At 41.2% G+C, this 144,179-nt stretch overlaps 5 protein-coding genes and 3 long non-coding RNA genes across 10 annotated transcripts; all 8 read left to right on the plus strand.

The window, feature by feature from the left end:
• Nucleotides 1-12,118: 12,118 nt before the first annotated feature.
• LOC135479698 (uncharacterized) lies at nt 12,119-15,607 on the plus strand. The gene is made up of 5 exons (XM_064759601.1): nt 12,119-12,607; nt 13,421-13,546; nt 14,323-14,442; nt 15,070-15,189; nt 15,603-15,607. The coding sequence occupies exons 1-5, from the start codon at nt 12,553-12,555 to the stop codon at nt 15,605-15,607; spliced, it is 426 nt and encodes a 141-aa protein (XP_064615671.1). The 5' UTR covers nt 12,119-12,552.
• A 3,038-nt stretch (nt 15,608-18,645) lies between these two features.
• On the plus strand, nt 18,646-19,821 carry LOC135479010 (uncharacterized). The gene is made up of 3 exons (XR_010445809.1): nt 18,646-18,773; nt 19,133-19,249; nt 19,705-19,821. It is a non-coding gene; the product is annotated as an uncharacterized LOC135479010 (long non-coding RNA).
• A 415-nt stretch (nt 19,822-20,236) lies between these two features.
• LOC135479029 (uncharacterized) lies at nt 20,237-22,390 on the plus strand. Its single transcript, XR_010445812.1, has 3 exons — nt 20,237-20,500; nt 21,588-21,680; nt 22,273-22,390. It is a non-coding gene; the product is annotated as an uncharacterized LOC135479029 (long non-coding RNA).
• Nucleotides 22,391-26,681: 4,291 nt separating this feature from the next.
• On the plus strand, nt 26,682-34,166 carry LOC135479699 (uncharacterized). The gene is made up of 7 exons (XM_064759602.1): nt 26,682-26,778; nt 27,175-27,297; nt 30,216-30,329; nt 31,783-31,899; nt 32,372-32,497; nt 33,479-33,580; nt 34,046-34,166. Exons 1-7 carry the CDS (start codon nt 26,682-26,684, stop codon nt 34,156-34,158), a joined length of 792 nt encoding a protein of 263 aa, XP_064615672.1. The 3' UTR covers nt 34,159-34,166.
• Nucleotides 34,167-37,615: 3,449 nt separating this feature from the next.
• On the plus strand, nt 37,616-63,554 carry LOC135479700 (uncharacterized). Its single transcript, XM_064759604.1, has 21 exons — nt 37,616-37,917; nt 38,607-38,726; nt 39,902-40,003; nt 40,558-40,671; nt 43,956-44,066; nt 44,663-44,773; nt 45,391-45,501; nt 45,884-46,003; nt 50,143-50,268; nt 50,570-50,686; nt 51,256-51,375; nt 51,889-52,008; nt 52,529-52,634; nt 55,609-55,699; nt 56,106-56,251; nt 56,761-56,899; nt 59,459-59,692; nt 60,240-60,434; nt 61,453-61,551; nt 62,732-62,845; nt 63,540-63,554. The coding sequence occupies exons 3-21, from the start codon at nt 39,913-39,915 to the stop codon at nt 63,552-63,554; spliced, it is 2,280 nt and encodes a 759-aa protein (XP_064615674.1). The 5' UTR covers nt 37,616-37,917; nt 38,607-38,726; nt 39,902-39,912.
• Nucleotides 63,555-63,605: 51 nt separating this feature from the next.
• LOC135479649 (uncharacterized) lies at nt 63,606-65,510 on the plus strand. The gene is made up of 3 exons (XR_010445875.1): nt 63,606-63,703; nt 64,017-64,113; nt 64,643-65,510. It is a non-coding gene; the product is annotated as an uncharacterized LOC135479649 (long non-coding RNA).
• Nucleotides 65,511-70,530: 5,020 nt separating this feature from the next.
• LOC135479265 (uncharacterized) lies at nt 70,531-89,823 on the plus strand. Its single transcript, XM_064759080.1, has 13 exons — nt 70,531-70,658; nt 71,341-71,446; nt 72,060-72,150; nt 73,171-73,316; nt 73,939-74,077; nt 74,741-74,974; nt 76,245-76,439; nt 77,255-77,353; nt 78,040-78,153; nt 81,885-82,001; nt 83,916-84,029; nt 84,514-84,612; nt 89,098-89,823. The coding sequence occupies exons 1-13, from the start codon at nt 70,544-70,546 to the stop codon at nt 89,293-89,295; spliced, it is 1,767 nt and encodes a 588-aa protein (XP_064615150.1). The 5' UTR covers nt 70,531-70,543; the 3' UTR covers nt 89,296-89,823.
• Nucleotides 89,824-107,891: 18,068 nt separating this feature from the next.
• LOC135479112 (uncharacterized) lies at nt 107,892-129,470 on the plus strand. Of its 3 annotated transcripts, none has more exons than XM_064758841.1 (3): nt 107,892-107,946; nt 112,844-114,266; nt 116,787-122,426. In XM_064758841.1, exons 2-3 carry the CDS (start codon nt 112,901-112,903, stop codon nt 120,623-120,625), a joined length of 5,205 nt encoding a protein of 1,734 aa, XP_064614911.1. In that variant the 5' UTR covers nt 107,892-107,946; nt 112,844-112,900; the 3' UTR covers nt 120,626-122,426. The 3 variants fall into 3 exon arrangements, with proteins under 3 accessions (XP_064614911.1, XP_064614912.1, XP_064614913.1); XM_064758842.1 differs by lacking the exons at nt 112,844-114,266; nt 116,787-122,426 and adding exons at nt 123,907-124,255; nt 126,394-129,470 and having other exon boundaries at nt 107,906-107,946; XM_064758843.1 differs by lacking the exons at nt 107,892-107,946; nt 112,844-114,266 and adding exons at nt 123,907-124,255; nt 126,394-129,470 and having other exon boundaries at nt 120,652-122,348.
• The last annotated feature ends 14,709 nt before the right edge of the window (nt 129,471-144,179 follow it).

Consider the following 144,179-nt stretch of genomic DNA (forward strand, 5'->3'; position numbering starts at 1 on the left):
TACCTGCATAAATCACGCGTTTACGCGTCTAACGCAAGCTGATGTGGTCTACAGAAAACGCGTATACGTGTCAAACGCATGGAAAGGGTTAAGACTGATTTACCAACCCTAAACCAGGGAGAAATTAAAGGTGGGTTTTCATACTTTTGAGCACTAAATGTAAATGCTGTTTTTCATATCTGATTGTCAGTTTTACTTCTAAGATTAGCTTTTACACGATTGTAGGGTTGCACTTTGGAAATACTAACCTTTCTGATATTAAGGTGAACTTTCAGATGCTTTTGTAGCACTGAAAAATTGGTTCTCCAAGTAGACCAGAACTGACATTCATGTATAATATATTTTGGTTAATCTGTTCCTCTCTTCAGAATCTGTTAGCTCAGCATCAAGACCATGGGACAAAAACAACTCAAGTAGACAAAACTTACCAGTAACAGATACGGCAGTAGAAAGTTGTAGAGCAGAACGAAGGAATACAGAAGCTAACGGTCAGTATATCAAATGCTTTTCATTTCTCAGCTAATCACTGTGTTGTTAAACATCCAAAGAAAAATTGCACTGTCTTTAAAATTGAAGGTGGAAAGTGTGTTAATATACTTTCACATGCAGCGAAGTAGTTTCAGATGGCAAGAAATGAAATATAGCATCTTGCATTTTACTTTGTTCCAGAAGCTGTCAGTATGGGATCCCCCTGGTACTCCAGCATCTGGAGCAGACAGAATGTACCAGCCACAGATAGGACACTTAAGTTTGATCAACCAGGCCCAAGTGAAGGAGAAATCGGAGGTGGGTTTTGAATGTTTGTGGGTAATTAAAATAAATGCTGTTTTGTCATATCTATGTGCAGATTTTGATTACTTCATTAATTAATTGTGACTGGCTTGAATACAAGGTGCTGGCTTCCTCTCTGGCAGGAAGTGGAAAGGTCTTTCAGTAACCTGCGGATGGTCGTGGGTTTCCCCCAGGGCTCTGCCCGGTTCCCTCCTGCCTTAATGAAATATTATTGAGCATGGGGTAAAACACTAATCAAATAAATCAAACATAAAATAAATTGAATGCAATGAACTGGAGAAAGACTTAGATGTGTTAATGGCAGTTTCAAAGTATACCCTTGAACATAATTTGAATTTTCACGTGCAACAAAAAGTATACAAGAACTGAAATATGTGTTTATGCTGACATATTTGTTACATTCAGAATCGCTAAGCTTGGTATCAGCACCTTGGAACAAAAACAACTCAGGTGGACGGTACTCACAAGTAATAGATAAGGCTGTGGAGGCTAGTCCAGCAATCCCAAGACAGGGGGAAAGTAAAGGTCAGTCTGGGTTAACTGGATTAATGCTTCAAGTGTTCAGGTGCTCATCTCTTCTCGGCCAGCCCAATGGAAAAATGATTCAAAGAAAAATTAACAAGATAATAATTAATAATAATTAATTAATTAATAATTAATAAATTTGTTAATTTAAAAATTAACAAAATATTTGTTCTTGAAATATTAACTTTAAATTGATCTGAAGTATTTGCATTTAGATATTAATAATTTTTGTCTAAACTAATCAGTTTGAGATAGACGTTGATTGGGAAATAACATATTTACATGTAACTTGTATAAGTTCCATTTGTTTTGTAGCAGACACAGTCAGTGTGGGGTCCACTGAGTGTAACACAGGTGTGTTGGGCAGACAAAGCTTACAGGTGATGGAGGGAACAGCTAATGTTGGTCAACCTGGCCCAAAGCTGAGAGAACGTAAAGGTTAGTTTGGGTTATGAATTAATGTCATGGTCAAGTGTGATTAAGTGTTGAACACTGGCATATCGGTGTTTGTTGTGTAACGCGATACCCCTGAACCTGTTGTGTAACCCGATATCCCGTACAAAAATAACATTCTGCAGCATCGGGTTACACAACAAACACCAAGATGAAGGTGTTAAAGTCTATTCTACCCCCAAAATTGAAGGAAATGTGGCAAAAACTGTATATGACATGCTGCCATTCTATTTTACTCCCTCCATAGAGATCATGCATTTTGGACCAATCAACGGCAATCTTATGCCATGGCAGTTGACATAGATACGCCAGTGCTGCGTAGGTATAACGTTGTGTTGTATTGTTGCGCGACGTAGAAATGTAAAAGCTTACTGTCCATGGATTAAGACGTCATACCGCTGAGCTCAGATTGGAACATCATGGTGCCTGTTTGTGTAAAATAAAACATGTAAAAACAAAAACAATATCTATAAACTGTGCGAAATAAAACTTTTATCATGGAAGGAAATTCCGAAAATGAACAGCGGGGTAGGCTAATGTACATTTATATGCACTGAAGTGTTTTCTAGTACAGTATAGACAAGAATTGAAAACTAGTACTTTTAAGCCCGATTTTACTTGATCTAGAAACAGACAATGCAGGATATCACTGGTACCCACGGGCCTGGAGCAGACAAAATGTACACACTGCACCAGCCACAGATAGGACTGTTAAGGTTGATCAGCCAGGCCCAAATCAGGGAGAAAGTGAAGGTGAGTTTTGATGGCTGTAGATGAGGGAGAAAGTGAAGGTGAGTTTTGTTGGCTGTGGATGAGGGAGAAAGTGAAGGTGAGTTTTGATGGCTGTGGATGAAGGAGAAAGTGAAGGTGAGTTTTGATGGCTGTGGATGAGGGAGAAAGTGAAGGTGAGCTTTGATGGTTGTGGATGAGGGAGAAAGTGAAGGTGAGCTTTGATGGCTGTGGATGAGGGAGAAAGTGAAGGTGAGTTTTGATGGCTGTGGATGAGGGAGAAAATGAAGGTGAGTTTTGATGGCTGTGGATGAGGGAGAAAGTGAAGGTGAGTTTTGTTGGCTGTGGATGAGGGAGAAAGTGAAGGTGAGTTTTGATGGCTGTGGATGAAGGAGAAAGTGAAGGTGAGTTTTGATGGCTGTGGATGAAGGAGAAAGTGAAGGTGAGTTTTGATGGCTGTGGATGAAGGAGAAAGTGAAGGTGAGTTTTAATGGTTGTGGATGAGGGAGAAAGTGAAGGTGAGCTTTGATGGTTGTGGATGAGGGAGAAAGTGAAGGTGAGCTTTGATGGTTGTGGATGAGGGAGAAAGTGAAGGTGAGTTTTGATGGCTGTGGATGAGGGAGAAAATGAAGGTGAGTTTTGATGGCTGTGGATGAGGGAGAAAGTGAAGATGAGTTTTGATGGTTGTGGATGAGGGAGAAAGTGAAGGTGAGTTTTGATAGTTGTGGATGAGGGAGACAGTGAAGGTGAGTTTATCACATACTTTTTTATCACTCCAGGGCAGAAATTAATGCACAGTTGAACTGCTTCAGGGATGTGACTCAACGCAACCCAATGAAGGGAGATAACCTACTGAGCAGACACATTTGACGTCGTCTGCACAATTCAAGAATATATTTGTATCCCATGTAACCGTTGTTGTCCAGTGACAAGCATAGTATTTTGTCTGATGCTGGATAAATGAAGATATGAATGTTTGCCCATGTACAGCAGAATTAATACATGTGTATACACTGACATATTTGCTACTTTAGGACCTGTGATCTCAGGGTCCACACCATGCTATAAAACCAAGGTATCAGGTGGACAGACCTCACCACTAACAGATAGGACAGGTGAGACTGGTCAAGCTGTCCAGAGGCCAGGAGAAAGTAAAGGTCAGTCTGGGTTAATAATTGCATCACCGCTATGAATTAGGACACATTTTCTTTCCTCGGCTAATGAGGCTGGTTGTTAAATATCTGTATGTTGTTAGATATCTGAAGAAAAATATTCGAGATTTGAAGTCTTTCTTCCTCTGTGAAAAAGAAAGTTGAGATGTCAAGTTTTTCAAGTTAATTTGAAATCATGGTCAGTTTTGGATATTAATTAACTGGTAGCTCTTTGTAAAACAAAGATTGGAGCTTTGCTTTTTTGAGTGAAATATTGATTGGAAAATGACATGTACGTTTTATTATTAGAAACTGTCAGTGTGGGGTCCTCCCAGTGTAACACACCTGTGTGGGGCAGACAGGGCCTACAGGTGATGGAGGGAACAATTAGTGTTAGTCAAAAAGACCCAAAGCTGACAGCCAGCAAATGTTAGTTTGGGGTGTGTTGGGGTGTGAGATGTGTTTTGAAGACCATGTACAGTTACATGTCTGTTTTGAGTTGACAAGAATTGATGTATTTGAACATTTTTACATGCGATTTTTTATTCGTTTCAGAAACAGACAAGGGATATGGCTGGTACCCACGGGTCTGGAGCAGACAGAATTTACACACTGGACAAGTCACAGATAGAACAGCCAAGGATGCTCAGTTAAGCATAAGGAAGGGAGAGGTTAAAGGTGAGGTTGGATTTTTATGGATGTTGTAGAAAGTGTGTTAAGTTGATAAAGTATATTGCACAGTGAAGGTTGAATACCATATCAATATTTATGATCTATATAAATATGTTATAGGTTATCATTTCCACCTGTCATGAGAACAATATTTATGGTACTCAACCGTCACTGTGCAATATTCTGTTTCATATGTATATTTTGGGTGCCTCTATGGCTCAGTTGGTTAGGGCGCTAGCACAGTGTAATGACCCAGGAGTCTCACTAATGCGGTCGCTGTGAGTTCAAGTCCATTTCATTTTGGCTCCCTCTCCGGCCGTAAGTAGGAAGGTCTGTCAGCAACCAGCGGATGGTCGTGGGTTTCCCCCGGGCTCTGCCCGGTTTCCTCCCACCACAACGCACACCGCTGTCGTATAAGTGAAATATTCTTGAGTACGGCGTAAAACACCAATCAAATAAATAAATAAATATATTTTGAAAATATCATGATTTTGCCAACTTGAAAAATTTTTAGCAATGTTTGTAGACCTTCACAGTCTTGTGTGTATAGCATGATGTCATACATTGTGTCTTACTACTGGATTAAATTAATGTTGTCAGTCAAATGCTTTGCTCTTGCCAGCTGATCAGGGCAGTGTGTTGATAAAATGTACAAACATAAAAATTATATTATGTTATCTTGAAGTTGATCCTACTTAAGTTTGGATATTGAATAATTTGTGACAGATTAGAACCAGTCAGAACAAGGTGTATTTCCTATGTTTGTTGCCATTTATTTCGTAGCAGACACTGTGAGTGCGGGGTCCACTGAGTGTAACACAGGTGTGTTGGGCAGACAGAGCTTACAGGTGATAGAGGGAACAGTTAATGTTGGTCAACCAAACTCAAAGCTGAGAGAAAGCAAAGGTTAGTTTGGGTTATTTCATGTTGACTCGTTTTGAAAACCCATTGCAGTTAGGTTTTGAGGATGACAAGAGTTGAAGTATAACACTTCTGATTTGTGTTGTATTCAGTTCCAGAAGCTGTCAGTATAGGATCCCCCTGGTACTCCAGCATCTGGAGCAGACAGAATGTACCAGCCACAGATCGGACAAGTAAGGCAGATCAGCCAGGCCCCTGTCAGACAGAAGTTAAAGGTAGTTGTGAGAGTAATGTATGGCTGAGAATGGTTAATAATGCTCATATATTTCCGGTGACATTCTCCCAACTTCCAGGGCTTGTGGGTGGAGGAAGGCCTGATTATAGAAGGGCTGGGACTGAAAATAATTCTTGCTTTTCCTATCTGATATTTGATTTTTGCTTTATAAAATTTCCCCATTAATTGGGGAATGCAAGGAATGGAATAAAGATATGGATGTATTATTGTCAGTTTGGAAAGTATACCCTTTAAACATAAAGTGAACTTTATATTTTGTGAAATACTTTTCTGTACATTAATTGGCCTGTGACCATACATAACATATCTGTGACCATACATAATATATCTGTGACCATACATAATATATCTGTGACCATACATAATATATCTGTGACCATACATAATATATCTGTGACCATACATAATATATCTGTGACCATACATAATATATCTGTTGCCTCAGAATGTGTTAACTCGACATCAGCACAGTGGAACAACAATAGCTCAGGCGGACAGAACGTGAAAGAAATCGATAAAACAGTGGAGACTAGTCAAGCAGTACTGAGACAGGGAGAAAGTAAAGGTCAGCCCGGGCTAACTGGATTACATTAATGTAATAAATCAGATACTTGTCTGTTTTCAGCCAATCAGGGCAGTGTGTGGTAAAGCATTTAGTGAAGAGAAATACACAGTCTCTAAAATCTTTGGTGTTGTTAGCCAGAGAAATAAAAATTGAATTGTAAAGTTTAAGTTTCTGTTAAGGTTTAGTTATGTGTATGTAATATGAATAATCTGTTGCACCCAGGGAAGCGTTGCCCTTTTGGGGACGTGTATAGACATCGATCGCGAATTCATACTTACATATTGCAATTTATTTTGTAGCAGACACTGTCAGTGTGGGGCCCACTGAGTGTAGCACAGGTGTGTTGGGCAGGCAGAGCTTACAGGTGATGGAGGGAACAGCTAATGTTGGTCAACCGGACACAAAGCTGAGAGAAAGCAAAGGTTGGTTCAGGTTAATATGAATGCTGTGGTGGATGCTGTGTTAATATATATTTGCCTGCGGCTTGTCAGTGCAGTTTATGCACCCTTTTTAATTTGATTTTGAAGAAAAAAACTTGGTTGGCCAACTTCCAGGCTTCACAAAAAGTATAATTGTATAAGTCTGTACAGAATAACGCCTTCAGAATTGCTTGAATAAACACCTTTATAAGCAAGCAAACATTGCACAGCTTTGCAAAAAAAGTTGAAGAATTACAGTCGCTGTTCTGTATGACCTAATTGTTGGCATTTTCATTTTCAGTTTTACCTTAAAGTTTTTATTTTTTTGCTGATTAGACAATAACATTTTATAAGAAGAGAATTAAAAGTCAAATAAGTGGGTATTTATTTTGTGTGACAACAGACATAGTGGGATACAAAGTAATTCAGGCATATTCAGTGGGTATAAGTTGCGAGAAATCTAGATAACAGATATTGTCAGTAATCTCAACCTAAGAAAAATTAAAGGTAGAGAAATTAAAGGTACATGGTTTGATTATCCATGTTGAAAAAGGTTTGGTAAAAACATGCATGATAATAACTTTGAATAGATCTAGTGAAACCGCTGAAGTGCAGTTCGTACATTTCCGGTAGAAGTCTTCTTCTCAGAAGGTAGCGAACAGTACAGTTCGTTTTCCGCTTGACGATCAGGAAACCAGAATGTTGGACGTAGGTTCCGAGTTTACATGAACAAGCCGGCAGTTTTAACAACTCTCACTGGCTGAGAGGCAACAATCCCCTGCCCCCAGCATAAATTACAGGGTGGTAAAGATGGAGAATGTGATGAACTCAGCGATTTATGCCAGCTTTGTCGTTTTCAGGCTTTTCGTGTTTGGCGGGGAAAAATCGTAAAATTATGCAGGAGGCACCACCAGATAGAAAAAAATGTGCTTTTTTCATCCCAGAATGTCATTTTTTAAAGTTTTCTTTTCTTCTAAAAATAATAACAGGTGAAAAATTTTAGCATTCTTTAATTTGACTTATTCTGTTTGTAGAAGATGGCAGTACAGGATCCCACTGGTACTCCAGCATCTGGAGCAGACAAAATGTACCCACTGTACAATCCACAGATAGAACAGTTAAGACTGATCAGTCAGGTCCAAGTCAGGCAGATGTTAAAGGTAAAGTTTTAAGAGTAATGAATAGTTAATAATACTCATATATTTCCCGTGACATTTCCCCATTTTCCACGGCTTGTGGAGTGAGGAAGGGCTAATTGTAGAAGGGCTGGTTAGGTCCAAGTCAGGCAGATGGTGGGTTTTCATAATTATATGTCATTAAAGCTTGTCATATTTCCAATCAGGTACATCCTTCATTTTTTGACCGCTTTGGTAGTCCAATGATTTGAGTGTCCGTCTCGAAGTTGAGAGACCCTGGGATCAAACCCGGGCCGGGTCATAGCAAAGACTTTAAAAATGGTAATTCCTGCTGCTTTGAGTGGCAGGAAGTTAGAGCAAGGAAACATGACTGATTGGTCCGGTGTCAGTGTAATGTGGCTGGGTGGGGCGTCATGTCTGGTGTCTTCGGCATGATACTTCAGTGGCGGCAGCACTTAGGAGGCATGGCACAAGAGGGCACAGTATATATACACACGCCTAATGACTCCTTGTCATCATATGACTGAAAAAATGTCAAGTACGACTTTAAACCCCAAGCGTACATACATACATGTACATCCATCATTTTCTTGGCAAACAACAAGGAATTTAGTTTTCAAAGTTCAAAGGACAAGTGTAACATGTTTTAATCACATGCTGTTCATTTTGTTTGGATTTCTGATATTTTGTTTTATATGCATATATGGATATTTAATACAGAAGAGCATGAAAAATTCTCCAGTATGCTGTTAAGACAACTTTCAAATAATTAAATAAAGTGGCTTTTTCCTTTGTTTTAGAATCTGGCAGTATGGGACCTACTCGGTGTAATCCAGGTATGGTGGGTGGGCAGAATTTACAAGTGAAAGATGAAACTGTTGATAGTTGTCAACAGGGCCCAAGGCAGGAGGAAATTAAAGGTAAGTCTTAATGATGTGGGATGTAAGGTTGCTGTGTGTCAGATATGCCCTGTGCTTTCCGGGTAATAGTGCAACACAGGCTTGTTTTTTTTTTTTTTAAATTAAAAAAATTATTGTTGAGAGTAACGTTGCTCTACCACAAAAGTAAGGTGGGTTTGTAGAGAATTTTTAAAACATTGTGGCTTATGAAAAAGAATTGGATTTGAAATAAATTAACATTTATGGAGAAATCAAGGAACTATTTTTTTTATGATTGAATCGGGTTACGCCAACAAAAATATTTGTTAAAGTTGCCTGGTACAATGATTGAAGTGCCAACCCACCTGTTCTCTTTTACAGTTTTAATATAATTTTGCTTACGTGGAAAGGTCTGGCAGCAACCTGTGGATATTCGTGGGTTTCCCCCGGGCTTTACCTGGTTTCCTCCCACCATAATGCTGGTCGCCGTCTTATAAGTGAAATATTCTGGAGTGCGGTGTAAAACACCAATAAAATAAAAAAAATAAATAGTTTTGCTTTCAAATTGGCCCTGGTTTCATTAAGTATATTTGGCTAGTGGTAACCTTATCTGCCATGAGGACATTAACTTGTTCTCTGGGCTTAGCGTTACTTAACACTAAGTAAAGGTATGCTTCCTGAAATGATCCCAAATCTGTTTCATTAAGAAGTTTTGTGGTAAAAAGAGGGATGAACAGTTATAGTTGCATGCAGAGCAACTATAATCAAGTCAAAGATCAAGTCTTGATCTTTGACAGTAGACAATAATTGAGGTGTAAAATATTTTAATTGCCATTTATGACAGACACTGTCAGAGTCGGGTCAGCTCAGTGTAACACAGGTGTGTTGGGCAGACAGGTGATGGAGGGAACAATCAATGTTGGTCAACCAGACCCAAAGCTGAGAGACAGCAAAGGTTAGTTTGGGTTATTAATGTCATGGTGTGAATTGTGATTAATATAGAGGACTGCTGGATCTTAAGTGGATTTGGACCTTCTGTGTCGGAAGTCTGTAACATTAGAGGAGTATGTTTACATCATATGCCGATCCTAAGTAAGACGAAAATGTGTGTATCATATTAGGACGAAAATCACTGCTTTATGGCACTTCATTGGGCTCGGGGAGAAGATGTATATAGGTGAGAGATGATGACACTGTGACGATTACCTTCCCTTGACAGTCAAGACCAAACCCTGCTTGAAGTGCATTGCAAATTCAGGTTGGTTACCAGAGCAAAAGATGTTGTCCTAGATTCACTGAAGTGATCAGGATGGTGCGAACAGCCACGTATGATCCAATCAGTATGGCAGTATGATGCCTGCAGGATGATCCAACCAGTATGGCGGCATGATGCATGAAGGATGATCCAACCGGTATGGCTGTATGATGCACACGGGATGATCCAACCAGTATGGCTGTACGATGCAGGCAGGATGATCCAACCAGTATGGCTGTACGATGCACGTGGGATGATCCAACCAGTATGACTGTACGATGCAGGCGGGATGATCCAACCAGTATGGCTGTATGATGCCTGCAGGATGATCCAACCAGTATGGCTGTACGATGCATGCGGGATGATCCAACCAGTATGACTGTATGATGCACGTGGGATGATCCAACCAGTATGGCTGTATGATGCCTGCAGGATGATCCAACCAGTATGGCTGTACGATGCACGTAGGATGATCCAACCAGTATGGCTGTATGATGCCTGCAGGATGATCCAACCAGTATGGTGGCATGATGCACACAGGATGATCCAACCAGTATGGCTGTACGATGCACGTGGGATGATCCAACCAGTATGACTGTACGATGCACGCGGGATGATCCAACCAGTATGGCTGTATGATGCCTGCAGGATGATCCAACCAGTATGGCTGTACGATGCATGCGGGATGATCCAAACAGTATGACTGTATGATGCACGTGGGACGATCCAACCAGTATGGCTGTATGATGCCTGCAGGATGATCCAACCAGTATGGCTGTACGATGCACGCAGGATGATCCAACCAGTATGGCTGTATGATGCCTGCAGGATGATCCAACCAGTATGGTGGCATGATGCACGCAGGATGATCCAACCAGTATGGTGGCATGATGCACACAGGATGATCCAACCAGTATGGCTGTATGATGCATGCGGGATGATCCAACCAGTATGGTTGTACGATGCATGCGGGATGATCCAACCAGTATGGTGGCATGATGCACACAGGATGATCCAACCAGTATGGCTGTACGATGCATGCAGGATGATCCAACCAGTATGGCTGTACGATGCATGCGGGATGATCCAACCAGTATGGCTGTACGATGCATGCGGGATGATCCAACCAGTATGGTGGCATGATGCACACAGGATGATACAACCAGTATGGCTGTACGATGCATGCGGGATGATCCAACCAGTATCGTGGCATGATGCACGCAGGATGATCCAGTCAGTATGGCTGTACGATGCACACAGGATGATCCAACCAGTATGGCGGCATGATGCACGCAGGATGATCCAACCAGTATGGCGGCATGATGCACGCAGGATGATTCAGTCAGTATGGCTGTATGATGCAGGCAGGATGATCCAACCAGTATGGCTGTACGATGCAGGTAGGATGATCCAACCAGTATGGCTGTACGATGCACGCAGGATGATCCAACCAGTATGGTGGTATGATGCATGCAGGATCTGCACCACATATTTGATCAAGATATATGATTATACGTGTATAGATTATATCATTAGGATCAGGCACATATAAATACGGTGAAGTCAGGGAGGCAAGAAAATGTATATGCGGATCTTTAAAATGGCTTATATTCTGCTTCAGAAACAGACGGTACAGGATATCGCTGGTACCCACGGGTGTGGAGCAGACAGAATGTACACACTGAACAAGCCACAGACAGGACAGTTAAGACTGATTTACCAGGTCCAAGTCAGGCAGAAGTTAAAGGTGAGTCTTGAGTGCTAAAAGTAAATGCTTTTTTTTGATATGTCAGTTTTCTGATAAGATTACCTTTTGTGTGATTGTATTCTTGCCACTTTGGAAACGCTAAACTTAGTTATGACTTGATACCCAAGTCAGGTAGATGTGAAAGGTGAGTTTTGATTATGCTGGTTTAAAGAATGGTAGACATGATGCTGCTGGTTGGTCAGTTTCAGCTGTTTAGTGACCATTGTCCAGATACATATAATGACAAAGGAAGACTTGTATTCATGTATAAAATTTCCCCATTAATTGGGGAATGCAAGGAATGGAATAAAGATATGGATGTATTATTGTCAGTTTGGAAAGTATACCCTTTAAACATAAAGTGAACTTTATATTTTGTGAAATACTTTTCTGTACATGAATTGGCCTGTGACCATACATAATATATCTGTGACCATACATAATATATCTGTGACCATACATAATATATCTGTGACCATACATAATATATCTGTGACCATACATAATATATCTGTGACCATACATAATATATCTGTTCCCATACATAATATATCTGTGACCATACATAATATATCTGTTGCCTCACAATGTGTTAACTCGACATCAGCACAGTGCAACAACAACAGCTCAGGCGGACAGAATGTGAAAGAAATTGATAAAACAGTGGAGACTAGTCAAGCAGTACTGAGACAGGGAGAAAGTAAAGGTCAGCTCGGACTAACTGGATTACAGTAATGTAATAAATCAGATACTTGTCTGTCTTCAGCCAATCAGGGCAGTGTGTGGTAAAGCATCTAGTGAAGAGAAATACACAGTCTCTAAAATCTTTGGTCTTGTTAGCCAGAGAATTAAAAATTGAATGGTAAAGTTTAAGTTTCTTGTTAAGGTTTAGTTATGCGTATGTAATATGAATAATCTGTTGCACCCAGGGAAGCGTTGCCCTTTTGGGGACGTGTATAGACATCGATCGCGAATTCATACTTACATATTGCAATTTATTTTGTAGCAGACACTGTCAGTGTGGGGCCCACTGAGTGTAGCACAGGTGTGTTGGGCAGACAGAGCTTACAGGTGATGGAGGGAATAGCTAATGTTGGTCAACCGGACACAAAGCTGAGAGAAAGCAAAGGTTGGTTCGGGTTAATATGAATGCTGTGGTGGATGCTGTGTTAATATATATTTGCCTGCGGTTTGTCAGTGCAGTTTATGCACCTTTTTAATTTGATTTTGAAGAAAGAAACTCGGTTGGCCAACTTCCAGGCTTCATAGAAAGTATAATTGTATAAGTCTGTACAGAATAACGCCTTCAGAATTGCTTGAATAAACACCTTTATAAGCATGCAAACATTGCACAGCTTTGCAGAAGAAGTTGAAGTCACTGTCCTGTATGACCTAATTGTTGGCATTTTCATTTTCAGTTGTACCTTAAAGTTTGTATGATTTTGCTGATTAGACAATAACATTTTATAAAAAGGTTTATTGAAAAAGGTTTGGTAAAGACATGCATGATAATAACTTTGAAGAGATCTAGTGAAACTGCTGAAGTGCAGTTTGTACATTTCCGGTAGAACTCTTCTTCTCAGAAGGTAGGGAACAGTACAGTTCTTTTTCATCTTGGCGATCAGGAAACCAGAATGTTGGACGTAGGTTTCGAGATAACACGAACAAGCCAGCAGTTTTAACGACTCTCAATGGCTGAGAGGCAACACACTCTGAGCGTAAATTACAGGGTGTTAAAGATGGAGGACAGCTTTGCCGTTTTCAGGCTTTAAGTGTATGGCGAGGAAAAATTGCAAAATTATGCAGCAGGCACCACCAGATAGAAAAAAAAAATGTGCTTTTTTCAGCCTATAGTGTCATGTTTTTAAGTTTTCTTCTGCTTTAAAAATAATATCAGGTGGAAAATTTTAGCATTCTTTAATTTGATTTATTCTGTTTGTAGAAGACGGCAGTACAGGATCCCACTGGTACTCCAGCATCTGGAGCAGACAAAATGTACCCACTGTACAATCCACAGATAGAACAGTTAAGACTGATCAGTCATGTCCAAGTCAGGCAGATGTTAAAGGTAAAGTTTTAAGAGTAATGAATAGTTAATAATACTCATATATTTCCCGTGACATTTCCCCATTTTCCACGGCTTGTGGAGTGAGGAAGGGCTAATTGTAGAAGGGCTGGTTAGGTCCAAGTCAGGCAGATGGTGGGTTTTCATAACTGTATGTCATTAAAGCTTGTCATATTTCCAATCAGGTACATCCTTCATTTTTTGACCGCTTTGGTAGTCCAATGATTTGAGTGTCCGTCTCGAAGTTGAGAGACCCTGGGATCAAACCCGGGCCGGGTCATAGCAAAGACTTTAAAAATGGTAATTCCTGCTGCTTTGAGTGGCAGGAAGTTAGAGCAAGGAAACATGACTGATTGGGCCGGTGTCAGTGTAATGTGGCTGGGTGGGGCGTCATGTCTGGTGTCTGCGGCATGATACTTCGGTGGCGACAGCACTTAGGAGGCATGGCACAAGAGGGCACAGTATATATACACACGCCTAATGACTCCTTGTCATCATATGACTGAAAAAATGTCAAGTACGGCTTTAAACCCCAAGCGTACATACATACATGTACATCCATCATTTTCTTGGCAAACAACAAGGAATTTAGTTTTCAAAGTTCAAAGGACAAGTGTAACATGTTTTAATCACATGCTGTTCATTTTGTTTGGATTTCTGATATTTTGTTTTATATGCATATATGGATATTTAATATAGAAGAGCATGAAAAATTCTCCAGTATGATGTTAAGACAACATTCAAATAATTAAATAAAACAGCTTTTTCCTTTGTTTTAGAATCTGGCAGTATGGCATCTACTCAGTGTAATCCAGGCATGGTGGGTGGGCAGAATTTACAAGTGAAAGATGAAACTGTTGATAGTTGTCAACAGGGCCCAAGGCAGGAGGAAATCAAAGGTAAGTCTTAATGATGTGGGATGTAAGGTTGCTGTGTGTCAGACATGCCCTGTGCTTTCTGGGTAATAGTGAAACACAGGCTTGTTTTTTTTTTTTTAAATTAAAAAAATTATTGTTGAGAGTAACGTTGCTCTACCACAAAAGTAAGGTGGGTTTGTAGAGAATTTTTAAAACATTGTGGCTTATGAAAAAGAATTGGATTTGAAATAAATTAACATTTATGGAGAAATCAAGGAACTATTTTTTTATGATTGAATCGGGTTACGCCAACAAAAAATACGTGGAAAGGTCTGGCAGCAACCTGTGGATAGTCGTGGGTTTTCTGCGGGCTTTACCTGGTTTCCTCCCACCATAATGCTGGTCGCCGTCTTATAAGCGAAATATTCTGGAGTGCGGTGTAAAACACCAATCAAATAAAAAAAATAAATAGTTTTGCTTTCAAACTGGCCCTGGTTTCATTAAATATATTTGGCTAGTGGTAACCTTAGCTGCCATGAGGACATTAACTTGTTCTCTGGGCTTAGCGTTACTTAACACTAAGTAAAGGTATGCTTCCTGAAATGACCCCAAATCTGTTTCATTAAGATGTTTTGTGGTGTAAAATATTTTAATTGCCATTTATGACAGACACTGTCAGAGTCGGGTCAACTCAGTGTAACACAGGTGTGTTGGGCAGACAGAGCTTACAGGTGATGGAGGGAACAGTTAATGTTGGTCAAACTGGCCCAAAGCTGAGAGAACGTATAGGTTAGTTTGGGTTATGAATTAATGTCATGGTGTGAAGTGTGATTCATATAGAGGGCTGCTGGATCTTAAGTGGATTTTGGACCTTCTGTGTCGGAAGTCTGTAACGTTAGAGGAGTATGTTCACATCATATGCCGATCCTAAGTAAGACGAAAATGTGTGTATCATATTAGGACGAAAATCACTGCTTTATGGCACCTCATTGGGCTCAGGGAGAAGATGTATGTAGATGAGAGAGGATGACACTGTGACAATTACCTTCCCTTGACAGTCAAGACCAAACCCTGCTTGAAGTGCGTTGCAAATTCAGGTTGGTTACCAGAGCAAAAAATGTTGTCCTAGATTCACTGAAGTGATCAGGATGGTGCGAACAGCCACATATGATCCAACCAGTATGACTGTATGATGCCTGCAGGATGATCCAACCAGTATGGCTGTACGATGCATGCAGGATGATCCAACCAGTATGGTTGTACAATGCACGCGGGATGATCCAACCAGTATGACTGTATGATGCCTGCGGGATGATCCAACCAGTATGGCTGTACGATGCACGCGGGATGATCCAACCAGTATGGCTGTATGATGCACGCGGGATGATCCAACCAGTATGGCTGTACAATGCACGCGGGATGATCCAACCAGTATGGCTGTACGATGCACGCGGGATGATCCAACCAGTATGACTGTATGATGCCTACAGGATGATCCAACCAGTATGGCTGTACGATGCATGCAGGATGATCCAACCAGTATGGGTGTACGATGCATGCGGGATGATCCAACCAGTATGGCGGCATGATGCACGCGGGATAATCCAACCAGTATGGCGGTATGATGCACGCGGGATAATCCAACCAGTATGGCTGTACGATGCACGCAGGATGATCCAACCAGTATGACTGTATGATGCCTGCAGGATGATCCAACCAGTATGGCTGTACGATGCACGCAGGATGATCCAACCAGTATGACTGTATGATGCCTGCAGGATGATCCAACCAGTATGGCTGTATGATGCACGCAGGATGATCCAACCAGTATGGCTGTACGATGCATGCAGGATGATCCAACCAGTATGGTTGTACAATGCACGCGGGATGATCCAACCAGTATGACTGTATGATGCCTGCGGGATGATCCAACCAGTATGGCTGTACGATGCACGCAGGATGATCCAGTCAGTATGGCGGCATGATGCATGCAGGATGATCCAGCCAGTATGGCTGTATGATGCACGCGGGATGATCCAACCAGTATGGCTGTACGATGCATGCGGGATGATCCAACCAGTATGGCTGTACAATGCACGCAGGATGATCCAACCAGTGTGGTGGTATGATGCACGCGGGATGATCCAACCAGTATGGCGGTATGATGCACGTGGGATGATCCAGTCAGTATGGCGGTATGATGCACGCAGGATGATCCAGTCAGTATGGCGGTATGATGCACGCGGGATGATCCAACCAGTATGACTGTATGATGCCTGCGGGATGATCCAACCAGTATGGCTGTACGATGCACGCGGGATGATCCAACCAGTATGGCTGTATGATGCATGCAGGATGATCCAACCAGTATGGTTGTACAATGCACGCGGGATGATCCAACCAGTATGACTGTATGATGCCTGCGGGATGATCCAACCAGTATGGCTGTACGATGCACGCAGGATGATCCAGTCAGTATGGCGGCATGATGCATGCAGGATGATCCAGCCAGTATGGCTGTATGATGCACGCGGGATGATCCAACCAGTATGGCGGTATGATGCACGCGGGATAATCCAACCAGTATGGCGGTATGATGCACGCAGGATGATCCAGTCAGTATGGCGGTATGATGCACGCAGGATGATCCAACCAGTATGGCGGTATGATGCACGTGGGATGATCCAGTCAGTATGGTGGTATGATGCACGCGGGATGATCCAACCAGTATGGCCGTATGATTCACGTGGGATGATCCAGTCAGTATGGCGGTATGATGCACGCAGGATGATCCAGTCAGTATGGCGGTATGATGCACGCAGGATGATCCAGTCAGTATGGCGGTATGATGCACGCAGGATGATCCAACCAGTATGGCGGTATGATGCACGTGGGATGATCCAGTCAGTATGGCGGTATGATGCATGCAGGATGATCTAGTCAGTATGGCTGTATGATGCACGCAGGATGATCCAACCAGTATCGTGGCATGATCCACGCAGATGATCCAGTCAGTATGGCTGTACGATGCCTGCAGGATGATCCAGTCAGTATGGCTGTATGATGCACGCAGGATGATCCAACCAGTATGGTGGTATGATGCATGCAGGATGATCCAACCAGTATGGCGGCATGATGCATGCAGGATGATCCAACCAGTATGGCTGTACGATGCACGCGGGATGATCCAACCAGTATGGTGGTATGATGCACGCAGGATGATCCAACCAGTATGGCGGTATGATGCACGTGGGATGATCCAGTCAGTATGGCGGTATGATGCACGCAGGATGATCCAGTCAGTATGGCGGTATGATGCATGCAGGGTCTGCACCACATATTTGATCAAGATATATGATGATACGTGTATAGGTTATATCATTAGGATAAGGCACATATAAATACGGTGAAGTCAGGGAGGCAAGAAAATGTATATGCGGATCTTTAAGTTGGCTTATATTCTGCTTCAGAAATAGACAGTACAGGATATCGCTGGTACCCACGGGTGTGGAGCAGACAGAATGTACACACTGAACAAGCCACAGACAGGACAGTTAAGACTGATTTACCAGGTCCAAGTCAGGCAGAAGTTAAAGGTGAGTCTTGAGTGCTAAAAGTAAATGCTTTTTTTGATATGTCAGTTTTCTGATAAGATTACCTTTTGTGTGATTGTATTCTTGCCACTTTGGAAACGCTAAACTTATTTATGACTTGATACCCAAGTCAGGTAGATGTGAAAGGTGAGTTTTGATTATGCTGGTTTAAAGAATGGTAGACATGATGCTCCTGGTTGGTCAGTTTCACCTGTTCAGTGACCATTGTCCAGATACATATAATGACAAAGGAAGACTTGTATTCATGGGTCTAATGCAATAAATGAGGCATCATTCTTAGCAATTTTGCATTTCTGATGTAAGTAGCTTCAGTAATAAATCTGAAGTTTTCATTTTGATATGTAGTAATTGGTTGCTGCATTATTTGAACTAGTAGCCATTTATTTTGTTCCAGACACTGTTTTAGGGTCCACTCAGTGTAACACAGGTGTGTTGGGCAGACAGAGCTTACAGGTGATGGAGGGAATAGCTAATGTTGGTCAAACAGACACAAAGCTGAGAGAAAGCAAAGGTTGGTTTGGGTTATGATGTGAAGTGTACTTCATAAGAAGAATTAACATGTCTAGTTATAGGGGTTTTGGTAGTCAAAAATTAAAATGTAACATCTTTAAGATGGAGTTCATTTTGTTTCAGACATTGACAGCACAGGATCTCGCTGGTACCCACGGGTCTGGAGCAGACAGAATATACATACTGGGCAAGCAACAGATAGAACAGTTAAAGCTGATCGGTCAGGCGTAAGTCAGGGAGAAGTTATAGGTGAGTTTTGATTGTGGAAATTATTAACAAAGCTTGCAGAGGTAACACAGGTATATGTAAGTGTGTGTACAAAGGGACATTATTATGGAGCAGTCACTGTTCTCTTTTTGTTTTTTTTTTCTAATATTTGTTGTTTATTTATTTTTTTTTTTGAGATTTAATGCATGAATTAAGGCTTAGATGTAAACACTTTAGAAGTTTGGAATGCAAGCTTACATCTTGCATTCACAGTATTTAAATATTCACAGAATTTAAATATGTCTTTGTATTGACATTCAGTGAAATAATTGTGTTTCTAAGAAGAGAACATTTTTGATATTTGTATGATATATATATTTATAAATTTCCTTTTGTCACAGAAACTGACACTGGGGGATCGCCATGGTACTCCAGCATCTGGAGCAGACAGAATACACAAGCCACAGATAGAACTGTTAAATATGATAACCCAAGCCTAAATGAGTCAGAAGGTAAAGGTGAGTTTTTATCATTACTTGGAATTAAATTAATTACTATTAAAAGATTAAACATTAAAGACTGTTGTATATCCTGTTAATTTCAGCCACTATTTTCTTGGCAAAAGCCAGTGTTGTGTTATGTTCAAAGTGTCATATGATTTTCTGGTATCTTCTGACTTTTCGCCTGATATTTAGTTTTACTTAATTTCTTACATTAATTTAAATCAATGTATATATTTTAGACATTCATAAAGTAACCTGTTGTAAAAACCTTAAAAGATTTGCTACATTCACAATCAGTTCAATGTTGGCATCTGCAAGACAGAAATTCAAATATGACCTAGTTACATGACCATTTCTTTGGTTTCAGGAACCAGCAGTTTGGGAGAAACTCTGTCTAACACGGGCACGTTGAGTAGGCAAGACAGAAATTCAAATATGACCTATTTATGTGACCATTTCTTTGGTTTCAGGAACCAGTAATTTGGGAGAAACTCTGTCTAACACGGGCACCTTGAGTAGGCAGCATTTGCTTCTGACGGATAAAACAGTTGATGATCACAGGCTACTAGATTCCAAGCTGGGAGAAGCTAAAAGTGAGTTTTAATTGTGGTGAGGTTTAAGGATGGTGAATATAATTTGCATTTTGTGCAGTGCTACAGTCACCATTTTTTATAAAATACCAGTGGAAAATGAGGAAGGAAAACTTCAAAGGGTTAGTCCAATATGTTAAAAGGCATTTCCAGCTTGCAGATAATCCCGGGTTAAAAAAAACCCATTTCATTCTTGCTTTGCATTTCTGATGATATAATATATGAACAAACTGAGCTGAAATTTTAAATACAGATTTTTTTTGCTTATTTATTTGATATAACATATTGAAGTTGCCATTTACGATGTACTTTGTAGCAGACACTGTCAGTGTGGGATCCACTGAGTGTAGCACAGGTGTGTTGTGCAGACAGAGCTTACAGGTGATGGGGGGAACAGTTAATGTTAGTCAACCAGACCCAAAGCTGACAGACAACAAAGGTTAGTTTTTGTTATGAATTAACATCATGGTGTGAAGTTCGTTGAACATTTGTGTATACTGAAGTGTTTTGGGATGCAAAAGATTTGAAGATCGATGTTTTTTGGTTTCAGAAACTGACAGCCTGGGATATCGATGGTACCCACGGGTCTGGAGCAGACAGAATTTACACACTGCACAAACCACAGGTAGAACAGTTAAGACTGGTCAAGCAGGCCCAAGTCAGGGAGAAGTTAAAGGTGGGTTATGATACTGTTACATTGTCTATCTATAGATTTATGTATTTAATTATTTGATTGGTGTTTTACGCCGTACTCAAGAATATTTCACTTATACGATGGCGGCCAGCATTATGGTGGGTGGAAACCGAGCAGAGCCCGGGGGAAACCCACGATCATCAGAGTTCATGCTGACAGAGTTTTCCACGTATGGCTGGAGAGAAGCCAGCATGAGCTGGACTTGAACTTACAGCGACCGCATTGGTTAGAGGCTCCTGGGTCATTACCCTGCGCTAGCATGCTAACCAACTGAGCCACGGAGGCCTCCTGTATCTATAGAGGGATAAAGCTTGAGAATAGCTGAATTCAAAACCAGATGCTGTACTCTTTAGCTCTTCATTCCTAATATTTGATTTGATTTGATTTGATTTATAGAGGTATTGTGAGTGCAGGTAAAAGTGGCATTGGTGTTGGTGTCCAGGTAAACTTAAATATTTATTTATTTACTTGATTTACTTGTTTTATGCAGTACTCAAGAATATTTCACTTATACGAGGGTGGCCAGCATTATGGTGGGAAGAAACAAGGCACAGCCCGGGGGAAACCCAGGACCATCTGCAGGTTGATGGTAGACATTCCCACGTACAGCTGCTTTTTTGTTAACATCAACTTAGGCTGCCATTTAAACAGAAACACTTAATTATCACCGAGCTGTTAAATTTCTCCTAACCCTTGTGTATAAAGATTGGTCCTCTAAGTTTCCATTTACTTTCTTTAATACAGACACTCTCAGTGTGGGATCTGCTGAGGGTAAGACAGGTGTTTTGGGCAGACAGAGCTTACAGGTGATGGAGGGAAATGTTAATGTTGGGCTGCCGGACCCAAAGCTGAGAGAAAGCAAAGGTTAGCTTGGGTTGTGAACGCCATGGTGTGAAGTGGCAGGATTGAGTTGAAGGACATCAGCATTTGCAAAGCACTTCTAATGTTTCACATGAACAAAACCAGCGGTTGCATTTATTTAAACAAGCATTTATTTTGGTCTTTTTAACTACAAGTAAAAAAAAATAGAAAGTGAGATTTAAGGTTACTAAAGTTTGTTTTATTTCAGAAACTAGCAACAAGGGGTCTACTCAGATTATACAAGGATTGGAGAAAACAAATCAGGCTGATCAAACAGAGCAGAAAGAGGGAAAAATTAAAGGTGAGCCTTCAGTTGAGTGAGTTAATAATTCTTGCAGAATGTGTAAGTTAAACATTGCTTCATTGTTTTCACTCGGTATAACTCAGTTTATCAGAGATAAACATGTGCTACTGGAGGTGACATTGAGACATGTCACCTCCACAGTGAGACATGTCACCTCCATAGTGAGACAAGTCACCTCCACAGTGAGACAAGTCACCTCCACAGTGAGACATGTCACCTCCACATTGATACATGTCACCTCCACAGTGAGACATGTCATCTCCACATTAAGACATATCATCTCCACAGTCACCTCCACAGTGAGACAAGTCACCTCCACATTAAGACATATCATCTCCACAGTGAGACATGTCACCTTCACATTGTGACATGTCACCTCCACAGTGAGACAAGTCACCTCCACATTAAGACATATCATCTCCACAGTGAGACATGTCACCTCCACATTGAGACATGTCACCTCCACATTGAGACATGTCACCAATCAGTCTGCCATAACTAGGGTGCTAAATGCAGGACACATAGGATGGGTTTTTTCTGAGGTAAACAAGGCTTGAAAGACAATATATCATGTTTTATTTGGTTTCAGAAACTGTCAGTGTAGGTTCTTCCTGGTACTCCAGCATGTGGAGCAGACAGAATGTACAAGGCACAGATAGAACAGTTAAGGCGGAACAATCAGGCCCAAGTCAGGCAGATGTTAAAGGTGGGTTTCCATCTTCTGGGGATGCAGTACACAGGGTTTGTACAGGGAATGTGTAGTCTCTCCTAGCTGCTGTCACTGTATGTAGGGACTGGTTACAACGTGTACAATACATCTGTTGATGACAACTTTTCCTCCACCAATATGGCTTATATATCTGCACATCAGTCTGGAAAAGGGTAGTTTGAAAGGTCACTTCAGTTTCCGCCACCTAAAGTCTGCTGATAAATGATGATCAGTTAGCAGGGTTATTTAAAGTTTAGAAAATAAAATTCATTGGTGTAGAAAAGAACCCTTCTGATATGAATGGTAGTTTTTTACATTACTTCCCATGTATTTACATTACTTCCCATGTATTTACATTCAGTTATATTTACTTTGCACATGTAAAAGTTTGTTGCTTAATTTGTCTAAGGATCTGGGGAAACAGGAGCCACTCAAAGTAACTCTGACGTCTTCATTGGTCAGAACATGTTGGAGAGAGCAATTAAGGCTGATCAACCTGACCCAGGTCAGGGAGAAGCTAAAGGTAAGTCTTGATGACTGATGTCATAGAAGGGTGAATTAGACTGTTCTTAGCTCATGAAGTGTTACATCCAATATTGTGCAGGCATCAGAAAAACCCAGTTACAGATTGGGGGACCGGGTAATGGCAGAGTGGTTAAGGTGCTAGCATTTTAATCACTAGATCTGACAAAATGTTGTAGTCAGCCCCATTCTTAGTGATTCCCCTGATTTCACTGTTCTTGGGGGCGATACTGGCAACATGAAAGTGATGATGTCCTCTTGTGTGGTCTTACATGAAGTTTTCTTAATATTGCTTTACCCTCTGCCATTAGCACATGTAATAAGCCTGATAGTGGTTCTGAGTGGTACACCAGTACACATGGGCAGAACAGGACATACATGTATGTGGGATAAACGAAAACACAGTTATAGCGTCAGGTGTCACTATATACTTGTAAACTTGCAAAATATGTGTGAATTTGTTGGTTTATGTGTGACTGCAAATTAAAGGCTGCTGTAGCAGTGCTTTACTGTAACAACATGGGTTTTGTCCTACAGCAAAGAAATCTCAATCATGCACACTGTAAACAGCTGTCTGTCTTCCTGGGTGATGTGTAGAGGTTTACTGCGGCCACTCCCTTTTTGCTCCACCTGCATGTATAAAAGTGGTCGCAGTCGTGCATTATGAAGTGTGAATTCCTTGAGCATGGTGTTATACAGCTATGAAGTGAATCAACAAATAAACTGTGCAAAGTGGAGGTTAACTTCTACCTACTCTTGTCTCATTAACGTAGTATGGTGGCAATTTATCCATGCATTAAAATGTAGGTCTTTTCAAATCAGTAACAGGCTGTCATTTATTTTGTTTCAGAGAGAGGAGACAGAGATAATTTACTACCAGTTGAGAGAACAGTTGAATCTGGTCAACTTGTCCCAAACAACACAGAAAGTAAAGGTTTGTTTTGATTAGCAATGTTATGAAATGTGTACGGATAGAGATCATATCTTTCCAGTTAAATAATATTTTCAGTTTTTCAAACAAGAGCACAGGGAAAGAAAGGGTTGATTTCAAGGGATCATTCCAATCAGGTCTTCTTTACTGTTGTGTATGAATTGTTTTTTCTTCTTTATCATATCAATATGGTATGCACTGAGAAACTGCAAAGTGGGTATTTCAGTATTTCATTAAAGCCTTTTTTAGTCATTTCAAGGAGGTGTTAATATTAATACACTTGTAATGAGTATATGTTTTCAAACAATTCAGAAGTAAGTAAAGATACATACAACAATTTATGCCTTAATTTGCATGATGTTAGCTGATTGGTGGATGAATAGTCAGCGTGACTTTTGTAATATCTGGTCAAGTTACAGTATAGTGATGCGGAGTGTTAGTGCTAAAAATAAATTTAGCGATGCTTATAGGTTAAACATTCTTTCATAGTAAAATTCTAATGTCATTTTTACTTTCATGGATATGCGAAGTTAGGAACCTTGTGATCGATCAGAGCTGATGGGGATAAGTGAGAACGTGAAATGTTCATGTAGATATTGGTGAGAAAGACTTGAAATATAGTGAATATATTAAGGATGACATAATATTGTTTCAGAAGCTGGAAGTATGGGATACCCCTGGTACTCCAGCATCTGGAGCAGACAAAATGTACCCACTGTACAACCCACAGATAGAACAATAAAGACTGATCAGCCAAATGTACCAAGTCATGGAAAATTTAACGGTGAGTATTCATCTAGGCAGGGGTGCAGTGTTGGCCTCAGGCAGGGGTGCAGTATTGGCCTCGGGCAGGGGTACAGTGTTGGCCTCAGACAGGGGTGCAGTGTTGGCCTCGGGCAAGGGTGCAGTATTCGCCTCAGGCAGGGGTACAGTGTTGGCCTCAGGCAGGGGTACAGTGTTGGCCTCGGGTAGGGGTGCAGTGTTGGCCTCGGGCAGGGGTGCAGTGTTGGCCTCGGACAGGGGTGCAGTATTGGCCTCAGACAGGGGTGCAGTGTTGGCCTCGGGCAGGGGTGCAGTGTTGGCCTCGGGCAGGGGTACAGTGTTGGCCTCAGGCAGGGGTGCAGTGTTGGCCTCAGGCAGGGGTGCAGTATTGGCCTCGGGCAGGGGTACAGTGTTGGCCTCAGACAGGGGTGCAGTGTTGGCCTCGGGCAGGGGTGCAGTATTCGCCTCAGGCAGGGGTACAGTGTTGGCCTCAGGCAGGGGTACAGTGTTGGCCTCGGGTAGGGGTGCAGTGTTGGCCTCGGGCAGGGGTGCAGTGTTGGCCTCGGACAGGGGTGCAGTATTGGCCTCAGACAGGGGTGCAGTGTTGGCCTCGGGCAGGGGTGCAGTGTTGGCCTCGGGCAGGGGTACAGTGTTGGCCTCAGGCAGGGGTGCAGTATTGGCCTCAGGCAGGGGTGCAGTATTGGCCTCGGGCAGGGGTACAGTGTTGGCCTCAGACAGGGGTGCAGTGTTGGCCTCGGGCAGGGGTGCAGTATTCGCCTCAGGCAGGGGTACAGTGTTGGCCTCAGGCAGGGGTACAGTGTTGGCCTCGGGTAGGGGTGCAGTGTTGGCCTCGGGCAGGGGTGCAGTGTTGGCCTCAGACAGGGGTGCAGTATTGGCCTCAGACAGGGGTGCAGTGTTGGCCTCAGACAGGGATGCAGTGTTGGCCTCAGGCAGAGGTGCAGTATTGGCTTCAGGCAGAGGTGCATTCTTGGCCCGTGACCGGGAACTTGTACAACTCTGTTATAGAAGCACCTTTGATACATTGATGCCCTCTTCATCTTATAGCTTAATACCTGGCAAGGTCATGGTACATGTAAGTCCCTAAGGGAAACTTTTATATACTTAATCTGACACTTGGCATGAAATTCTAGTTGATGTATGTTTTTGTTCCATGTATGATGCTCAGATAACACACCATGTACGAGCAGAATTGCTCAATATAGCTGAGCTTGTGGTTGGGATAAGGCCAGTGTAACGATCATGAGGCCACTAAGGGGGCATGATTTACAGTTAACATAGAGTGTATATGAAAATTGCTGTGTAATTTGTGTCAGAATCTGGAGGCACAGGCGCCACTCAGGGTAACTTTGTCTTCGTGAGCGGTCAGAACATACCAACAGTGGAGAAAACACCAAAGGTTGGTCAACCAGGCCCAGGCCAGGAAGAAGTTAAAGGTGAGTTTTGATCGTAGGTGTTCTTGAATATGGATTTAAGGCAGTTGTGTTGTAGCTCCTGCATTTATGTCCACTTTCACAACATAGCGTTGTAGTCATGGGGTCACAATTGTTGCGGTATATGTCGTATTTGACAGTATACAGTGATGGGCAGTGTCACTATACAGTCATGTACAATGTCTCCTACAAGGGATACATGTTTCGGAATGAATTGAAAGGACTTTAAAGGAATCGAGAGTTTTATTTATTTATTTAAATGCTGGCGGCCAGCATTATGGTGGAAGGAAACCCGGCAGAGCCCGGGGGAAACCATGACCATTCGCAGGTTGTGGTCAGACCTTCTCATGTACGGCCAGAGAGGAAGCCAGCATGAGCTGGCCTGGAACTCATAGCGACCTCATTGGTGAGAGGTTCATGGGTCATTACGCTGCGCTAGCGCTCTAACCAACTGAGCCACGGAAGCCCCTCGAGAGTTTTAAAAAAGATAGTCATGTTATTAAGATGTAATTGTTCACAGTGTGAAATATATTTTGTTCATAGGGGGAGAATTGATACACATCATGTACGTGAGTACCATTTTTATTTAATGTGGCTTTTACATTGTTTCAGAACCTGACAGTATGGGATCCCCCTGGTACTCCAGCATCTGGAGCAGACAGAATGTACCCACTGTTACCAAGGTTGATCAAGCAGTCACAAGTCAGGGAGAAGTTAAAGGTGAGTTTTGATCATGGTGTAAATGGAAGATGTTTTCACACATAAGGTATGAAGTGTCACCATTTATTATCAGGCTAAATCTTGTGGCCTTTTCAATTCTTTTCAAAATTCAAGGGTCTTGTGCAGTAAATCAAATGGCATTTTCTGTTCTACATGTGTATGTATTTTGCAGTTCTAATATTTATTTACATGTACCTTGGATGGTGACATTTAATGCGGAATGGTCTTGTGGAAGCATTTAAAATTTGTGAATTTTGGGAGATCTTTATGGTGTAAAAATGTGTTTGACATAGATGTAAGTTACAGATCATCATTGCAATGACATGCACAGAAACATTCAACTAGCCAGAGAGGAATAAAAATTTCCTAAACATGTTAGTTTGTATTTTGTTCCAGCAAGAGGCTCTATTGGATCACCTCACTGTAATGCAGATACTGATGTGGCAGGACAGAACTTACAGGTGAAGGCAAGAGCAGATAAATCTGGACAGCTCAGCTCCTGTGAGGCAGAGGCTAAAGGTGAGTTTTTATTAGTAGACCTGCCAAGTAAGGCGAGTACATGTGTATCTGACCTGTTCCTGTGTATTAGTAGATCTGCCAAGTAAGGCGAGTACATGTGTATCTGACCTGTTCCTGTGTATTAGTAGACCTGCCAAGTAAGGCGAGTACATGTGTATCTGACCTGTTCCTGTGTATTAGTAGACCTGCCAAGTAAGGCGAGTACATGTGTATCTGACCTGTTCCTGTGTATTAGTAGACCTGCCAAGTAAGGCGAGTACATGTGTATCTGACCTGTTCCTGTGTATTAGTAGACCTGCTAGGTAAGGCGAGTACATGTGCATCTGACCTGTTCCTGTGTATTAGTAGACCTGCCAAGTAAGGCGAGTACATGTGTATCTGACCTGTTCCTGTGTATTAGTAGATCTGCCAAGTAAGGCGAGTACATGTGTATCTGACCTGTTCCTGTGTATTAGTAGACCTGCCAAGTAAGGCGAGTACATGTGTATCTGACCTGTTCCTGTGTATTAGTAGACCTGCCAAGTAAGGCGAGTACATGTGTATCTGACCTGTTCCTGTGTATTAGTAGACCTGCCAAGTAAGGCGAGTACATGTGTATCTGACCTGTTCCTGTGTATTAGTAGATCTGCCAAGTAAGGCGAGTACATGTGTATCTGACCTGTTCCTGTGTATTAGTAGACCTGCCAAGTAAGGCGAGTACATGTGTATCTGACCTGTTCCTGTGTATTAGTAGACCTGCCAAGTAAGGCGAGTACATGTGTATCTGACCTGTTCCTGTGTATTAGTAGACCTGCTAGGTAAGGCGAGTACATGTGTATCTGACCTGTTCCTGTGTATTAGTAGACCTGCCAAGTAAGGCGAGTACATGTGTATCTGACCTGTTCCTGTGTATAGTTACATCCCAGTTTTGCATGGTTCAGCAAAATGAAGTAAAGAGTCATATGTTCATATTCAAAGTGCTGGTGCAATTAGCCCAGTGTTATTGTGTTCCTTGTTTTATTCGTAGCATTTTTTTCTACAGTAGTACTAACATTCATTCATAGGGAAATAGATGAAAGTTAAATGTGCATTAAAACTGTTGTTTTCTTTTGTGTTTCGCTTTTATTAGTTTTTATGCAGTCGCTGTGAGTTCAAGCCCAGCTCATGCTCGCTTCCTCTCCGGCCATAAGTGGGAAGGTCTGCCAGCAACCCGCAGATGGTCGTGGGTTTCCCCCGGACTCTGCCTGGTTTCCTCCCACCATAATGCTGGCCGTCGTTGTATCAGTGAAATATTCTTGAGTACGGCATAAACACCATTCAAATAAATAAATAAATCCCTTTGTAACGCCACCTTCACTTATCACCAGCCTAAGGACCTGGAACAAAAATCCCTAATGTTATTTTCTGTACTATAGTGCCACCCTCAATTAACGGCATCCGCCAGGCTCTTTTTCTGGACAAAATGTATTGAAACAAGTAGTTCTATCCTTGCTGTTCCATCCTCGCTGTTTTGCCCTTGCTGTTCCGCCCTCTCAGTTTTGTCCTCGCTGTGCCGCCAGCTATGACCACCTGCAGTGATCATATAAATGCTGGCTAGTATAAACTGTGAAATACCACACGTGTAACAAGGAAACTTTTTCCCAACATTTTTAAGCTCTAGAAAGCCTGTTCTGTGGCTCTTCATCAAGTTTGTGAACTGTGAACAACAGATTGCCAAAGCTGTAGGAATTTTAAGTTCAGTCAATCAAGTCCGCCATAAGCGATCACCTGTGAAACAACAACGACAAAATGCATGAACGTCCAAGTTTTGAACTATGTGTTTGTGTACATACTGAGATGTGGCAAAGCAAAATGAAGACATGTACAGCTCTAAGTGATATCAATGACAATGGCCAGACAAGCCAAATAATTTGTTAAAGGAAACCAGCCACAAAATGGACCCACAGGAGGCTGTGTTATTTCCTTTTTTGCCCACTGTGACTTTGTGGCTTTAACACCTCGGGAGCTAGTGCCACTGAGTGTCCAGTGGCTTCTAGCTGGGCAGAAAAAGAGCAAAATATTCCAAATTACTCTGTACAACTTTATATGGGTACCGGGTACAAGGTTTTTACCCCCTGAAATTTATCTCATAAGTTAAGGGGTTCGTCATTTACATGTAGGCACAACTTACACGTGCCAGTACCATAAGTCACAGATCACAGCACTTGATTTATACAGCCATTGTTCTGTTTTATTTATTTATTTTTTCATGCAACATACTGTTTTCAAGCTTATTGCACAGATGTATACTGGCATCAAAGTATTCCTGCGTATGATGAAAGAACTCTTTAAAATTGGAGATAATAAAAGCTTATGACTGCTAGTTAAATGACTGTTGTAAGGTGAAAGCTCGTGTGAAATGAATCATTTGATTTAGGTGAATTTATTTCCGAGGTAAAATAAAATATATTCAGCTATAACTGTAGTTCCTTTGGTGTCTGACTTTCAGCAGCTTTACATTATCAGATTTTGAGGTTAAAAATGGTCTCCATCTCATGAACTTGTAACGAGTGCTCAGTTTATGTTTTTGCGTCCCATTACTTGGGACTGAATACCATGGCCGTGGCTGTAATCTGTGTCCAAATTGTCATATCTTCTATCTCTTATGTAAATGCAAAACCACAAAGAGGGGTTTAAAATATTTAAAACATTGCATGATTACATTATGGATACACACTTAATGATTTATGGTACATATTATAAGGACCCTCATTGTACCGCCAAACTCGCTATACCGCCAACGTGGCATTGGTCCCAAACCCAGCATTACAACAACGTACCACTGTACATGCAGTGAAATTTTGCTTATTTGTTTGTTTGTTTTTTTCTTGCAAGCATATTAAACATGAAACACTGTAGACATTTGTACATGAAGGAGACCATTTTCTGTTTACATCTAGACGATGATATTCATTCTAAATCGGTCGTATTGAGTGGACAGGACGTACAGCCAGGAGAAAAAACAGTGCTGATTGGTCGACCAGACCCCAAGCAGGGTGGAGCTAAAGGTACAGGTAAAATGGCTGTGTTATTACTCATAATTAACAAAGATGGATGAAGGCCTGGTATTAATTCCCTCTGATTACGATTTTCAAGGTAACAACTGAAGCTAATGAACAGTTGCTTCTGGAGAGCTATTGTGATATAAAGGTCAAGTCCTTCTTCTCATTCTTGATTTCATCGTTCGCTCAAATGGTTGAAGCTATAGTGCTGACTTGCTCAGAGTTCAGAGTCTTGACCAAGAAATCACGTGTTCAGATTCAGGTATAAAACCATATAGTTTGTATATCCTCATGGAAGTTTAACTGGATTCATTTTTTCTTTCAAAATGGTGAACTACTCTTGGCGCTACAGTTAAGCGTGTATTGTGGGAGATTAATTTGTGGACCGGGTAAGCCATGCCTGCTCAACAACTATCTGACCAAAGTATTTGACATGAAAATATCATTCCCAGCTGTACAGTCTTTTTCAGTGGTGATCAGTAATTGAAATATTGTTAATTTTCTACTTATTGAGAAGTGTGCACGAGGGTGAAATTTGAACCGTAAAATTTTACGTTTCAGATTTCACCCTCATGGTTTAAATCCTAACACAACCCTATCAGAGTGGGCATAATGATTTTGTCCCTACAGTATGTATCAAAAGGAAAATGATCATTGCTGTGGATGTTTATATTTTTAATGCTGAGCTAAGAAAAATGAAGCCATATCCACCGCAGACAGTGCTGATGTATAGTGGCATGATGTCACAGTGATGTATAGTGGCATGATGTCACAGTGATGTATAGTGGCGTGTTGTCACAGTGATGTATAGTGGCGTGTTGTCACAGTGATGTATAGTGGCGTGATGTCAAAATGATGTATAGTGGCGTGATGTCAAAATGATGTATAGTGGCGTGATGTCACAGTGATGTATAGTGGCGTGATGTCAAAATGATGTATAGTGGCGTGATGTCAAAATGATGTATAGTGGCGTGATGTCACAGTGATGTATAGTGGCGTGATGTCAAAATGATGTATAGTGGCGTGATGTCAAAATGATGTATAGTGGCGTGACGTCACAATGATGTATAGTGGTGTGATGTCAAAATGATGTATAGTGGTGTGACGTCGCAATGATGTATAGAGGCGTGATGTCAAAATGATGTATAGTGGTGTGACGTCACAATGATGTATAGTGGCATGATGTCAAAATGATGTACAGTGGCATGATGTCAAAATGATGTATAGTGGCGTGACGTCACAATGGTGTAAAGTGGTGTGACGTCACAAAGAAAAATGACGTCGGCCGATCTCGCCATTCTCATTCCCGATGCGATTGATCCTGACCTACCCTCTGTAGGTCTGGTCTGAAGCTTAGGCAAGTGTACATAGATACATTTAACTTAGCTTAATCAACCAGTGCCAATCAAGAATCTCAAGTGTTGTAGCGACAAAACATTTTAAGCCAGTTTTTATTGTTTTTCAGAAACTGGCCATGTGGGAACTCGCTGGTATTCTGGCATCTGGAGCTTACAGGTCTCTCAACCCACAGATAGAACAATTAAGGTTGATCATTCAGGCACAAGTCTGGGAGAAAGTAATGGTGAGCTTTCATTTTAACTGGAGCAGCTTAGATTTCTGCTTGTACTTGCTTGTACTAGTAGTGGCTATATATATAGTGGGAATTCCCCTGAGCTCAGTTGGTGGAATGCTGGATTTTGGATATGAAGAGTTCAAATCCTGGAGTAACCCACAGATTACATCCTTCAACCATTACAGGATTATTGGAAGTTGGATAATGTGTTTTCAGTTACCAAGAGAGCAAAAGCTGGTTAAATTATTCAAATTGGTAACATTCTGTCTTCCATTATTGGTATTTCTTTTTTCTCAAATGCTCCTTACTGAAATTCAGTGAGGAATTGTTGGAAAGTTTGAGGCATTTTTCTGACATTTGCATGTAATTTTATTAACACTTTCTTCCTGTGTAACCAATGTGGATTCAGTAGGCTAGATTAAATGTTGAAATGTGTCATTTTTTCATTTGCCAATTTTTTTCTTTTTTTTTTTTCTTTCAGGACCTGGCAGTGAGGGAACCACAAATACTAACTCCGTCTTATTAAGTGGGCAGGACTTGCAGTCGACACCTAAAACAGTGGAGATTGGTCAGCAGGATTCAAAACAGAGACAAGCTAAGGTCACAGGTAAGTCTTGAGTTTTACTGGTAATTTAGGAAGGTGGATTCCTCAGTGTTTTAGGGTGTCTTGTGCTCAGACATGCACAACCTTCCAGGTAACAACAATGTTAGGTAACAATGTTAGGTAACAATGATAGGTAACAACAATGATAGGTAACAACGATAGGTAACAACAATGATAGGTAACAGTGATAGGTAACAACGTAAACAAATGAAATGATTCCATATTGTGAATAATGACGAATAAGCAGTAGGAATTTTTCATGGAGAATGTTCATAAAGGCGAGTATGGTGAATGGAAGAAACCTGACTGCCTGAAATGGATAAACCATTTGGGAACTAACTGACAACGTTCTGATGTGTAATGTACAGACTTGCACACTATCATATTGGATGAAGACAAGTGGTACACAAACTCCATTAACCACCTTTTGTCACAAAGGCTAGGTGAACGAAATGGCCCCGAAAGCTCAGCTGGTAGAGTGTCTGCTTCGGAGACAGTAGATCCAGCATCCTTCCTTGTCGGGTAACACCTAAGACTTTAAAAGAGGAAGTTGTAACTTCCTTGCTTGGCATTCAGCATTAATGGGATAATGCAACATCTGGTTGACCCTTATCAGTATAATGGCTCAGGCAGGGCGGCTTACTTGCCTTCGGTAAGTCGTCTTAGTGAAGCAGCACGAGATAAAAGAGCGATGGAAATCCGTCCTGCAGCAAGGAGGCACATTACATGCACTCTAAGGACTCTTTCGTCATCATATGACTGAAAAATTGTTTAGGACGTTAAACCCCAAGCACTCGCTCACTCACTTACTCTGTGAACAATGAGAGCAAGGGGAAATGTCACACTGACACTGACACAGACTGGTGGATGCCACAGGAGACTGAAATTTGTTGAGTTTCTGAGGGACCAATGAGATGAAAGGATTTTGTGTGAAGTGACATGATTATCATGTGGTGTCAGTTATTGTGCTTTATCTTGTTTCAGAAATGGACGGCATGGAATCTCACTGGTACTCAAGTATTTGGGGCAGACAGAATGTACAACCAGCAGACAGAAAAGTGCAAGCTGATCATCGGGAAATTAAAGGTGAGTTGTGAGAATTAGGAATTTAAATACGTACGTATCGTTGTATTCTTCTTTTCAAGAGCAATATTTCAGGAAAGCTGTGTGAGAAAAAAAAACAGAGGCTGGTGATTTATTTAGCAGTTTTGATGTTTTGTTAGACATGTGCTTTACATAGTTACACTTACATTAAATAGGAAAGATAAACAATGTATCCATCTGAACAAGTATCGTTATTTACCTGTGAAGAATGAGTGCACAGTTTCACCCTAGTTGATGTCATGAGATGTAGCTGTATAGTGTTATATTGTAGCTTTATTGCTGGTCAGGGTTGACAACTGGTTCTGTGTAGACTTCATTATTCATATTGTTTTATTTTCCTTCATTCAGGAGTTCAGTGCAAAAAATAATTGAGCTTGTCAGGTATAAACCAAAATTTTCAATAAATTCAAAGCTATCTACATGTATAGCATTGTTGTTTTGCAACAGAGACTTTCAGCGTGCAGCCAGATAACTCGGGCACCATGGATGGACAAAACTTACTAAATACAGACAAAACATCAGAGGCTGGCCAAACAGGACAGGGATTGGTTAAAGGTTAGTTTTGAGATCTGGTACATGTAATGGCTACATGGGGCATGTTCTGATAACTGAATGAATGATTAGGATCTCGCGTTACATCACTTAGGCATGAGAAAAATACAGTACAGCCGGATCCCAACCTTAAATCCTACACCCTACGTTGCCCGATGATACGCCGATGTACAGCGATGCGATTTCCCAGCCATCGTGCGTGGATGGTCAGCGTAAACTCTTTATCAGAGTTTATTATACTTATAAGGCACCGTTTTCTGGCACACTGGCAATTCAGTTGTAGACTCCCATCATGTAAATGCTTTCGACAAATTGATGAGCTCTTAGTCACATTGCTGTTATACGTGATCAGGCCCCAGAAAGAGCCTGCTACATGTATATACTTTGTCCAGCACTTGAGGTTACTAATTACTCCGCTCTAGACAGCTGAAAGTTCAAGGGTGTATTCATGTTCGCCATTTTAAACAGGTACCTATCAGTAGTGAGGATCGAAAAGCCTCTGGGTCCTATTTTGGACAAGTGTTTACTAAATACATGGAACTGTGTGGAGAAAATACCGATCTGACCTTATGGATCTAAAAAAAAATGCTAATTCAAGCTCTAAAAATGGCGAGGATCGAAAGGCCACCGTGTCATATTTTCAACAAATACAGTACCCAGTGCATAGGGCTGTGTGGTCAAAATACCGATGTGACCTTACACACCTCCCATATGCAAAACCACATCAATTCTAGGTCACAATGCTTATAATCAGTAGAAGGCTTTGAGACAAGTTTGGTTTTGGAAGGGCCTTCACACAGCCTCAAAGTTTAATATGGAAGTAAAAATACATTTGCAAGTCTAAACTGAAACTAGAATTACCAACCGGGTAATGTCGTATAATCCTACGCCAATTGTGACGCCATCATCCGACCATCATCCGACCATCATCCGCGTGTGATGGCCAAATGATACGCCGACAGTGACAGCAAATTTGCTCAGGACGTTTGATACGCCAATCGTCCGGTCACGATGGTGGGGAGCTTGGTTGGTATCCAGCTTTACTGTATATCTATGTCCATTGAAGGAAGTTGTCTCACTGTGAGCTCTTTATCTCATAAATTGTCATACTGAAATTTGATGATAGTCAGGACAGTGATGACATTGTATTGTGGGCATGAAACGGGAAACATTCTCCCCACTTAATTAATTAGGTTTGCCCCGAGCTGTGTAAAAATAGATCATTTTGTGATGTTATGCTGTTTTTCTTACGTATTACAGGAAACAATTAAGGAGCACACCTATTGGAGTTACTTGTTTTAAGAAGGGTGTGTTTCACATTGGCTTCTAGAAAGGATAAGGGAGATATGTATATTGGGGGTACATGTGTGAATGTATGTCATCACCTGCTGAAGGTGTGAAGATTTAGAGGCAGTCACATTATTTTCTGACAAAGTTGAAGTATATGAGAATTGAACTCATATATTTGGCGAGTTGGTTAACTTTTTAGGTTTAAGCTGGAGGCTGTTGTTGTTATCAGGCATATCCACCTATCCATATGCTTAATATCAAGTAATATTAAAGGCAATTTCATATTCAGTAAACATTTTAATGTTTCCCCTGGAGTAGGAAGCTTTAAATAATAAAAATGAAGGGTGCCTTTATAGTTCTGGGCTATGTGTTCTATGAAACTTCTCACTGAAGACTCAGTGGGCTAGCTTGTTACTCAGATCAGATGACATTATGGTTTTTGTGTTCTATCAAACGTCTCACTGAGGACTCAGTGGACTAGCTTGTTACTCAGACCAGATGACATTATGGTTTTTGTGTTCTGTGAAAATTCTCACTGAGGACTCAGTGGACTAGCTTGTTACTCAGACCAGATGACATTATGGTTTTTGTGTTCTATCAAACGTCTCACTGAGGACTCAGTGGACTAGCTTGTTACTCAGACCAGATGACATTATGGTTGTTGTGTTCTATGAAACGTCTCACTGAGGACTCAGTGGACTAGCTTGTTACTCAGACCAGATGACATTATGGTTTTTGTGTTCTATGAAACATCTCACTGAAGACTCAGTGGATGAGCTTGTTACTCAGACCAGATGCTCAGACCACTTACTCCGACATTATGGTCAACTTTTGATTGTCAGCATCAAAATGTCTCCAACAGTGCATGTATATGGTGAAATAGGTCAAATTTTCCTGCTCAGTGGACACCGAGTTGAATTGACCACCGTTGGTCATTGTGCTCATCCAACGCAAGAGTAAATATGTTACTATTTTCCTACAGAATGTCATCACAAAGGCATGGATGAATAATAAACTATAGAGCTTAGACTGATGTTGCTTTATGCGGGAAAGCTCCCCCAAACATGTTCAAGTCTATAGTGGATTCATTGTTATTCCTGCTACAGTCCTTTGACCTACTTAATCTCAGGCCAGAGTCTACATGTATATTTTATTCATTACCGTGCCTTTAATTTGTGAACTTTGTGCACACATAACATGTAATGTATCAACATTGAGCTGTACATGTGTGCTAGGTGATCCATTTTGGGAGGACCCTTGGAGCTAAAAGGGTCTGATGAATACAGCTTGATGTGTTTTAGAAGCTGCCAGTGTGAAATCTACAGACCGAATTTTGGTCAAACAGAAATCAGAGCCTATGGTGAATGCAGCTAAAAGCGGTCTACTTGACCAAAACCAGACAGAAATTAAAGGTTGGTTCTGACAGTATGGTTGTGAACAAAGGTGCATGTTTCTAGTTTTGTGTGTATATTCCTTTGGTTTATATAGTGTATTATTCTGTCTCTACTGAGTTTTTTACATTTCAGATTACACTATTTCTCTTCTTGCAAAATATTTCTCTGCATGGCATGTGACTGTCTTCTGAAATCTCTCCGGCGTAATTTGCAAGATTTAAGATCATTAAAATGTTGTGACACTATAATGCATGTGCAACCAATAGCCGAATTCATCTTTCTGTTCACCATGGAATGAAGCAGAATGGCCATGTCTAGTTTTGTAGGCCTATCTAGCATGCATTACCTTCTTATTGTAACCTGTTACTCCACTTTCCTCACTGTCCTTTCCCGAACTCTGTGTCATAATATATTAACTGACACAGTGAGTCACAGTGACAGACTTAGCGAACTTACAGCAGAGTTTTACACCACAGACAACATTCAGTGTGATGTTGCGTCGATGCTGTGGAACAGGGTGTTTTGTTTTTGAGTTGCGAAGTTAAAACATCATCTCTGTGCAGCCATTGTTGTCGTTGTTCTATGCCAAAGTAGTTATGCGTCAGTGGTTTATGTATATATAAGCAAAACTGATGCCAGAATTACGATGCTTTTGCACTTTGCAGTATCCAGCACTACTGGAAAATATAATCCAGGTGATGAATGTTTTTAGAAAACCACCATTATTGTATACTGATAGATGTTAAAATTTACACATTGACTCTCTGCGCCATAGAGAGGTGACTTAACACCACACAGAGCTGAACATCACTGTTTGACGTCCTATCTCCAAAACCCCATATTACATGGGGTCATCTCTCGCTAAGTCTCATACAACTTTATTTGCATCTTTCAGATTAAATGAAACGATTTCTGCATAGTGGGCAAGCATTGAAATTTGACATTTACAAATTGGCTGTGTTTTAGAAACCAACAGTACAGTATCTCGCTGGTACTCTGGCCTGTGGGGTCGACAGATCTCACAACCCACAGATAGAACAGTTAAGGGTGATGAGCCAGGCCCAAGTGAGGTGGAAGGTAAAGGTGAGTTTATCATTATGGGTGTTATGAAAGATGGATAGACAAATTCAGGTTTGTATGCGAATGGCAAGGTATCAATACCTTTGCTATTGCCTCGAAAATGGCAGACATTGTATTCAAAATGTATTGCTCTGAATTAAATATCACCCTGTTGTATTGTTGTACTATTGTGCATTTTCGTCCATTCTTGTGTGGATAAATGGATGTGTGCAAAGAGTGGACAGAAAAATTTGTAGTGCAGAAACCACCTTGTAATGATTAAGAACTCGGCATTTGACCTAAAGTTTTCTCCATCTAAATTATTTCGACAGTTCATGGCTTCCTCTACTATTGTCATACAAGTTCAATTGAGGAGGTACACTTTTATTTATTTATTTATTTTTGTTGGTATAATAATAATAGAATTTTTGAATGACACAGTTTGCTTGATTTTGATTTTTTTGTCCACCTTACATGACAACATATCAGCGTCTGATTGTTTGCACATTTTCCCTGATTCTGAGAGCTCTATTCACCCTAAAAAAAGGCTTGTTTGGCAGACCGCCTTATAGTGCATATAGGGTGATGTCTTACGGGGGAAAAAAGTTTCAGCGACAAACAGTAATATTGGCCTATATTTCAAATGCATTTTTTATGGACAAAGTTTCAATGTTGAACAGACCGGCCATTTACATGTATTTTTTTTTGTTCAGAATCTGGTATTGTGAGAACCACTCCTGATAACTCCAGCATTACAGGACAACAGAATATAAAACCGATACAGAGGACAGTCAGTTCTGGTCAATTAGACCACAGACCCCAAGAAATTATAGGTAAGTCTTTCACTATGTATGATCTGGCAGATGGACAGGGTCGGTCTCCTTTCCGGTATATGTTTGTTCAACATCTATTTTATAAAAGTTGAAATTCAAAGTCAAGACAACTTCTCACCCATAAACCTAGTTCATGTACTTTTTTTCTTGTACATGGACCAACATCTACATATATTGTATATGCCTGTCAGACAGATTTGCTCAGCAGATGCAGAATACACCTATTTCGGCTTACTAGCTGGTAGTCAGAAGAGCCCCAAAATGGCTAATTTTTACACAATGTCATCATGGGATCATTGATTGATATAAAGGTTAGGCCTAGATGACACCACCTCAGTGTTGTAGAACGGCCACTGTGCCATGTGGCTGAATTTTTACTTTGCTCAGTGATCACTTAATGTTGTCTAGGTCATGACCATCTTTGTATGTACTGTCATGTAGCACAGACAGGTGAGGTGGGGTAAAATGTAGGGTGTCAGTTCAAAGGCACAATGTATGTGGCTAGATCGAGCCAAGACAGCTGAACTTCAACATATATGACATATGGATATATACCCGCCCCGATAACATGGTTGGTAGAGCGTTCGCTTCGGGAGTGGTAGATCCAGGGTCAATCCTGGGTCAAGTCACACCTTAAATCTTAAAAGAGGAAGCCGTAACTTCCTCACTTGTAGTTCAGCATGAAGGGGATAGTGCATCGACTGGTTGATCCTTATCAGTATAATGGCTCTGGCGGGGCGGCTTACTTTGGTAAGGCGCTTCAGTGAGGCAGCACTAGATAAAAGAGCAGTGGAAGTCCATCCTGCAACAAGAAGGCACATTACACGCACTGTAAGGATTTCTTCTTCGTCTTATGACTGAAAAATTGTTAAGTAGGACGTTAAACGCCAAGCACTCGCTCACTCCCTCATATGGATATGCACACTGTAATGGTGTAAGACAAGTGACCGTCAACAAAGGGTAGACTGTCCAAAGTGCCCCACAAACGTTGTCAATGGCTGAATGTCACCAGGGTTCCCGACACAGTGACACAGTGGATATGCAGGGGCATACCATAGCGCGCTGAGATTTATTTGATGACAGGATGACCAATTTCATCAAAGGTGTTTGTGTGAAGTGGGGTGATTAAAATGTACAAGTGCTATTAGTGATACACATGCTTTTTTTTGTTGCAGAAACTGGCAGTATGGGATCTCACTGGTACTCTGGCATCTGGGGCCGACAGAACATACAACCCTCAGATAGAACAGTTAAGGCTGGTCAAATAGAAATTGAAGGTGAATTATGAATGATTATGAATGCCTGAAAGCTTTTGTATCCCCAGTGATATCCTTCATATTTTCTCAGGATAGTTGCATTCAAAAAGAGGCAACTATTTAAGCCAACTGTCATTCTGTTTTGGAGAGCTTTTTTTCCATGTGATGATCTATATGTCACATTTGCCAACGTTCGCCAGTAACTTGCCAGTAGTCGGTGGTTTAGGCCACACTGTCTGATTTCCTCTACCCATGAAACTGACCCATGAACGTGAAAACATCAGGAATATGACATTTATAAATAAACAAATAAATAAATCCTTCCGTTTTGTTTTACATTTCAGATATCTCTGTGTCACTTGCAAACAAAATTTAAAGAAAAACTTAAATTTTATGAAAAGGGGTAGAACTTTTTGGGGACAGATACATGTATTTTGTCTGTAAGGGAGGAAAGTACCAAGGTTATAAAGTCCTTTGTATGACCTGGTTGGGGTTTGATTCCCTTCTTTGACAAGATTGCTGTATCCACTGGGCGACCCTAGCAGACCAGTGAGTTTATTGATGTTATGTTCCAGAAACTGGCAGCATGCAAACAGCAGATTTGGCCACCATAGATGGACAGAACTTACACAATACAGGCAAAGTGGTCGATGTTAATCAGAGAGATTCCAGACCAGGAGTGATTAAAGGTATTAAGTTGTAATAGTCTATATGGTGTGATTATAGTCTGGTGCACGGTGTGATTGTAGTCTGGTGCATGGTGTGATTGTAGTCTGGTGCATGGTGTGATTATAGTCTGGTGCATGGTGTGATTGTAGTCTGGTGCATGGTGTGATTGTACTCTGGTGCATGGTGTGATTGTAGTCTGGTGCACGGTGTGATTGTAGCCTGGTGCATGGTGTGATTGTAGCCTGGTGCACGGTGTGATTATAGTCTGGTGCACGGTGTGATTATAGTCTGGTGCATGGTGTGATTGTAGCCTGGTGCACGGTGTGATTATAGTCTGGTGCACGGTGTGATTATAGTCTGGTGCATGGTGTGATTATAGTCTGGTGCATGGTGTGATTATGGCCTGGTGCATGGTGTGATTATGGCCTGGTGCATGGTGTGATTATGGTCTGGTGCATGGTGTGATTATAGTCTGGTGCATGGTGCGGTTATAGTCTGGTGCATGGTGCGATTATAGTCTGGTGCATGGTGTGATTATAGTCTGGTGCATGGTGTGATTATGGCCTGGTGCATGGTGTGATTATAGTCTGGTGCATGGTGTGATTATAGTCTGGTGCATGGTGTGATTATAGTCTGGTGCATGGTGTGATTATAGTTTGGTGCATGGTGTGATTATGGCCTGGTGCATGGTGTGATTATGGCCTGGTGCATGGTGTGATTGTAGTCTGGTGCATGGTGTGATTATAGTCTGGTGCATGGTGTGATTATGGCCTGGTGCATGGTGTGATTATAGTCTGTTGCATGGTGTGATTATAGTCTGGTGCATGGTGTGATTATAGTCTGGTGCATGGTGTGATTATAGTCTGGTGCATGGTGTGATTATAGTTTGGTGCATGGTGTGATTATGGCCTGGTGCATGGTGTGATTATAGTCTGGTGCATGGTGTGATTGTAGTCTGGTGCATGGTGTGATTATAGTCTGGTGCATGGTGTGATTATGGCCTGGTGCATGGTGTGATTATAGTCTGGTGCATGGTGTGATTATGGCCTGGTGCATGGTGTGATTATAGTCTGGTGCATGGTGTGATTATAGTCTGGTGCACGGTGTGATTGTAGTCTGGTGCATGGTGTGATCGTAGTCTGGTGCATGGTGTGATCGTAGTCTGGTGCACGGTGTGATTGTACTCTGGTACACAGTGTGATTGTAGTCTGGAGCATGGTGTGATTATAGCCTGGTGCATGGTGTGATTATAGTCTGGTGCACGGTGTGATTGTAGTCTAGTGCATGGTGTGATTATAGTCTGGTGCACGGTGTGATTGTACTCTGGTGCATGGTGTGATTGTAGTCTGGTGCATGGTGTGATTATAGCCTGGTGCATGGTGTGATTGTAGTCTGGTGCACGGTGTGATTATAGTCTGGTGCATGGTGTGATTATAGTCTGGTGCACGGTGTGATTATAGCCTGGTGCACGGTGTGATTATAGTCTGGTGCATGGTGTGATTATAGTCTGGTGCACGGTGTGATTATAGCCTGGTGCACGGTGTGATTATAGCCTGGTGCATGGTGTGATTATAGTCTGGTGCATGGTGCGGTTATAGTGTGGTGCATGGTGCGGTTATAGTCTGGTGCATGGTGTGATTATAGTCTGGTGCACGGTGTGATGGTAGTCTGGTGCACGGTGTGATTGTAGTCTGGTGCACGGTGTGATTGTAGTCTGGTGCATGGTGTGATTATAGTCTGGTGCATGGTGTGATTATAGTCTGGTGCATGGTGTGATTATAGTCTGGTGCATGGCGTGATTATAGGCTGGTGCATGGTGTTATTATAGCCTGGTGCATGGTGCGGTTGTAGTCTGGTGCATGGTGTGATTGTAGTCTGGTGCATGGTGTGATTATAGTCTGGTGCATGGTGTGATTATAGTCTGGTGCATGGTGCAGTTATAGTCTGGTGCACGGTGTGATTATAGTCTGGTGCATGGTGTGATTATAGTCTGGTGCATGGTGTGATTATAGTCTGGTGCACACTGTGATTGTAGTCTGGTGCATGGTGTGATTGTAGTCTGGCATGGTGCATGGTGTGATTGTAGTCTGGTGCATGATGTGATTGTAGTCTGGTGCATGGTGTGATTGTAGTCTGGTGCAATACTGACTGACCACAAAACTATCACTGTAATAAATTTACTGTCTTTTGTGCTTTCCATCTTTGAAATATGGTAATGTCCCGTAAGATTTTTGCACCAATAACTCAGACTGGAAATTACAACCTGTTACTATGCAACAGAGGAATATTAAGCACATTATTAATTATTGTAATGATATTGCAAACATAGACATTCCAGTGGTGTCATAATTGGATTTTCATGACAATAGTGACCTATTAGAAGGCCTACTGGAAATGGGTTGTAAAGATGGATAAGTGAAAAATGTGAGATAACAGTTTGTGAGATGATGGTATATTAAAAGGCACAAAGAACAGTGACACGTAATGAGTTACACATTCTGTGAAGAATCAAAGTATAAGCATGAACTTGTAATTTAACTCCTGTTTTAGTCCTTTGACATCTTACATGTACATGTAGAGTCTTAAGTATGTTGTTGTCATGTCTGCATTTGAATATTAAAAATGAGAAATGTGAGTCAGTTTTTATACCCTTTGATTAATAGGTCACTTTATATCTTCAAAAGCATTGGGCAAAATTCTGTCCAATTTTCAATGAAAAAGTTTGTCTGTGAGATATCAACATGTTGACCAACTCTTGTAAATATTGTAATATCTTCACATGTACAGGTATACCGAGCCAAATTTAGTGAAACTGACACACCAACTCCTTGGTACATGCTCAAATCCATGAATTAGCATTAGTGTCATTGTCATTTGACGTACATGTACATTCTCAGGTTTGAGTGGACATTTAACTCGTATAGCTTTTGTGAATGTTTTTGTGACCTGCTGAGCCATGAACGTATGAGCCTAGTTAGTTTGGGATCCCATTATAATTAGGCTCTGTCCGGTTTCCCTCCCACCATAATACTGGTTGTCGCCGATGAAGGTGAAAGTACGGCATAAAATAATAAAAAGTATGGTATAAAATAATAAAAGTATGGCATAAAATAATAAAAAGTATGGCATAAAATAATAAAAGTACTGCATAAAATAATAAAAAGTATGGCATAAAATAATAAAAGTACGGCATAAAATAATAAAAAGTACGGCATAAAATAATAATCAAAAAGATAAATAAATCCATTGTAATGATTGTATGGCACAGGGTTCAGATTAACACAGATTGATGTACGTGTTTCAGAAACTGGCGGGGTGAGACCCACGGATCAAATTTTGGTGAAACAGAAATCAGAACCTACGGTGAATGCAGCTAACAGTGCCCGACTTGACCCAAGCCAGAGAGAAACTAAAGGTTGGTTATTGTTATTGATGTCCGGGAAGAGGGATAAAGCTTACCATTCAGAATCCGTTACCATCTCAGCGTCAAACATGTCAAAAGCAGTACAGTGGTCGGCAGGAAGAGTGACATTGCTTTGGCTAGCTCACTAATTCTGATTGGTTTGCACCCACTGTAATCCAGGCTGCTGTCGTACAAGTGAAATATTCTTGATTACCGCGTGAAACACCAGTCAGATGAATAAGTAAATTAATAATTCTGATTGCATCGATGTCTTATTTGCATTTCAGACATCTACATTTACTTTCATAGTTAAAAATTTAAACCTGGTTAAATATTTCATGGCATGGCATTCAGCCAATTGCCATAGCAATTCCCTTTGACATATATTGTAGTTTTTTGAGGCGATCAAAACGTTTTTTCACTGTATGGTGTTTGGGATGTGACCAGAAAATTCATTCATTCTTTCTTCTGTTTATCATCAAATAAAGTATATAGCTTTTGTGGCCTTTTAAGTTTGCTTTAATTTCCTTGTCCAAAATTATAATCTGTTAGAATGTTATTTGGTGGGCAAGAATCAAATTCTCATATTTCCAAATTGACTGTTTTAGGAACTAGCAGGGAATCTCACTGGTACTCTGGCATCTGGGGTAGACAGATCTCACAGCCCACAGATAGGGCAGTCATAAGGGCTGATCAACCGGGCCCTAGTCAGGCAGAAGGTAAAGGTGTGTACGTGTAGATAATGTAGCTTACGTGAGGTGTTTATTGATTTTTTTTTTTTGATTGGTGTTTTATGCCGTACTCAAGAGTATTTCACTTATACGACGGCGGCCAGCATTATGGTGGGTGGAAACCGGGCTGAGCCCGGGGGAAACCCACGACCATCCGCAGGTTGCTGGCAGACCTTCCCACGTACGGCCGGAGAGGAAGGCAGCATGAGCTGGTCTTGAACTCACAGCGACCGCATTGGTGAGAGGCTTCTGGGTCACGCACGCTAACCGACTGAGCCACGGAGGCCCCAGGTGTTTATTGAGGTGTCATGGATAAATAAAGGTTGGTACTGTATGACCACCATTGTCCAGGCAACAGCCAAAGTGAAAGTAGGGCTGCCCCTCAAAATGTACATTTCAGATACCACTGTGTTGTTCTGTTTCACATTTATTACGATATTTTGTAAAATTTAATTTATTCTGGCATAGTTTTGAGATTGGAAAGAAAAACTTGCAGTGCATAAAGTGACTTTTCTCATGATGGTAAACACTTCTAATTTATTCATATGTGATGAAATAAGAACACACAGTGAAGTAAGTTGGCATACGTATGTATTGTGTTTCAGAAACAGGCAGTGTGGGATCCACTCCTGATAACTATGGCATCACAGGAGGACAGACTGTAAGACCAATGGACAGAACAGCCAACAATAACTCAAGGCAGCAAGAAATCAAAGGTTATTAAGTTTTCTATGAAAGATCAGACAGGGAAAGATATTTACTATATTTGGTATTAATAAATGAAGAAAATAAAATTCAGTTTACTGCTCTAAACAAAATGTTATTGTTAACTTACAAAATTAGATGAAGAATTGCCAAATTTGAAATACCTTTCAAAAGTAAAAATGTGCTAAGTAAAATTTCACACTATTTAAAAGTTAACCATTTACAAGCAGTTGTATATGGAGTTCTGAATGGTTAACATGTATGTCAAATATATTCTTGGAAACAACATACAACACTGATCAAATAAATAAATGTCTGAATTAATATGATAATAAATAAATTAAACAAGATTGGAAATAGAACATTATTAACTTGCCATGTATTTTGTTACAGAAACGGTCAGTGTGCGATCTACTCAGAGTAACTCCGGTATCGCGGGCAAGCCACAGTCAGGAGCATCAGATGTTACAGTGGACTCTATTCCACCAGAAACAAGACAGAGAGAAACTAAAGGTTTGGCATTATTACAAGTACCAGGTTGTCCTAAAGGGAGATAAGTCAGGCCAGTTCTGTTCATGCTGACTTGGTTTGACATTTTTTATTTTATACGGTGAATGAAAACTTCACATATACTTCTTGCTTATTTGTGTTCTTATTCTCTGTCTTAGATGTGCAGACATAGAAGCCAGAACTCCAAAGAGTTCACAGTATTTTAATGTCCAGCTGCAAATTTAGCTGTGACAAAGCAGCTGTATAAAGTCGCAGAGTGTTGGGTTGAACGGATGGTCACCTGTCTTGAGGTCAGATTTTTATCTCCTATCTGTTAACATAAGGCCCCTGAGTGCAAACCAAGGCTTTTTGAGGTATCCTTGTAAAATATATAATGCACAAGCATATTTCTTGCAGAATTTGCATATCTCCTGCAGAATTTGCCTATTTCATTTGCCTGAACTTGACCGTTAAAAGCTCTAATTATGTCGTGTAATTGTCAAGTATTTTTAAATGACCATTATTATTGATTGCATTCCACATTCATTTGGTGGAAGACGAGTCACAGGTCTTCAGTGAACCCTATAAAAGTTTTTCAAACATTTAGGTAAAATTTATCAGGCACTACTCTTTGTAGCTTGACACAATTGGTAGAGCGTCTGCTTCGGGACCGGTAGATCCAGGATCAATCCTTGATCGAGTCACACCTAAGACTTTAAAAGAGGAAGTTGTAACTTCCTTGCTTGGTGTTCAGCATGAAGGGGATAGTGCAACGACTGGTTGACCCGTATCAGTATAATGGTTCGGGCAGGGCGGCTGACTTGCCTTTGGCAAGTCGTCTCAGTGAAGCAGTACTAAATAAAAGAGCGGTGGAAATCTGTCCTGCAACAAGGAGGCATATTACACGTACATGCACCCTAATGATTCCTTCGTTGTCATATGACTGAAAAATTGTTGAGTACGACGTTAAACCCCAAGCACTCACTCACTCACTCTTTGTAGCTTGAGCTTTTGAGGGGTGTCCTGTAATTTTGGCACCCCTAAAGGGTATCAGAATGTCTTTGTATTCTTCTATAGTTCAATAAATTAATTAATTCTGTATTTTTTTTTGCCAAATTCCCACATGGAGTGTGTTTTGAAAAAACTTAAGTTGAACACTGCATAGGTATAGTATTATTTTGTTTAAAGGGTGTCTTGAAGTAGAATGTTGTAATAAAGTAAAGATGTCACATGTGGAGATCTCAGTTGTAAGATCAGCTTTTGAACCATTGAAGGACAACTGGTTTTGCTCAGGATCAGATGTTTAATTGGCTGACTCATCGTGACATACTGGACCATTCACCAATGAGGTTGTTGTTTTGGCAGTGGGTGTAGGTGCTATGGTCACTCCCGTTTCCTCCACCCGTAAACCTGACTGCTGTCATCTACGTCAAAAACTCCTGAACAGGAGTAACTCCGATTAGTTAATCAAATTAGGAGGTACATGGTAGAATAATCAATTGCGTGCAGTGAAATGTTAGTCATTTCTTGCTGAAAAGAATCGAAATATGTCATTATAATGAAAATACAGTAAAACTTGCCAACACCGACATCTTGGAAAACTGACATCTTGTCTGTACTGATCATGACCCTTGGTCCGCCTTTATCTCCATTTACAACCCATGTTATTTTTATTGAATAACCTGACATTTTTCTGTCATTTATACCAATTTTACCACAATTTCCAATCCCCATTGTATCTAGTGCATGTTAAACCACCTTGTCATGCTTGTGTAATCCAACACAGCATTCTGCTGGCCAACTCCCGCCAATCCCTTTATCACCACTGGGGAAAGAAGAGGTCAGAGAAGGGAGATAATTCTCTCAGTGATCATTTTCTCTAATTAATGAAGACATTTACTAGACTTGATTTTGATCGTTACACTTCTCTTGGTGATGATCATGTGCTGAGATGTTATTGAACAATTTAGGATATCAAACAGTGCATAATAGTCGCTCTCTGTCATTTTGTCTCCCAATTTTCGTGGAATCAGTCATGGCTGATCAACCTGCTAAGAGTAAGAGACATAGTGTGGAAATGTCCGACTGATAAAGCTCAACTCATTTACTAGACAATTTCTGTGTTGGATGAACTACGGACCTTCAAGAATCTGTGTATATATGTATATATATATATTCATTCCAGGAGAATGATTTGCTAGTTAAAGCTAGTGAAGTGTACGATGGATGAAAACTCAGTGACTAATATAACCTCATATTTGTACTTAAACCATTAATGCATTTCGTCTCTTTTGAGACTTTTCAATATGGTACAGTTAATAGTCACAAAGAACATATACAGACATGCAAACAGTTCTGTAGTTTAGCAACTCTTAGTTGTTGGCTGGTAAATGAACATAGAAATAAGCTTACAGGGATTTAGGTTTGTATACAAATAGAGCTTAATGAAACAAAACGAACAACAGTAATATTCTCACAATGAAATCTAGCTGTTTAACTTCGACCTGGAATTTCCGAATGAAAATCTGTTCCATATGAACACATTTTGTATTATCATCCGGAAAGAATTTAAAAAGGGTAATATTGAAAATTTAATCATAATATTTTGGGTACATGTTTGGGTACGTGTTTACTGACTTTAAAATGTCATAAAGAGACAGTGTTGATTTGTTGTCACTGGAGCCAGGTTCTGTTGTGCAGATAATCCCCAGTTTCTCCTATATAATTCTTTTTACATTCATTACAGACTAGGACAGAAATCAAATTCTTGGAGTTACAATTCATACCTAGATTTATGATAAAGGGCCAGCTTTTCAGCATTTCTCAGCTGAAATTTGGACTCGGCTATCACATGATTACAACATTTACATCGTTTTGTTGACAGAAAAAGTCTCTGTAGAGTTTGAACTGAATTTGGCCTTGGTTAACAGTTGTTTCAAGTTCTTAGCTTGTCTGTTTGCTTTTAGAAATTTTGTTCCCTCAAATGCAGTACAAAGTCATTCATTGGACTGTAAGAAAATTTGTTTGATTTGGATGGCAGCATATGCGTTGTCGTTGTTGGGGCTAAAAGTAGATATAAAGCTCAAAGGATTAGAGTCAGGCGTTAGGGTGTTTGTAATAGAGCGTGCCTTTTCAGTGCCACCATCAATAAGTTTCACAGGGTAACCCCTATATAGTAGAAAAGTCTTGCGTCTTATATCACATAGGGACTGTCCACAACAATGGTACATATCCGTCTTGCAAAATTGTACGGTGCTTGGGTTTTAGTGTGCCTTGGATGACATGATTTGAATGATACTGTTTGGTATCTGTTGGTTGTGGTATATGTCAGTTATTATTTTATCATCTAAAGTCAAGAAAGGGCAATTCATGTTCACTGGTTTCCATGGTAAATTGTATATTGTCATCAAGATCATTTAACATTTGGTCAAAGGATTTTACATCGCCAAGTTTACTGTTCCAAGTGTTGAAGAAGTCAGCTAAATACTGTTTGAATGACTGTTTCACAGAATTTGAAGTTTCAACACTGAAGTTTTGTTCTCAATTTTTGTATAATTTGTTTCTAAATATCTCAACACTGATGTGGCATGGGGAGGGACAAACTTGGTTCCCATAGAAGTTTCTAGTGTTTGGATGTAATTTTTGTTCCCAAACTGAAAGCATTCTTTTGTACAGAAAAGAATAAAGTCAGAAGAGAAGAATTCACTATTTGAATTTGGGTTGTTTGATAATCAGTATTTTAAAACTTCTGTACCTAAGTCATGTAATATTGTGCTGTATAAGTTTTTAATGTCAAAACTGCAGGAGAAATCTCGCGGTTCAAGGTTCTCAACAACATGTTTTAAAAAATCAAGATCGTCTCTGACGTAAAAAGGTACATGATTAATAAATGATTTTAGTAAAATATCAAGAAATTCGCTGAGTTTACTCGAAGGACTCTTTTAGTGCTGCTACATGCAAACTCGCCATTTTTTTTTCCTTTTTTTTAATTTCAAAACCACTATTTAAAGAAATAAAATTTGATATAAATGAAGCTTGATTCACCTTGGTTATGACATCTGTACAACCTGTATGACGAAGTAACTGAAACAAGGGCATGGTCGGTTTACACAAGTTTAACTGTACATTCGTTTTTTTTTATATTTTTTGTTTTTTGATTTAAGAAACTGCCACTATGGGAGCATCCTGGTACTCAGCCATCTGGAGCAGACAGAATGTACATACTGTAGAAACCACAGATAGAACAGTTAAGGCAGCTCAACCAGGCCCAAGCCAGGCAGAAGTTACAGGTGGGTTTTGAGGGTTACCTACGTTAATATTAAAGGTCTATAGGGATGTTGTTTTCTTTCTCAGTTTGAAGTAACATTTACTGTGCTATAGCAGAAATATACATAAGACAATTGCATTTAGAGGTCTGGTGCTTCTAAAATCTGTTATATTTGGCTTTCGGGTTCTGATACTTGCATGTACTTCTCCCTAATGTTATCCTGTTTTATGAAAAATGGATTTATTGTACGTGCAATTTTGTCAATGGCGAGTTTTTGGAAAGTAATCCAAAAATAACGGCATGTGGCTGTTATTTTGTTGCAGAAACTGGCAGTGTGGGATACAGTCGTAACAGTGTTAGTGCCTCTGGAGGACAGAACTTACAACCAACGGATAGAAAAAACAGTGATCAACCGAACCCAAACCAGAGTGAAATTAGCGGTGGGTATTTGATTGTGGATGTTCTGGAGTATTATTGTGGTTCAGACTGTTGTGTTATATCTTACACAATTTCATTCACCATATACCAGGTGACTGCAAAACAGAGAAACATTAGGGTTGAATTGAAAGCCACAGATTTGATAGAATATAGCACATATGCCTGTCTGTTAAATATTATAGTTTTTTTCGAATTCTGCTTGACATTTTATGAGAGATTGTCACATTCATTCCTTGTGCTTGGAGTGAAGTCTTCTATACAAGAAGTGCCATTTGTTGCGAATTACTGTGCCATGGGATTTAATATTTAACGCAGACAAGAATAAAAATATAATAGTTTTCAGGTGGCTGGCTTTAAGTCAGGAGGTTGGTCAGCTACGTGCTGAAGGTCAGTGGTTTTTTTCTGGGCACTCCTGTTCCCCCTATTGATAAAACTGACCACTGTCATATAAGCGAAAATTCTTGAGCATGGTGCAAACAAACGAGAAAAAAAAAAACAAAAAAAAAAAAACACAACAAATGAAATACATGTGTATAAAATGGATTTTAATTTGACATCTGTTTCTTTTCAGAAACTGTTAGTGGAGGGTCGACTAACTTTGATGCAGACAACTCTGGAGGACAGAACTTAAAAACGCCGGAGAAAAGAGTTAAGTTTGATCAACTGGAGCCAAGCAAGGGTGAAACTAAACGTGAGTTTTTGTGGTGAACAATATGAAAGGAGGATGAGACTGTGGTGTTCCCACGAAGTTACATCCTTCATGCGTTTTCCAGAACAAATATAAAGTTAAAGGTGGAGAAAACATAAAAATGACATCAAGTTCAGATGAAAGTGTGCGAAAAGTTATTCGTAGACTTTCTGCTTTCTTTGTTTTTTATGGCCATACTTTGAGTTAATTTTTTGGCTAATTTGATGTGTACTTGACAGAAACTTGTATCAATTTTTCATTTGTAATTAACACTTTAGTTAAATTCCTCACATATTTTTTAAGGAAGGAAGGTAGATAATTTCCATACAGATTATATCTGGAACTGTTGTTTTCTGAAACGCCTTTATTGTATAGATACACAGAACATGTGAAATCTCAGGATTAGACAATATATGAGAGACTCCTGGGTCATTACGCTGTGCTAGTGCGCTAACCAACTGAGCCACGGAGGCCCCCAACAACATTTTTAAAGTTGTCATTAAAATTTTGTTTCAGAAACAGGTTGTCTGGGAACAGCTCCCTGGTACTCTTGTATTCTGAGCCGACAGAACTTACAGTTGATTGACAGAACAGTGAAGGCTGGTGAAGAAGACCCTGCCCAGGAGGAAATTAAAGGTAAGTTTGGATTGTGGGTAATGCAGAATGTCATAAATATGGATGTGAAGCCGGGGACACTGTAGTCGCATTTATTGGCTTGTAAGGACGAACTTTTCCATCAGCGAAATATACTCATGATATTCGCAGCGTAGTTCCAGACACATTGGGGGTATTTTTCCATTAGTCTTGGTCAAGTCATGTCTTGTGACCTAGATATAGCAGATCATGTGACAAAAAAAAGGCCAACACAATTCTACTCGATCATCTCGATCACTGAATTTACTGGAGCGGAAACACGTTACACGAACAGAGTGTAATTGCAGGCCTGTTTTTTCTCTAGCATCTGACATGTTTGATAAAACAAGCAACTTTTGGAGCAGAGAAGATCGCCTGTAAAATACGCTGTCGTTGACACGGACACACCAGGCAGATTTTGTCTGGTGTGTCCATGAGTTGAGGCTGTTACAGTGATGTTTTTGAAACATATTCCATGGGTTGTATAGTGATTCTGTGCTATTTTTTGCTGTTGCTTTTCTAGAAATCACAAAAAAGCATTGGGTGAATGCTAAGTCAAGAACGAAGTGTTCTCGTAAACAGTGTCGGAAAAGATTCAGCTTTGTGGAGAAGCCTCACCACTGCAGAAGGTCAGTTCAATTCCAGTTTAATTTTTGGTTTAAGTATTGTTTTTATTGAAGTGTAAAGTCTTATTCAAAATTCATTAAGACAGGAAAACTCAGAAATGATGTGATTATGTGCCTCTGAATGTGCATTTTTGCATATGAAAATTTACGTGACGTAAAATAAATTGTATACTGGGATTGTATCCCAGCTCTCCTGTATTGCCTATATTCATACAGGAAATATGGTGGTTTTTTTCTCCATTGTCTATGGCACCTTGTTAATTACATTCTTGTCCATGTATACCCCATTGTCTAGCTATCAACCATGTCAGTTATGTTCTTTGTTGTTTGTTTCCAGTTGTCTGTTACCCAGTGTCCATTGCATTCTTTGTTGTTCATTCTCCCTTTGTCTAGCACACTTCACCCTGTCTTAACGGCATTCTTTGTCATTTATTTTCCATTGTCTATTATCTCATGTATCATCTCTTGTTGAATCTCCATTTTGTAACCTGTATTCTTTGTTGGTTATTCTCCATTATCTGTCGTCCTATGTCCATTCCATTCTTTGTTATTCTCCACTGTCTGTCCTCCAATGTCCATGCATTCTTTGTTTTTCATTCTCCTCTTGTATACCATCCCATGTCCATTCCATTCTTTCTTTGTTATTCGCCACTGTCTATCTGCCCATGTAAGTACATTCTTTGTTTTTCATTCTCCTCTTGTCTTTTATTCCATGCCCATTCCATTCTTTCTTTATTCTCATCTGTCTTCACATGTATGTCCATTCCATTCTTTATTATTCTCCACTGTCTGTCCTCCAATGTCCATGCATTCTTTGTTTTTCATTCTCCTCTTGTATACCATCCCATGTCCATTCCATTCTTTCTTTGTTATTCGCCACTGTCTATCTGCCCATGTAAGTACATTCTTTGTTTTTCATTCTCCTCTTGTCTTTTATTCCATGCCCATTCCATTCTTTCTTTATTCTCATCTGTCTTCACATGTATGTCCATTCCATTCTTTATTATTCTCCACTGTCTGTCCTCCAATGTCCATGCATTCTTTGTTTTTCATTCTCCTCTTGTATACCATCCCATGTCCATTCCATTCTTTCTTTGTTATTCGCCACTGTCTATCTGCCCATGTAAGTACATTCTTTGTTTTTCATTCTCCTCTTGTCTTTTATTCCATGCCCATTCCATTTTTTCTTTATTCTCATCTGTCTTCACATGTATGTCCATTCCACCCTTTGTTTTTTATTCTCCACTGTCTGTCCTTCCATGTCTGTGCATTCTTTGTTTGTTATTCTCCTCTTGTCTACCATCCCATGTCCATTCCATTCTTTCTTTGTTATTCTCCACTGTCTATCCCCCCATGTCCGTGCATTCTTTGTTTTTCATTCTCCTCTTGTCTACCATCCATTCTTTCTTTGTTATTCTCCACTGTCTATCCCTCCCATGTCCATGCATTCTTTGTTTGTTATTCTCCTCTTGTCTACCATCCATTCTTTCTTTGTTATTCTCATCTGTCTTCACATGTATGTCCATTCCATTCTTTGTTTTTTATTCTCCTCTTGTCTACCATCCATTCTTTCTTTGTTATTCTCATCTGTCTTCACATGTATGTCCATTCCATTCTTTGTTTTTTATTCTCCTCTTGTCTACCATCCATTCTTTGTTTTTTATTCTCCTCTTGTCTACCATCCATTCTTTCTTTGTTATTCTCATCTGTCTTCACATGTATGTCCATTCCATTCTTTGTTTTTTATTCTCCTCTTGTCTACCATCCATTCTTTCTTTGTTATTCTCATCTGTCTTCACATGTATGTCCATTCCATTCTTTGTTTTTTATTCTCCTCTTGTCTACCATCCATTCTTTCTTTGTTATTCTCATCTGTCTTCACATGTATGTCCATTCCATCCTTTGTTTTTTATTCTCCACTGTCTTTCCTTCCATGTCCGTGCATTCTTTGTTTTTTATTCTCCTCTTGTCTACCGTCCATTCTTTCTTTGTTATTCCCTAGTGCCTATCCTTTCGTGTTAATTGCAGTCTTTGTCCTTTGTTATTAATTGTTTATCTTCTTATGTCCTTTGCATTCTTTGTTGTTTATTACGCATTGTCCATTACCCAGTGTCAGTTGCATTTTCAGTTGTTTATTATCCATTGCCTGTCACACTATTTCAGTCACATTCTTGCCTGTGAATACTCTGTTGTCTAGCCATCAGCTGTTCCTGATGAGTAAGTAGGATCAGTTAGCAGTGTAGGTCAGGACAGAACAAGTTGAAAGCCCATGAATAAGGATCTGTTTGTGGGTTAGAAAGTTTTATGAAGCTGCCATAAAGCATCTACAAAATAAGCTACCTTTGGTCTGCAAGGATCTGAAGGATGCCAGGATGCCTGAAAGATGATACAGTAGTTTCCTCCAGGCTTCAACTTTGTGTGGTGCAGTAGTTTCCCCCAGGCTTCAACTTTGTGTGATGCAGTAGTTTCCTCCAGGCTTCAACTTTGTGTGGTGCAGTAGTTTTCTCCAGGCTTCAACTTTGTGTGGTGCAGTAGTTTTCTCCAGGCTTCAACTTTGTGTGATGCAGTAGTTTCCTCCAGCTTCAACTTCGAGTGGTGCTGTAGTTTCCTCCAGCTTCAACTTTGTGTGGTGCAATAGTTTCTTCCAGGCTTGGACTTTGTGTGGTGCAGTAGTTTCCTCCAGCTTCAACTTTGTGTGGTGCAGTAGTTTCCTTCAGGCTTTGACTTTGTGTGGTGCAGTAGTTTCCTCCAGGCTTTGACTTTGTGTGGTGCAGTAGTTTCCTCCAGGCTTGGACTTTGTGTGGTGCAGTAGTTTCCTCAATGTTTGACCGACTTGACCGACACAATATAGAGCTAACTGAGGAATAGTATGTAAAACACAGATGAAACAATACAGCCTAGGAAAGTAAAAAAAAAAAAGTTGCGGGGGGGCCTAGAGATGGAGAAAATCAGTATATATTTGTGTGTATTTTTGTAGGTGTGGTGAGGTGTTCTGTGTGACCTGTGTACAGTGGAGGAGAAAGCTCAATACCCTGGCTAAACCAGATCCTGATGGTAAAGAATGCCGGGTGAGAATGGAGTTTTTCTCTTAGGTGTGGGTAGCTAAAGAATAAAGATGGAGTGGAAGGGAGGGGGAGAGATTGAATGAATGGTTGTGCATGTAGATGAATGGCACTTTGGTAGTATTGCAGCCTTGTTGTGGTGAGGTGGTGTAGGTAAAGAAACATGTAATATTTGGTAAATACTAGTATAATGAATTGGGAAAAATGTATACCAAATTCCTTGCTTTCAGCGACAGCTGTTAGCTCTTGTATTTCATGATCCAATATATTTTGTGGATGTCTTTCAAATATCTTTCTATTAGTTATGTAGTTGGAATTTTTTATTATTTTTCTTTAATTGCGGAAATCTCGGTCTTCTTTTTGAGTTTCGTCCTTGTGTGAATAAGTCCTTTCGCTTCCTTGTTGTGCACAGGTTTGCCAGGCCTGCTTTGAGGTAGAACCTCAGGAAATTGGCTGTACGAGGGATCACAGGGTGGAGTTCCGGGAGGCCAAACTGACGTCTGAGGCTTACCAGAGCGCAAAGGCCGAGAGGCAGATGCATAGGGGCTGGAGAAACAGGTAAATACATTGAACTGGGTGACCATTTGTTAAAACTTAATCATATCTAGGTTGAGCTCCACTTCTAACAGTAATGATGAAGTTTGGCCACACATTTTTGATCAGCAGTTTTGGAACATTCAATACTTTCATAAAGATCTGATTTTAATTTTGGTTTTTTAACCATTAAAGGGTTACTGATGCAGTTTTTAGAATACCTCGAGAACATTATTTATTTTATAAAAAAATAGCAGAATGAGTAATAAGTTTATTTCAGTCTCGAAATGTAACTTTTGCCACTCCCATGGTGGTATGTGTAGACCTAATATATAGCGCTTACGACCTAACAAGCTCTATGGTCAGACTGGAGACATAAGATAACTTAATACATCTATGGGCTGAGACTTGACTATGATGGAAGGATGTTCAAGTTATTATCCTATTTCAAAGCTTCATCGGGGCCTCCGTGGCTCAGTCGGTTAGTATACTGTGTAGTATTCCTTTAAGATTCAGTGTTTCTTTTCCCATAGGTTTGAGTTGGATATGGAATGTGCCCGGCTGGTGAAAGGCTTTGGTGAGGAACTTCAGCGCTGGGACATTGCCAAGGCCCTTGTTGAGATGAAAAAAATGATGGTAGTACCCTACTGGCAAAGGGGAGCTAACTGGCTGGTAATTTACTTCCACTTTCATTTTCAGTCGTGTCTTACCATGCACCCTACTAAAGATAAACAAGTGTAAGGTGTGGTGCTAATCTTGCAAATCTTGCAAATCATCATTGTGTCCCATATTATCTAGTGTACACTGATTTCTGGTTTTCTAAATAAGACGAGATGTCTATTTATAGTAACATAAAACAGCTTATGTTCAGAAATAAGCGTTAAGGGAATTCCCTGACATAATTGTTTTGAAGCGATGCCATGCAGTCATATACATGTTATAACGAGTTTAAAGTTTTTACAAAGCACCTGTTGGACAGGATGGTGGTATGTATCTTGATATCTCACACTACTACCTGATTAACTTCTGTGGTTCTACAACGGAATTAAGGTTTAGTTAGATTTGAATAAAGTTTGCTTATAATTAAGCGGAAACACTGATGTCGCCAGTCTATCCTAGCCAATCACATGACGTCCGTTATTCGCCAGTATTGTTACACGTGTACACGTATGTAATTGGTTCATATGGGTTGGTGACAGCACTGTTTCCACATAAGCACCCATGGTCTCCTTTACTCATTGTCTTTATCCGAAATAAAGAGCCATGTCTTTAGGTAAGCTTTAAACACTCAACTCAGCAAACACATATGTGTACATGTACAAGTATATAAAGGAAAACCACTATTATATGCCTTCATATTTCTTTTATAGTAAAAATTTGGGTTGTCTGAAAGTTAGGAAAAGTTTTGTGGCAATACTGTTTCGGACAGCTGACATATTGTTTTGGCTCTTATGCTGTACATGCATATATACTGTACACGTAAGCTTTAATTTATACCCATTTGCTGGTTGCTTGTCAATTATGTGCTGGTGTAGCTGCTTGTTATGTCCCTTGCCAGTGATCTGCAGATTTAGCCGCTGGTTATGTCCCTTGCCAGTGATGTGCAGATGTAGCCGCTGGTTATGTCCCTTGCCAGTGATGTGCAGATGTAGCCGCTGGCTATGTCCCTTGCCAGAGATCTGCAGATGTAGCCGCTGGCTATGTCCCTTGCCAGTGATCTGCAGATGTAGCCGCTGGCTATGTCCCTTGCCAGTGATCTGCAGATGTAGCCGCTGGTTATGTCCCTTGCCAGTGATCTGCAGATGTAGCCGCTGGCTATGTCCCTTGCCAGTGATCTGCAGATGTAGCTGCTGGTTATGTCCCTTGCCAGTGATCTGCCGATGTAGCCGCTGGCTATGTCCCTTGCCAGTGATCTGCAGATTTAGCCGCTGGTTATGTCCCTTGCCAGTGATGTGCAGATGTAGCCGCTGGTTATGTCCCTTGCCAGTGATCTGCAGATGTAGCCGTTGGTTATGTCCCTTGCCAGTGATCTGCAGATGTAGCCGCTGGTTATGTCCCTTGCCAGTGATCTGCAGATGTAGCCGCTGGTTATGTCCCTTGCCAGTGATCTGCAGATGTAGCCGCTGGCTATGTCCCTTGCCAATGATCTGCAGATGTAGCCGCTGGTTATGTCCGTTGCCAGTGATCTGCAGATGTAGCTGCTGGCTATGTCCCTTGCCAGTGATCTGCAGATGTAGCCGCTGGCTATGTCTCTTGCCACTGATCTGCAGATGTAGCCGCTGGTTATGTCCCTTGCCAATGATCTGCAGATGTAGCCGCTGGTTATGTCCCTTGCCAATGATCTGCAGATGTAGCCGCTGGTTATGTCCCTTGCCAGTGATCTACAGATGTAGCCGCTGGTTATGTCCCTTGCCAGTGATCTGCAGATGTAGCCGCTGGCTATGTTCCTTGCCAGTGATCTGCAGATTTAGCCGCTGGTTATGTCCCTTGCCAGTGATCTGCAGATGTGGCCGCTGGCTATGTCCCTTGCCACTGATCTGCAGATGTAGCTGCTGGCTATGTCCCTTGCCAGTGATCTGCAGATGTAGCCGCTGGCTATGTCCCTTGCCAGTGATCTGCAGATGTAGCCGTTGGTTATGTCCCTTGCCAGTGATCTGCAGATGTAGCCGCTGGTTATGTCCCTTGCCAGTGATCTGCAGATGTAGCCGCTGGTTATGTCCCTTGCCAGTGATCTGCAGATGTAGCCGCTGGCTATGTCCCTTGCCAATGATCTGCAGATGTAGCCGCTGGTTATGTCCGTTGCCAGTGATCTACAGATGTAGCCGCTGGTTATGTCCCTTGCCAGTGATCTGCAGATGTAGCCGCTGGCTATGTTCCTTGCCAGTGATCTGCAGATTTAGCCGCTGGTTATGTCCCTTGCCAGTGATCTGCAGATGTGGCCGCTGGCTATGTCCCTTGCCACTGATCTGCAGATGTAGCTGCTGGCTATGTCCCTTGCCAGTGATCTGCAGATGTAGCCGCTGGCTATGTCCCTTGCCAGTGATCTGCAGATGTAGCCGTTGGTTATGTCCCTTGCCAGTGATCTGCAGATGTAGCCGCTGGTTATGTCCCTTGCCAGTGATCTACAGATGTAGCCGCTGGTTAAATGAGCATAATGTTTATATGTGTGCATGAGACAGTTGTAATTATCAGTCAACTTTTTATACAGAACAGATTTTGCATTTCCTTCAGCAAGAAGCCACGCGCACAACCTGCGGGTCCTGTGAGACACCATTCAACCTGCTGTTCAACAAGAAGAGTCACTGTCGAGTTTGTGCCACGGCCGTTTGTTTTAACTGTTCATCAAGACGACTCATTGTTTATGTGCCTAACAGTGAAGTGTCCGGAGAAAGGCGGCCGTGGAATTGGCTGACATTAACCCAGGAGTACAGGGAACCCCGTCTGGCTGTTATAGAAATAGTTGGAGTAAGAATACAAACTTCTACTCTGCTAGTTATTATGCACCTGTACATGTATGTGTAAGGGTAGAGGGAGGTGCACACTTTCCAACATGCCTGATAGTTTGTCAGACCCCTCGTCTGGAATACCTTCATTTAAGAATCCATTCACCTGGTCGTCAGTTCTTCAAAATCAGTCATACTCAAATTTACTTCAATCAAGCATATTCTTGGATGAATCAATGTAGATAGATAACATTATATTTTGGTGAAGCCCAACCTGACCAGTTTGTTGCAAAAAGGTACAAAAAATCATATTTAAAGTTGCTCTTTCATGTGCATAAAGTTTTAGGAATTAGACTGATCATTATACTTGTCATTGCTTATGCAGTTATTGGCTTATTTTGGGGTTGTTGATTATTGTATTTTGTTAACATGTTCATTTTTGGCAAAGTTGTTGTCATCGACTGCTCATAACATATATCTGTTCCTAAGCAGCCAATAAGACTTCACAATGTAGCTCTCTCTGCCTGGAATCACCACTGACTTGTAACCTGTGTTTTCTGTCCACCCAGTGCCCTGAAGAAGAGCCGGAGATTTGTCTCTACCTCAGAGTCTGTGACAGGTGTTTACAGGCCTTGACAGAAATCCAGGTGCGAGACCATGGCATCTCACTGACCGTTCCAGAGGAGGACTTTTTGTCCAGATTGACCAGTCTGTGGGAGGAGTTCAGCCTAATACAAGAGAGCATTGATGACCGCCTGCACAAGGTCTGTACTACTCTCTATATGGATCACTGGCCAGTTTGCCAGTTACGAGAATAGAATTGAAGGTGATTGGCCCATTTGTGTTCGGCAGCATATAAAGGGATTTGGTATTACGCAAATTTATGTTGCGATGCAATAAAATTTTTGGCTGTTAAGTATAGGGGACAAAAGAAACTTGGAGCCTTCGTGGCTCAGTTGGTTAGCACGCTAGCGCAGCGTAATGACCCAGGAGTCTCTCACCAATGTGGTCGCTGTGAGTTCAAGTCCAGCTCATGCTGGCTTCCTCTCTGGCTGTACGTGGGAAGGTCTGCCTGCAACTTGCGGATGGTCATGGGTTTCCCCTGGGCTCTACCCGGTTTCCTCCCACCATAATGCTGGCCGCTGCCGTATAAGTGAAATATTCTTGAGTACGGTGTAAAACATCAATCAAGTAAAATAAATCAAAAGAAACTCTGCATTTAAACACAAAAGTTCAAACCTAGTAACATTCTCTTCTTTAATGGCTGAAATCCTTTATCGTGTTTAATAATAATTTTAAGTGCTGTGGATTACAAATGGCAATATGTCTGTCAAGCTCCTGTAATTACTTCATAACTTCACTCCATCGAAGCGCTCTTCCAGGCTGAGAAATCTACTTAAGGTCCAGTTAGACTCCGAGTCCTTGTCAGGTGCAGATGTAGCATTTTTGTTTGTCAGGTACCGGGCAGGCTAGAATGGGTTTAATTTGAAATGGCCCAATTTCATCCACCTACAACCCTGAACACTGCCATTTAACCAAAATATGCATTGCCTGTACTTTGTGTTCAGCATAAAATTTGATTAGTGTTTTATGCCGTACTATTTCTCATATACGACGACTGTTCAGCATAAAACACCAATCAAGAAAATTACATGAACTAAATTATCGCCACACAAATTCATTTACTTTGTATCAGTACAAACTGTAAATCTCAAGATGGTTGAGCATTTTGTCTTGTTTTGTAATCTTAATTGTCGTACTTAATTATTTGTGTTTTGTCAGTTCTCCTCTACCATAGATTTACTAGAAGACAGCGGTACCATTAATGCCAGTGGGGATGCCAATAGTCAGGACATTACGAGGAAGGTGGCTAACCTAGAGGTAAGTTATCTACCCCTCTTCCCCTTCACCTTCCACTCCTCGCCCCCACCCCGCTCTCCCAGCCTCACCTGCACAGACCTGTACTCACAGTGATTGACAAGGTACAGACGTAGCATATTCCCCACCCTGGGTGTCGGCATTAGGATTATCGTCCAATATCACTGAAAGGTACTTGTATAGTAAAGTAAATGTTAGGGGTGGCACCTTAAAAAGTACTATGTTTGGCACACATGTAAAGCAGAATAACATCAGCAGGGGTGGGAGGGGGGTGGAGGGGAGGTGGGTGCACCATCGTTGATGTGCTGTGTGCATATTAATTATCGTAAATTACAAGCTTCATGACTTTGTGTATTGGTTTAGTGGGATCAGTTTTGAGGCAAATGTTAGAGGTGGTATCTGAAAAAGTAGTGCATGTATTGAGGTGAAGTTTTCCATATGTATAGAGCACAATGACACGAGGGGGATGCGCTGTTTGCATATTAATTTATACCGTAAATTAAGCAAATTCATGAAATAATGTATTAGGCTGAAGTTTTAAATTGATTTTTTTTTTTTTTTTTTTTTTGGATTGGTGTTTTACACCGTACTCAAGAATATTTCACTTATACGGCGGCAGCCAGCATTATGGTGGGAGGAGCCCAGGGGAAACCCACGACCATCCGCAGGTTGCAGGCAGACCTTCCCACGTACGGCCGGAGAGGAAGGCAGCATGAGCTGGTTTTGAACTCACAGCGACCGCATTGGTGAGAGGCTTCTGGGTCATTACGCTGCGCTAACCGACTGAGAGTTTTAAATTGATGTGTCTATTACAAGCAAGCTCTTTGGTAGCCTAGCTTGTTCCAGTTCTAAGCTATCGGTTTCAGATAACATTTATATGTCTATTTATTTCTCATGCACGTATTTGAATGGTGTATAGTGGTGTACTGAAGAATGATTCACGTGTTTGATCATAGTCAAGTGCCAGCTTCAGTATGAAACCACTGTCCTTTGCCAAACCACCTGACAAAACTTCAGGCTTAAGGCGGCTTGAGGACCTCTGAGAGCTGGATTCCTGCCTGTGCTCACAATGACTGACATTGGCCATATGAGACACATGTTAATTAACTTGTTTATATTTGTTAATTATACTTGTTCATATATATACCTTAACATATATTTTCCACGTTTTCTTTATTTTCAGAATGACCTCACAAATTTCTTCACAGAATACAGTGTGAAAGTGGAGCAACTTAAGAAGTTCCGACGCGCCCCAAGCTCTCCAGCTCAGGCTAAACTTCTACAAAACTTTATCAAGGTAAGAAATATGTCTCTAGTTGCTCCATAGAAAGTTTGTGCTCAATTGCTTTGACGACTAAATAGTTTATTAGCCCAAGAAAACTGCGTCAGTTTACCGACAGGTTAGGATAACCCATACATGATCATTGTGACTCAGTCAGTGATGAAGGTTAAATTTTTCTTTTTTATGTACATTAAAATGTGTAAGTTTTTGGATTTACAGAACATAGCCCAAATCTCAATTGTAAGAAAATGACAGCTTCCCAGTTTCAGCCAAAGGTATTGAAAAATATGTCTAATATGTCCAGTCATAATGTGACGAGTCTAGATTGCAAAGGCCATTTTTTGTCTTGAGTTGTTCAGATAAGGTCAGAAAGATTCTTCATAATATCTGGCTTTGAATGAGTGATTGATTTATTTATTTGATTTGTATTTTACGCCGTACTCAAGAATATTTCACTTATTCAACGGCAGCCAGCATTATGGTGGAATGAAACCAGGCAGAGCCCAGGGGAAACCCACGACCATCTGCAGGTTGTTGGCAGACCTTCCCACTTACAGCTGAGTAGGAAGCTAGCATGAGCTGGTGACTGCATTGGTGAAAGGGTCCTGGGTCATTGCGTCGCGCTGGCACGCTAACCTTGAATAAGATAAGATACTCTTAAGATAAGAGTCTTACCCACAGATAAGAGTGATGCTATTCGGATTTTCAGACTAAATATGACTGAACGCCTGTAATGATGACATTTTGATGATTGCGATAACAATATCTGGTTTGCAGGCCAAATGTGAGTATTACGTGGAAAAAACACACACATTCCGATGTATGAAGAAAAAAATGGCTGACGTATCTCCACGAGAAACCATCAATGTAGATGTGAGTTGTTTTATGTCTGATACAGTATTATGTTCTCTCATCCATTATTCAAATTTTACGGACACATTAATGTCATTGCCTCTTTTCTAAGTCTGCATATGAAAGATCATGGTTTTATTCTGAAAAATTGTTGAGTAAGGCATAAAACACCAATCCAGTATATAAGTAAACCAATAATTTCATGTTTTTGTCTGTCTGTTGTGCAACAATCAAGAGCTTCCTTTGTCTAGATACATCTAGTTCTGTCAGAATTCAGCACTGTCAGGTTCATTGTTAATCTACATTGAGATGGTTTATTTCATTTCATTACCAGGGCTGGGAGGTAGTGTCATCAACATGAGATATACCAATTGTATTATGGTAGTGTAATACTGAAGGGTCCCTGCAGAAGGTGGGTGTCCGCATCAGGGGTGAGTTGTCCTGCCTGTTCCGTTATGATTAGAGCTCGTGTGAACACTGACAGTGAATTTTGATCATTTTCAATGTTACCTGTGGTCACCCACAGGCATCTGCTGTTATTTAACCTGCCTGTTATTCATCTGTTTCATATTATTTCATATCCGTGAATGGTTTTCGTGATAAAAGTTCACATACTAATATATGATAGTCCTTTTTGCAAGATGGCTGCCAATATAAAGGAAAATAATTTGCATGTACATCTACCCTAAATGACCTAAAATTTCGACCAACAAAGTGCATCTTTGGGGGCGGGTAAATGTCATAAAATATTGCTTTTTGTGATGAAACTTAGATTTTCTTAGTAGGACACCCTCGTACCTTCCAAATAAACCTGAGAACACCTTTCTAAAATCCATAAAACTTTCAGAATCTGGAAATTAGGGCAGCTTAGTCATGGACGAAATATTTGGGTCATTTGGGGTATTTCGTAACTTCACACTTCAGAGTGATAATAATTGTGGGCTTTATGTTTTCTTACAGGCAGGATATGTGTATATGTCGTATGATATACATCTCATCCACTCACTGTGATCCTGACCATCGTGATGGAGCTGGCTTCTAAAGGATAGGCATGAACAATGTCACACTGGACACTGGGCAGGACATCTCTCTTCCTATTATGGTCACTTTAGAAATATAAGGAATGCCAATAGCTTTGACATCCCACAAAAACTCCACATCATTTTGTAGTCACGCCATTTGTTAAGTGAATGACAGATGTGTTGAAAGATACAGATGTCAAAAATGTGACCATCAAACCATGCAACAGACAGACAAACCAACTCAGTATAGATCTGGATGATTTGGTGACACACATCCCTCCTATTACTGAGGTGAAAAAACATTTTTGGCTTGAAAACAAAGTCTCAGAATCTGTTTCACTTTGCTCACAAGTGCTTTATTTTAGCATGTGATGACTTCTACAATTTGAAGGTATACATCTCAAGAACACTTCACTTCATCACAGTACAGTGTTTGGATTGAAGACGCTTTACAAAATCAGGGGAAGTAACTGTGATTTGCCCATGTGCCTGCTTGGTAGTCTCACTATAAAATCGTCAGTTACTCCAGCCAGATGTTTTTTCCTTCTACCTCATTAGTTGACTGCAGCACTAGTATTTCTCAGGTAAAACATATAAAAATACTCTGCCAGGGAAAACCCTGTTTAGAAATTTATTCACTCCATGTGTGCAATAAAATAGTCAAACAGTGTGAAAAGGTGTGAAAAAAAATGATGGTGCTAATTATTGTGTAAATCTTTTATGTTAAATTTTTTTCCTCCTATGATTATATGCTTATATTCTGTATCAAGCAAAAGGTTGTTGTTTATATACTGCTTATATACCATGGTCTATGTTGATGTATATACAACAAGTGCTTAAAGCTTGACAGAGGTATATAGCGTTAAATCAGAGGTATTAAATCAGAGGTATATAGTGTTAAATCAGAGGTATCAGTCATACTTCTGGGGTCTCCGTGGCTCAGTTGGTTAGTGTGCTTGTTAACAGGTGAGAAAATCTTAACCTTATTTCGGGGATAAATCTTTTCATACTACCGTTTTTTTTTGTGGGAATACTTAAAATCATAATTTTACTTGAAAGGGAAACCTTTAGACCAGTATAGGTGAAAAGATCGTGCCCTATTTTGGGTGTGAATCCTTGACCTTTGTTGGGAGGAAACATTAACCTAAATTGCATGGAGAATTCTTAGTAAATATATAGAGACAGTAGTCTGGTAATAGTTGTTAACTTTGATATGTATATCTTGTAATTCAATCTTCTAGCTAATTGTTCGTTCCTAAGACTTTTATGTATACCTTTACTTTAACCCTGTAAGTATTTGTTAACTCACAAGATTTTGTACATACCTTGACTTTAACCCTGTAAGTATTTGTTAACTCACAAGATTTTGTACATACCTTGACTTTAACCCTGTAAGTATTTGTTGACTCACAAGATTTTGGGCATATCTTTACTTTAACCCGTAAGTATTTGTTAACTCACAAGATTTTGTACATACCTTTACTTTAACTCTGTAAGCATTTGTTAACTCACAAGAGTTTGTACATACCTTAACTTTAACCTTGTTAATAGTTGTTATAACTGGGTTTTTTTATATCTTTACTTTGAACTTGTTAATATCTGTTAAATTCATTGATATATATTTTTACTTGGTGAGTTTAATACAAGTATTATCATACTGGCATGCATATACACATAGGTGTATATGTGTTAACATCAGAAATTCCGTGTGACCATTTGCCAGCTAGTGGGCTACTTTTGGTGCTCTGGTTTTTCTTTTTTTTTGGGCTTTTTATATTATATGGGATCTCTTTATTATATTGACTACTGATGTTCTAAATGCAGTAATAAAACAAGATTTTTAGACTGGAACCTTTGTATTGTTTTGTACATTAGTGTTGTGTCAGCTTTGGCATCCAGTATCCATAGTAACTGTGAAAGCCATGGTAAGGTAAATGTTCAGGCTGGTATTTCAAAAAGCAAAGCAAATAATGAGTTTAGGTTTGCATATATGTAAAGCACAACAACACAAGAGAGATGCTTCACCCTGTGTGCATATTAATTAATTACTGAAAATTACAAAATTCATGACTTTATTTGTTTATTTATTGTCTTAACCGGTGTTTATCACTTTCAACATCATTCTGGTCATATCACAATGGTGTCTTTGTATAGCATGCTAGATCCAGTGCCTACAAATTTATAGTGCTGCCTCACTGCAATGTCGTGCTGAAGACAGTACTGGCACAAGCTGACACCAGGCCAACAAGACCAGTACGCGGGACATCACTCTTCCAAGCTGGGCTCCCAAGTGAGGTTGTACAAAGAATACCAGTGCTAAATTCGCATGACTTTGTGTCTTTGTATTGAAATCAATGTTGAGCTAAACGTTAAAGTAAATATTGTACAGAACTGAAATTTTGTGAAGTAAACAATAGCTACATTGCAAGGATACAGGGTGAAGGGGACTGCTGTCTGAATCGAATAAGACTTTTAAAGTGAAGTAACTTATTTATAGACCTGTACATGGTGAAAGTTGATAGTTTACTCAGGACTGGCACTGCATGTGACTGACCGACACGCCACCTGTAAAACTGACGGAGCCATTATGTGCACGGGTCAAGAATTCTAGTGTATGGTAGCGTTTATATAACTAAACACCAATCAAACAAGTGGCAGGCATCGGCTGCTTTGCCATGCAGTTGTAACAGTGATGCAGGGTACCTCCGACTGCAAATGAGGAACTTTTGTGGAAGTGGGTCTGAAAATGGCATTGTCCATGCAAAGTGGATGACATCTGTATAGGCACTGGGCACTGAACACAACACTCAGCCAGAGCTTAAGACATAAGTTTAGTACGTGCGAAGGTCTGTCAGAAACCTGCAGATGGTTGTGGGTATCCCCCGGGCTCTGCCCGGTTTCCACCCACCATAATGCTAGCCGCCATCGTATAAGTGAAATATTCTTGACTATGGCGTAAAACACCAATCAAATAAATAAATAAATAAACATAGGGCTACAGATATACCACTACAGACAAACGTGACAGTGCACTGCATTTGTATTTGGCACTTAGCTCAAAAACTATTGTGTGAGCATTGAAATTTCACCCCAAAATCGTCCCTAAATTTTTAGCCAGCCCGACAGATAGACGGATAAACACCAGCAAACAACAAGTTGTTTTAGCAGAGGTAGTCATTTTATGGAGGCTCATAATTGTCAACATACGTAGGCCTACAGGTAGGCATATACGTGCTCATGGTTTCAAGCAACTGTCGAGCATGTCTCAATACAGCACCCAGGCCTACACTTAAAAACAATACACTAAATCATTTGTAATCAAACAAGCAACAAGTTATATTTGGAACATGCAGTCCAGATTGTTCATTTCCCAAAGAAACTCATGATTGTTGTATACGCTTGTTATATAACACTTTCTCGCTTAAAAGTCGCCTCTGTTCGAACCCAGTGATCACGGGAAAGACTTGATTGTCTCCCTTTAATTTTGGTGCTCTTTTTTGTTTTTTTATCGTTAAGTAGAAAAAGACATGTAAACGTCACGTGGGACGCGCTTGACGTCAAATTTCACTGTTTTTATGACGGAATTTTGCTAGAAAAAGAGATTTAACACTCCACTTGGAATTTTCCGTTTAAGTGAACACGAATGGGAACTTTCTGTCAAGCTGTCACGATGACGGGCGACGTACATTCTCCGAAACCGGGGGCACAGTTACTGAGTCATATGCTCACAAAGTGAAAGTAAACTGTTCAAGCTACGGTATTTTACTACCTGGTAGGCCTCCGTCTGCATTTGGCACAACCATTTGTGAAGTAAACGTTACTAGGGTTATGGTTATATTTTTTTACTACTAAAAATAACTGTATCATGCACGTACATGTACAGATGTGCTCATGGTACACAGTGCCGGCCTATTGCTATCCTTGGCTAGCTGTGATACTGTCACAGCCCTGTCCTGTTCCATAAGCTTACCTATAACACCTCTGTACTTCCCTTGCTGGCTTCAGTATACTACTGCAGGGCACCAAATAATTTGTCTGTCCGTAGTCATAGTCATCTCAGCATTCAATTGCAAGTAGGTGTTCCCATGTGTCATCACTAGTTAACCCACACAAGCATGAAACTATAGTAGAAATTGAATAAATTCCAACTCCAACAGCCATGTTTGAATGCATACTCCTTACAAGTGTTCCCATGTAGCCTGTTTTTGGGCCTATGCATGGTAACCTTACATTGTAACACGTGTGCTGCATGGTTAATGCTTATAGGTAGTCCATCTAAACGGACTCGGTGTGCTATTTTAAGACAGGGCCGAACATATAATCTATTCTAACTTTCGGTGTATGCATGAGTGCTCCCACAAGAACCTCCCAAGAACATGCATCTCACATCTAAGCCCTCCTGGTTTATAAATTAAGCTTACATAAGTAGCCTACATACATGTACATGTAAGTGGATAGATGGATAAGATAACAAATTTCCCAGTTCAATTAAGAAATTAAAGTTAATTAAATCTTAGTCATTTAATTGCAATAAATCAGTTATGCATCCTGAACTGAATGCATTTGATACACATACGTGTACACTTGTTACATGAGGTAGAAAAATTTAAACAGGTGTTTTGTGTTAAGCGGTAATAGAGAGTAGGTAGGAACGGACCAAAACACACAATGTAATAAACCGCTTGTAGAATTCATCTACGTGTATAATCCAGTCGATTTTTGTTTGTTGTCCCGGTAGTTTGTTGAGTAAAGACATTTGTGTAGTAATTTATTGTTGATCAGATGAGGCCTGTGTTGGCCAAGCCATTAAGAGAGTACACGTGTATCTAGGACAGAGCCTCATGTTGAACCCCCTTGTGCACTAGGGGTAATAAACATTGACCAAATGGGAGAGAAGTTGTAAAGTATAAAGGCTGAAGCGGAGTTATAAATGGCCTTAAGTGTCTGATCTGATCTGGATAATCCCCGAGAGCAGCTTTTCACCAGTGATGTCACCTGGCTCAAGTGCAGCTTTTCTGAAGACTGTTTCTAAAACCTGAAAGACAGTCATGCTTAAGTAATGTCAGAGAGTGAATACTATTTTAGGCCTACTTATTTTTTTAGTCTTAAAGGCACAATTTGGTAGCTTATATATTTCTCTCCTTCTGTAAGTCTGAATGCCCGTGCTAGACATGATATCTTCTTAGAGACAAAGTTCAATACATTCATAGCCTTGTATAGTTTTTAATTTAAAGGAGAAGAAAACTTAAAAACATGACACTATGGGCCGAGAAGAGCACATTTTTTTCTATCTGGTTTTGCCTGCTGCATAATTTTGCGAGTTTTCCTCGCCATACACGTAAAGCCGGAAAACGGCAAAGCTGGCATAAATCGCTGACTCCATCGCGTCCTCCATCTTTAACACCCTGTAATTTATCGTGGGGGTGTGTTGCCTCTCAGCCATTGAGAGTCGTTAAAACTGTCGACTTGTGTGTGTAAACTCGGAACCTACGTCCAACATTCCGGTTTCCTGATCGTCGAGCTGTACTGTTCGCTACCATCTGGGATGAAGAGTTCTACCGGAAGTGTATGAACTGCACTTCGGCGGTTTCTGATGGCAATTCTCCTCCTAAAACAGAAGACTTCAGGACTAGTTCTTAGGAAAAATGGAGTCGCCCACAGTGGATTTTGGTACTGACTTCATTTATAATTTATCAACTTGAGGTATATATTAGAATTTGTTTCATTGCATGCACCTGCGAGGAACAGCATACTGTACTCTTTTCATGGTATTTGATTGATGTTTAAATTTCTTCTCCTTTAATATGTAATAATTTGTTCTCTCTCAGAGATTGTCAGCATGGGGTCTCTCTCGTTCCCAGAAGACGATGGTGGCTTTGGGCGCCAGAATTCTCTACTGATAGATAGGGCAGTGGAGGCTGACCAACAAGACCCAAGTTTTGAAGACATTAAAGGTTAGTTATTAGTTAGTTAGAGATTTAACACATATAGTTTTAATATATCAGGACTAGAAAATTGATGCATATACAGTTTGAAGTCCACTAAGCGGCCCCACCGTCTGGAAGGGTGGGGAGGGGCTGGACATGGTTAACTAGTTAACATGTTTGTTTGCTTTCTTGTCACTGGGAATCGGAAGTTGTTGCTTCAGTTCCACCTTTGAACAGGAAATACCCATGATTTGCCTGCCCCCTCTGCTGTCAAGGCTTTGATGGCAATAAGCTGGTGACAGCTAGCACTTAAATTGCTGTTCATGTTGTCTTATATGAAGTTTGTTGGAAGTTACTTGTCTGTGATCAATATGGCATACATCTGTATTTCACATGTGGAAAGTTCATATTTGTGTTGTTTTTAGGATTTCGTAAATTATAACTGTTTCCATGGTTACCTACTGTGTAAGATGTGTACAAAACCAGGATATTTGGAACCATAGTGGTGGTTATTTTACTTACACTTGTCAAATTCACAGGGTAGGCTATATGTAAATATTGTCACACACCTGATCGTGCTCATTTAGAAAATTCCAATATTTTCATTGTCGCCATAGCAACATACCTAGAAGAGGGTTTAGCAACATACCTAGTAGAGGAGTTCTGCATTGTCTTGAGTCATATTGTTTGTTTCTATTGTTGTAATGAGGAATCACAAAGACCCATTGGCTTTCTTCTGAAACACGAACAAAGTGCTTTAATAAAAGATGTCGAAAGAAATTCAGCTTTTTAGATAGACCTCATCACTGCCGAAGGTGAGTTTTCTCCTCTTTACTTTAATATGTCATTAAATTGGTTATTTCCCAGTAAATGATATGTAAGGTTTATCAGGGGCACTTCGCTTCACCCAAAATGCTGATTGCCATTGTATTAGTAAAACAGATCTTATATATCCACAGTTAGTATGTTAATCCATCAGACGTGCGTTGTGTTAATTGATGACGATGATGTGGCCAACTGCTTTCAGATACTATATGTTGTAAGTGGGAAGGTCTGCCAGCAACCTGTGGATGGGCGTGGGTTTCCCCCGGGGTGTGCCCGGTTTCCACCCACCATAATGCTGGCCGTCGTCGTATAAGTGAAATATTCTTGAGTAGGACGTAAAACACCAATCAAATAAGTAAATAAATCAGATACTATATGAATGCTAACTAACAGACAGTTGAAGTAGTGCGTGGGAAGATCTGCAGTAGCCTGTGGATAGTCGTGGGTTTCGCCCGGGCTCTTCTTGATTTCCTTGCACCATAATACTGGACGCCGTATTATAAATGAAATATTCTAGAGTATGTCGTTAAACATCAATCCAATAAATAAATATCATTTTAGTGTTTTGTTTTTGTAATTTTAGTACTTGTTTTATGATTTTAGATGTGGTGAAGTGTTTTGCCTGTCCTGTGTACAGTTCAAGAGGAAGCTGAACAAGCTTGCTAAGCCAGATCCTGATGGTAAAGAACACAGGGTAAGAATTAGGCTTCTGTCTTGGTTTTATGTGAGGTAAACTTGTGATCTATGACACAAGTAATGTCAGAAGTTAACATAAACGTTCAAACACTATTACGTTTCTCATTTTGCTTGATTCTGACAGTTCTATAAATCTTAGTAAAATGTAATAGGATCGTTTGAAAAGGAGGGGAATAAAGATGTTGTGAGCATAAGTAAAGTAAAATTCTGTAATATATACTTGTGATATTCCCACGCCATATGATTTTCAATGTTTACACACCTGTGTCCTGACTTGCATCACCACACTCAACCTTGGACTACTCCATTTCAAGTGGGGGTGTAAGGGTTTAACACTGCCATGGCGTTTATTTGGTGTGTAACGCGATACTGCTGAACCTAGTTTTGTACAGATTCAAATACAGAGAATGCACGGCATTCGGGGGTCATGTATTTTAGACCAATCAGCAGCAAATTTAGACCATAGCAGTTGAGCTAGTTATGTCACAGCTGCGTATGTATGAAATCATGTCTTATTGTTGCATGATAGGGAAATGTCAAAGTTTATTGTACATGTACCATGACGTCATACTGCTGCACTCAGATCAGAATGTCTTCAACAAATGTCATGGCGTCTAGTTGGGTATATAAAAAATATAAAATGTAAAAACAAAAGCTATATTTATAAACTGTGAAAAAAATTGTTTAATCACTAAAGGAAATTCCAACAATTCACCTTTATACAAATCATAAAAGCAAATCTAACAAGTAAAGTAACTCAAATTCTTTTATTTATGAATTTGCACAATAACACAATGGTCATATTAATTACCATAAATTACAAAATTCACATTTACAAAAACTTCAGTACTTTATGTATTGAGCTGAAGTTTTGTCTTCTTGTGTCTCCTACAGACAGCCTTTGATACCAAAATCGAAGTTTCATCCTCCGTTTTGGGACATTGTTATATTTGACTTTACTTGTCAATGAACTGTTGTATGTAATTACATGGCTGTTCATGTTATTGGTGGAGGACAGGTTTGCCAGGCATGTTTTGACCAGGGTCCTCAGGAGCTTGGCGCTACCAGGAATCATCTGAGAGAGTTCCATCAGCTAAAACAGGCGTCTGAGGCTTACAAACAGGCAAAGACCCTGGGGCAGAGGCGCCGAGGCTGGAGAAACAGGTATCAATGTACTGGTCTGTAGATGTGAATACATATAAGGCACCTCTGTGGTGAATGTGCGAGCGTAACAGATTGACTCGGGGGCCTCTCACCAATGTCGTCACTGTGAGTTCAAATCCAGCTCATGCTGACTATGTCTACTTTGGAAGTTCTGCCAGCAATCTGCAGATGGTGAATGGGTTTCTAGTGGGCTCTACCTGATTTCCTCCTACCTTAATGCTGGCCGCTGTAGTACAGGTGAAGTACATGTTGGTGTTTTACGCCACACTCAAGGATATCATCATTCAGATAGAGAAAGAGTTACAATGTCTGTACAGGATAAGAGTGTGAAGAATTCTGTATATTGCATCGTCCATATGGGCAGATAGAATTAGCTTTTATAATTAAAAAACTGTTCCAATGCGGTCGCTGTGAATTCAAGTCCAGCTCATGCTGGTTTCCTCTCGGGCAGTAAGTGGGAAGGTCCCTCAGCAACCTGCGGATGGTTGTGGGTTTCCCCCGGGCAGTGCCCGGTTTCCTCCCACCATAATGCTAGCTGCCATCGTATAAGTGAAATATTCTTAAGTACGGCGTAAAACACCAATCAAATAAATAAATAAAGAACTGTGTTTGATTATCTCAGGTTTGATTTGGATGCAGAATGTGGACGGTTACTGAAGGGTTTTGAGGAGGAACTGAAGCGTTCTGACATCTCAAAGGGTTTGATGGATATGAAGAAAATGGTTGTAGTTCCTAATTGGCAGAGAGGAGCCAACTGGCTGGTAATGTTTACTTTCACTTTCACTTCTCTAGCTGGTGGACTGGTAACTTCTACTGTCACCTTCCTGGCCAGCTAGATGGTAATGTCCTCTCTCACTTCCTTCTTTCCAGTCTTCTTTTCAATTCACCTTTCTGGTCAACCGGCTGGAATTAATGTCTACTTTCTGTTTTTCAGTCAATTGGCTTTTCACATCTTCTTTCACTTTTCTAGCCAAGTAGGTAGTAAATAATGTCTACTTGCATTTTTTTTCTCACCAACTAGTCACTTTCACATTCATTTTTACCAACTGGCAGTTCATGTCTGCTTTCACTTTCCAGGTGTGGCTGAACTTTTCATTCTAAATCTAGTGTGCACTGATGTTTATACCATTACCTATTTTCTTACAAGATCCCTTTGTAATTTTTCTTCTGTTAATATGAACATGTGTCATTCAGGACTAACAATTTGGTGAAGGCCTAAATGTTCTTGATCTTGCCTTCACTCTCCACTTGCAAACCTTTGTATGAATTGCTACGCAGATTCGTACAGTTTGCACAGCATTTTTTTCCTTTATGCCTCAATAAACCTAAAAAATATTACAGTCAATCCTTAAATAGATGTAAGTGAGGAATGTATGTCATTATGCCATTGTTTTTTATTTTCTCTATTTTTTTTGTTTTCTCAGCAAGAGGACATGTTTACCAGCTGTCAGTCATGCAATACCCCGTTTAATCTGCTACTGAACAAAAAGCGTCGCTGTCGTGTGTGCGCCATATCTGTCTGCGGTAACTGTTCCTCGCAAAAACTCATCCTGTATGTTCCTGATGCTGAAGAGGCTGGAGAGAGGAGATCGAGGTCTTCCCTGTTCACAGTGTCTCAGGAGCTGGAACCCAGGCTGGCTGTTATTGAGATAGTCGGAGTAAGGATTCATCCCGTTCTCCTCTCCTTCGCTGAAAAAAGATCTACATCAGTTTGACACAGCTACCAACAACACATGAATAACATCAGATCTTTTTACCCCAATTCAGTATGCACATTTTGAGATAGGATGTTTCAGCTGCAGATTAATGTCGTGATCTTTGCTTTGTGCCACAGTGGGATCAATCTGTCCATTTTAACTCGGGCTGGTATACTGAATATAAAATATTAATTAAACAGAGATTGATTAATTTTCAGGGTTGTGTCAGATATTGAAACAATAATGATTTATTTGATTTATTTATTTGATTGGTGTTTTACGCTGTACTCAAGAATATTTCGCTCATGCAATGGTGGTCATTATTATGGTGGGAGGAAACACAGCCCGGGGGAAACACACGACCATCCACAGGTTTCTGGTAAACCTTCCCATGTGTGCCGCTACATTAAACCAGCATGAGCTGGACTTGAACTCACAGGGACCGCATTGGTGAGAGGCTCATTGGTCATTGCATCACGCTAATGTGCTAACCACTGCGGCCACAGAGGCCTCTGCAATAATAATGATATTTTTCTGGTAGTTTTAACGTACAAGACACAAAAACTGCCATGTTAATATATATGTATGTAGCCCTACCACGTAATATTAAAGCTGTGACGTCATTTTGTCACAGCTCTGTTGTCATAATGAGGTATTTCAAAAAACCTCAAAAATCCTTGCAAACTAAGTTGAAATTTATTGACCTTGTGTTCACCTAAGGCAAATATTTGTACCAGATGTTAGTGTGCCCTTGTAAATATTCACAGCGGGGCTCTACCAATCATAGTTTGTCAATGGGTGTTGTAATGACCATAGCATGACCCGTTTTTGCAACAAGCTGTTGTGTGTTAGATCCTCTCTTTTCGCGAACATATTTTTTGTGAATGACATTTCAGATTTTCAGTCAAACAAGCATCTCCTGAGTGTATTGGTATTGGATATTAAAACGTCTAAATATGAATTTGTGATGTTTTGCTGACAGTTTCTTTGAATTGAAAATGTGTAGTATAGCAAGATAGAGAAGCAGCCTCTCCCCGCAATAAATAGTGACATTGCATGATTAAGGGAGACAATCAAGGAACATTTATTGGTACTGGTGTGGGCTCGTAGGTGTTGTATTGTTTAATATGTTGATCATTCATGCTCCATACAATTTACATCCTGTGATATAAATGTTTGAATGTGGGGAAGTTCACCAACACTTGATTATAACCTGTTGTTTTCTGTCCAGTGTCCAGACAAGGAGCCCGAGATCTGTCTCTACCTGAGAGTGTGTGACAGGTGTTTAGAGGCCCTGACAGAAATCCAGGTGCGCGATCACCACACCTGTCGCAGCGTCTCTGAGGACGACTTTTTGCCCAGATTGAACAGCGTGTGGGAAGACTTGAACCAGACTCGACAGAACATTGATGACCATTTAGAGCAGGTCTGCTCTTGTTAACTAACTAATTAACTAACCCCTGTTAAGAGGCTGGACCTAATTTGTACCTGTGGCTAATTTTGCATGTACATGTGGTTACATCTGGACACAGGTTCATTTCACACTAATTGATTGTCTTCCACTGATAATATGTACGCATGTACGATTCGGGTTGAACGCCTTACTTAACAATTTTTCAGTCATATGACCACGAGGAGTCATGAGGTGCATGTACATATACTGTGCCTCTCTTGTGGCAGGGCGAGTCCATGCCACCAAAGCATGGCTGCCACATTATACTGACATATGGCCAAACAGTCCTGTTTCCATGCTCTAATGCCTCAGTACTGAGACAACAAGTACCATTTTTAAAATCTTTGATATGACCCGACCCGGGTTTGATCCTGGGTCTCCTTTCTTTGAGACAAACGCTCTAACCATTAGGCCACTGGAGCATTCTCCACTGATAATGAAAAGAGTTTTTAAATACTGAGAACAGGGATTGTATGTACATGTAGTATTGTGATGGACAGAAAATATAATAATAATAATAATGTAATATAAGTGTAACATATGTTACATCTGTATTACATTGTTATTATTATTATTATTACCCATGAATGTGTGCTATGGAAAGATTTAAATTATTATAAAACATTACATTGTATTTTCATTCTCATTTTTTTGGGATCACATTATGGACTTCAGTTTACAATTTTCTTAGATTACGTCAAGTAGTCCCTCAATAAAGCAAAAATTTGCTTATGCACTGGGAACATTCCATTCTGTTATACTGCTTTTCATTTCTGGTGTATTGTCAGTACTGTGCTACCATAGACTCCCTGGAAAACAACTTTGCTGGCAATGCTAATCGCGGGGTTAAGAGTAAGGACAACATGAGATTGCTGGCAAAGGCACAGGTGAGTGTTCAAACCCAGGTGAGGTTTTTCTGATGGAGTGTTTTCTGACGGAGATTTCATGATTCATCCGGTGCTTTATTTATTTTTTTATTTGATTGGTGTGTTACGCCGTACTCAAGAATATTTCACTTATACGACAGCGGCCAGCATTATGGTGGGAGGAAACCGGGCAGAGCTTGGGGGAAACCCACGACCATCCACAGGTTGCTGGCAGACCTTCCCACTTACGGCTGGAGAGGAAGCCAGTATGAGCTGGGCCTGAACTCACAGCGACCGCATTGGTGAGAGAGTCCTGGGTCATTACGCTGTGCTAGCGCGCTAACCAACTGAGCCACGGAGGCCCCTCCGGTGCTTTATAATCTTGTCGTATGTTTAAGTCTGATTCAGCCAAACTGTAGCCAGATCTCATGTGCACAGAAATTCAGGCTTTCAGCTTTGCATGAAAAAGTTACCAAAATTCTGAAGAAATGATAACTAAACATTAGACATTGCTCCACCACCCACTGCCAACATTCATGAATATTATCTTATAACCCTGATTTGTTTTGTTATTGTAATGTTATTGAAAACGTTCAATGTGATTGAAAAGAAGTTGAAAAGAGTCTTTCCAGTGATGCTGTTGTATAGTGCAAAGAATCGGAATTTGTAATGGAACATTCATTTTGAATTCCTTGTTTTACTTGCAGACTGACCTTTCAGATTTTTTCACATCATACATCATGAAAGTTCAACATCTGAAGAAGTTAAAACAAGCTCCTAACTCTCCTGCCCAGGCAAAACTCTTGCAAAATTTCACAAAGGTAAGAAATAATGTTGCTTTCGTGTCTATTAACGAGATGGGCAACTCTTCCATCCAATAACACCTACCGTATTTCCGCAGCCTTTTTGCAAGCAGCGGGCAGTAAACATTCAAACAAGTTGGGGTCGAATCTGTGGCATGCAGATTGTGAGATTTGGGTTATCATGTTTGCGTAAGACTGACACCGCGCACTTAAGGAGGTCTGACATGTGTAACGTTCATACTCAGAAACTGTGTACAACAACAACACTGTCGGTCAGTCAGCCTTGCAGAGTCGTGTGTTTGTGACTTTATGTTTGGAAGTAGTGTATCTTCTCAATAATTACAGACACTCGATAACTGAGCCACCCTGAATGCAAGTCATGCGAGTATGGCAAGGGAGGGGTGGGGTGGGTGTGGGGGTGGCCTATAACGTGACCTATATGCCCAGTCTTTCCAGAGAGTTAATACAATTAAGGCAACTCGCTATATTGTCTCAGTACAGAAGCTAGTCAACGAGTTTTAAAAAGCAGGCCTTCTGGAACCTGTGCTTTGTAGTTATACTGGTATTCGCTGTGTATCGGACATTCAAGGAAACAAGGACGTTAACCTCGTGAAAATATATCGCCATTCTCCATCTCAAAACATCCACGATGTCGTGTTCGCGGTTTTGTAAAATAACATTAAGCCAATAGTAAAGCCTTTTATTATACTGGCTATAACACGAATTTATATTGTGAAATATTGTCTGCGAGTCAATAAACCCCAATGTGAATGAGAAGGCAACTTGTAATTCACAGTATCCACGTTACATGCGGCGTGCTACAGTTTCATCACAGGTATTTCCTGGTCACCGCCCATTGCCTAGTAGCCCTTTCTGACATAACAAGGAGTTTCTGGTGTAGGCTTGGTAATACCCTCAAGGGATTTCCAGTCCACCTGTTGCTATATCTGAGCGTCTTTTCTGTGCAGGGGTGACTCTTTGTCCAGTCATCCCTCCACTCTTGATAAAAAACCATGTAATTCTGGCAATCTCGGCTGGCTTATGCACTACTGTTATGTGTCTTTTTCACACTCTGTTGTGGTTGTTGCTGACATTTCGCCTGGTACTCAGATTCTGACAATCCTCTGGTAGCCATATTGTACGGTGTGTGTGAAATTCGCTGGCAGCTGTGGGAAAGGTCATGACAGCCATTATTGCACAAAGTGTTCCGGAATAAATCATCTGTCATGGTTTGGACTGAAAATATCGAGGGAGCTACTTCAGGGGACTGTTGAATAGGGAAAATTGCCATGGGTGGTCGACAATCTGTATAATCGAAGAGATGTGATTCAGACTATCACATATTGTTGAAAATTATATTGTATGTTCAAGAGGGTGAGAGTGCACGTTTGGAAGGGTGAGGATAGATAACTCCATGTATGTAGAGTAACACACCTAGCTGAGTGTTGTATACAACACTCAGCTAGGTGTGTTACTATTTAAGTAACTCAACAGGGGGAGGGTGAGAGTGCACGTTTGGAAGGGTGAGGATAGATAACTCCATGTATGTAGAGTAACACACCTAGCTGAGTGTTGTATACAGTACAGGGGAGGGTGAGAGTGCATGTTTGGAAGGGTGAGGATAGATAACTCCATGTATTTAGAGTAACACACCTAGCTAGGTGTTGTATACAGTACAGGGGAGGGTGAGAGTGCACGTTTGGAAGGGTGAGGATAGATAACTCCATGTATGTAGAGTAACACACCTAGCTAGGTGTTGTATACAGTACAGGGGAGGGTGAGAGTGCGTGTGTGGTAGGGTGAGGATAGATAACTCCATGTATGTAGAGTAACACACCTAGCTGAGTGTTGTATACAGTATAGGGGAGGGTGAGTGTGTATGGGGTAGGCTTTCATTCCAAATTTGAATACAGCACCAATATGCTGACTTTCATTCCAAATTTGAATACAGCACCATAATATGCTGGCTTTCATTCCAAATTTGAATACAGCACCATAATATGCTGGCTTTCATTCCAAATTTGAATACAGCACCAATATGCTGACTTTCATTCCAAATTTGAATACAGCACCATAATATACTGGCTTTCATTCCAAATTTGAATACAGCACCAATATGCTGACTTTCATTCCAAATTTGAATACAGCACCATAATATGCTGGCTTTCATTCCAAATTTGAATACAGCACCAATATGCTGACTTTCATTCCAAATTTGAATACAGCACCATAATATACTGGCTTTCATTCCAAATTTGAATACAGCACCAATATACTGACTTTCATTCCAAATTTGAATACAGCACCATAATATACTGGCTTTCATTCCAAATTTGAAGACAGCACCATAATATGCTGGCTTTCATTCCAAATTTGAATACAGCACCAATATGCTGACTTTCATTCCAAATTTGAATACAGCACCATAATATACTGGCTTTCATTCCAAATTTGAATACAGCACCAATATGCTGACTTTCATTCCAAATTTGAATACAGCACCATAATATGCTGGCTTTCATTCCAAATTTGAATACAGCCACCAATATGCTGACTTTCATTCCAAATTTGAATACAGCACCATAATATACTGGCTTTCATTCCAAATTTGAATACAGCACCAATATACTGACTTTCATTCCAAATTTGAATACAGCACCATAATATACTGGCTTTCATTCCAAATTTGAATACAGCACCAATATGCTGACTTTTCATTCCAAATTTGAATACAGCACCAATATGCTGACTTTCATTCCAAATTTGAATACAGCACCATAATATACTGGCTTTCATTCCAAATTTGAATACAGCACCAATATACTGACTTTCATTCCAATTTGAATACAGCACCATAATATACTGGCTTTCATTCCAAATTTGAATACAGCACCAATATGCTGACTTTCATTCCAAATTTGAATACAGCACCAATATGCTGGCTTTCATTCCAAATTTGAATACAGCACCATAATATGCTGGCTTTCATTCCAAATTTGAATACAGCACCAATATGCTGACTTTCATTCCAAATTTGAATACAGCACCAGTATGCTGACTTTCATTCCAAATTTGAATACAGCACCATAATATGCTGGCTTTCATTCCAAATTTGAATACAGCACCAATATGCTGACTTTCATTCCAAATTTGAATACAGCACCAATATGCTGACTTTCATTCCAAATTTGAATACAGCACCATAATATGCTGGCTTTCATTCCAAATTTGAAGACAGCACCATAATATGCTGGCTTTCATTCCAAATTTGAATACAGCACCAATATGCTGACTTTCATTCCAAATTTGAATACAGCACCAATATGCTGGCTTTCTTTCCAAATTTGAATACAGCACCATAATATGCTGGCTTTCATTCCAAATTTGAATACAGCACCATTATGCTGACTTTCAGAACAATTTTAAGTGCAGTTTCTTATGTTATGGCTGTCAAACAAAGATCCAAATGCCACATAATAGCAGTGTGGTTTTTATGTGATTTATTTATTTGATTGGTGTTTTAAGCCGTACTCAAGAATGTTTCACCTGTACGGCGGCCAAGCTTTGTGTTGTGTGAAACCCGGTCAGAGCCGAGGGAAACACACGACCATCCACAGGTTGCTGGCATACCTTCCCACGTAGGGGATTCATGTGAATGAATGTGTATGACATAATGGTAATCATTATTATATTATTATGATTTTATGTAGTTGTATTCTGGCATTCAAATGTGACACTCTGCTTTTCAGGCCAAATGTGAATATTACATTGAGAACATGTACACTTTCCGAAGCATGAGAAACAAATTGGCTGATGTCTCTCCACCAGAAACCTTGGAACTCATCCAAAAAATAGTGGACAAAGATGTAAGTTGTCTCTTTTGGAAATACTTCTAACATTGTTTTTGATTTTGTGATATACCTTTTATTTGACTGCCATCTGATTATGCAGTGTACAGAAAAACCTTGACATTTTGCCAATTCCAGTCAAATTTTCTGTCTTTGACAAAGCTCTGAAAATTAATTTGACTTCTTATAAATCATTAAGAATTATAATGGTATAACCAAGACAAAAACAAAATTGAAAGAAGTGTTGTTTACAAAATTTTGTGTAAGTTCATTAAGGGCTAAGAGTCAACCAGAACTACTTGTAGACACAAACTTGGTGTATTTTCAGTCTTTGTTATAGGAGGAATCAAAGATCAGTGAATGACTTTTTGTACATTTTTGGGGGGTCTGAATATAAGAGTACGCTGAGTGGTGTGAGGTCGGGTGGATAGCGAGGTTCAAAATGGACTCTGCCAGTGACACAACACTTGCATATATATGTCTTTTGATGTGTCTCTCTTGTCATGACATACGGGATGGCCAGTAACAACTGGTCTTTTGAAAACACACCTTGACATATCAGGTGCAAAATCCTTGTATTATGTACTTCCTAGAACGTGCATGTTGATTTATTTATTGATTGGATTGGTGTTTTACGCCGTACTCAAAAATATTTCACATATACAATGGTGGCCAACATCATGGTGGGAGGAAACTGGGCAGAGCCCTGGGGAAACCATGACCATTTGCAGGTTGCTGCCAGACCTTCCCACAATGTGTGCCTTAACCAGCACATCGATATATCTATTATATGTAGAAACTTGTACTTTGATTCATATGACAGGCCTATATTGATTTATTTGAAAGGGGTTTAAGTGAAATTTTTCAAGTACTGCATAAAGCACCAAACAAGTAAATAAATATATATATATATATTTGACAGGGGTATAAATTTGCACTCAAGAGTACTTTACTTACTCAAATGTGTTCAGGTTTATGAGTGAAAAAAAATTAGACAAAGCCAAAAGGGAACATTGACCCTTTTTTACTTGAACCCACAGCTGAATTAGTTTACAACTTTACAGCTCTGTGTATATGGAAGCCAGAGTACATGATTTTCAAGTTATGAATCTGAGACTAGGGCAGCCTTGTCAAGTAACGACAGGCACAATATGTGGACTCTCACCTGACACAGTGATGTTTATAAAGCTAATTTATATACCAAAGGTGTTTAACATACATGTATTCATGAATTATTCACTTGCACAGCCATTTTATCTACTGAGGACACTAGGGTGTTCAGATTAAACCCCTGATCTCGGGATCACAAAACGATCTTAAAGTTTTGTCAGAATTTCAGTAATTAAAATTAATTGGTATGTTCCTTTTTGATATTGTAGTGTAAATTTGTTTTACAATAACGTACCCAGAATTTATGTTTTGAAGTAATAGTTTGACTTTGTTCTGTGTTGAAATAATAATTTTAAAGTGATCTGAAATTTTGACTTTGAGTCTAAAATCGCTTCATGATCTCAGGACCTAATAACTTGTGGCATGTCTGGCAAATTGCTTGTGAACTTTCATGTGTGACATACTTCTATGCCATAGTGGTGGAATGTAAGCAAATTTATTTGATTGGTGTTTTACGCCGTACTCAAGAATATTTCACTTATACAACGGCGGCCAGCATTATGGTGGGAGGAAACTGGGCAGAGCCCGGGGGAAACCCACGACCATCCGCAGGTTGCTGGCAGACCTTCCCACTTCCGGAGCGGAAGCCAGCATGAGCTGGACTTGAACTCACAGCGACCGCATTGGTGAGAGGCTTCTGGGTCATTATGCTGCGCTAGCGCTAACCGACTGAGCCGCAGAGGCCCCTAGATATAGTTTTACAGCTCTGTTACTGAAGGGCGTGTCCAAGTTGCTGCATGACTGGTGCTGTTGCTGTTTCAGGCTATTGTCAGCAGCCATTTGTACATCAAGCAGCTTGTGTTTGAAGTGATCCACCTCACAGACAAGCACAAAGTCCTACCTGAGCTGGCCCCCATCTTGATCAGTGTGGAGGAGGTGGGTTACCTTGATCTGAAACACAAATTTTAAAAATGCGTTTTTTTTCTTGTTTTTTTTTTTGATAGTAGTGTACTTGATTGAATATTTGTATATTTTATATTGTAAGGAAATAGATAAGATATTTCAGCCAGATATAATCTGGCTGATGCATGGGATGTACATGTATATGTAAATATGATGAATAAATTTATAGCATTAAGTGAGCTTGCGGTATTAATTCATGAACACTGTTCAACTCACCTCATGAACATGGCAGAAATATTACCAGTGCGGTGTTCAACCTCAGTCATTGGATCATTCCCAGCTCACAAACACATACATTCAGCTTGTCATTAGCTTGACTTGACCTATGAAATGCTCTTTTTTTTCTTAGGTGTTTTTTTGTTTCTTAGGTGTTTTTTTGTTTCTTAGGTGTTTTTTGTTTTTTTGATTCTTAGGTAATTTTTGTTTCTTAGGTGTTTTTTTGTTTCTTGGATTGTAGAAGGTTGAAAAAGACGCTGAACAATGCCTGAAATTTCAAGGGGAAGACTGGGAAGAGCATCGTCAGCTAGTTCAGCAACTTCTGCAGGTTCAGATCAAGGTAGCCATCATCAGCTAGTTCAGCAACTTCTCCAGGTTTAGATCCAGGCAGTCATCGTTAGCTAGTTCAGCAACATCTGCAGGTTGAGATCAAGGTTGTCATTGTCAGCTGGTTCAGCAACTTCTGCAGGTTCAGATCAAGGCAGTCATTGTCAGCTGGTTCAGCAACTTCTGCAGGTTCAGATCAAGGTAGTCATCATCAGCTGGTTCAGCAACTTGTCCAGGTTCAGATCAAGGTAGTCATTGTCAGTTGGTTCAGCAACTTCTGCAGGTTCAGATCAAGGTAGTAATTGTCAGCTGGTTCAGCAACTTCTGCAGGTTCAGATCAAGGCAGTCATTGTCAGCTAGTTCAGCAACTTCTGCAGGTTCAGATCAAGGCAGTCATTGTCAGCTGGTTCAGCAACTTCTCCAGGTTCAGATCAAGGTAGTCATCATCAGCTGGTTTAGCAACTTCTCAGATTCAGATCAAGGTAGTCATTGTCAGCTGGTTCAGCAACTTCTGCAGGTTCAGATCAAGGTAGTCATCGTCAGCTAGTTCAGCAACTTTTCCAGGTTCAGATCAGGGTAGTCATCATCAGCTGGTTCAGCAACTTCTCCAGGTTCAGATTCAGGTAGTCATCATCAGCTGGTTCAGCAACTTCTCCAGGTTCAGATCAAGGCAGTCATTGTCAGCTGGTTCAGCAACTTCTGCAGGTTCAGATCAAGGTAGTCATCGTCAGCTAGTTCAGCAACTTCTCCAGGTTCAGATCCAGGTAGTCATCATCAGCTGGTTCAGCAACTTCTCCAGGTTCAGATCAAGGTAGTCATCGTCAGCTGGTTCAGCAACTTCTCCAGATTCAGATCAAGGTAGTCATTGTCAGCTGGTTCAGCAACTTCTGCAGGTTCAGATCAAGGTAGTCATCGTCAGCTAGTTCAGCAACTTCTCCAAGTTCAGATCAAGGTAGTCATCATCAGCTAGTTCAGCAACTTCTCCAGATTCAGGTCAAGGTAGTAATTGTCAGCTGGTTCAGCAACTTCTGCAGGTTCAGATAAAGGCAGTCATTGTCAGCTGGTTCAGCAACTTCTGCAGGTTCAGATCAAGGCAGTCATTGTCAGCTGGTTCAGCAACTTCTGCAGGTTCAGATCAAGGTAGTCATCATCAGCTAGTTCAGCAACTTCTGCAGGTTCAGATCAAGGTAGTCATCATCAGTTGGTTCAGCAACTTCTCAGATTCAGATCAAGGTAGTCATCGTCAGCTAGTTCAGCAACTTCTCCAGGTTCAGATCAAGGCAGTCATCATCAGCTAGTTCAGCAACATCTGCAGGTTCAGATCAAGGCAGTCATCATCAGCTGGTTCAGCAACTTCTGCAGGTTTAGATCAAGGCAGTCATCGTCAGCTAGTTCAGCAACTTCTGCAGGTTCAGATCAAGGTAGTCATTGTCAGCTGGTTCAGCAACTTGTCCAGGTTCAGATCAAGGTAGTCATTGTCAGTTAGTTCAGCAACTTGTCCAGGTTCAGATCAAGGTAGTCATCGTGAGCTAGTTCAGCAACTTCTCCAGGTTCAGATCAAGGTAGTCATCATCAGCTGGTTTAGCAACTTCTGCAGGTTCAGATCAAGGCAGTCATCGTCAGCTAGTTCAGCAACTTCTGCAGGTTCAGATCAAGGCAGTCATCATCATCTAGTTCAGCAACTTGTCCAGGTTCAGATCAAGGTAGTCATCGTCAGCTAGTTCAGCAACTTCTGCAGGCTCAGATCAAGGTAGTCATCGTCAGCTAGTTCAGCACCTTCTGCAGGTTCAGATCAAGGTAGTCATCATCAGCTGGTTCAGCAACTTCTCCAGATTCAGATCAAGGTAGTCATCATCATCTAGTTAAGCAACTTATCCAGGTTCAGATCAAGGCAGTCATCATCAGCTAGTTCAGCAACTTTTCCAAGTTCAGATCAAGGTAGTCATCATCAGCTAGTTCAGCAACTTCTCCAAGTTCAGATCAAGGTAGTCATCGTCAGCTAGTTCAGCAACTTCTCCAAGTTCAGATCAAGGTAGTCATCATCAGCTAGTTCAGCAACTTCTGCAGGTTCAGATCAAGGCAGTCATCGTCAGCTGGTTCAGCAACTTTTCCAGGTTCAGACCAAGGTAGTCATCATCAGCTGGTTCAGCAACTTGTCCAGGTTCAGATCAAGGTAGTCATCGTCAGTTAGTTCAGCAACTTCTCCAGGTTCAGATCAAGGTACTCATCGTCAGCTAGTTCAGCAACTTCTGCAGGTTCAGATCAAGGTAGTCATCATCAGCTGGTTCAGCAACTTCTCCAGGTTCAGATCAATGTAGTCATCGTCAGCTAGTTCAGCAACTTCTGCAGGTTCAGATCAAGGCAGTCATCATCAGCTGGTTCAGCAACTTGTCCAGGTTCAGATCAAGGTAGTCATCGTCAGCTGTTCAGCAACTTTTCCAAGTTCAGATCAAGGTAGTCCTCATCAGCTAGTTCAGCAACTTCTCCAGGTTCAGATCAAGGTAGTCATCGTCAGCTAGTTCAGCAACTTCTGCAGGTTCAGATCAAGGTAGTCATCGTTAGCTAGTTCAGCAATTTCTCCAGGTTCAGATCAAGGTAGTCATCGTCAGTTAGTTCAGCAACTTCTCCAGGTTCAGATCAAGGCAGTCATCGTCAGCTAGTTCAGCAACTTCTGCAGGTTGAGATCAAGGTAGTCATCATCAGCTGGTTCAGCAACTTGTCCAGGTTCAGATCAAGGTAGTCATCGTCAGCTAGTTCAGCAACTTCTGTAGGTTCAGATCAAGGCAGTCATCATCATCTAGTTAAGCAACTTATCCAGGTTCAGATCAAGGCAGTCATCATCAGCTAGTTCAGCAACTTTTCCAAGTTCAGATCAAGGTAGTCATCATCAGCTAGTTCAGCAACTTCTCCAGGTTCAGATCAAGGTAGTCATCGTCAGCTAGTTCAGCAACTTCTGCAGGTTCAGATCAAGGTAGTCATCGTTAGCTAGTTCAGCAATTTCTCCAGGTTCAGATCAAGGTAGTCATCGTCAGTTAGTTCAGCAACTTCTCCAGGTTCAGATCAAGGCAGTCATCGTCAGCTAGTTCAGCAACTTCTGCAGGTTGAGATCAAGGTAGTCATCATCAGCTGGTTCAGCAACTTGTCCAGGTTCAGATCAAGGTAGTCATCGTCAGCTAGTTCAGCAACTTCTGTAGGTTCAGATCAAGGCAGTCATCATCATCTAGTTAAGCAACTTATCCAGGTTCAGATCAAGGCAGTCATCATCAGCTAGTTCAGCAACTTTTCCAAGTTCAGATCAAGGTAGTCATCATCAGCTAGTTCAGCAACTTCTCCAGGTTCAGATCAAGGTAGTCATCGTCAGCTAGTTCAGCAACTTCTGCAGGCTCAGATCAAGGTAATCATCATCAGCTAGTTCAGCAACTTTTCCAGGTTCAGATCAGGGTAGTCATCATCAGCTAGTTCAGCAACTTCTGCAGGCTCAGATCAAGGTAGTCATCGTCAGCTAGTTCAGCAACATCTGCAGGTTCAGATCAAAGCAGTCATCGTCAGCTGGTTCAGCAACTTCTGCAGGCTCAGATCAAGGTAGTCATCGTCAGCTGGTTCAGCAACTTCTCCAGGTTCAGATCAAGGCAGTCATCGTCAGCTGGTTCAGCAACTTCTCCAGGTTCAGATCAAGGCAGTCATCGTCAGCTGGTTCAGCAACTTCTCCAGGTTCAGATCAAGGTAGTCATTGTCAGCTAGTTCAGCAACTTCTGCAGGTTCAGATCAAGGCAGTCATCGTTAGCTAGTTCAGCAACTTCTCCAGGTTTAGATCCAGGTAGCCATCGTTAGCTAATTCAGCAACTTTTGCAGGTTCAGATCAAGGTAGCCATGAGATTGTGCTAGGCCGAGGTAACAGTAAGTGGTTGCTCATGGGGAGGTTTGGACAGTATACAGTTCGTGAACTTGTCTTGTGTGACGAAGACTGCCCAGGAAACAGAACGCAAAGTTGGAGGGGAAGGGCGAGGGATGGGTGGGTGAGGAGTACATGTGTCTAACTATCAAATTAGGCAAGGGTGCGGGGCCACCTTATAAACGGTGTCTATTGGGATAAAAAAGATCATTGGCAGATGCACAATGACCCAGGAGTCTCTCACCAGTGCAGTTGCTGTGAGTTCAAGTCCAGCTCATGCTGGCTTGCTTTCCAGCAGTGTGAGAAGGTCTGCCAGCAGATGGTCGTGGATTTCCCCCGGGCTGTCATCGGTTTCCTCATACCATAATGGTGACTGCCGTTGTATAAGTTAAATATTCTTGAGTACAGCATAAAACACCAACCAAATAAATAAATAAATCCTTGGCAGATAAAAACATCTTACATTTTTTATACCTAGCACTTTACTAGGTACAGCTGTACTGGTTTGGCTTCCCAGGCCAAGTCTCCTCCATTCATATAAAGATTGGATGTTTGCCAAAACACAATGCCGGTAAAATAAATGTTGATTAATTTGCTTACCTACAGAATCACAAACTGATTCGTCCTTCTCAGCGACTGTCCAGAAGGCTAGGATCTTCCCACATACGTGACATCACTAAGCAAAGGTCACATGAGGTCATAGAAAACATCCGGCTGCAGCTTCAGCTCAAGTCTGCACACAGCAGTTTCCAGAAGAGTCTAGAAGTCTTGCAGAAGTGTCGAGGTGCCATTAAAGACATGTGACGTTTGTGAAATATGTATATTATAACAACATGATGTTGCTTTTTTCAAGATTTGGTCAATTCTACAAATATTTGCTTGAAATTTTTGAAAACATTCCCTTGGTAAAAAAAGGTAAGATTCATGTTCTTTGATGTATTATTGCACCAAGGTCACTTGGATCATACCACTTTATGCAGGGGGTCAGGCACTTATCTGCAGGCTTGTGTTCTGGCAAAAAGAAAGGTTGACCCTCCTGCAGTTGTAAAAATGTCTATCATTCTCAAGGTTGTATGGTTCAAACTGCAACAACGGCCGCTCCCTACCACTGCAGTAAGGTTGTGGCACCTGGAACATTGTCACATTTTGTTGATTATGGTATTTTAAAATCAAAGTCATTTTTGAAGTCAATTTCAAAATGAGACCGCGACACCATATTGATTTGGCTACAGTTTTGCAAGACGCTTATTGTACAGTGTGGGAATGGTCTCATAATGAGACCACAACTCCATACTGATTTGTCTAAGATTTTGCAAGATGCTTAGTGTACAGTATGAGAATGGTGTCCTAATTAGACCACAACACCATACTGATTTGTCTACAGTTTTGCAAGACACTTATTGTACAGTATGAGAATGGTGTCCTAATGAGACCGCAACACCATACAGATTTGTCTACAGTTTTGCAAGACACTTATTGTACAGTATGAGAATGGTGTCCTAATGAGACCACAACACCATACAGATTTGTCTACAGTTTTGCAAGACACTTATTGTATAGTATGGAAATGGTCTCCTAATGAGACCACAACGCCATACAGATTTGTCTACAGTTTTGCAAGACACTTATTGTACAGTATGAGAATGGTGTCCTAATGAGACCACAACACCATACAGATTAGTCTACAGTTTTGTAAGACACTTATTGTATAGTATGGAAATGGTCTCCTAATGAGACCACAACACCACAACACCATACAGATTTGTCTACAGTTTTGCAAGACACTTATTGTACAGTATGAGAATGGTGTCCTAATGAGACCACACCACCATACTGATTTGACTAGGTTTTGCAAGACACTTATTGTATAGTGTGGGAATGGTCTCCTAATGAGACTACAACACCTTACTGATTTGGCTATGGTTTTGCAAGACGCTTATTGTATAGTATGGGGATGGTCTCCTAATGAGACCACAACACCATACTGATTTGACTAGGTTTTGCAAGACGTTTATTGTATAGTATGGGGATGGTCTCCTAATGAGACCACACCACCATACTGATTTGACTAGGTTTTGCAAGACACTTATTGTACAGTATGGGAATGGTCTCCTAATGAGACCACACCACCATACTGATTTGACTAGGTTTTGCAAGAGGGTTATTGTGTAGTATGGGAAACCTGATGCTGTCATGATGTCATGTATGTCTTATGTTTCTCTGTAGAAGAATATTTTTGATGTTATTTACATTAATAATTTTGTACCATCAAGCAAAGATACAGCAATCAAACAAGATTTTTATGTTATGAGCCCACTGACTGATCAAGATTTCACTATATTCTTTACTGTTTTTCAATAAAAGAAGAGAACAGTACTATATATGTATTTTTCTTCCTGTTGGTCAGCATATAAGGCAATGTTCTCTCTCTCTCTAACATCGGTTTTCAGATTTTCTCGATTGTGCAAAGTTCAAGAGGGAAAGCAGGCTTTGTTAGATGTTTGTTAGACTTTGTTTATTGATGAGTATCAACTCGGCCTGAATGGCAGCAATCCACCATAGGTCTCGACCTTTTTAACCACACTTGTGCATAAATTAACCACACGTTATTGTACTGGCACATCAGTTAAAGGAGAAGAAAATTTAAATATCAATCAAATACCATTGGAAAGAGTATGCATTTCCTCGCAGGTGCATGTTATAAAAAAATTCTAATATATACCTCAAGTTGATAAATTATAAATAAAGTCAGCGCCAACATCCGCTGTGGGTGACTCCATTTTGCCTAAGAACTAGTCCTGAAGGCTTCTGTGTTAGGAGGAGAATTGCCGTTGGTAACTGTCGATGTGCAGTTCGTACATTTCTGGTAGAACTCTCTTTTCCCAGAAGGTAGCGAACAGTACTGTTCGTTTTCTGCTTGACGATCGGGAAACTGGAATGTTGGACAAAGGTTCCGAGTTTATACGAACAAGCCAGCAGTTTTAACGACTCTCATTGGCTGGGAGGCAACACACCCCAAGCATAAATTACAGGGTGTTCAAGATGAAGGACGCAATGAACTCAGTGATTTATGCCAGTTTTGCCATTTTCAGGCTTTACGTGTATGGCGAGGAAAAATTATGCAGCAGGCACCACCAGATAGAAAAAAATGTTCTCTTTCCAGCCTATCGTGTCTGTTTTTAAGTTTTCTTCTTCTTTCGGAATGCTGTGGTTAATCTACCAAAGGAACTATATTATTGTCATGAAATTAGTGTTATTACCATCCTTGTTGATCTGTCACTGTATAGCTAGCTGTTCACAAAGCTGTGGTATGTCCTTACTTGTCCTTGTCCTTGTCCTTCTAAATGGCCATTTATTCCCTGGAAACATATATAATGCTTGACGAACTGTTATACTCCATTTGTCCAAGACGTTTGAAACTGCAATGCAATACAAAGATTGTAGAAGGTTTAAAAAGGCTCATTTCAAGGAATGTGTTTCATATAAATGTGGTGCTAAGATATAATTGAACTTCCTCTAGGTCTTTAGGCTATCTTTAATTATTGATAGATCCATGTAGGCGAAAAGATAAAGTACATTGTATGTACACAAAGGTGGAAATCTTTTTACACAAAGCTGATTTAATATGCTGAGTGAAGTGCTAAAAATAGTTTAAAAGCAAGATTTTTGTAGGCCTACCCTAAATGACCTAAAAATTCAACCACAGATTAAGAGCATTTTTGGAGGCAAATAAATGTCATGAGATATTATTTCTGGTGCTAAAATTTACATTCTTACCTTCCAAGCATCTATCAAAGCACCTTTCTCAAATCAGTAGAACTCCTAGAATATGGGATAATGAGGTTTCTACTTCGCTTTACATCTTTGTCTAGTTTGCCTTGTTTTTTTTTACCAGGCCTACAGTTTTTTTGCTTTCCGCGAGTATATTGCATAGTTGATTGTGTTGTGTCTATACAGCTGTCATGTGTTTTGATGATGAATATTTTTGTATGATTGTTTTAGTTTGAATACATGAAATTTATTTTAAATTTTTTAAACTGAATAATGTAACAAATTTTGCTGGCATTAAATTGTTGGTGAAAATATATTTTAACAATAGTAATATTTGTGCCAAACATAGTTTGAATCTGTTTACACCCCTACTGTGTTGTGTGTTATTGGAAATGTCAGACCAAATGAAAACAAGAATTAACTGCTTTTAAAACAAGTCTTGGTTAAAAGAAGAAGCAGCTTGAATTATTTTATTGAAAAGATATCCACATGCAAACTCAGATGCGTACAATTCAAATGTTGAATTTATTAGTTTGTTGTGATAATCACATATAATGTTGAACTGTATGCATTGTCAGCTGCATTATAAATGTTACATCAAACTGTGCCCTGGAGACAGAATTTGTATATGCCCTCAGTCTGACTCATCTGTGTGTGGCATTTTGTTGAACGAGGTCTTTTAATTGTAAACGATTCTCAGTTTCTGTAAAATTATGTAAGATTGATACAAAATCAGGGATTAATATACTCATTTAATAAGCTTGTATGTACTTTATCAGTTTGTATGGAGAGTCCATATTACATGATTTTGATATGATTTATGTCAAGAAAGTTTTATATTCATTATATTCTTTTTACTTACCCTGAACAAAAAACATTTGTACAAAGCCCAACATATATCTAATAATCTCAGGTGTAATTTAGACCTGTTGCATTGAACAAAATAACATGTTTTTGAACAAGGTTTGAAGTGCTTTATAAATTATATATACCTGTATATATGTATTGCGAGAGTATATATCTTAATGAACCAGTTGGCAAATATAATTTAGAAATTGTGATACTTTTTGGTCAAAGATGCTTACATCTTGAAAAATCAGATTTATTTTATATCCCAGAGACATGTTTAAAGTGAAATTTTATGTTATTTGAAATAAAACGTACATGTTTCACGTAAAAAACAGGACTTGAGTAACTTCTCTAATTGTGGGATAGGGATAGATCGGCACCCGCCAGAATTAGCAGTTCTTGGCCGTATCACAAGTATTTGACATTTTATTTTAATGCACCTATATGTATTGGACACTGCTGTCACAATGATCTTTGACCTCATGACGTCGTTGTGACGTCATAAGAACTGTTCTACTGGGTTACTATGATACTTGATTAATTATTAATTAAATCTAAAAGCACAGGCCATAAACATCCACGAAATGTAATATATTTTCAATTTTGGTCTAAAAACTTTGTTTTAGACCGAAAAAAATCTCTGTTCACCATTAAAGGATGCAAAATCTTGTGCCACTAAACGATTTCTGTGAAAAATGTATTGTTTAAATTTATGTATATCAGTTAAATGTACATGTCTTTAATTAGCTGTTCATGGGTATATAACCATTGATATTTAGGAAAAAAAGCTCTAGACGGGGATGTGAGGATTGTTGTACATGGTATAGTTTATTCATAAATTTATCCGCCACATGAAGAAGCAAGACCGAGATAAGTTGAACCTAGGGGTAAGATGAACCGGGATACAAAAAAGGTTAGTGAGGGGCGGTGTAGAAAAGGTCTATGGACGATAATTGGACACAAATGGCTACCACATCATGGATCAGCTTGGAGAAGAAAAGAGAGATAATGTAATGTCATAGCATCATCTCACCATTTCTTTGTATGGACCATATCAAGCCCCACATACTTCGGAAATGATTACTTTTGTATGAACGATACATGCAGTACAGGCTGAAAAATCATTCTCGTGCACTTTGTGGCAAATTGTGCATGTCCCATAAAATTTCAGGTTTCACTGGTGCAAAAACTCTCGCGTGTACGTGTTTTTTCGATAAGGTCGTGATAACGAGGTGTGGATGAGATCGCATGGGGAAAATGGTCAGTGTTAAGACATCAGTGTGGCTTTACTTACTATTAATACGCTTAAATCGTGTTTGTTCTGATCTGGGAAAGGCCACGTGAACTTATATGTAAGGCCACTGCCAGATGTCGATCAACTAGACGGCTAGAAAGTCGGCCAATACTTAAAAATAATCAATTTTGTTACCAGCTCGCTCGGCGCTTACGCGGGGAAGATGTGTTAAGATTGACCCGGTCTCGGTGTTATGTGCGGCGCTTGCACAAAGAGCTTGTATGGCCCGCAATTACGACGTAATTACGACAGCAACCATTAATGATGCCGGTAACGATAAATAAGATGGCCCTTGTACAGATAGATCCCGAACGTAACCAAGGTGTCACGCCTGGTGTCTAGGAGAACCCGGGCGGTACCAGGTTTTCACGTCTAGTGTTTGGCAGAGACCGGACGTCACCAAGGTGCCGCGCTTGGTGTCTGACTGAGCCCGGACGTAACGAGGGTGTCGCGCCTGGTGTCTGGCAGAGCCCATAAGCAAGGTGCGGAACTTGTTGGCTGGCAGAGCCTGGACTTAACCAAAGTGACGGATATGGTGGCTGGAAGAGTTCGGACGTAACCAAAGTGACGGATCTGGTGGCTGGAAGACTGAACGAAACCAAGGTGACGGATCAGATGGCTGGAAGAGTCGGACGTAACCAAGGTGCCGCGCCTGATGTCTCACAAAGCCTAAAGGTAAGCCAAAAACTTTCGCCTGGTGCCTGGCAGAAACTGGGCTTAACCGAGGTGCCGGACCTGGTGGCTGACGGAGCCCGGACGTAACCAAGGTGCCGGGCCTAGTGGCTGACAGAAACTGGACGTAACCGAGGTGGCTGACATGGTGGCCAGCAGAGTCCGGACGTAACCAAGATACCGGACCTGGTGGCTGACAGAGCCCGGACGTAACCAAGGTGCCGGACCTGGTGGCTTACAGAAACTGGACGTTACCGAGGTGCCATACATGGTGGCTGACCGAGCCCGGGCGTAATCTTGTGGCTGGCAGAGCCCGGGCGTAACCTGGTGACTGGCAGGGCCCGGACATAACCTGGTGTCTGGCAGAGCCCGAACGTAACCAAAGTGCTGGACCTGTTGGCTGACAGAAACTGGACGTAACCGAGGTGCCGGACCTGGTGACTGATAGAGCCCAGACGTAACGAAGGTGCCGGACCTGGTGGCTGAATGAAACTGTACGTAACCAATTTCCCGGACCTGGTAGCTGGCAGAGCCCGAACGTAACCAAAGTGCTGGACCTGTTGGCTGACAGAAACTGGACGTAACCGAGGTGCCGGACCTGGTGACTGATAGAGCCCAGACGTAACGAAGGTGCCGGACCTGGTGGCTGAATGAAACTGTACGTAACCAATTTTCCGGACCTGGTAGCTGGCAAAGCCCGGGCGTGACCAAAGTGCTGGACCTGTTGGCTGACAGAAACTGGACGTAACCGAGGTGCCGGACCTGGTGACTGATAGAGCCCAGACGTAACGAAGGTGCCGGACCTGGTGGCTGAATGAAACTAGACGTAACCAATTTCCCGGACCTGGTAGCTGGCAGAGCCCGGGCGTGACAAGGGTGCCACGCCTGGTGACCGGCAGAGGCCGGACGTGGCCTGGTGACTGGCAGAACCTGGACGTAACCTGGTGTCTGGCAGAGCCCGGACGTAACCAAGGTGCCAGACCTAGTGGCTGACAGAAACGGGACGTAACCGAGATGCCGGACGTGGTGGCTGGAAGAGTCCGCACGGAACCAAGGTGACATGGCTGACAGAAACTGGACGTAACCGAGGTGCCGGACCTGGTGGCTGAATGAAACTAGACGTAACCAATTTCCCGGACCTGATAGCTGGCAGAGCCCGGGCGTGACAAGGGTGCCACGCCTGGTGACCGGCAGAGGCCGGACGTGGCCTGGTGACTGGCAGAACCTGGACGTAACCTGGTGTCTGGCAGAGCCCGGACGTAACCAAGGTGCCAGACCTAGTGGCTGACAGAAACGGGACGTAACCGAGATGCCGGACGTGGTGGCTGGAAGAGTTCGCACGGAACCAAGGTGACATGGCTGACAGAAACTGGACGTAACCGAGGTGCCGGACCTGGTGGCTGAATGAAACTAGTGACTGGCAGAGCCTGGGCGCAACAAGGGTGCCGCGCCTGGTGACTGGCAGGGCCCGGACGTAGCCTGGTGACTTGCAAAGCCCGGACGTAACCAAGGTGCCAGGCCTGGTGGCTGACAGAGCTCGGACGTAAAGAGGATGCCGCGCTTGGTGTCTGGTAGAGCCCGGGTGTAACCAAGATGCCGGACCTGGTGGCTGACAGAAAATGGACGTAGCCATGGTGAAGGACCAGCGGGGCGTAACCAAGGTGCCGTTTCTCGTGTCTGGACGTCTCGTGTCGCCCGGACGTAAAGAGGGTGTTGCACCTGGTGTCTGGCAGGGCCCGGGCGTAATCAAGGTGCCAGACCTGGTGACTGACAGACACGTGACGTAACCGAGGTGCCGGACCTGGTGGCTGGCAGAGCCCGGACGTAACAAGCGTACCGCGCTTGGGGACTGGCAGAGCCCGGGCGTAAGCCAGATGTAGCGGACATCACCAAGATGTCGCTACTGGCGACTGGCATAGCCCGGACGTAACTAAGGTGGCGCGTCTGATGTCTGACAAAGCAAGGACGTAACCAAATTGCTGCGGTCTGGCTGAGCCCAAGCATAACCAACGCTGCTACAACCCTACGTCAAGCGCGTTTACCACGTTGGTGTATCTCCTCTATATGTGTCACTATGGAAGTTACGCTCACTAATCGCTAATTTGGACTACTTCGTAAAATGGTCCCGCATATGTAAAGCCTTCCGAGCCAGTCAGCTGATTTCGGAAACGTGACCTCAGATGATCATTATCACCCTGGAAAGCCCATAATATACGGTGTTTTAAAAGTCAGATGAAGTGGAGAATAACGTTCTTACCTATTGCCGAAGACATCGACGTTCACATATTCATTTCTACATATGAAACAATTATTTATTTATTTATTTATTTCATTGTTGTTTTATGCCGTACTCATTTCACTTATACGACGGCGGCCAGCATTATGGGAGGCAGAAACAAGGCAGAGCCCATCGGAAATCCACAACCATCCGCAGGTTGCTAGCAGACCTTCCCATGTACGGCCGTATGGGAGGTCTGACAGCAACCTGCGGGATGGTCGTGGGGTTTCCCTCGGGCTCTGCCCGGTTTCCACCCACCATAATCCTGGCCGCCGTCGTATAAGTGAAATATTCTTGAGCACGGCGTAAAACACCAATCAAATAAATAAAAAAAAAATAAAACGTACGGCCGTAGGAAGAGACAGCTTGAGCACAACTTGAACTCAAAACGATCGCTCAAATATACTCGAGACTTTTTAGGTGCTTGATATCGTTTGGTTTCAATCGTTTCTAGACCCTCACACCGCCAAACGTCGTTGATCGTTTACGACATAATCTAACGTTGAATACTGCATGTCTTCCACCAGTATGGCGTGAATAAAGTACATTTACGTATATGTACACATGTTGGAAAGTGTCAGTACCTTGCCAAACGTCGGGAGACTCTCTCTCCGCCCATAAAACTGACTGTCAGAGCATAAGAGAAATATTATAGCGTTATATAAGTGACACATGCTGTATGAATAGGAGCTCGTACTATAGCCTGCCGTGCTCGCCGTTCAGTTAAAGCTAACGGCCAGCTCTTAAGAGGCGTGCAACCAAGCCTGGTTCTCATTTGCTTGCTTCACAGCATAAGGGATTTGTAAGTCCAGTCATCCGGCATGGGCCAGATGAATGCGAAAAGCGTTTATATGCACTAGGTCATATATACGACCTCAGCGTTACAAATTACGAGCCGTATTTAAGAGACAGTAGACTGCTGTTCAGCTCATGCGGTCGCTGTGTATGACCTCACCACGAATAAAAACACCACGAGGCCGGCGCATGTATCTTGGTGGGGTGTTTTTGATTGGTCGAATTAAGCCGTGTAATCTGACCTTTGCCTTGAAAGGCCAAGGACACTGGATCATAAGAAAAACAATTGTGCAAGTCAGACAGCTTGCTGAGGGCGGCTAAAGGATCCTCTTTTTCTAACTCTGGATGAATGGGCCGGTAGTCACTATATAAAGCCCTGTGTAAAGTGAGTCTATAAGAAGAGCAAGGCGTACGTTAAAGGGTTCGCACGTAAGTAACATATTTATCATTCTTCCCCAACTGCGCATGCACCTCTCACTTGTTCTACTTTACACCAGTGTAGGACCGCTTGCAAATCATATATAGCCATCTGTGACAGCCAGAAGGCGACGATGTTTATACCGCTCAAGTACGGCTGGCGGTGATGTCAGCAAACATAGGGAACGGAGCATGCGCTGCGTATGGAATGAAACGGTCATTCAACAAATTAAAAATGCAACTGATTTATTACTGCATTGAAGAATAATCAAATATTCCAGAATATAAATTCATACATTTTTCCCCTGTAATATATTTTTAGCTCTATCATTTATTCTAGCTCTGTCACATTTTAAAATCCGGGATTTCTTTTTATTTTCGCCCAAGATTTAATGTTGTGTCCGATATTCACGTTTTAAGATCGAGATCCCCGTGACCACGAAAGTAATGACGTCACATTTTTTCCACTTTCATCAGGTAAATCTTGGTCGGTGGAAAAACGATTTGGGCGAAAACACAACTCTTGACAAGAAAAAAAAGGTTGGCTGAATAAATTTTTAAAAAAATTGTATGTCATTTTATCATTTTACGCCATAGTGCACTTAAGTAATCTAACTATTTAACTGATTGATGTTTAACGTCGTATTAACTAGAGGTTCCAGAAGCTTGTTTGTAGGGTGAATGTGATAAATCAGAGTTATCGTGGCCACATGGTTTGGCTGCCATATTGGAGTATATTGTACTACCGAAAACACGAATCACTGATCAGAATCTCTTGATATTTGCAATTTTATAAGTTCAAGACAAGGAGCAGATAGTTTGTTGAAAATTAATTTCGTCAATATGCAAACTAGGTGATTACAGGCCATGGAAAATGTGACGAAATAGCTCAAACTAAAATAAAAGATATTTGAAGGGGACGAAATTGTTTCAAATGCAGCTTGATGTAAGGATTACAAATATGTAAGACACAAATATATACGAGACATTGATGTCTGGGGCCTTGGGGCCTAATAGACCCCAAATACCTGTTTTGGCCACAAAATGTAATTTGACTGAAAGAAAAACTATATGTATTTTCCTTAGAAATTCTTTATGGTATTAAAGCTTCTTAATGCCTGAACCGAATGATCATGTGTCATCCTGAAGGAAAGGTGCCACTGTCGGTAGACATTAATCGACGTACTTTCTGGAGCCCTGCCATCGATGACGACGTATGTCGAACAGTTTGTAAAAGAATTAATATCATATCGTGATGAGAACACTTAAGAACGAGGAAACATTTAAAGCTCTCGAAATAAAAATAAAAAGTTTCGAGAACAAAAACGAAAACCTAACTCCGCTACACAACAAGGAACCTGTGAATTATTTATGGTTGATTTTTACCCCCAACTGTCCTTTCGTTTAACCATTATAGACCAATGTGTGATGTTGTTAATGGTCTGTAAAGCTGAGAACTGAGAATGGACAAAATGGTTCCGCTAAATAAGTTTCGCTTTGATCACGTCGATTTCTTAAAGACTTCTAATTATCCCTACGACAGTTATGCAGCTGTCTCTCATCCTCGCGCTCTTCCATCACTTCCATCAAAATCCCAACAACATATTTTCGATGTTTTGCATTAGCGGAATGGGTACGTCTACCTACGTGAGAGTAATACTAGCGTGATGAAGAAAGCTACCGTTTACAGAACTTTCTTAATTCTTTGTCGGCTTGTGTTGGCCTTGCGATTATTGACCCGGAACGTCCATTTTGTTTGACGGCTGTTATACAATGGTCTCGTGCGGCCTATTCACTTTAAACGTGAAAGTGATTTATTTGCGGCGTATTGAATGTTGCTTTGGTATACGCCGGTACGCTGTACCGCACGGGTGACTCATGTGTCTGTGACGGCAAATTCAATGTACACGTCAAAGTGTGCTTTTTTTTATCACGTCGAGAACGTTTCTTTGATGTACGCTGGTTCGCTCTATGTCCCGAGCTACCCATGTGTCTAGTGCGGCTTATTTTTTGTTGTTGCTGCGTTGTGAACGCTGCTTTGGGGGTGGCTGGTATGCGCATGTCTGTTTCGACGCATAGATACTTATGCGAATGTGTGATATTTTTTGCCGTGACGCGAACATTGCTTTGATGTACGCTGGTTTGCACTACGGTCCGAGCTACTCATGTCTCTGTGGCGGCTTATTCACTGTATGTGTGAAAGTGTGATTTTTTTGGCCGCGTCGTGAACGTTGTTTGTTGCTACTCATGTGCATGGGACGGCTTAATGAATACATATTAAACAATTAAACAAAACAAACATTCACATTTTGAGAAAGGAATTATATTGAAAATGGGTAGTACAAGATAGTTATTATTGCCGAAGCATCCGACAATTGCTGTCGTGGTGAACTACGTGGTTCACATGCAACACGCTAGGTCTCGTGAAACGCGATCCTGCACTTAGGTGTACGTTGATATGTTCTTCGGTCCGAGCTACTGATGTATCCGGGCGGTTTATAAAATGTACACGTGAAAGTGTGATTTTTTCGACGCGTCGTGAATATTGCTTTGGTGTACGCTGGTACGCTTTACGGACCGAGCTACTTATGTCTCCGGGACTGCTTATTCAATGTTCATGTCAAAGTGTGATTTTTCTTGCCGCGTCAAGAACGTTACTTTGGTGTATGCATGTCTCTTTCGACACATAGATACCTATTTATGCATTTGTGTTTTTATCGAAAATGTATTCGCAACGTGGCGTCACAAACACGCTAGAGTTGGTTTACGCTATTGCGCTCTGTCGGTTTGAGTTAGTCACGCATCTGGCATCGTTTACTCTCTCTACATGTGAACGAGTGATATTTTTTTGCTGTGTCGTGAACATTGCTTTGATGTGCGCTGGTGTGCACTACGGTCCGAGCTACTCATGTCTCCGGGGCGGCTTATTAAATGCAGGTGTGAAAATGATGTTTTTACCGGGTCCTGAACGTTGTTTTAATGTGCGATGACTCGCTCCATGTCTCGAGCTACTCAACAGTCAGGGACGGCTTGTTGAACATATATTGAACAAAAAAACCTTCACGTTTTGAGAAAATGCGTAGTACAAGGTAGTTATTATGGGCGAATAATTGCCTCGTCTAACCTGACGCATCCGACAATTACTTTTGTGGTAAACTACGTGGTTCACATGCATGCAACAAACTAGTTCTTTTGTGAAACGCGATCCTGCACTTAGGTGTACCTTGATATGCTCTTCGGTCCGAGGTACTGATGTATCCGGGCGGTTTATTCAATGTACACCTGAAATTGTGATTTTTTGGCCGCGTCGTGAATATTGTTTTGATGTAGGCTGGTGCGTTCTACGGACCGAGTTACTCATGTCCTCGGAAGGGTTTATTCAATGTATACGTGAAAGTGTGATTGTTTGGCCGCGCCCTATAACATTGCTTTGGTGTACGCTGGTACACGCTGCGAGCGGCGCTACCCATGTCTCCGGGTCGGCTTATGTATTTATTCACTTTTCGTGAACATTTGCTTTGGTGTACTCAGGTACGCTCAACGGACCGAGCTAGCTCATGTGTCTGTGACGGCTTATTCAATGTATTTGTCAAAGTGTGATGTTTTTACAGCATCGAGAACGTTACTTTGGCGTATGCTGGTACGCTCTGCGGCGCGAGCTACTCGTGTACAGAACGCCTTTTTCAAAGTACACGTGAAAGTGTGAACATTGCTTTGGTGTACGCTGGAACGCTCTACTTACCGAGATACTTATGTCTCCGGAACGGCTTTTTCAGTGCACATGTCAAAGAGTGATTTTTCTGCATGGTCGTGAACATTGCTTTGGTGTACGCAAGTTCGCAATAGGTTAGCTTGACATGTCTCCGGAACGGCTTTTTCAACGTACCTATGAATGCGTCATTTTTTTAGTGCGTCTTTGGTGTATGCAGGTTCGCACGACGGGAAGAGCTATCAATGTCTTCTTGGGCGGTTTATTCGATACACAAGTGAAAGTGTGATTTTCTGCCGTGAGATGAACGTTGCTTTGGTGTACTCTGATGCGCTTTACGGACCGAGCTACTCATGTCTCCGGAACGGCTTATTCAATGTACATGTCAAAGTGTGAATTTTTTACCACGTCGTGAAGCGTTGTTTTGGTGTACGCTGGTAAGTTCTACCGCCCTTCATCTCTCCGGGACGGCTTATTCAATGCACATGTCAAAGTGTGACTTTTAAGCACGTCGTGAACGTTGTTTTGGTGTACACTGGTACGTTCTACCGCCCTTCATGTCTCCGGAACGGCTTATTCAATGCACATGTCAATGTGTGATTTTTTTACCACGTCGTGAACGTTGTTTAGGTGTACACTGGTACGTTCTACCGCCCTTCATCTCTCCGGGACGGCTTATTCAATGCACATGTCAAAGTGTGACTTTTAAGCACGTCGTGAACGTTGTTTTGGTGTACACTGGTACGTTCTACCGCCCTTCATGTCTCCGGAACGGCTTATTCAATGCACATGTCAATGTGCGATTTTTTTACCACGTCGTGAAGCGTTGTTTAGGTGTACACTGGTACGTTCTACCGCCCTTCATGTCTCCGGGGCGGTATATTCAGTGTACATGTCAAAGTGTGACTTTTTAGCACGTCGTGAACGTTGCTTTAGTGTACACTGGTACGTTCTACCGCCCTTCATCTCTCCGGAACGGCTTATTCAATGCACATGTCAATGTGTGATTTTTTTTACCACGTCGTGAACGTTGTTTAGGTGTACACTGGTACGTTCTACCGCCCTTAATGTCTCCGGGACGGCTTATTCAATGTACATGTCAAAGTGTGACTTTTAAGCACGTCGTGAACGTTGTTTTGGTGTACGCTGATAAGTTCTACCGCCCTTCATGTCTCCGGAGCGGCTTATTCAATGCACATGTCAAAGTGTGACTTTTAAGCACGTCGTGAACGTTGTTTTAGTGTACACTGGTACGTTCTACCGCCCTTCATGTCTCCGGAACGGCTTATTCAATGCACATGTCAATGTGTGATTTTTTTTACCACGCCGTGAACGTTGTTTACGTGTACACTAGTACGTTCTACCGCCCTTCATGTCTCCGGGGCGGCGTATTCAGTGTACATGTCAAAGTGTGACTTTTAAGCACGTCGTGAACGTTGCTTTGGTGTACACTGGTACGTTCTATCGCCCTTCATGTCTCCAGGACGGCTTATTCAATGTACATATAAAAGTGTGATTTTTTAGCACGTCGTGAACGTTGTTTTGGTGTACACTGGTACGTTCTACCGCCCTTAATGTCTCCGGGACGGCTTATTCAATGCACATGTCAAAGTGTGACTTTTAAGCACGTCGTGAACGTTGTTTTAGTGTACACTGGTACGCTCTACCGCCCTTCTACCGTCTCCTAGAGGGCTTATCCAATGTACACGTAAGGTGATATTTTTGCGAGTTGTCCGTTAGCCTATGTTCAGATCAGTGACTTCAGTTAAAAGAACGAGCGTTTAGTGGAATCGTTTGCCAACAACAAAAGACCTGATTTCAGTCTGCTCTTCTATTCGCGGATATCCTCCGCCTATAAAATTAGCATGATGAAGGCTGACTGGTATACAGTTTACTTATTCAACACTTGTATCTTTAGTGAGAGGAAGTGTCAGGTGTGGGGAGAAAGTCAGGGGGGGGGGGGGGGGGAGATTGTCTGCTTCCCTGGGGATAATATGGGAGGAAAACATAGCGGACATTTAAGGCTAAGACACGATTTTTAGGGGTGTGTGATGGTATTTGTAGTCTTTAGAAAACACTGATCCTTTCTAAAGGGTTCAAAACAACGAAAGTAGGCTACTCCTCAGACTCGACACATGTTTAGAGGCAATAGTATGCTCTCTGTTGCCCATTTCCTCGTTTACGCTTTTGCAAAGCGAGAAAGTACAATGCGGTAAATACACGCCACATGCGATAAACTCCTCCCAGTGATCTGTCTCTTCTACCATCGCTCTTTCCAGGTGATGCAACCCCTCGCCTCCTTGCCATGCGTCATGTGTCCCCTGACATACGCCATTAAAACCCAGTTGCCATTAGAGCAGGAGGGAACAGACAAAGGCAAATTCCAACCTCGCTCCACCGCGCTGCTGTCCACACCATGTTTAGATGTTTTCACCTCCTACCCTCGTTGTACATGTATTTGTTTGCCCTTATACGGTCATCTTCTTTACCACCTGGTGCAAGCTCTCTCTACGTTCATCTTCATTAATCACCTTACCATCGTCACTCCTACCTTACTATCCCCATGCAGAGATCCGTAGCTTCCCGTCTACTACCTCTCCTGAGAAAGCACACAAATGTTACGCAGATTCCTAATCAACGTAATCCAGAAAGACCAACGGGAACGACCGTGTCATTGTAAGCAGTAACAGGTTTTTCTTGAAAGGTACTGTGACAAACCGGGGAGGCCACAGTTCTGAACGAAGCGGGAAGGTGAATTTACGAGCTAACTGTTGCCAAATTCGTGGATGGAGGCCACATTTTAAGTTTGGGGACAATTTATCCTTTACCTCCTGATGATCGTTAAGATTTATACGACACCAGGTATTTTCGTGGTACTTTTTCTGTCCTTGCAAATGCGAGACTCGTTAGTTGATGCCGTAAATTTGTGCAACATCTGAATATTAATGAATAAGCGGGCCAGATTTTACCGTTGATTGAGATGGGGTTTTAAGTGTGGAAACTACGGTAGTTATCGTAACTTGGGGGTGATGGCTGACGCCGGCCAGCTCATATATTGCTGAAGTACTTTTTTTCCGTTACAATGCGAGACTAGTTAGTTGACACCATGGCTTTGTGTAACATCTGAATATTACCTTTTACTTGTAAGAGAAAACTAGATGTCTTTCGCAGGGTATAGAATCGATAGATTCGAATGGCCTGTTATGGAGAAAGTAATCCTACCCGGACCCGTTATCATCAGTACTATCCCGGGAGCTCTCGGTTTTATTTTTACTACATAAAAATATATAATTGAAGATTGGCAGTTGGTTCATCCAGCGCCCAGCATCCCAATGGCTCTTTGTTCTCATGCTCTTCCCAGCATCCTCCTACGACAATACTTAATGATTGGGTTTTCGTTAGTTTCATTAGTTTACTTCCTAGCACTCATGTCACAGCCTCGTAAAATTTATTATCATTCCTTTGTCTCGTCCGGTCGTCCGTCCCCGTGGCTTCCTCCCCATCGTTGTTGCTGCCATGTCTTCTCGTCAGTCCACTGTTCCTGGCTCTCTGTTCTGCAGTGCGGCGGAATCCCGTAGATTACCATGCTCTACATAATGGACTACTCTACAGTCAGCTACAGCAAATGGACAATAATATTAGCGAAATCGAGCTTCTCTTATCGGACTCCGCCTAGAGCACCTCAGTGGGCTCATGTCTCTTCGGCCGTACGTGGGAAGGATGGTCGTGGGTTTCCCCCGAGCTCTGCCCAGTTTCCACCCACCATAATGCTGACCGCCGTCGTATAAGTGAAATATTCTTGAGTAGGGCGTAAAACACCAATCAAATAAATAAATAAATAACAGTGGGCTCATGTATCATTTGGAGACTTTCTTTTGGCCCTCCATGCCGCTGCACTACAGGAAATTGAGCGCGGTCACCGCATTTGGGGTTTTTGAATTTGGAGTCCCGGGGAGTCGTCGGTTTTCTTTAGTAAGAAATATAAAACACCCTGAACCAACCCATTTTGGTTTTACTGGTCGGCATCGTCGCTGGGTCTGCCACATTTGTCTGCTCCTATTTTTTGTCGGAAAGCGGGATCATCCAAAGTATTCCTGCCCACGTCTCCGATAGACAAACCGCCCGCCCGCTGTTGATTTTGGTGGTGCTGAGACCGCCGACATGGCGTTGCAGACCTTCCACACTATCCAAGGCACAGGCGCTTATACCATATGGCGGCACGCTCTATAAATCGAGCGAGTCTCATCTCTGTAACGGCTTAGCCACTCTACACTCGGAAAGGTAGCGTTGTGAAGGTCCCGCTGGTTTACGCCGACACGCTCTATAGTTCGAGTGTGTCAGATTTCCCTTTCGGTTGGGCGAGAAAACATCACACATGGCGGCTACTTCCGTCGGTTTCCTTCATGTGCACTTACACACCAGCTGTACCCGACCCCCATAAACCATATAAATTAATAACTGTATAAATACAATAAACCTGTATTTTTCCGATTTTAATACTGCGCATACTATTTTTGTATGATAATCGGTCCCATAACTGTCTAATTCTGCTTTATTCTGGGTGAGGGGCAATATCTTGATCGTGTTAAATATGATCGCCACGTTGGATATATGAACAGCGGCAATCAAAGCGCAACTGAGGTACATATTTTCATTATCGACAACTTACATACTAGCAACTGCTGTAGTGTTATCCGAACTAGCCGTTCTAAAGGCGCTAACTAAGGGTAGCGTAGGCAAAATAATCTGTACGTGCCGGTAAAACACACACATACGCGTGATAAATCTCCAGGTTCTTTTAAAACCCGCATCTGGAGAAACGGTCGAACTGTATGACTGTGAGTTCTATTTAACATTATAACGGCGTGAGCTGCCGCAAGGTGAGGACAGCTTGAACTGAGCGGCGTGGCAGATCTACGTGCACGTAGGCCTGCGCTGGATGTCTGCATGAGACTGCGTGAAGTGACTATAACAAAGGTGCGTAGGTATTGTCTGCTGTAGGCGTATGCATAATCATTATTTACATCTTTATTTGGGAAGTAAATATATCTAGGCTAACATACCGTGGACTAGGACTATAGACATGTACCTACATATACATGTAGTCTGCTATACTGGAATGCGTTGCTAAATAGAAAGGCATGTTCCGTTATTAAAAAGCGTGAGAGGGTGCCTGTATCCTTAAAACATGCATGATTGAATGAGCCCAAACTTGAAGAGTTTATATACACGCAAAAGGCTCAGTCTGGGGTTGATGGGGTGGGTAGGAGAGGGATATAGATAGGATGTTTATAATGGGAACGGGGCGAGGCGTGGGGAGCGTGTCGGACGGAGGTGACCGCTTGTGACATGTATCTGCACGAAAGCCAGTAGAGTAGTAGCAGTACCGTACCATGCGTACAGAAAGTCTTTTTGCAGGAAGACAGAATAAACTTGTTAGAGGTGGGAGTGATCGGATTCACGCCTCGGAGTGAGTGAGTCAGATCGATCGTGCATACTGTGTGGCAGAACACCTGGGTTTTGAAAGCAAGCGTAAGTCCCTTCCGTATTTTTAATTTTAGTGGTTTCTGTTGGAACCCGGTAGATATTTTAAGTTACGGTAACTGGAGGTATTACACAAAGAAGATTTCCCGCCTTTTACTGCAGAATAGAAAGCTGGATATTGTTACAGTAAGACTTTTTTTATTGCTTTACATCACGAAATCATGATGATATATAGTCATGTCGTGGAGCAGAGGCGATTATTGGTAGAGCCACCGAGTTCAACTACATTTTACAGGAGCACGAAAGAGCCTCGTGCAACAACAACAACAACGTCAGCAACAACAACAACAGCAATCACATTCTCTTTTCCAGTCGGTGGGGCTATTAATTATCATGTATAGTAGCAGTGAGGTGTTATGAGAATGTCTCAGAATTAGACCGCTCGTATGTTTTAAGCGCTAAAAACGCCAGCAAACCTTAAAACTGCTGTGGTGGTGAATGGGTTGAGCGGCCAAATGACCGGATGAGAAACCTGCATGGTAGAAAACCCAAATGAGCGGGTATCATGGCAGCGATAAATGCCGATTGCATAAAAAAAAAACAAAAAAAAAAACAACTAGCCTATAAATTGAGCCAAACTCAACGTATTCGGGAAGAAGAGAAGAGATTCTTGGCTAATTTTACATCACCAATCATTGATTTTAGTACATGTGTCTTCACCGTGAGGGGGTTAGTCGTATGCAACTCTTAAGCAGACTGTCGTCGTGCGTGATCAGCGGATATAATCCACCATTGCTAAAACGCAAAGTGGCCAACGAAACGGTATGTGAGACACATTCTGGTTACTTTTCTGGAAATGGTTTACCAAATGTCTTGAATTTGCATTTAAAGTGAAATCTGGATTGAATTCGCTTTGTGTAGTGTTAATGAATTAAAAAAGCAAAACTTTTATATTTGGAAACAACAGATGGAAAGAAAGGAATGGTTATGGTACATTTGTATTTATGAAAGTTAAAAATGCTAAGACATCCTATAAATGAATGCATGATTATGGCTTTACATCACCTGGGAAATATTGCAGCTATAAAACATAGGAAAAAAAAAACATAAATGTGGAGTACTTTATGATAAAGTTCTTTTGTTATTATACCTCTAAATCATCCTAGTAAATACATGATAGAAATTTTTTTAGCTACATTTGTAGTAATTGTTTCTATTCGTATAACCTTTTCCTCACTGTTAAACGTAAAGATAAACAGACTTAACATCAGCCTTTGACAAATTTATATGTTTTTCTTCCTTTTTAGCAACTGGTAATTTAGTGAGTTTGCCATCTTTGACACTATAGCTAGCATTTACCACAGTGATTTTACTGAGGACGTTAGTGCTCTGACTGGTACCTTTCTGGCATGCCCATACATTTACGAAGTGTTCAGTTGACAACAATTTCGTTTTGGTAACAAATTTGTTGATTTTGAGTTTGACCTTGCAGACTTGCCTTTAGTCACAGATATAATGTGTTGGTTTTTGCACAAGAGGATAACTTTGACGGTGAGAAGTTTTAGAGAGAATAAGGCATGCCACTCAAGTTTTCAACTGAATTATTCAATCTGAATTTAACTTGTAAGTATGCATACAGTTTGAATTTTAAACATCAGACTTAAACCCTGTAATGTAATGCATTAATACTATCTTATTAACATACTTTAACACTGAACACATACAATTTTTGTTATTGTCTTGTAAATGTCCTTAAACATCATTTTGGCTAAAATGGACAAAGGAGATAACTCATCCGTCACATAAAGGGGTATAGACTTGGCGCTAATTGGCTGACAGGAGAGATCTTGTAGCCCCGATAAGGCTTGAATAAATGTACCATACCTAAAAATTCATCATAAGCAAGGCGTAGCCTGGACCTGCCTATCTCTCACATCAGCCAATTAGAATCAGTTTTGTATCCCTGTCATCAGCTTGTCACATTTTATCCTTAGGTAAAGATAAAGATTTTACCCCGAGATGTCATGAAGTCGAGTTCTAATGAAGCATTATTAAATTGGTCAGCTTCAGTTCCATTTTCTTGTTTAGACGTTCATAGCCTTTCAGAATTTGTTCCAGTTAAAACACTGATAGTTTTCAGTGATAATCCATACAAAATGTTGCTAAATTTAGTTTGATGTCAGTGATTTTCCCTCAGGAAATGAATACATCACTTGCTTGTTTCTGTATATAATTTGATACTAAATACATGCATGTTATGAAAATATGCTATGTCCATTTCAGCATGAAATCTTCAAAAGCTGCCCGTCCTCATGTGACAGGTCAGGCATGCATTTTTTGTGGGTCATCTTAATCTTTTCCCCACTGACATTCAATTGTGGTCAATTTCATTTTTAATTGATGTTAATTAATTTTATAATGCATCTTGGAAAAGTCAGAAAAAACATGACCTGTGGAGAACTTTAAAAAAACATGACCTGTTGCATGGTCTTCCTTGTTTAGGCAATACATGGTAAAAGCCCATCTTAGCCTCTGCAATCAATTGTCCACCTGTCAAATATAGCTCTTGCATTGACTGTTTACAGCTGTTCTATCCTACAACAAGCCATGGCTCAATAAATGAGTGAAAACAACATGCTAATGTCACTAGCCAAGCAGGCTTTCTAGTTTTGGCTGCATTTCATCATGAAGAACTTACGTGCATGTAGATATTTCTGTGCATTTACATGGTAAGGGAGATAACTCCTTCTCTTATTTGAGAGCAAGCTTTCACTTTGCAGTGCAGCCTGCGTTCATAATGTTTGCATATGTGTGTTTATGTCATGGGCCATATTAGCTTGTGTAATACAAGGAACATGTACATACCACCACTGTCTCTAAAAAGCCTTAAGTTGCCAGTCACCTGGGTACTCATGTACTGACCCAGAAGTCTCTCGCCAATGTGGTCAGTGTGAGATCAAATCTAGCTCATGCTAGCTTCCCCTCCTGTCAGTACGTACCAAGGTCTGCCAGCAACCTGCAGATGGCCGTGGATTTCCCGTGGGCGCTGTCTGGCTTCTTCCTACACAGTGAAATATTCTTGAGTATGGCGTAAAAAAAAGTCAAATAAATTCAAGTTTTTGAACTGTGGAGGACAGATTGCTGAGCCGTACAAAAGTGCAGTTAATATATATTTTATGCTGTTACTTGGCTTTTATAAATTCATCATCCTTCTCCAAAAGTTCTCATGTGTTAGGGTGTGCAGCATAAAGTTTATGATACAAATATGTAAAAAAAAACAATTCCCCCCCCCCTTCTCTCTTGGTGGGAAAAAATGGAAGAAGGAAAAAAATTCCACAGGAATGCTTCTGGTCTTCATCCTTGCCAGACAGAAATGGCAGTGGAAACTTGTATAAAAGTAGCAGTGCTTAAATTGTAATTCAGAAAAAGAAACCAAAATAGTTTGCAACTCCATATGTATGTTTAGTGTATTTACACAAGAAGACCACAAGTGACAGTGGTTTTAACCTGACCCTTGCAGCAGTCATCAAATCTAGTCCATGCAGAGTTGAAAGTCACTCGACACTGGCAAGCCCTTAATCTGTAGGACTGCCATGAGAATTATTTAATACCATAGAAATACAGGCTAATTTTCTAGCACAGTAGGTAATACCACCATCTCAGCATGCCCCAGGAAGGTTAATTAAATACACTGTAGCTGTCACCCCTGTGAGGTTAGGGGTTACCCCCCCCCCCCCACCCACCCACCCACCCACCAAGTTAACACTGTGGGTCATATCATCATCTTAGCATGCCCCAGGAAGGTGAATTAAATACATTGTAGCTGTCATCCTTGTGAGGTTAAGGTTTAAGGGCCCCCCAAGTTAACACTGTGGGTAATACTTTATGCACCTGCTATTATCACCCCAGCAGCAGCCAAGAGTTCGTCTGCATGCAAACCTGCAGCCAGACATTTGTATTCTTTCTTAAATTTATAGTACCAGCTATTTCTTTTGGTTTCAACACCTGGTATATAGTGAAGTGGCTTTGGGTTGGGCAGTGGGTGAAATTGTGAAAAAGTAAAGTAGAGACATTTTTGTCCTGTATTACAGTATCTCCCTGCCAAAATCTCTAAAGGAACAGAGGGTAGAATATTAGTATCAGACAGCAGGGATTAAGGATAAGCTTAATAAGTTAATAAGATAAGTTGGTGTAGTATTTTCTTTCTTATCATAGGGTTTTTATGTCTTTAGACAGAATTAGCAAACTAAGACTCCCTGCAGGTTGTCTGTGTTACTTAATACTGACACATATGAACAAACAGGTGATAAAGGTCTAAACTGTAACCATTAGTTTTACTCAGTGAAAAAGAAGGCACAAGAAGCTCTTTGCTAGAAACAGGCCCACATGTGGTTATAAAACCACAGACATGTGTATGTAACACCCAAGCTGGTCAGTGAAAGGGAATGGTGTGCTTTAGGCAGAGGTTGTGCACTCAAACTTTTCGCATTAGAATACAGGAATTTTGCTTTTCACTGCTTGTATTTGGGTGCAGGACTGTACTGTTTGGACATCTTTGTAATAATGTTCCTATGGTAGCTTATGATTGTCCTCTGGGTAAGTAGTTTCTGTCTTTGTTTAATGGTTCAGTGTATTGTTAATAAACAGACACTGCATATTCATTGCCATGTAATTGAGGTGTCCCAGGAGTGTCCAGCGTTCTGGGTTTCTTGTGCAGCATTTACGTAACCAATGCTTTCCAGGGAACTTCTTCAGCTGAACAAGTTTCTCTGAGGTGTACATCACTCCCGCTACAAAAACTTTAAATCTTTAAACGGACCTGACGGTAATTGTGGAAATTCAATGTTGACTATCATTGCTTGCAATGACATGTTGCTGTTCTTGGTAGCTGCAGAATGAAAGACTGTTTGTTCAGTTTTATTTTCTGTCTATTTTTACTTTTGTTTTTTGAGTTTGTCATTTACAAATACATGTACATGTAACTCTTGCTTTCAGTCATTATTGTTAGTACACATATTGTTTCCAAATTCTCGGATAACTTGTTGTAGGGCATCATTCCTTCAGATTTGTTATTTTCTTCTAGGACATGCCATAAAGACGAACGAGGCGTGAGAAATCGTGACAAACGCCAAACTCAGCAATGTCCAGTAAAGACTGCATCCTTGTGTTGAGTGACTCCGACAGTGATGATGATATTCAGATTGTGAAATCAGTGAAAGGAACAGGTGTGTTTCCAAGTCAAAGGCCACAGCCAGTTTTTCCACTGCAGTTAATTTTGAATAGTGGCGGTATAAAGGTAAAAACAGAACCACAGGATGTAAAATCAGACCTGACACTGGCACAGCAGTTCCAGGAACGAAGCATACCTATTGAAGCAACTCTGAGAGATTCACAGTTGGTGAAGAAAAAGTCTGACCAAGAGTCAAGGGAGCCAGAACCAGTAATCCAAAATCCAAGCCAAACATCACAAACAAACAAGCTGCCCAGCCAAAATTTGGCTCCCTTCAACCAAGTGACACAAATTTCTCAGTCAAACCCATCTCTGGTTCAACCCTGTCAAACACCTCTTGAAGTTGCGCCTGTTGCCAGTCTGCAGCCAGCAACATCTTCTAATTCTCAACATCGACAGATTATTAGACCACATAAAGGTCCAAGTCAGACATCTATCATACTTGGGTATCCGCACACAATTGGTTCACCATTTGTGCTGGGACAACAGCCAGGACAGCTTCCACAGTTACACCAGCTACCAGTACACGTTCTACATCCATGTTCTGTTTCTCAGACAGAACATGTTGCACATCAGCCAGGGTCTATGAGGCAGTCAACATCTGTGGCACAGCCTAGATCTATTCCAGCACAGCTAAGGGCTGCTGCACCACAAAGTCATGTTCAAGCGCAGGTGGGTGCTGTTCCTCAACGGGCTCCTGTTATGCAACCAAGACCACTTTCAATGCAGTCAGCACCTCTTCCAGTACGGCCAGGAGCAGTTCCACAATCAGCAACTGTTTCACAGCCAGAAGTCGTTTCTCAGCCAGTTGTTTTGCAGTCATTACTTTCACCACATGTACAAACCTATGAACCTCCTGGGCCAAGTCAGCAGTCTATTGAAAGTCCAGACTCAACCAATGACATTTCTGCTACGTTTAACCTTCAACAACGCCAGCAACTGCCAAGGCCTCAACTGACCACCTCTTCATCTATTCCTGGAAGGTTGCCAAGGAACCAAACAAACTTTCCACACTTTGATTCTGAAGCCATTTCAAAAAGCATAGGTCACATTGAACCGCCTGCTAGATTTCCTTCTGAAAAGCAAACATTACCAGGAAGGCTTTTACCAACCTCCCCAACCAGTCTTCCTGCACCATCTTATCTGCCAACAATGAATGCTCAGACTCTCCTACCTGGGTCTAGTTTGAGATATCAGAGAACTTCAACATCATCAAATCCAGGCATGTGTCAAGGACAAAAAAGCAGTAGTGGAAGTCCATTCCCAAAACCATTGGGTAAGTCCCTATATAGCATCTGATTACTTGTTTCTTGACTAGACTAGTTGTCCAATGAAAGTTAAGCTTCTTAAGAGATATGTCTTCCATCATTGATGAGATTTTGTGTTGTAATCAGGTCTAGTGTGACCCTGATATTTGTTTTCCAAAAGGCTTGAAAGTAAAAATCTGTAACTCAGCCCTTGATTGAGACACCATAAATGCTTTCAAATGGTAAGTTATGTTAAAAGTTACGTAAGATGTGCTTCAGTTTTTTATACTGTTGCTTTGGTCCAGCTAATGTGCCGTGCAATTTTTTTGTCCATGTTCAGTTTTTGGGTTGCGTTGTGTAGTGGTGTCAAATGTGATCTCTGGTTCCTCTGACACTGTAAATTCTTGTTGTGGCAAGACTTTTTGCATAAATTGTAAGAATATCCAACTAATGACTGAATTTCTACTGGTCAGATGAAATCTGTTGCACTTATGAACACATTTGTTTTGTAATATTTCAAAACATTTTAGGTATTTGTGTCTCATTCTTATCAGTAAAAGTACACAAGCCACTAAATGAAAACTTTGTATGTTACCTTTTGCAGTGTGAGGTGCACAGCCCGTTTCTGTTCCAGACACTATTTCCAACATTTTGCAATGTGAGATGCACAGCCCCTTTCTGTTCCAGACACCATTTCCCACATTTTGCAATGTGTGGTGCACAGCCCCTTTCTGTTCCAGACACCATTTCCGCACAGCCCCTTTCTGTTCCAGATGCCATTTCCAACATTTTGCAATGTGAGATGCACAGCCCCTTTCTGTTCCAGATGCCATTTCCCACATTTTGCAATGTGAGGTGCACAGCCCCTTTCTGTTCCAGACACCATTTCCGCACAGCCCCTTTCTATTCCAGACGCCATTTCTCACATTTTGCAATGTGAGATGCACAGCCCTCTTCTATCCCAGACACCATTTCCCACATTTTGCTATGTGAGATGCACAGCCTCTTTCTATTCCAGACACCATTTCTCACATTTTGCAATGTGAGATGCACAGCCCCCTTCTATTCCGGACACCATTTCCCATATTTTGCAATGTGAGATGCCCAGCCCCCCTTCTATTCCAGACACCATTTCCCACATTTTGCAATGTGAAATGCACATCCCCTTTCTATTCCACACACCATTTCTCACATTTTGCAATGTGAGATGCACAGCCCCTTTCTATTCCAGACACCATTTCCCACACTGTCTTTGTTGTGGTAACTAAGTTTGACCTAAGATATCACTACCTGGTGTTGATAGCCAGCTCCCATTAGATTGGCCATGGTATTTTTCAGGGCTTTTTTTTTTTTTGGTGTCTTGCATGGTGTAGTGGTTTTTCTTTGAGTACGTTATTTTCTCCATTTCAATTAATTGGACATATGTGGTGCAGATTCTTTCAATGGCCGTGGGCAGAATTTGATGATTGCCCAGCTGACTCTGTTGTGGGGCTTTGGTAATTGCCCAGCTGACTGTTGTGGGGCCTTGATGATTGCCCAGCTGACTCTGTTATGGGGCCTTGGTGACAATAATTAAGTGGTCGATGATGTTCGGGTTGCCCTTTGTACAGTCTAACGTTCATTGAAGACCATATATCTTCCACCAATGTGATATCTGTGCATCACAGGCGAAAAAGTTTGTCATTAACATGCCAAATGTCAGTGGTTTACCTCAGGCAGTTTGGTCTCCTCCACTCATTACACTGTCTACCATGAGTGAGTATGGCGTTTAATATCGTTTAAGGCCATATTCACTTATATTTTTGCACCTACACAAATAATAATAATAAGTAAAATTATAATATTACTTAACCTAATAAGTAAAACCTTGGTGATAGTATATCATTGACATTCTTGTAACAATGGTGTGAAGCTCTAATATATACAAGCTCTGTTTAACTTGTCAGCTGGTTAATAAAACTCTGTAATCCTCTGAAAGCAAATTAGCTTGTATAATTTATATGAATAAGATATTTGCAACTTCAAGTTGTAACTGGAACTGCCAAAGGGGCATCACTGGCTCATACGGTAAATGTACTGCTTTTCTCCGACTGTCAGACCATTAGCCAATCATTGCGTGTTCAACTCCAACACTCACTGTTTTAGCTGCGGCCTTAAATCAAGATGTTCATCAGTCGGGCACCTGGCCAAGGCCTGTGGCTTTCTCCAGGGTATTCCAATTTCCTCCACCCATACACCTGGCCAAGGCCTGTGGCTTTCTCCAGGGTATTCCAATTTCCTCCACCCATAAACCTGACTGCCATGATGGATAGGTGAAAAATTTGTGAGCGTGACATTTAATACCAATTCATCAATCATGGATCTACTAAGTCTGAAATGTTGTCACACAGTGCTGTAACTGTCTTAACAAACAGTGTTCTCTTTGTTTGAAAACTAAATGTAATACCATTGTTTCTGTTTTTCACTCGCTTACTTTATTACTTACTTTAGGTGTGTTATCTGTATTCATGTGATTGTTCCTAATCATGATTAATTGTTCTGATCGACAGAAACTCATGCAAAGGTTGATGGACAGGATTATACTGAGCCAACGAAGCCAACTGAAGATATTGGTCTGCCTTCTGAAGAGCCAAATGACAGTGCAGCTCGAGGTGTTTTGCATTTGAAGCAACGAAGCATTATCAATTGGTTCTCAAACATCACAAATATGTCTCCCCAAAATACTGAGGAAAGTTCTCCGCAACATCAAGTTCAAGATGGAAGTACGACTACACGTTCGGACCAGTGTTTGCGGGATGCCCAGACGCAATCATCTGATATCAACTCCTCTGTCAATGAGGAAGAAAATTCTGAAGTATCCAGCAGTCAGGTCGGCAGCTTTAACAGGAGGAAAAGTTTAAAAAGACGTTGTCCTTCAGAAGTTTGTTCTGAGGATGAAAGTGATGAAGACTACAAACCTGATAGTGAAGGTTCAGTTACCTCTGAAGAAGAGTATGAATATCCTGATTGGGATTCTGAGGGTGAAATTTCGCCAAGCAAACGGAAAGAACCTGGGCCTATATCCTCATCACCAAGTAAAAAAATGCACCTTTTCCGAAATGGATCTTTCTGTTGCCGAAATTGCGAATTTAAAAGCAATGTCTTGAAGCATCTCATTGATCATTCCAAAAATGATTGTCGAACATTAGAGGAGCGAAATTCTACCAATTCAGAGAGAGGCTCCAAAGTCATTCAGATGAAACCCCAAACCAATGAATCATCCAGTAATATTACTACCAAAACTAACAGCATAAGCTACTCTGAAGTGAGTAATGTAGGCCGTTCCAAACTCCTGACAGAAGCAACCCATACCCCTGAAGAAGCAAACACAGTTTCCCAAAGGGACAAAACCAATATAATTAGAAACAGACATGCTGATTGTTTGGATGGTGAGGGTGGACCTAAAGCCAAAAAACAGTGTTTGACCCAGCCTTCTACACATGACGTGTCCAAAAGTCATGATGGTCAAATGAAACCTGGTGTTGAAAAGGAAATGGCACCTGGTGTCGAAACAAAGATGTCTTGTTCTCTCTGTAACAGACTTTTCTTAGAAGAGAATGTGTATCTCAAGCATAAGGAGATATGTGGAGATTCTGTGGGTGAGTCTTACTCCAATGGCACTCCAAAAAGTACTGCACCAAAGCAGAGGTTTACTAAAGTTAAAAATACACAGGGAATCAAGAGCGATACTGTCAAGAAGACAGAAAACTGTAGAGAACCCCAACTTCTTGCTGGTCAGAACTGCTCTGAAGTTTCCTCGTGGGCTAAGTGTGTTTATTGCTCGAGAGCCATGGAAAACCATGAAGCCATGCGAGAACATGTACAAGATCACACCAGATCGGGCGTTATACGTAACAACTGTCCCGTCTGTAAGAAGATATTTTCAAGCATTGCTCTGTTACAAATTCATATGCATCGCAAGCATAAGGAAAATTCTGACACGGAAAGAAACAATAGTTTTTGTTGTCCGGTGTGTGCTCGGCAACTAAAGACCAAATCAGCACTGCGGAATCATCTGAAACTTCACACAGGAGACTCCAAGTATAAACCCTTTGTATGCTTCTTGTGTGGATGGTGTTTCTCGTCAACCTTGTTTATGCGAGATCATTTGAGATATAAGCATAAAATCATCGTAGATTCAGCCACGAAGGACTATAATGGACCAACAGGTGTGCTGGAAACGGAGAGTAATGATTGTGCGGGCCCTTCAAAGCTGGATGAGAAAAAAGAGGACAAGAATAACGAAAACAGGTCTGAGAATCCCGAAAAGCGAAAAACTGAAGAGAGTGATCGAGATAGTTCGATGCCTGATACACTTGAGGGGTTTAAATGTTCTTTCTGTCCACGTGTGCTCACGAACAACGGAAATTTGCATAGGCATATGAGATTGCATGCAGATGGTCATAGTAAACAAGCTGAATGTCCTCTGTGTAAATCAGTTTACTCATCTAGCTACGCCTTAAAGAGGCATCTTAGAGAAAAACACGAAAACTTTGCGCACAAACCTTTAAAAAAAAAGCAAGGGGCTAAATGTCAACAGAGTTTTGAACCTGGTAAGAAGCTCAAGTGTTACGCCTGCCCGCGAGTGTTCGCGTTTCAGTCATCTTTCTCAAACCACGTAAAAATTCACGAAAGGCCTAATCAATCCCGGTGTCCTGTTTGTGAAAAGACCTTAAAGAACGATCTAGCGTTACTAGTACATCTCGGAAAAAAACATAATATGTCAAAGGGCTCTGGGAAGCTGCTAGGTTACCCTTCCGTTGAAATGAAACACAAAGGTCAGTTTTGTATACCTTGTGATTTTAGGACTGAGGACTCTGAAAAGTATGAAAGCCATCTTCAGTCCAGAACACACAAGGATACATGGGTTGGCTTGGAGAAAAAGGGCAATGTTTATTATTGTAAGCCATGTCCTTATAAAACCAGAATTTGGCAATTTTGGTACAGGCACATTCGGACGGTCAGACATAAGAACAGTTTAGAAAAATGGAAATTGAACTCAAGGCCTGATTGTGACTCGAGGCCAGAGGTGACCACGCAAACTGATGAAAGCCCACCCAGTTATAATCTGACATCGAGTGAAACAATAATTCCAGAGAAAGGACACATGTCTCCAAAGGACAACGATTGTTTTGACTCACAAATGCCTGCTGGAAGTGTGAACTCCCCTTTTGGCGAGACAACTGTCAAACTGTCGCCAGTTATGTCTCCGGTAAAGATGGACAGTGTAGTTGTATCTGATTCTGCGAGTCTTTTCGGAAAGAGATCTATTAAACTTGTGTCAGATTTTGGTGATTTTGCAAAAATGCCATACGCTTGCGCTCTCTGCTTCTTCCGTTGCCGTGATCTTGATGTGTTGAATGATCATGTCAATTGTCATTTATCTGGTACTCCTTATAAGAGATCCAAAGAACCCGGTTTGGCAATTTCTGGGTTTAAAGCGCCTTTACCCGTCAACTGCAGTATGGGCACTCCTGGTTTGAAGACATCTCCATCCAGCTCGATGGCTTTTGCATCTGGAATCAAAGTGTCTCCAGGAAGTCGAAATTCTCTGCAACCAAGGGTGTTACTCGAAAAAATTCTACCAGGAAGCAGCAGTGCTAATTCAGAAACCAAAGGTGCTGTACAACAGCGACCTGTGAATACGGTTTCTGTGCAACAGCAGCCTCTGGATATACTTCCGGCGCAACAGCGATCTTTGTCAACGAACCCTTTGCAACAGCGGACTATGAAAGCGCGGCCTCTGCATCGACGGAGTATGGAAGCGCAGCCTGCGCAACAACGAATTACGGAAGCGCGACCTGTGCAACAAGGGACTATGGAAACCCAACCTCTGCGGCAACGGACTATGGACACGCGCCTTCTACAACAACTATCAGTGGAAGAGCAACCTCTGCAACAACGATCTGTGGAAGCGCAACCTCAGCAACAACACCATATAGAAAAGAAGCCTCCCGGTTTCACATACATTCCTGGAATTCAAATTTCAAGAAATGACCCAATTTATGGAGAATATGCTTCCAGTATGTATCCTCCCCGTAGCCAGCCGCCTGGTGCTGCTAGAACACAGACTCATATTAAACAACCGGTTCAGATGCCTTCCTTGCAATATCCCGAGCAGCAGGGTGGTATGCCAGTTGAGCAATTGGGCACAGCAGATTTAATCGACCCAGGGAGAGACTATGTGAAAGACTTCGGTACCAGGGAGCCTTTCCGGTGTTTGTACTGTGGGTTGAGAACAACAACGCTCAGCAGCCTCGTCAGACATTTTGATGTGCAGCATGCGGATATCATTCATTCTAAGGCTGTCCAAGCTAGGCTTAGATCTGAGCAACCGTTTTCTGTGTAACACGATTAAACACAGTGCATTTTGCATTCGTAACTTATTTTGACGCCGCTTGTGTTATAATGTGTACATGTGTAGAAACGCATGTTTTTAATGCTTATTTTATTAAGAGGATGATGCTTGGTATGAACCCCGGAACTAATCCACGAGCACCGCACGATCCTTTTCACCCCATATATCATCATCGTTATACTGGTGAACGTGTCATCTTAGTCCTTGTTACCAAAAATAACAGTAATTGTGCAAGCTCATTTCATGGCTCCTAATTGTGCTCAAATTAGATCTTTTACCAGAATAGCCCTTTGTAGGTGTTTTATATCTGTTGTATACATATGTATTTTATTGGAATTAATACGTCTCATCAAAGTTGAAATGAATGTAAATTTATCGATGCCTAATGATACATCAGTGTATAAAGTTGCTGAAAATGAGTTGCCTGATAGGTTTTCTGATTACTACATTTGTTTTTGAATAGTTTTATCCTTTCAGCATTTCTATTTTTGTCATTCGTTGTGAATTATATTTGATCTGAAATCGCTATTATTAAATACCGTGATAATAGATATTTGTTTTTATTTACTAGGTAAATATTTCCTTCAGTGCGTGTGGCTATATAATACATGTATATATGCATATGAAAATAGTGTAAATTTACGAGATCCTTTCGTGTAAAGTTTTCCCAATTTCTTATATCATTTTGTACTGATATATAGCAGAATAATAATCTACCCTATCGTAGGTACATACAAACTGAAGTGAAAGTCGGTGTGTTCATTTAATTATTGATGGGAAGCTTTTGTCTTATGTTGTAAACTGTGTGTAACTCTTGGAATATCGGTTTACCGTGGTAACGAGCATCAAATTTGCAACAATGTATTGTTTATGTATGCTGTCGGCTGTCGGGAGAAGATCAAAGCCGCCTAATCTCTGTGCTAGTCTTCCGTACAGGGCCCATTGTAAATGATATCTGACAGTCTTGGGTTCAAATCTGGCACATTCGTTTCCATTTTTTATTTTATTTTTACTACCGGCATGCAGTTCATGCAGGATGTACAGAGGTGGACTCTGCATCTATGTTTCTATAATTGTACTGAATATTGTGGCTTCGTATGACCCTGTCATAAGAAAACGCAGTATATGTACACACACCAAATGACTCGTCGTCATCATATGACTGAAAAATTATTTAAAAAACGTATACGACGTTAAACCCGAAACATACATACATACATACAACGTTTATGTTCAACCGTCACACATTGTCTCATCTATTTAACGGTTGCAGACATCGTTTATGTTCAACCGTCACACATTGTCTCCTCTATTTAACGGTTGCAGGCATCGTTTATGTTCAACCGTCACACATTGTCTCCTCTATTTAACGGTTGCAGGCATCGTTTATGTTCAACCGTCACACATTGTTTCCTCTATTTAACGGTTGCAGACAATGTTAGAACATAACACGCCATCATATCAGGAAGCAATCGTCCTACAACTAAATATTATGAAGCATATCGTTAAATCCTCAAGCATTCATTCACTCTAGAAATCATGGACATTGTCTCATTGCAAGTCGTGTTTATAGACGCCTTTCCATTGCATTATGTTCACAGGATCAAGCTGGGGACAAGCTCGTCAAAACAAGTGTAGGCCTAGTCGTTGTACTCCTTGTTCTTCTCTGTAATAGGACATTGTGGATAGTTGTGCTCTTGAAGCAAAGACTGAGGTAGTTGAGTAGCACTGCACTGCATGACAACAGTTACATACTGGCAATATTGTTGCCCACGAGGGCTTCATATGGCGTATTGCCCGGTTTCTCTGAACATAGCCGCAGAACGAGGGGTTTTACCCCGAGATACGCTGCGGAGACTTGGATATGGTACCAAATGTGCGCCCAAACAAGTGTACCTTCGTTCATGATTTCTTCGCCTGTTCTTAACACGGGACAGGCATGCTCCTTTCCCAACTCACAGACTCTTCAAATTTGCATATTACTCTGTAGCATTGGTCGTGGAATTAACGTATTTAAGCATTCTCTCAAACAAACGGTTTGACTAATCTGGGTCATTATAGACCCTTTTTAAGACTATTTAAGACTTTCAGCAGATTTTATTTATTTTTATACCATTGCTCTAACTTGATAATTAGAATAAAAAGGGACTTGAGTAGCTTATAGTCTCAGTATGATTGTACATCCCACGTGTTCTGAGGGTTAATTTAATGAGTTGCTTACTGAGTTGTATAAAATAGGTACGATGACGTACGCAGGATGTCTGTTATTAAGGTCTGCCAGCAACCTGCGGATGGTCGTGAGTTTCCTCCCACCATAAAGCTGCCCATCGTTGTAAAAGTGAAATATATTTTTGAGTATAGCGTAAAGCACTGTACGAGCTTTGACAAAATAAAGCATTCGCGGGCAAACATTCGCGAGCGTCTTTAAGTAATTCAGTTATCGCCTTTCGGTGTTTAATCGATTGTAAACCTTTGTAACATTTACTGTCAAAAAGACCCCCCTAAAACAGAAAAAAACGGTTAAATTTAACAGTGAGCTTGTTATCGGAGAGACGCTAGAACGTGTTCTGCTGTTGTAGTAGAATATTTTGTTAAATGTAACACGCATATAGTTTTAATTAAACAAAGACCATGTGACACGGACATAATATTGTGCTGAACATGACACAAGATGGTCCTCTAACAACTGAATGCATTCTAGCATCACTCCAACAACATACTTTCTGTTCAGTTTATCAGATAAGCTGCTATAGCCTAATACACACCGGGGGCATAAAGCGCCTGGGTCGCTGTAGCCACGATCAAACACACCTGCTTAGGCGTTGACCCTCATAGAATGACGAATTATATACCACATGGTACCGACTTGATTCAGCTTAAAATGGTTGCCGTTGCGAGCAGAGTACTTCCCGTAAAGACTATTTGCGTTCTGTTATTATTGTCGTAAAACATTAGGATTGGTATCCTAAAAAAAAATTAAAAAAGAAAGAAACACAATTGAATGGATCGCTAGCAAAGTAACCGTGGCGAATAGGATCTCAAGAGAATGAACAGGAAAAATGCACAAATCGGAAAAAATAATTTGGATGTTGAGGACATTGATAGATCCTCCCTTGACCACTTGACCAATCACCAGTGAGTTTGTGCCGTCGAATTCAGCTTCCGCTGCTTAAGTCAGATTTGTCAGGTGCATGGCTATAAGAGGATGGGGCTCGGTAAATTAAATACCTTACCTCTTAATAAAAAAACATTTTTGTTTATTTTGTTTCAAGGATTGACTTGCCCCGGAGTCGCTAAGGCGATTATCCCAGCAGCTTTCTCCAGGCACTATGTCGGCATGGGATGAAAATGATGTAATAGTCCTTGGAGATTCGTCCGATGACGACGATTTGCCGTTGACAGGACTGTCGATAGGGTCATCGTTTATCGGGTTGGGCGGGCAAATGGGCTCGACACAGGGGGCCAACAGCAGCACTGCGACTCGTGAGAAAGTTGCCATCAAGATGGAATGTGAGGAGGCTGTTCCTCAACATGGTGACAGCTATACGTCCACACAAATTCCAGGTGTTAGTGAACAACCTACCCCATCATCGGACGATTTCCACTGGATAGAAGCGTTCTGTGAGTATTACTTTATGAACTTTTAATGTCGATGTCATACGGTGATCTTTTTTGCAATAAAGGCGTTAAGGGAGAAGAAAACACTGCAACAAATGTGTATGTAAAGCGGTAAGTAAGTTTTAAAAGAAGCCTTTATATTTGTGATGTACAACGGAGATGTCGCCCTTCAATGTGAGCAAAATAACACAGATCGAAAGCGTCATCATGTATTGACCATTTATATCGAAATCAGACGCGAGTTATTTCTTGAACTAGAGTCTCGTCTGTTTCCACTGACATCAACCGAGCACTATTTTGCTTTTTAATCTTGAGCGCATGGGGTACGTGCGACATTATGTTTCCGGTTGCTCTATGATGGCGCATCCCATGGCCTGTTAAGAATAGGACCTTATTGAATTACCTCCCTTGAGGTCACTCTTCCCTTTAAAAGGTGTGTTTTTAGGAGTAAGCAGTAAGATTGGACATCAGAAAAGTGGTAAGTTTGGGCGTTACAGCGGCATAAGCTGGTTGAATACTTTAGTTTTAAGACAAATTTTCAATTCAGAGCAGGCCTATACTTATTAGAAGTTGACTGAAGTTACCAACACGTCAGAAAAGAATGTCTTCCTCCTCCTAAATAATTTTATATTAACATTTGTTGTCATTTCTTTAATAATATATGAATAAAGTGGTTTTTTGCTTGTTGACCATTGATTGCTCTATAAGTCCATAAGCCCGCCGTTCTGTTTGTACAGTCACATGTAAATGTCTTTATAAATTCAATATAAAACACACAGTATCAGGTAAAAGGCGGTAAGAAGTCATGGGCTAAATTTTAAATCAAGTACTATGTACGAGCCAGGGTGTGCGGTCCATGGACTAACCAGGATTAGAATCATGTGTTAAGTTTTTGCCACAATGCTGGAGAGGTTCATCTACCGGGGTTATGGGGGCACAGGTTGATTTGAAGTTGGCCAGCACAGAAACAGCCACATCTGTCGTCACGAACGGGGGGTACAACCCCGAACTAAGTGAAAATGAATTCGTGTTCATATTCACTGGTTTGTTAGGAAGCTGTCAGTGGTCACTCTGCCAAGTGGTCATTTTCACTGGTTAGGTAGTAAGGTGTGGATTGTGATTCTGTCAGGTATTCATATTCAGTGGTTATGTAGTAAGGTGTCAGTGGTCACTCTGTTAAGTGGTCATTTTCACAGGATAGGTAGTAAGGTGCAGATTGTGATTCTGTCAGGTACTCATATTCACTGGTTAGGTAGTAAGGTGCCAGTGGTCACTCTGCCAAGTGGTCATTTTCACAGGTTAGGTAGTAAGGTGTGGATTCTGATTCTGCCAGGTACTCATATTCACTGGTTATGTAGTTAAGCTGTCAGTGGTCACTCTGCCAAGTGGTCATTTTCACAGGTTAGGTAGTAAGGTGCAGATTGTGATTCTGTCAGGTACTCATATTCACTGGTTAGGTAGTAAGGTGCCAGTTGGCACCCTTTCATCATTATGCCCAGTCACCATACAGACACCATATAAGCCATGAATTCTGGTTACCTTTAGGCATGTCGTACAGTTCACGCCATTCGGTTGAAGTTGTATCCATTTCATTCAGGTTGGCCACATTACCAGTTTGGCTTCCACATTAACCGCTCTGAATCGTTACATTAACTAACCCGGAACGCAGTTCTGTCTTCCAAAGTGTCAACGCTGTACACGACGAAACAGGTTTCTTAAAAATATTCTGAATTCATATATAACATCATTTTGCAGGATAATAAAGACAGTAATGTCACACGTAATTCAAATGTAACCAACACATCCATTCTGACGTCTCAGGGCGCCATTTTCAAATAACACTTCAATGCCTCAGGTACATTTGTTGGAATTGTGACGTTACGGTCTTAATTATTCGGAATTGTGACGTTACGGTCTTAATTATTCACTAACAGCGTGGTGGTATGAAGTCAGGATTACCACAAGAGTAATGGAAACATATTTTTGCAGCATGCAGCTTGACATATTGAAGACACCGCACTCGAACAGAGTACAAATCTACATTTCTAAAAAGTAAGCTGGGGAAAGTGAAACTGGTCTCAGATCTACTTATAACTCTATAATGCATTTCTTTTGACTGCACATTTTCGCTGTATTTTCAGCCTTACGAGCTACCGTGAAGACGGAGCCGCCAGAAAGTCAGGACTGTGGTCAGCTGACATCAGGTCCCATCTTAAAAAAAATGGTTGGCTCTGAAGAGATAATGGACGTTAAACCTTTTCTTTGTCCGGTTCCACAAGGCCTGTATGTTAACTCACATGGATCTGAGGGGTCTGATAGAAGTGGTGAAGAAACTCTTGTGTCTCAGAGTGAGAAAGCTGAAATAAACGATAGAGTCAAGAAACCGGATTCAAGCGTTGGTAATATCGGAGAAAACACTTTGAAGAAATCCGCAAAGGGCTCAAATGAAACTGTGGAGTCAAAACAAGAGGAAGAAGCGAAGAGGCCAGAAAACGAAGATCCAGATACCTCTAGACGGGACAAAACACCCCAAATCAGATCAAGAATGTTTTGTGTAAGTTGTCATCGAGTTTTCTTCAGTAAAATATTGTTTGATAAGCACGTGGACAGTTGTGAACACATTCCGTTCAAGGAAAAACCCAGTTCGTCTGTGGCAGAGAATGAGTACTACAACAAAAAAAGGGGCTACTATCAGTGCAAGTTTTGTAAGTTCCGTAGTCACCACCGAGAAACTGTTGTCAATCATGTCGAAGATAACCACGATAAATTCCCGTGCACTGTATGCCATCAGGAGATGGATACAATGCGTCAGCTAAAGAGGCATAAGGAAATCGCTCACATGTCAAGGGTTCTCATGACGGCTACGACAACCACGTCTCAGGAAACGGACACTGCTGACAACCCTGAATCTGAAGACGAATCAGTGGAAAAAACCGAAGCTGACTCCGATGACAAAAATGACTCCGATGACAAGAATGACTCCGATGACAAGACTGACTCCGATGACAAGACTGACTCCGGCGACGATTCCAAAACAAAGGCAATTCCAGGGGCTGAGCTTATAGATGGCTACTACAAATGTAAGCTGTGCCCACTGGAAACCCCGTCTATATTCCATTTTAAACGCCACTTTCGTTTGCACACACTGCCGTCTGCACACTTCTGTCCAATATGCACGCGTCCATTCGCATCGGCGTACTTGGTGAAAAAGCACTTGCGCAATACACACAAAACCACTTGTTATGATGGCATTGAAAAAGAGGGGGATACCTTTCCTCGGGGTCGTGAGAGACCATGGAAAGATGGATGTCGCCTCAAAACGGCGCTTCCATCGCGTTCTTTTTACAAGAGACATAGTGGAAGATCCCAGGTTAGTAATAGCCAGCATGCCTTCTTCCAGTCATGTTTGCTTGGAAACGGGACATACCTTTGCCGACACTGTAACTTTCGAGCAAAGAGACCGTTTGATTTGACCAGGCATTCTGTAACCTTAAAACATAAGCGTATCATGGAGAATTCCTGGTTAATCCACATTAACGGTATTAACAAATGCACGCTCTGTCCTTTCAAGTCCAAGGACAAGCATCATTTTGAGGCCCACATCAATACGAACAAGCACAAAAGGCTGTTTAAGGAGTGGTATGACAAGCTGATAAGGAAGTTGCGAGATTCGGGTGTTCGTACTGTGGACACCAAAACGAAGTCAAAAATGCCAAGGACGAAAGAGGATTCGAAAGGTCGTCCTGATGCCAAGAAGAATTCTTCAAAAAATATAGAAGGAAATGAAAGACCACACAACCATCGCCAACAAGTAAATTCACCCAACCAGCCAGTCCCCGAAGCGTTAACATCGCCCGGACACGCGACCGTGGAGAAGGTAAAAAACCTGGTTTCGTCGTCACTGGGAAAGAATTGGAAATCCCCAACAGTGCAGTCGGATACAGCTGGGTCTGATTCCCTGAAGAATTCTGAAAACGACTTGGGTCTCTTCGGAAATCGAACTTTGGCAACTGACCTGGCGGACTTCGCACAGAGACCCTTTGCGTGTTCTCTGTGTTTCTACCGAACTGGCATCTTAAACCATTTGCAGCTTCATGTGAAGAATCATTTGACAGGAGGAAGTTCAGACAGCAGCCAACAGCAGCCGTGCGACACTACTTCAGGAATAGATGATTCTGTAGCTCACCCTAAAATCTCTCCTCCACCCCAAGCCGGCTTCAGCACGCACAGCCTTCCCCAAGCCCAACTGTTTCATTATGCTCGTTTCGACATAGCGTCAAACAACAGTCAGTCTCCACAATCGGATCACATGGCTGGCACACAGCAACATTATCCACGCATGCCTACCGGCCTAGAATCCCCCAACACACCGTACCTGATGCCCTCAACATATTCGCCCTGCCAAACCTCTCAGTCTTCTTACATCAACCCCAGTTCTGATGGAAGATCGATGTCTGGGTCCCCGTTTGGAATGAGAGATCCGGTATACAGCCCCGGCATGCAACAGTTGGCAACTAGAACCCCTATGAATACTTTCAGCTCCGTTTTGAACCAGTTCAATACAGAGGATTTGCTGGACCTCGGGATAGATTTCCTTAAATCTCCCAGTGACTTGGAACCGTACGAGTGTCTCTATTGCAGGACCCGACAGAAAAGCCTGGCTGCAATGGTGGCTCATTTCGAGACTCTGCACACAGATATTGTTCAATTCAAGAACAAACAGGCGACGATGCGTTCGGAAGCGGCCATGGCTGTTGCATCACGCTCTCAAACTAGCCCCAGAGAGTCCGATGTCAAAGTAGAAATTATTGACTGAATCTTTTTAGATTTACTTCCATTTTCTGACATCTTACTCTTGATCTGTGGCGTAATAAATTTTATTTTACTTACTGTCTGTTATGATGATATATTTAGAGCGAAATATTCTACCGTGACTATATGTATAAACCGTGTACTTATATGTATATTATTACTTATATGTATTGGTGAAATTATAGAACTTAATACGAATTTAATAGGGGCCTGTGGCTATGCTGTAGTCATTTCTCGCTGTCATTTTATTTGCATGTAGTTTTGAATACTTTCTGTGGTGATTTCAGTGGCGCCTGGTTAATTGATTTAAATGTGCAGTTTCTACCTGTCCCATAACTACTAACTTTTTTTTCCATGCTTAAAAAGCAGGACTATACTCCAATAATAAAGCTTAATCTTATCTCTACATGTTTCTGTTGTGTTTTTTTACCCCAAGACCAGGCAAAGATCAAAAATGTTACATTTGAGATTTTTGAGAAGTCCATATTCCTTAATCAAATCAATTTTTTTTTTTGTATTTACGAAGAATAGCTCAAATGATTTGCCTTTCAGTAAATATCAAACTCAGTACTATTTTATATTGTCTATATGATTTAAAGTTTGAAAATATTGTAACGCGAGCCACATTATAAATTTCAGCGCTGCAGATGGCCCCGGCTCTACCCGGTTTTTCCCACCAAAACAACCGGTCCCTATAGCTCAGTTGATCGAGCGTTCGCATCGGGAGCGGTAGAGCCATGGTTAGTCCTTGGTCGGGTCGCACCTAAAACCTTAAAACAAGAAGAGTATTAAAGGGACCCGTATAGATCGTTCCAGTGGGATTTCGGAAAAGTGAAGATAAACTATAAAGTAATCAAAAATGTGCGATTGACGTCTCAAATATTTAATGCGTGTATGGGAGGGCCTAGCGGCATATAAGCGCTGATGATTGGTCATTAGCCTAGCTCGGAACCAATGCACGAATCTATTGCGATGGATGGAACTCCAATTATGCGTGTGTTTGTCAATTAGAGTTTAACGGGTGTGACGTAAACACTCGTCGTGGTATATTTATAGTCGGGACTAGTATCCGTATAAGGGGCCTCCGTGGCTCAGTCGGTTAGCTCGCTAGCGCAGCGTAATGACCCAGGAGCCTCTCACCAATGCGGTCGCTGTGAGTTCAAGTCCAGCTCATGCTGGCTTTTAAGTGAAATATTCTTGAGTACGGCGTAAAACACCAATCAAAAAAAAAAAAAAAAAAAAAGTATCCGTATAAAGACGTTGTTAGTGACCGGCTGAGACGCGTATAGACCTCGAGGGTATAATAACTGTTTAGGTCATTCACAGCTTTTAACACGGATTGGTTAATAATGTCAGATGGATAACATCGTTGGTATGTACAGAGGATACGGGATTTACTTACCCAGAACTATACGGATATATAACTGCAGGGTGTTTCATATAGGACATACAGTTTTGAGGAATACGATCGAAATACGGGGTTCGAGGTGGATTATTATAATGGGATGAGCGTGTAATTAAAGTGTCTGTAAAGAATTAAGACAACTCGTGTATACGTAATGTTTTGGCGAATCTTGAACGACCAACACGTTAAAATTAAATTCAGGGTTCTGCCTAGTCAATTTTTAATTAGGTTGTGTAGTCCGCGATGACTATCATATACCACCCATGCTCCGAAGGACAGCTTAACCAGTAAAGGTCTTTTTTTCCTATAATAACACAAATTCGCAAGGAAGTGATGGCTTCCTGGCTGGGGGTTCAGTATTAAGGGGATAGTGCAACGACTGGTGACCCGTAATGGCTCGGACGGGCGACTTACTTGCCTTCGGTAAGTCGTCTCATTGAAGCAGTACTAGACAAAAGAGCTATGGAAATCCGTCCTGCAGAAAGGAGGAAGGCTACCTTTGTCGTCGTATGACTGAAAAGTTGTTGAGTACTACGTTAAACCCCAAGCGCTCGCTCACTCCCACCATAATGCTAGCCGCCGTCATGCAAATAAAATGTTCTTGAGTACGGCGTAGAACCGTTCATGGACACGAGATTTTTGTCTTCCCCTGCTCTCACTGTTTGTGGGATGTTAAGGACAAAAAGAGACTGACGACGCTCTTGTGACTTCTGACGATCCTCTGATTCAGTCAGGCGTTCGTTGAAGACAACTTGTCTTCCACCAATATGGTGTGTATATGTACGTCACGCGTGAAAAAGTTTGTATCTTGCCACAGTGCAGTGGTTGGATGTCTTCTTCCAATATGGTATGCATATCTACGTCACACGTGATAAACTTTGTATCTTGCCACAGTGCACTCGTTGGTTGTCTTCTTCCAATATGGTGTGCATATCTGCGTCACACGTGAGAAAGTTTGTATCTTGCCACAGTGCACTCGTTGGTTGTCTTCCACCAATATGGTGTGTATATGTACGTCACACGTGATAAACTTTGTATCTTGCCACAGTGCACTCGTTGGTTGTCTTCTTCCAATATGGTGTGCATATCTGCGTCACACGTGAGAAAGTTTGTATCTTGCCACAGTGCACTCGTTGGTTGTCTTCCACCAATATGGTGTGCATATGTACGTCACACGTGAGAAAGATTGTATCTTGCCACAGTGCACTCGTTGGTTGTCTTCCATCAATATGGGCTGCATATGTACGTCACACGTGATAAACTTTGTATCTTCCCAAAGTGCAGTGGTTGGATGTCTTCTTCCAATATGGTGTGTATATATACGTCACACTTGAGAAAGTTTGTATCTTGCCACAGTGCAGTGGTTGGATGTCTTCTTCCAATATGGTGTGTATATGTACGTCACACGTGAGAAAGTTTGTATCTTGCCACAGTGCACTCGTTGGTTGTCTTCCACCAATATGGTGTGTATATGTACGTCACACGTGATAAACTTTGTATCTTGCCACAGTGCACTCGTTGGTTGTCTTCTTCCAATATGGTGTGCATATCTGCGTCACACGTGAGAAAGTTTGTATCTTGCCACAGTGCACTCGTTGGTTGTCTTCCATCAATATGGGCTGCATATGTACGTCACACGTGATAAACTTTGTATCTTGCCAAAGTGCAGTGGTTGGATGTCTTCTTCCAATATGGTGTGTATATATACGTCACACTTGAGAAAGATTGTATCTTGTCACAGTGCACTCGTTGGTTGTCTTCTTCCAATATGGTGTGCATATCTACGTCACACGTGATAAACTCTGTATCTTGCCACAGTGCAGTGGTTGGATGTCTTCTTCCAATATGGTATGCATATCTACGTCACACGTGATAAACTTTGTATCTTGCCACAGTGCACTCATTGGTTGTCTTCTTCCAATATGGTGTGCATATGTACGTCACACGTGATAAACTTTGTATCTTGCCACAGTGCACTCGTTGGTTGTCTTCTTCCAATATGGTGTGTATATGTACGTCACACGTGAGAAAGATTGTATCTTGCCACAGTGCACTCGTTGGTTGTCTTCCACCAATATGGTGTGCATATGTACGTCACACGTGAAAAAGTTTGTATCTTGCCACAGTGCAGTGGTTGGATGTCTTCTTCCAATATGGTATGCATATCTACGTCACACGTGATAAACTTTGTATCTTGCCACAGTGCACTCGTTGGTTGTCTTCTTCCAATATGGTGTGTATATCTACGTCACACGTGAGAAAGTTTGTATCTTGCCACAGTGCAGTGGTTGGATGTCTTCCACCAATATGGTGTGTATATGTACGTCACACGTGAGAAAGTTTGTATCTTGCCACAGTGCAGTGGTTGGATGTCTTCCACCAATATGGTGTGTATATCTACGTCACACGTGAGAATGTTTGTATCTTGCCACAGTGCACTCGTTGGTTGTCTTCCACCAATATGGTGTGCATATGTACGTCACACGTGAGAAAGTTTGTATCTTGCCACAGTGCACTCGTTGGTTGTCTTCCATCAATATGGGCTGCATATGTACGTCACACGTGATAAACTTTGTATCTTGCCACAGTGCAGTGGTTGGATGTCTTCTTCCAATATGGTGTGTATATATACGTCACACTTGAGAAAGTTTGTATCTTGCCACAGTGCACTCGTTGGTTGTCTTCCATCAATATGGGCTGCATATGTACGTCACACGTGATAAACTTTGTATCTTGCCACAGTGCAGTGGTTGGATGTCTTCTTCCAATATGGTGTGTATATGTACGTCACACGTGAGAAAGGTTGTATCTTGCCACAGTGCACTCGTTGGTTGTCTTCTTCCAATATGGTGTGTATATGTACGTCACACGTGAGAAAGATTGTATCTTGCCACAGTGCACTCGTTGGTTGTCTTCCATCAATATGGGCTGCATATGTACGTCACACGTGATAAACTTTGTATCTTGTCACAGTGCACTCGTTGGTTGTCTTCTTCCAATATGGTGTGTATATATACGTCACACGTGATAAACTTTGTATCTTGCCACAGTGCAGTGGTTGGATGTCTTCTTCCAATATGGTGTGTATATGTACGTCACACGTGAGAAAGATTGTATCTTGCCACGGTGCACTCGTTGGTTGTCTTCTTCCAATATGGTGTGTATATCTACGTCACACGTGAGAAAGATTGTATCTTGCCACGGTGCACTCGTTGGTTGTCTTCTTCCAATATGGTGTGTATACCTACGTCACACGTGAGAAAGTTTGTATCTTGCCACAGTGCACTCGTTGGTTGTCTTCTTCCAATATGGTGTGCATATGTACGTCACACGTGAGAAAGATTGTATCTTGCCACAGTGCACTCGTTGGTTGTCTTCTTCCAATATGGTGTGTATATGTACGTCACACGTGATAAACTTTGTATCTTGCCACGGTGCACTCGTTGGTTGTCTTCTTCCAATATGGTGTGCATATGTACGTCACACGTGAGAAAGTTTGTATCTTGCCACAGTGCACTCGTTGGTTGTCTTCCATCAATATGGGCTGCATATGTACGTCACACGTGATAAACTTTGTATCTTGCCACAGTGCAGTGGTTGGATGTCTTCTTCCAATATGGTGTGTATATATACGTCACACTTGAGAAAGTTTGTATCTTGCCACAGTGCACTCGTTGGTTGTCTTCTTCCAATATGGTGTGTATATGTACGTCACACGTGAGAAAGTTTGTAACTTGCCACAGTGCAGTGGTTGGATGTCTTCTTCCAATATGGTGTGTATATATACGTCACACGTGATAAACTTTGTATCTTGCCACGGTGCACTCGTTGGTTGTCTTCCATCAATATGGGCTGCATATGTACGTCACACGTGATAAACTTTGTATCTTGCCACAGTGCAGTGGTTGGATGTCTTCTTCCAATATGGTGTGTATATATACGTCACACTTGAGAAAGTTTGTATCTTGCCACAGTGCACTCGTTGGTTGTCTTCTTCCAATATGGTGTGTATATCTACGTCACACGTGAGAAAGATTGTATCTTGCCACAGTGCACTCGTTGGTTGTCTTCTTCCAATATGGTGTGTATATGTACGTCACGCGTGAGAAAGTTTGTATCTTGCCACGGTGCACTCGTTGGTTGTCTTCTTCCAATATGGTGTGTATACCTACGTCACACGTGAGAAAGATTGTATCTTGCCACGGTGCACTCGTTAGTTGTCTCCTTCCAATATGGTGTGTATATCTACGTCACACGTGAGAAAGTTTGTATCTTGCCACGGTGCACTCGTTGGTTGTCTTCTTCCAATATGGTGTGTATATGTACATCACACGTGAGAAAGATTGTATCTTGCCACAGTGCACTCGTTGGTTGTCTTCCACCAATATGGTGTGCATACGTACGTCACACGTGAGAAAGTTTGTATCTTGCCACAGTGCACTCGTTGGTTGTCTTCTTCCAATATGGTGTGCATATCTGCGTCACACGTGAGAAAGTTTGTATCTTGCCACAGTGCACTCGTTGGTTGTCTTCCACCAATATGTTGTGTATATGTACGTCACACGTGAGAAAGTTTGTAACTTGCCACAGTGCGGTGGTTGGATGTGTTCCACCAAAATGGTGTGTATATCTACGTCACACGTGAGAAAGTTTGGATCTTACCACTGTGCGCTGATTGGATGTCGGGATTATCCAAACACCCCAGTTTCTTTCATCCATAAAACTACATACATTGGGAAAGTGAAACATTTTTGAGTATGGCTCAAAATGTGCGGATAAACCAGCAATGAACTTTATGGTGGGAGGAAACCAGGCTGTGCCCGGGGGAAACCCACGACCATCCGCAGGTTGCTGACAGGCCTTCCCATGTACGGTCCGACACGGAGGCCCCAACAAAATACCCTAAGCGATATGTAGAATTCCTTTTTCGCGCACGATGAGTAATTCAATAACCAAATCGAAATGTCACCTATCCAAATCAAGGAAGTTGATCATGCCTGAACTTCTTTGTAATAATTACTTAAACATCAACCTTGATATAGGTCATCGCTTGTCGCTAAGCACGAGGAACGGTAAAGCAGACATTGTGTGACGGGCTGAAGCCAACTAGACCAAGGTGTTGTCCAAAGTTATCTCCCCTCCATGGAAATAATTGCAATTGAATACACAGTAGCACATGTAATCTGTTGAGATATGGGTCGAAATTAAACTCCTTCGTGACATCACTGATTACTGTTTTTATTGCCTTATTTCATACCTTTTTATATATGAGAATTTGTGTTCATGGTGTGACAAGGAAGAGCTTTAATACTTGATTCAAATTTCATGGGATGGGATTAAAAATGTTTCAAGTCAGCGCGGTTACATTGCATTACTGAGGTTACGAGAACATGCACTCGAACCACCTGACCTCCAACGCGAGACAAGGTTACCTAAGTTCTGGCCTTCAGCACTTGACAAATGAGATCGCGTGTTCGAATTCAGGTGTGGCCTTAAGTGACGAAATTGGTCATGTAATAGACAAGAAAAACGTCGCATGTAAGCTAACATTCAGTTCGGCGTAAGTAAAACTCATCGCTTTCGCGGCAATCACTCTTTTTTATTCTTCCTGTGACGTTCTTCGTCATCTATTGTCCACTGCCCACCTGCTATGTCCTTTACTTCCCTGGTTATTATTCTGCATCTGTCTGTCACAATTGTCAATAACATTCTTGCCTATGTATTCTCCATTGTCTGTCACACCCTGTCAATAACATTCTTGCCTATGTATTCTTCATTGTCAGTCACACCTCGCCAAAAACATTCTTGCCTATGTATTCTCCATTGTCTGTCACACCCTGCCAATAACATTCTTGCCTGTGTTTTCTCCATTGTCTGTCACACTCCGTTAATAACATTCTTGCCTATGTATTCTCCACTGTCAGTCACACTCTGCCAATCACATTCTTGCCTATGTATTCTCCATTGTCAGTCACACCCTGTCAATAACATTCTTGCCTATGTATTCTCCATTGTCTGTCACACCCTGTCAATAACATTCTTGCCTATGTATTCTTCATTGTCAGTCACACCTCGCCAATAACATTCTTGCCTATGTATTCTCCATTGTCTGTCACACCCTGTCAATAACATTCATGGCTGTGTATTCTCCATTGTCTGTCGCACCCTGTCAATAACATTCTTGCCTATGTATTCTTCATTGCCTGTCACACCTTGCCAATAACATTCTTGCCTATGTATTCTTCATTGCCTGTCACACCTTGCCAATAACATTCTTGGCTGTGTATTCTCCATTGTCTGTCACACACTGTCAATAACATTCTTGCCTATGTATTCTCCATTGTCTGTCACACCCTGTCAATAACATTCTTGGCTGTGTATTCTCCATTGTCTGTCACACCCTGTCAGTAAAATTCTTGCCTATGCATTCTCCATTGTCTGTCACACTGTGCCAATCACATTCTTGCCTATGTATTCTCCATTGTCAGTCACACCGTGCCAATAACATTCTTGCCAAGTATTCTCCATTGTCTGTCACACCCTGTCAATAACATTCTTGCCTATGTATTTGCCATTGTCTGTCACACCCTGTCAATAACATTCTTGGCTGTGTATTCTCCATTGTCTGTCACACCCTGTCAGTAAAATTCTTTCCTATGTATTCTCCATTGTCTGTCACACCCTGTCAATAACATTCTTGCCTATGTATTCTCCATTGTCTGTCACACCCTGTCAATAACATTCTTGCCTATGTATTCTTCATTGTCAGTCACACCTCGCCAATAACATTCTTGCCTATGTATTCTCCATTGTCTGTCACACCCTGTCAATAACATTCATGGCTGTGTATTCTCCATTGTCTGTCGCACCCTGTCAATAACATTCTTGCCTATGTATTCTTCATTGCCTGTCACACCTTGCCAATAACATTCTTGCCTATGTATTCTTCATTGCCTGTCACACCTTGCCAATAACATTCTTGGCTGTGTATTCTCCATTGTCTGTCACACACTGTCAATAACATTCTTGCCTATGTATTCTCCATTGTCTGTCACACCCTGTCAATAACATTCTTGGCTGTGTATTCTCCATTGTCTGTCACACCCTGTCAGTAAAATTCTTGCCTATGCATTCTCCATTGTCTGTCACACTGTGCCAATCACATTCTTGCCTATGTATTCTCCATTGTCAGTCACACCGTGCCAATAACATTCTTGCCAAGTATTCTCCATTGTCTGTCACACCCTGTCAATAACATTCTTGCCTATGTATTTGCCATTGTCTGTCACACCCTGTCAATAACATTCTTGGCTGTGTATTCTCCATTGTCTGTCACACCCTGTCAGTAAAATTCTTTCCTATGTATTCTCCATTGTCTGTCACACTGTGCCAATCACATTCTTGCCTATGTATTCTCCATTGTCAGTCACACCCTGTCAATAACATTCTTGGCTGTGTATTCTCCATTGTCAGTCACACCCTATTAATAACATTCTTGCCAATGTATTTTTCATTGTCAGTCACACCCTGTCAATAACATTCTTGCCTATGTATTCTCCATTGTCAGTCACACCGTGCCAATTACATTCTTGGCTGTGTATTCTCCATTGTCAGTCACACCATGTCAGTGACATTCTTGGCTGTGTATTGTCCATTGTCAGTCACACCCTGTCAATAACATTCTTGCCTGTGTATTCTCCATTGTCAGTCACACACTGTCAATAACATTCTTGCCTATGTATTCTCCATTGTCTGTCACACCCTATTAATAACATTCTTGCCTGTGTATTCTCCATTGTCAGTCACACCGTGCCAATCACATTCTTGCCTATGTATTCTCCATTGTCAGTCACACCCTGTTATTAACATCCTTGCCTATGTATTCTCCATTGTCAGTCACACCCTATTAATAACATTCTTGCCTGTGTATTCTCCATTGTCAGTCACACACTGTCAATAACATTCTTGCCTATGTATTCTCCATTGTCTGTCACACCCTATTAATAACATTCTTGCCTGTGTATTCTCCATTGTCAGTCACACTGTGCCAATCACATTCTTGCCTATGTATTCTCCATTGTCAGTCACACCCTGTTAGTAACATTCTTGCCTATGTATTCTCCATTGTCAGTCACACCCTGCCAGTAACATTCTTGGCTGTGTATTCTCCATTGTCAGGCACACCCTGTCAATAACATTCTTGGCTGTGTATTCTCCATTGTCTGTCACACCCTGTCAATAACATTCTTGCCTATGTATTCTCCATTGTCTGTCACACCCTGCCAATAACATTCTTGCCTATGTATTCTTCATTGTCAGTCACACCTTGCCAATAACATTCTTGCCTATGTATTCTCCATTGTCAATCACACTGTGCCAATCATATTCTTGCCTGTGTGTTCTCCATTGTCTGTCACATCCTGTCAATAACATTCTTGCCTATGTATTCTCCATTGTGTCACACCTCGCCAACAACATTCTTGCCTATGTATTCTCCATTGTCTGTCACACCCTATCAATAACATTCTTGCCTATGTATTCTCCATTGTCAGTCACACCCTGCCAATAACATTCTTGGCTGTGTATTCTCCATTGTCAGTCACACCCTGTCAATAACATTCTTGCCTATGTATTCTTCATGGTCAGTCACACCCTGTCAATAACATTCTTGGCAGTGTATTCTCCATTGTCTGTCACACCCTGTCAATAACATTCTTGCCTATGTATTCTTCATTGTCAGTCACACCTTGCTAATAACATTCTTGCCTATGTATTCTCCATTGTCTGTCACACACTGTCAATAACATTCTTGCCTATGTATTCTCCATTGTCTGTCACACCCTATTAATAACATTCTTGCCTATGTATTTTTCATTGTCAGTCACACCTTGCCAATAACATTCTTGGCTGTGTAATCTCCATTGTCTGTCACACCCTGTCAATAACATTCTTGGCTGTGTATTCTCCATTGTCAGTCACACCCTATTAATAACATTCTTGGCTGTGTATTCTCCATTGTCTGTCACACCCTGCCAATAACATTCTTGGCTGTGTATTCTCCATTGTCTGTCACACCCTGCCAATAACATTCTTGGCTGTGTATTCTCCATTGTCAGTCACACCCTGTCAATAACATTCTTGCCTATGTATTCTCCATTGTCTGTCACACCCTGCCAATAACATTCTTGGCTGTGTATTCTCCATTGTCTGTCACACCCTGTTAGTAACATTCTTGCCTATGTATTCTCCATTGTCTGTCACACCCTATTAATAACATTCTTGCCTATGTATTCTCCATTGCGTCACACCCTGTCAGTAACATTCTTGGCTGTGTATTCTCCATTGTCTGTCACACCCTGTCAGTAAAATTCTTGCCTATGTTTTCTCCATTGTCTGTCACACCCTGTTATTAACATCCTTGCCTATGTATTCTCCATTGTCAGTCACACCCTGTCAATAACATTCTTGCCTATGTATTCTCCATTGTCAGTCACACCCTGTCAATAACATTCTTGCCTATGTATTCTCCATTGTCAGTCACACCCTATTAATAACATTCTTGCCTATGTATTCTCCATTGTCTGTCACACCCTGTCAATAACATTCTTGCCTATGTATTCTCCATTGTCAGTCACACCCTGTCAATCACATTCTTGCCTATGTATTCTCCATTGTCTGTCACACCCTATTAATAACATTCTTGCCTATGTATTCTCCATTGTCTCTCACACCCTGTCAATAACATTCTTGCCTATGTATTCTCCATTGTCAGTCACACCCTGTCAATAACATTCTTGCCTATGTATTCTCCATTGTCAATCACACTGTGCCAATCACATTCTTGCCTATGTATTCTCCATTGTCAGTCACACCCTGTCAATAACATTCTTGCCTATGTATTCTCCATTGTCAGTCACACCCTATTAATAACATTCTTGCCTATGTGTTCTCCATTGTGTCACACCCTGTCATTAACATCCTTGCCTGTGTATTTTCCATTGTCTAGTCATCACACCAAATCAGTTATATTCCTTGCTGTTTATTTTCCATTGTTTATCTTCTAATGTCCATTGCAGTCCTTGTAGTTTATTCTCCATTATCTACCAGCCTGTGTTAATTAAATTCTTCGTTTGTTGATTCTCCGCTATTACCCGGCGTTACCTGCATTCTTTGTTATTTATTCTCCATTATCTATCATCACCCTATGTCCATTCCATTTTTTGTTGTTTATTCCCCAGTATCTATCGTCCTACGTTTGTTTTCCTTTATCTATAAGCCTATGTTTTTGCCTTTTCTTTCATTTCGCATTGGCCATCACCCAGTTCCAGTTGCATTCTTTTCTCCATCACACACTCCCATTCTTGCCAGTGTATTCTCCATAGTTTAGCTGTCAGTTGTTGCTGATAAGTGGGTTGTTTCAACTATCGGTCTTTGCGGTGACACAAACATACCAACATGTTGAAACCCCATGAAATAGGGTCTGCTTAAGGGCTAAAAAGTTCTATCTAACTGCGATATAACATCTACAGAATAAACTACTGTTTGCTCGCAAAGCTAGTTGGACCCTCACTTCAGGGAGATGTCTTTGCCAGCACTTCAACTGACGTAACATTGACCGTCTAGCTGATCAGTGACGGTTGTAGCAAAAATGAGAATTGGTCTCAAAAATGGATGAAAATGGACACATAGTTGGAAACGGAGTTGATTCCTATCGGGCAAAAGTCTTCAAATTGCAGAAAAAAAATTACATGAAAACAAAGATGAAAAGCAAATTGTAACAAATGCGTTTTCCCTAATTGGCACAAGTACGGTATTACAAAAGGCGGATGTGTACTGAGCGAGGCATCCTTTAAACGCGTGTGACCATCTACAGATGGCATCAGATCATTTGGAGGTCGATTAGAAATGGTCATCGTCACAAAACACCTATAGTCTCTATGACGTTCAGTTCAACTCCATTTGTGTTCTGAATTTTGGCTTCGCTGTGAATAAAAAGGGCGAGGCCAGTGTCTGTAGGGTTGTGGAAGCCATTATAATGATATAATGTTTGGACATTTCTTTGCCATCTCTTTTTGTATACCGGCCCCGATAGCATAGTTGGTAGAGCGTCCGCTTCGGGAGCGGTAGATCAAGGGTCAATCGTGGGTCGAGGCACACCTAAGACCTTAAAAGAGGAAGTTGTAACTTCCTCGCTTGGCGTTCACCACTAAGGGGATAGTGCAACCCATATCAGTACAATGGCTTGGGCGGGGTAGCTTACTTGCCTTTGGTAAGGCGTCTCAGTGAAGCAGCACTGGATAAAAGAACGGTGGAAATCCGTCCTGCAACAAGAAGGCACATTACATGCGCTGTAAGGATTCTTTCGTCGTTATATTGCTGAAAAATTGTTAAGTACGACGTTAAACGCCATGCACTCACTCACTCTATTTCTATAAATGCTCCTAATTTTTCCAACAAAAAATCTAGAAACCTCCTATTTTTTTTTTTTTTTTGGTGTGAAATTCCTATATTTCCTGTATGTTTTGTCCAGTTCTCTGGGACCCCTGAAATGGTGGACTTTTCATGGCCATGTGACACCCGACGATAATATACAGATAATTCACACATCCTTTCGTCCGTATGTGTCTACAAAGGACTACACGTACCTGATGCATTTCATTTTTGTTGGAATACGTCAAAATGAATAATAACCAAACGGTTCAACTGGACTGCAAATCTAGTGTAAAACTTGTTTTTCCCACAGGAAATAATGCTACGGCTCTGAGGAGATTTTTGGGAAAGTCGAATGCCGCTTATTGTACAGCTAATATAATGGAGCGTGAAACAGCTGAGCTAGCACATATTTATTTATTTATTTGATTGTTGGTTTACGCCGTACTCAAGAATATTTCACTTCTACGACGGCGGTCAGCATTATGGTGGGTGGAAACCAGGCAGAGCCCAGGGGAAACCCACGACCATCCGCAGGTTGCTGGCAGACCTTCCCACGTACGGCCAGAGAGGAAGTCACCATGAGCTGAACTCACAGCGACCGCATTGGTGAGAGACTCCTGGGTCATTACGCTGGGCTAGCGCGCTAACCAACTGAGGCCCCCAGCTAGCAGATAAGCTGTAGTAAACTTGTAATGATTGACAAGTACTACATATCAGAATGTTTTATTATTATAATGTAACAAAGGAATCTCCAAACATTTAAATGGCTTTAAACAACATTCAAATCGAAGCATTTAAAGTAACTTGTGTATATCGATACATGGCAGTGTAAAAAGGAAATGAACATGCGTGTAAAACTAATCGTCTTCATATGGTAATAACTTAAACAAAAAAAATCCACAAATACATGTGGTGACTGGCTAACTGTCGATACACTATAATGGAGCAATGTATGACACTATCATGAAATACATAATGAGAAGACAACATCGAAATAATTGCTCATTATTGTATATAACCTGATTTGTCGTTTAAAACACAATAAATAATAACTACCATCAGGTCTACACCTAATTATTATTAACAATCACTAATAATGATATAGTTATTTAATTATAACCTATGCTTATAACAAGAAGAAGATTGGGTGCATGCCAAACTTACGATAGTCTATGGTACCTTATATAGCCTACAAGACAAATCAGAAATATGCTCACCAGTATAATTTACAAGATAGTTTGTGGCCGATCATATATTGGTTACGTGGTCACACGTGGCTTGGGTACTTGTTGAGATAACGGATTTTCTGTCACAGGAATTAATGAATCGGGTAATTGCGTCTTGGCCGTGGTGTAGTCTGTATTGGCAGCTTGCTGACACACTATGTACACATCCATGACGTAACCGCGGATTGCTCTTCACCTATAAGACAGCAGTTAGCTATAATGTCATTTATGTTGCGGTATAAATGTATTATTCTACATAATAAGTTAAGTTCTGTTCAAATTTTCAGCGTTGTGGTTATCGCAAATTAGCCTATAAGCGTCACTCGGTGTTGTTGTTTGACAATTCTTTACGCTCCACAACGAGATGAGTAATAACATAACGTAAAACGTTATCACACAATATTACAAATACGACACAGCTAATTACAGGTTAGCTGATGTTTAACAGAACAGGCACAGAACACGTGGATCTTGGCTGTCGGTGGCATGTTATAAGCTCACCACCATGTTTTTAGCAGGCATTTAGCATTCAATTAATATTCCACCGTAGCAAACTCTGTAGCAAACTGCAGCTGTCCCACGAACAGCACGTAATTAAACTCTCTGTAGTTGACACGCACACAACACGATTATTACAGCAATCTCTGTAGCTGTCGCACGTGCAGCCCGATTACTACTGCAATCTCTGTAGTTGTCAATCGTACAGCGAGTGTATTACGGCCAATTATGACTAGCTGTCACACGCACATGCAGCACTGTTATTACAGCAAATTCTGTGTCTGCAGCTGCCACACGTACAGGACGTAATTACAGCAAATTCTATGAATGTAACTGTCACAAGTACAGCGCGTAATTCCGGTAAAATCTGTGACTAGCTGTCACACGTGAAACACGATTATTATATCAAACTGTGTGACTGAAGGTGTTGGGCGCATAACACGGTCATTACAGGAAACTCTAATTGTAGCTGCCCAACAAGACTAGCTTTCAGGCGTACATGTGCAACAAGACTGTAGCTGTCAGACGTACATGTAAAACAGGACTGTAGCTG

The sequence above is a fragment of the Liolophura sinensis genome, chromosome 12 (assembly GCF_032854445.1).
Source record: "Liolophura sinensis isolate JHLJ2023 chromosome 12, CUHK_Ljap_v2, whole genome shotgun sequence".
NCBI classification, from domain to species: Eukaryota; Metazoa; Mollusca; class Polyplacophora; order Chitonida; family Chitonidae; genus Liolophura; species Liolophura sinensis.

Excerpts from the sequence above, each read along its gene's own strand:
- LOC135479698 (XM_064759601.1), top strand. The coding sequence starts at position 12,553 with ATGGAGGGAATAGCTAATGTTGGTCAACCGGACACAAAGCTGAGAGAA. Across the intron at positions 12,608-13,420 it reads AAAGCTGAGAGAAAGCAAAG|AAGACGGCAGTACAGGATCC; the intron begins GTTGGTTCGGGT and ends TTCTGTTTGTAG. Across the intron at positions 13,547-14,322 it reads AAGTCAGGCAGATGTTAAAG|AATCTGGCAGTATGGCATCT; the intron begins GTAAAGTTTTAA and ends CCTTTGTTTTAG.
- LOC135479699 (XM_064759602.1), top strand. The coding sequence starts at position 26,682 with ATGGGATCCCCCTGGTACTCCAGCATCTGGAGCAGACAGAATGTACCC. Across the intron at positions 27,298-30,215 it reads CTGTGAGGCAGAGGCTAAAG|ACGATGATATTCATTCTAAA; the intron begins GTGAGTTTTTAT and ends GTTTACATCTAG. Across the intron at positions 30,330-31,782 it reads GGGTGGAGCTAAAGGTACAG|AAACTGGCCATGTGGGAACT; the intron begins GTAAAATGGCTG and ends ATTGTTTTTCAG.
- LOC135479700 (XM_064759604.1), top strand. The coding sequence starts at position 39,913 with ATGGGATCTCACTGGTACTCTGGCATCTGGGGCCGACAGAACATACAA. Across the intron at positions 52,009-52,528 it reads TGCCCAGGAGGAAATTAAAG|AAATCACAAAAAAGCATTGG; the intron begins GTAAGTTTGGAT and ends TTGCTTTTCTAG. Across the intron at positions 56,900-59,458 it reads AAAGGGGAGCTAACTGGCTG|CAAGAAGCCACGCGCACAAC; the intron begins GTAATTTACTTC and ends CATTTCCTTCAG.
- LOC135479265 (XM_064759080.1), top strand. The coding sequence starts at position 70,544 with ATGGGGTCTCTCTCGTTCCCAGAAGACGATGGTGGCTTTGGGCGCCAG. Across the intron at positions 77,354-78,039 it reads GATTGCTGGCAAAGGCACAG|ACTGACCTTTCAGATTTTTT; the intron begins GTGAGTGTTCAA and ends TTTTACTTGCAG. Across the intron at positions 82,002-83,915 it reads AAAAAATAGTGGACAAAGAT|GCTATTGTCAGCAGCCATTT; the intron begins GTAAGTTGTCTC and ends TTGCTGTTTCAG.
- LOC135479112 (XM_064758841.1), top strand. The coding sequence starts at position 112,901 with ATGTCCAGTAAAGACTGCATCCTTGTGTTGAGTGACTCCGACAGTGAT. Across the intron at positions 114,267-116,786 it reads TCCATTCCCAAAACCATTGG|AAACTCATGCAAAGGTTGAT; the intron begins GTAAGTCCCTAT and ends TCTGATCGACAG.